The following is a 122337-nucleotide window of genomic DNA, read 5'->3' as shown; positions in this document are numbered from 1 at the left end:
CCTGGTTACAAATGGAATCCACCAACTTAATGTGAGTTTTAACAGTTTGAAATGGTCATGTATACTTGTATATATTCATGGTACATGATATAGCTGCACTCCTGCCCTCCACAGTCAGACATGGTCTTATATTCTTAATGTAAGAAAATATTCAATAGTGAAGAGATAGTACCTCAGAAAGAAGACCAGACAGCAGCAACCAGTGCTAAGATGAAAAAAAAAAAACTTGTTCTGTGGCAAAATGCCTCCAACTTTTGTCATGGTAAAACTTAAGTTGCAAAGCAAAAACTGAAACATTTTTTGTCTTTTTTAAAACAATATCAAAGAATGTTTACCTCTATATCAAATATCCAGATTTATGGCCTATACAAATAAATCAGTTATCATCGTAAGCAGTAATAACAAACACAACTGGGGTTCCTTTTTGCTATATTAGTACAACATTGTGTTCCCACTTTCTTCCAGGCTGCAAGCCACATGAAATTAATGAATGACCTGCTTCTAAGCTGTAAGTGTCTTACTCCCATGCTAAAGCAATGAAAAACTGAATTTATCATATTTCATGCCCTTATTCTCCCAGAGACCACACTGGGTAAAAGGGAACACAGAAATGTGTGTAAAACAATGAAGGTGTAAGACAATGAATTTAAACCAAACTAACCTCTACTGCTTTTGAAAACCTAGCAGTTTTTTTTGAAAGCTAGATGATCAGGAATTATACTACCTTTTCAGACTGAATTACATTAGTTAGTTAGAAACTTCTGAGTTCTCTAAAAAAAACACAGAAGGACAATAACCTGATTTTGAACTAAAAGCAAAATTAAAAACAAAAACCAAAACCAACAAAACCCAAACAACCACCATGTATTGCACATCTTGATATCTTCTTATAGAAATGCTCATAACTAACTAATGATTACCAAATTAAGCTCCTTCACAAAGAGCATGTGACTTGAGTCTTTTGACTGGAGCCTATCCAGCTTTGTCACTGATGTTGCCATAAAAACCCCAGCTCAGTCTTGCTATCAATTATCTATTTGCAGGTATTTCAGTATACTAATAATGGCAGTGAAAATTTAGAATAATTTTAAATATAAAAGATACATTATTTTTACACTAAACCTGTGCATCAAGCTTTGCTTGCTAAAGGAAAATGCCTTCTCATCTCGCTTACAACTTAATACAGATTGACTGAAAATGCAATTACAATATCTTAGCTGTTGTCCAAGTCCTGTGTTTGCTGTTTGGCCACTGACAGTGCAGCAGACACAGCTACTGAAAATAAAGTAATGCCTTGGAAACAGCAAAGGCTAAGTATGCATACTTTATGCCTAGCATTTTAGGAAAGAAATCTGATTCAATCAGTACCAAGAAGTTAATGTAATTGAACAAGAACAGATTGCCATAGCTTTGCAGAAAGCTCAAACAGTTGTTTGCTATGAGTGAACTATTTCAGAATAACTCCAGATTATTTCTGCCTTAGAAGGGGCATTACTCATGCAGAAATATCTATGTTCCCTTCTGCTTTTCTTACTATTTCCCTTCCAAACAGTGACTGACCTTGAACCTTCAGAAGTGTATAAAATCACTCAGATGCAAAGTGAGTTGCCATTAAAAAATCTGCATACCCAAAATGAGTTCATTGTTGCTGAGTTTTTTACCACTTTTGTTTCATCAAGTTCCACTTTTTTAAACTTCTCTCTCATTCTCTTTGATTTTTTACTTTCATTAAATAAATGAGAAAATAGACTTGTACCCCAAGAGAAATCAACAAAATTGGACTGTAACTTCCCAGGATATGGCAAGATTATCATGCTCCTTAACGTAACTGTCATGGTTTAAACCCAGTCAGCCATGAATCAGCCATGCAGTCTCTCTCTCACTCCCCCCTTTTTCTTCCCTCTGCTCCCGGAGGGATGGGAAGGAGAATCAAAAGAATGTAACTCCCACGGGTTGAGATAAGAACAGTCCAGTAACTAAGGTATAACACAAATCATTACTATGCTACCAATAATAGTAATGATAAAGGAAATAACAAGGGAAGAGAATACAATACCACCCGCTGACCGATAATACCCAGCCTGACCGAGCAACAATTGATACTTAGTCCAGCCCTGCAGTGCACTAGCCCTTCTGGGTAACTGCCCCCAGTTTGTATAGTGGGCATGATGTGCTGTGGTATGGAATACCTCTGGCTAGTTTGGGTCAGGTGTCCTGTCTCTGCTTCCTCCTGGCTTCCCCTCCTCCCTGGCAGAGCATGAGACTCACAAAGTCCCAAGTCAGACTAAAAATTTGAGCAGTAACTAAAAACATTGGTGTTATCAGTGCTGTTCCCAGGCTGAAAGTCAAAACCACAGCACTGCACCAGCTACTAAGAAGGAGGAAAAATGACTGCTACTGCTGAATCCAGGACACTAACACATCTTGGAAAGAGGGGAGAAAATAGAAGACTTGCATTTGAGAAATTCAAGTTAATTCATTTTCTCCTCCTAAATGTAGTTTTTAATTTAACTCATAATAAAAGCTATATCATTAGGGAACCTGGTCTTGCTAACTGACATTTTTATATTATTATATGTATTCAACACAAGTTAGAATGTTTCATCATTTTCAAATAAACTGAATTTTACTGCAAGTAAGTATCGAGAAATATTGTCTTTTAATTCTAGAGAGGAAAAATAACACACCTTAAATAGAACTACGCTGGTGCATCTTGCATTTCCATATGCTGTATATTGTTCCTCCCTCAGGAATAGTTAGAATTGTTAGCAGGAATAATGATACTATTAACAATACTACTAATAACAATACTAATCATAAACAATATTAAAAATAATACACTATTTTTGCTGTTTTCTGTTATTCCAAAGAATACATCCTCCATCACCTTTCTCCTTTCAAACCTGCTTTCATTTTTCTCCTCCTACCACCCAGGGAAAGTAAGAAGGTTGATGGGTAGTACTATTTTCTGAAAATAGGAACCATCCCTGAAGCTGCATTCATAAAGCAGACGTTTTTTGCACAAAATATGTCAGTCTTATAATTCATTCAGTGCTTGGTAGAGAGCCAAAGGAGATGCCTATGGTTCATGCACAAAGATGTGCAAGATTGGACACACCCTTTAAAAACACAGCAAATCTATCTGAGCTTATCTCTCACATATACCTTCTACGTACCTTTGCATATAACAATCTATGCACTTGAAAATTATGAACTAAGCCTCTTCTTCAAAGTCTTACATCAGACAGAGAAAGAGCTATGGAAAAACCTGTATTTTCTTAACTAGAAGTTGTGGGCTTTCACTCACAGCAGAAGCGCACTTCCCTGTACTATACTGCAAACAACTGAGACTACAGCAGGAAATACCGACTTAGACTTCACTGAATCACTTGTGACATTGCCAATATTTTAGTGACCACGTCACAAAATGGCCTACCAAAGCAACAGATGACACCCAGGTGAATGCAGAAGACAAAAAGAGAGCAAAAGAGCAGCTCTATTTCAAACATCTTTTGTCATTCCATCAGATTTGTGCTTAAAATATTACAGGTTAAACTGAATGTGCAGACTGTGGAAGAAAAACTGCAATGCACTCTTAAATGCAACAGTACACTGAATTCTACAGTGAACAGGCAAGTGTTGTTCTGTATTAATATTTAATTGGTTAAAACACTCATATAAATCATAAGAAAAAGTTTTAAAAATAACAATTAAAAAATATTATTACTCCCTTTTGCTCCCAAAAGCACAAATAGCAAATTATTAGCAAATAATAAAGCAAAAAATAAACAGCAAATTGAGTATACCTAGGTACAAATTTTATATCTCATTTCAAAATACAAAACATGCACAAATTACTATTGAAACTTTCATAACAATTTGAGGACAATGTCTTGTAGCTGCATTAAAACAGAGAAGAATAATAATAAAGTCAAATGTGGCAGAGTTAAACATTCTCTTGTCTATTCCTATTAACAGTTTGAATACTCATGGAAGGAACCATTAACCAAGATTACTACATTCTAGCAAAGACGTGTATTGCCTTATGACTGAAATGCATTTAACTTACATTAAACATTGGAATCATACATACAGAAACAAAATAGTACTATACTGTAAATAGTTGACTGAAAAGAAAAAAAAACAAAAACAGAAAAACAAAACCAAAGACTTTCAAAAGCTGTTAAAACACAGGTGTGGATTTGTAAGCCTATGCTATTTGCTAATACACATACAGTACCATGGTCTGATTCCTATATTCAGTTCAGGCAAAGAAGAGAGGATTTTCAGAGACAAAAGAAGTACTAGGGCTTGAGAAAAAAAGCCTGCAGGTAAGAATCCAAGAAAGGTCAGAGAGGCAGGCTGGGAGAAAGCTGAGGTTCAAGATCTCTTTTTTCCTTTAGAATAAAAACAAGTCATGGCAAGAGTTCTGCACAGAAACACAATATGCACATGTTCTATATTAAAAGGAAGAGAGAGCTCTCAGCTCTTAAATAATCATGAATATTCTAACAACCATTGTAATGTTAAGAGAAAAAATAGATAAGTCTCAGAAAATAGGAAGCTTTTTCTAATTAACGCTCAGTGAAGGATTAAGAAAAGATGATAGTAACTATCAGCTCAAATTGATGGCTGACTCTGGCTCACTTAGGCCATGCTCTCACAAAGGACGAACACAAATTACATCCACTTGAGCATTTTCAGTTACACTACCTAAATAGGCTGATAAAGCAAAAAGGACATACGGTCTCTTACAACAACCAGAATGTTGACTCTCTGACTGTGGTCTCTAGACCACTACATTTTTCAGCCCTTTTAACTGAAGTAACATTTAACCTCTGGAAGAAAAACAGACTCATAGACCATCTTGTGGTTACTATGCTAAAGTAGTCACAATGGCCTTCTTGTAGAGATAAATAAAAATTAAAAATTTATCCTAATTTTTATTCTCCTCTTCCATTTTTCTTATATGTATGGGAGAATATGGCTGTGTAGGAATTTCAGGTTTTGACCTTCTTTTTGAGCTTCCTTTTGATTTTTATTGACCATCAATTATCTGCAGACTAGGGGCTGCATAGCATTGCTTTAGGTAGTGCTGCAATTACATCAGTAAAGTACTGGAACTAATGAAGCTTGGTCTCTTAAAGATTTGTTTTTCATGGCTGATTGACTTTGGTGCCGAAGAATGAAAACTCTAACTGAAGCCTCCTCTTATGGCAGGCATTTATAAGAGCCGGCTGGCTTATTGTTTATTCTTTCTCTCTCTGCTCTCTATTCTCTAATGATTAATACTGTGCAGTTTAATGATTTAGCTTTTTCTTTAGCTGTAGCCCTTCCAGGGGACATTTACAGAAGTTTTCTACTCTACTCTGACATCTATTTTCTCAAAGTTTTTAATAATTATCAGTCTTTGTAAGATATGTTCAAAGTTGACCACTGTACTCAAGTTATTATGGAGATAAAGGGGCAACTGGTCACCAAGCACACACTCAGGAAAGATGGATATTGCTTCCACAGGAAGTGAGGCTAAAATAATTTGCCATACTCTGTTTTTCTTTTCCAAAAGTCACTGTTCATTTATTGGGGAGAAAAAATAATACAAAAACTTGCTACTGAAAAATGAACAGAACAAACTAAACTATTCACCTCCCATTACTTGCCTACCTCATGCCTTCTGGACAGTATTCTCTTCCTTCCTCCAGTCCCAAACTGAGCTGTTAGGTTCCCTCACTCTTCTGTTGCATACCATTTCTTCCCATATGCTAGGGCCAGAGTCCCTCATTCTCCATTACTTATCTCTATTTTCTCAGACATCTAAACTACACCTAGCCTACTTATGATGTGCTGCCAACCTCAACCTATTTCAGCCCTACTTTCATGCCAGGCATGCTTCGAAGCAGTAACCCTGTATGAAGCAAGAGACTTCAAACAGTGGCTCAACACTTTTCTACTATGATTTCAAGAAAGAAGTAACTTTATATGAATACATTTCACATTACTGTCAGTGTAAAAATGGTACCAATAAAAAGGAAACTCTACACTTTGCCTTTCAAATACATTCCAATATGTTCACATAAAATCTGAGTTTTCTGAGTTTAAAGAAGACCTTGCAGTACCAGACTTGTAGCAAATGTTTGTGTTCATTATGAGATTAGATGTACTGGTTTGCAAATTCTTTTATTTATTTCCTCTCTCTCCCTCAAATAAGTCTTATATCCTGTGCTGCTAAGAGAGAGCCCACCAGAAACTACAACACTTTGACAAGTTGCCTTCATAGACTTTCAGGATTTGGCACACAAACCTCTAGGCTTACATGAAAAAGTAATGATTTCATTGCTGATTCACCAATGCTTTAATGATGAGTAACAGATCTGAAAAGAAGAAAATATCAAGGTATTGCAATAACTTTATTCTCAAAACACAGAGCCACTTTGGAAGACACTTGTACACAGAAAAATCAAGGTTTTTTGAACACACAATCACTGACTCATCCTTTAAAAGTTACAATTTTTGAATCAACGCTTTTTGGTCTAGCAAAAAGGTGTAGGAAAAAGATTCTTTTATAATTCCAAATCTATAGATAAAGAAACTAATATTGTCTAAGACAAAAGGCAAGCATTTTTACTTATTTCTACTAACTGGAGTCAGCTCTTTGGAATTTGTCATTTTTTGATTTCTCCACAATGCTGCCTAAAACCCAATCATTTTAGAGCAATCAGACACCAAATTCTGGTGAGGCATCATGTTAAATTAAGTGTGCACAAGATAATTTCTGTTATGTACTATATACACTGCTACATAGGCAAAAAACTCCTATTACAGACTAGAACCTGATAGTGTCAAATACTGCATACGTAATAGTAGAATCCATATCTCATACCTTAAATGAGAAGCAATATTATGAATGCCTCGAAGAGATGGGAAGAAATACAATACAGTAAACAACTGGAAGGTGCAGTACCCAAGTTCCTTAACCACTGTAAAACTAGAAACTTTAAATTATATACAGTAAAAAAATGACTAAATTAAGATTCTAAGTATAATGGCAAAAAACCATACACCACCCTATGGAAAAAACCCTAGCCCTTACTTACCATATAAATAACTATGTAATGACAATATATATTTTAAGCATAGTTTTACAAACACAATCATTCATATGTTTGTATGTACCCTGGATTTGGAGAAGGCTGAGGCTCTTAATGACTTCTTTGCCTCAGTCTTCACTGGCAAATGCTCTGACCACACCACCCAAGTTTAGGAAGGCAGACGTAGAGACTGTGAGAATGAAGACCTTAGGCCCACTGTAGGAGAGGATCTGCTTCAAGACCACCTTAAGAACCAGAACGCGCACAAGTCCATGGGACCTGATGAAATCCATCCTCGGGTAACAAAGGAGCTGGCAAATGAAGTTGCTCAGACACAGTCCATCATATTTGAAAAATCATGGCAGTCAGGTGAAGTTCCCGACAACTGGAAAAAGGGAAATATAACCCCCATTTTCAAGAAGGGGAAAATAGATGACCCGGGGAATTACAGACCCGTCAGTCTCACCTCTGTGCCTGGTAAAATCTTGGAGCAGATTCTCCTGGAAGGCATGCTAAGGCACATGAAAAACAACAAGGTGCTTGGTGACAGCCAGCATGGCTTCACTAAGGGGAAATCCTGCCTGACCAATTTGGTGGCCTTCTATGATGGGGCTACAGAACTGATAGACAGGGGTAGAGCCGCTGACATCATCTACCTGGACTTGTGCAAAGTGTTCAACACTGTCCCACATGACATCCTTGTCTCTAAGTTGGAGAGACATCAATTTGATAGATGGACCACTCAGTTGATAAAGAACTGGCTGGATGGCTGCATACAAAGGGTTGTGGTCAATGGCTCAATGTCCGGCTGCAGACCAGTAACGAGTGGTGTCCCTCAGGGATTGGTGTTGGGACCCGTCTTGTTCAACATCTTTCTCAGCGACACAGACAGTGGGATTGAGTGCGCCCTCAGCAAGTTTGCTGATGACACCAAGCTGTGGGGCTTGGTTGATAGCTGGAGGGAAGGAATGCCATCCAGAGGGGCCTTGACATGCTTGTAAGGTGGGCTGATGGCAGTGCAATGTACTACACCTGGGTCAGAGCAATCCCAGGCACAGCTACAGGCTGGGCAGAGAAGAGATTCAGAGCAGCCCTGTGGAGAAGGACTTGGGAGTGTTGGTTGATGAGAAAATGAACAGGAGCTGGCAGTGTGTGCTCATAGCCCAGAAAGCCAACCATATCCTGGGCTGCATCAAAAGGAGCATGACCAGGAGGTCAAAGGAGGTGATCCTGCCCCTCTACTCTGCTCTATTCATCAGATACTTTAGTGATAGGACAAGGGGTAACAGTTTAAAACTTAAACAGGGGAGGTTTAGATTGGATATAAGGAGGAAGTTCTTTACTGTTAGGGTGGTGAGGCACTGGAATGGGATGCCCAGGGAAGCTGGGAATGCTCCATTCCTGACAGTGTTCAAGGCCAGGTTGGACAGAGCCTTCAGTGACATGGTTTAGTGTGAGGTGTCCCTGCCCATAGCAGGGGGGTTGGAACTAGATGATCTTAAGATCCTTTCCAACCCTATTCTATGATTCTATGATATGTATATACGTAAAACATATAAATAGCTATACTCAGTCTGCTTTCAGAACATTATAATCATGGAATCAGAGTGAGAAATATGAGGAGACTCTGACCAAATGCCAACAGTGCAGACATCCAGTTGTCATAGGAAGTGTTTATTGTCCATTGTCCTGGAACAGGAGCTGATATTGTGCATTGAAAAGCCATTGGTTAAAACGTCTGAACACTGCTGGGAAGAAGGACCAGAAACTAAAACTTTCCAGCTGTTCTAGCAATGTTCCCTAATTGCTGAGTCGTCTGACAATACTCTCCTGTACTACTTCAGTGTGCCTTTGTGAAAGAGCAGAGCTGGCACAGGGGAATAATCCTGATTCCAAATCAGAGAACACTCATTGGTCATAGTCTGTCCTGAAAGGAGAGATTGGTTTGAGTTTAGGAGGGCACAGGACACAGGTCTTCAGAGTCACAAGTTTCTCTAATAATTGGCTACCACAATTCCCTCTGCTTCTGTCCTTACTACTACTTCTGCACTTTGTGCTGCTTTCAGATCTTCTGAGTACTAGATATACTCTTAATCATGCCTCTCTGATCCACCCCTCCATGGATTTCAGATGATACACTACCCATTGCCTGGACCCCAAACGAAATAAATATTAATTCCAGCTGCAATTCTTATGCTGCAATGAAGACATCAGGTGCCCTCTGCACATTCTTATGGACACCAAATCCATTCACTAGAAGACCTGGGTGACTACACCTTCAGGGTTTTGTGGCTTGTGCTCTTCAAGGTAGAATTCAACTTAAACAACATTTCAGGTGCCTAAATGCTTTTTGGAATATGGTCTAAGGAATCTTATCCAGAAGTTTTCTTACTCTGCATGAGTTTTGTTATAATAAATACTCTTGTAAAAAATAACTATCAGGGAAACCTCTACTTTTATTAGATACTGCTTTTTGGATTTTTCACAGTTGGAAGATTAGGGCTGCATAAGCAATGAGCCTAACCACTTGCATTTAGGTCCTGTATTATAACACTCTCCTCATCTCAAACAACAGAAACCATACTGTACACAGACTAGTTCTGCACGCCTTTGTTCAGGAGAAATCAGCTTGTATTTCATTCTATTAAAAGTAGAAAGATTTGGCTTCAGCCTCATCTTTTACTACAGTGTTACTGTTAAGGAAGTTAATTACACTTCAATTTTACTTTTCTATAGTTTTTAACTACTTTGCAACATGAAGGGTTTATAGTTTCACATAAGCCTTTTGTAAGATGTTTGAGAAAATAAAAACCAGCCGAACTGCAAATAGATGGTATTGAACTTGAAATGCTAGCAGAGACATTAATTTACAATTTTACTGGTTAACTTCCTATTAAGTTCTAGAAGAGTTCTCCAGAAGCGTAGTTTGAGCAAAACTACTGCCACTCACCTAGACCTTCCAATTAAAAGCTAGCAGTGCTCACTGCCAGTCCTCTATGTGCAGTAACAAGAGCAAGCACATTCACTGAAAAGATACACCTCCAGCCAGTGGATGCTCTAGTTTTCTATAACCTAGATTCTGCAAAAGCCCATCCTGGAATCAATTCTTATCAAATATACACGGCTCAACCATGCCAGAAAAGATCTATTACCATCTAAGGATAAACCCAGTTTATTCTGCAAGCTATGTTATAGATATCTATTCTGAACCAGAATTTTCCAAAACTCTCCTTACTTTGCAAAGAAAAAAATATCAGAAATACACCCAAGGAGACACCATTAAAAATTTTCAAAAGGCTCATAAGTGAGTACAGAAGCTATTTTTATATTTATTTAAAATAAATTTTCATGCAGACTCTTTTGTAAAGTGCCAGCTTTGGTTGATTTATGTTTTGATCAGTTTAGTGGCTTATGAGACCTGACCTGAAGTTAACAATGTATTTCAACCCTATAAAGAGCAAAGCTTTGAAGCAATGAGGCAACCAAACCCACATGAATTCCTCCCAGCTTTCAGCACTGTATGACAGAATCTGTAATCTTTACTGGCCACAGCACAGTAGAAAAAAATGAAGGTGGTTACCTGAAAAATGAAGAAAAACGTGTTTCCACATGTAGAATACAAGTATAACTTAAAATGTTTTCAACAAGTTTTCAATGTATGGCTTTTAACTTTTACATTTTCATTTCTTACCTACTGCCCTAAAATTAGTTGGAAAAATCTTGATGTTTTATAAGACAATAAAACCAACCAACCAACCAAACAAAAAACCCTGGTGACATTCACAAACTTGTGACATTCTGCATTCCTAAGTGTATCAAATGTCTGTAAGAGGGAATAATACTTGGAATGTCAGTGTTCCCTGGGGTGAGACAAATGTATGACAAAGCTTGTTTTGAAACAGGGAGGAGGCAAGCCAGAGAAGCCCATAACTTGTATATAGCACATTGTTTCAAGTCATTACACACTTCTCATACTCATAAGGCAACAAAGAAGCACTTAGCAATTTTACACATATAATCTGTTAAGAAATAATGCTCATACTTTTAATGAAGTATCAGATTACTGATATTAGTTACAAGCAAAGCCTGGGAGTTCAGAAATTAATAGTTTATATAAAGAGCAGAGATAGAACTATTGCCATTTACACCTTCACCCACCCTTTGCTGCTAGGAATATAATGCTGCATTCAGTGGAAAGTTCCTAAATATATCTTTTTTTCCCCCATATAAAAGTGTTCCAACCTAAAGGTACAGGTACTTTTTTCTCTAGGTTTCAATTAGATTGCTTTAGGTCAGCAAAACAAGCAGGAAGGAGAGATGCAGCTTACTAAGCAGACTCTGGGAGTGCTACCAAAAGGTTGTAAAAGTAGTCCCTCCAAAAAGCAGTACTGTAGTTTTCTTTAGATGTAAGCTTTAGCTGACATACACAAAACAGTGTTTCTCGAATTTTGCAGATCAGATGGATTACTTAGGTTGCCAACTGTAAGCAGCTAGTCTTAACTGCCCACAGTGGGTTCTGCAAGTGTACAGTTCACGAGTTCCGTCACAACTGCTGCATGCAAATACTCAAACCAGCAGTTTTCAGGCACTTGCACTAGTATGACCAGCTAACAGAAGACTAGTATCGTTTTCTTTTGGAATAGTCCAAGATAATTTTTAAAGTTTAACTGTACATAATGTTTCTTTCTTTTCAAAACTTTGTGGTTTTCTCACAAATTTTCTATGAAGAATGAATTAATTGGAAAGTAGCTGGTTGGAAAGTAGTACTTTTAAGAGCTTCTCCTTTGTTTCCTGAAGGAATTTTTATGCCCAAATCATGTTTTTTAAGAACAAAATACCAGGCTTTACTGGAAGTTGCTTCAGGGTCTCACATTGTAAGCTTTTGTTCTTTTCAATGAACAGTGGCACTGGACTTTGAGACAACCACTTAAAGGCCTTGTTTATGCCCAAAAGCTCATGCTGCCGCTGCCTCCATAGCATTACATATATGGTACGAAGCTAACACATCATTAGTCTTCAATGTAAGGCACAAGCCTCACATTTGTGCATAAAAGCACTTTTAGGTTCATAAATCCGCACGGAACGCCTAAGCCTGTTTTAACGTCGGCTAACGACAGCCGGCCCCTCGCCGGTGCCGGTGTTCAAGGTGTACTGCCGGGCGGATCGCCAAAGGCACCGCCGTCAGCCAGACGTGTTGCACCGCGCGCCCGTGAGCCAGCCAGGCCGCGCTGCGAGAGAGTGCCTCCCCACTCCTCCATCAGCCCTCCCAACTACGGGAAAGTGTAAGTTACTCAGAGAAGGAGCAGAGCTCCGCCGGTAGAGCAAGGGCACCGACGGGACCCCACCGCTCCGGAGCGGGGCGATTGTCGGGACCGCGGGACCCGCCCTGCCCGCACAGCACAGGGAGAGGGTGGAGAAGGGACCCCCGTCTTTATCGGCTGCTCGCCACTGGGGTGTACTGGCTGTCAGCGCCGCAATATAGGAGCTGTCTCGGGGGCGGGCCATGACTCACAGAGAGCTTCCTTATCCTGCCCGAGCATGCTCTCCCCTACGGACGCTGCCTCGGCCGCTCCTCCCCTGCCTCCGGAGAGGTTGACTCCGCCCGCTCGGCGTTTCTCCCTGTCGCAGCGCCCAAGTTGGTTCAGCCCGGGGCAGGCGCTGGGAATCAGTCCTGTCCCCTTTGAAGAGCCTCGGCTCGGGCTCGTCTCTCCCCTCCCACCGCCGCTGCGCACTGCTTCGTTTCGACTGGGCCCTCCCGCCCGGGTGGCGGCGGCTCCAACTGCGGTTTCTCCACAAGTTCCTGCTCTCAGTGCCCGGGGCGCGCGCACGAGGCTGGCTCGGCCGTTCGGGGCGTGCGGCGGCGGAAGGGGGTCTCTTGTGCGGGAGTTGCCGATGCCGCTGTGAGATGGCATCATTCTGCGCGGCGGTGGCGGAACGCGGCGCGGAGGGGTGAGGAGCCGCCGCGGCAGCGAGGAGGAGGAGGAGAAAAAGAAGAAAAAGGTGGGAGGAAGGAGAAGGAGGCGGCGGTACCAGCTGTGAGGCTGCGAGCCACGGTAAGGAAACAAAACAGGCTGTGCCGCAGCCACTTCGCTTTGCGGTCTGGCCCGGCAGAACACGGCTGGCCTGGGGAGAAAACCGGCTGCCGCTTATTCTCGCTCTCCTTCGCCGCCGTTGGTCCGCGGGGGAGCGGGGTCTTCGGGGTGGTATCCGGCCGGTGTGCGGGCTGCCCCTGTCACCGAGGGACAGGAGGGGGGCAATGGGTGTGGGGCTAAAATGGCGAAGGGAGCTGTGGTAAGGTCTCGGTCTGTGCTTTCCGGTACTTCAGCTCGTCGCTCTCCCCTCCCCGGGCCCTGCTGGATCGGGGGGCGGCGGCTGTTGCTTCCCCCCTTTCGATGGGGGCAGTTGGAGGGTTGCTGCACTTCCCTGCCGTATCCCACCCTTGCTCCTGTCCTGACGGGGCGGAGGGCCTGGCCCACACCTGCCTGGGGAGGGAGGGTCGGCGGTGCTGGGGAGCGTGTGGAGCTCTGGGGTTTGGGGGTAAGCAGAGGGGAGTGTAGCTGGTGTCCGGTGTCGGCGAATAACCTTGTTTGTTCCTGTCTGGTGCCTTTCCAGTGAGGGTGGCTGGGGCTGAGTCCTGACCTTTGTCAGTGCGGAGTGGATTGCGAGTGGCATTAGGGGTGGGAGTCAGTTCGGCAGTTCCACGGCTGGCCCTTGCTGTCTCCGGGGTGAAAGCAGAGGAGAAGGATATTGTTACGGTTCAGTTCATCTTCCTTTAGGGAAGCTGGGGAGGGAGGAGGTGAGAGCTGTTCCCCCTTCACAATGAGCTGCTGTCACCCCCCACAGTATATGTAGTGTGCCTCCCCTCAAGAGAAGGGAGGATAGCAGGGTGGAAAGTCGTTATGGCTACTGCTCAAGTTGTATATGTCTGCTGGTCTGTCTGGGTCCTCTTAATGTATGCTTTGCTGAGCAGACTGTGTGAATTCAAGACCTCAAAAGACCTGTTTATGTCACTTATCTTTGTTTATGTTGTGGCAAAATGTTACAACTCTTGTGTGTTTATTTACTTGGTTTTATTTGTAGTTGCCTTGTTTTCGGAACAGTACCAGTTCTCATCCCAGTTTAGGATGATAAAGCTCTGCTTTCAGAGCTATAAATGTTTAAACTGTACGTGAAAGAGAGAAGAGGACTTAACACTATCGAATCATTTTAATGGGAGCTCTTCAATGTTTGGATGAAGCTGGGAAAGGAGGTTTTCATATTTCTTTGCCGTTTTCACATGGCACCCGTGTCATATAGAAAGTCATTGGAATATTTTGCATTAAAAAACTCCAGGTTATGCAAGTTTAATAGCACTGGCTTACTAGGTGATACTGTCACTGACTGCTGATGGCTGGGTTATGTATATGGTCATACACATGAAAAACAATATGGCTTTAGTAGTAATAAGAATCTCCCCTTAAAATTTGTATTCTCATTTAATCTTTGTGATACAGAAACAAATGGATTATTGTTGGGCTGTGGTAATGCTTCACTAGCTTGCATGACTTTTTTAGTTTTGTATGCTGCCTTATCTGAGTCTGTGTTGGTCAAGGTATAAACTATTATTTTTTATTGATTTTAATACTAATAAATTTTAAACTTTACATAGAAAAAATAGAAGGATTTTTCATCTATTTGAGGAAAAAAAACATTGTAAAAGCAGTAGACTTTTGACACATGCTTTCAAATGGGCCAACTAGAAATACTTTCAGCTAACGTTGCTTCTGAAACTGGGTTTAGAATCCTTTTGTCAACTTTTTGGTGTTTTTGAGCTGTACCTTAAAGGTCTGATCCTATAAATGCTTGTACCTTGAGTAACTTAATACCGCCAGTAATCTTTTCCTAATTGTATTTTAGAATAGTTCCTTTAAATACGTAATTATTATTGAAAACATGAAGGCAGTTTTATGTATTTGGCACCGATTTAATCTCTTAGTGTGGGACACCTTGTTACCAAAAGGATATGGATTTTTTTTTTTATTGGAAAACTAATTTACATTTGTTGCTAAACATCAATTAACAAAGCATTGTAACAGCCTGTGTGTTTTGTTAAAGGTTGGCAATAAAGTTTAAATAATCAGCTGTCTACAAATGCTACTTAAATCATGGGAATACTGACGAAGCTCAGAGCCAACCCTTTTGCCTGAGCCTGTGGAACCTTTGGAAGGAGGAGTGTGCTAGTCCTATTGCTTTTCCTTCTTATCTTTCCATATGAATTTTGAAATTTTGGTAAGTTGGAATTTCTACCCACTTTCCTTTTTTTTTTTTGTTGTCCCTCTTAAATATATGAATGTGTATGGAGAAAGAGATTTCTCCTGGTTTTTGGACACAAAGAAGAGTGTGGGGTAAGGATCTATAACAGGAAGTTGGTATTGCACGCAGTTTCTTCATGCTTCAGTATCCCTATGCCATTAAAACACTAAATTTGAAAACTATGATGCTATAATTAAAAAAAAAAAAATCATGACGTAAGCCATGTTTATTGGAAATGGCTGCTATTAATGCACTCCAGCACTCACCTTTAGCTTAAATAAACCATGCCCCACAAACCCAGGTTGATCCTAGAATTTAGTTGGGTGAAAGGCAGATAATGAAGTGAGAAGGCTTGGAGAGGGAATGGATGGAGTGATAGACACAACAAGTGCTTGCTTCAAGCTATGCTTAAGTGATTCCTGGAAGTTACTTTTAACTTTAAGAAGACTTTTTTCATGAAGGCTGAAGAGAAGGAGTGAAGCTTCTGATAAAAATATCAGGTCTTGTAAACTAGGTTAGTACTGCTCTTACCTGTGTCTGCACAGTGTAACATTCATCTTAATTAAAACAAAACAAAAGGCTTTCTAGCTCCGCATCAGTTGCATGCGACTCAGTCAGTAGAAAAGCTGCTTTAGTGTGCCTTCTGCTGTGAAAGTATGTAAATTGGGGAAGGGTTCCCCAGTTTCCCTGGTGGCATCAGATTAACCAAAATCCTGTCATTCTTGCTGTTTTTATGAAACTTGTAAACCAGAACTGTTCCTTTGAATTCTGAGTTAAGCAGTATACAGGGATATCCAAACTGTTCTGTGATCCTGTGATTCTGTATTGTATTGGTCTGTGTGTAAGTGCAGACAATAGGAGTTGGTTCCATTCAGGTCCTTATTTAGAGTTTGATTTTCATTGAATCAGTAGGGCACTTTCTCTGTAGCTGTTAGCTCAGATATATCATGGTCTGCTGAAATCCTCTTATAGTGACATAAAATAGGCTTAGGTATGGGCCATTAGAAGTATCGGAGGTCTTGAAGGAAAATGATATGGCTGTAGAGAGCAGTCTCTTCTTCCTCATCAGCAGGAGTTGGAGTGTCCAGAAGAGGCGATCCAGAGGCTTGTGGAACAGTGACATGGCATGGGTTTTGCTAAAAATTGCTACATTACCTACAAAAAGGAAGTTTTTGGTTTTAATTGCTTTCTTTAAGTGTAAGGTTGTAATTATAGCTTCTTGGCATATGTTTTTGGTGTGTTTGAGGACCTAGTAGTTTAACCAGAAGCATACTTAAGTTTAGCTCAGTTTTGCAAATGCAGTGTTGATAGTGTTGCTTGACAGAGGAACATCAGAGATTCTAGGGAAGCCATCAGCAGTCAGAGTGGTTATAGTATGTCAGAATTGTTTACCTGGAAGAGCACTATGTGTTTCGGTTATATATTTATATTTTTATTTCTTAGCATTTCAAGGAAAGTATGTCAGGGAAATGTTTATACTTGTGTTATGTGTAGGTCTTAGTAACTACTGCATGTAGTATGTAGTATGAAGCAATTAATCATTGCAGGTTTGCATGAGTGTATACTGATGTGGTTCTGTAACAGCAGATAGATGGCAAACATCATATTTTTTTTTTTTTTAATTCCCTCTCAGTTGGTGTTGAGATTGCATACATTTATGATCTTATGTGCAGTTTGATAATTCAGTATTGTAAAAAAACCACTTTCAAAATCCTATTTAAAGAGAATATAGATTTGGATTTAATTTACAATTTCTACTGACTTTGAAGAATAAACTGAAATTTACTTAGCTGGTTGTGCTACTTTATAATAACTTCCAACTAAAATAAAGCATTTAATAAAAATTGGAGGAAGCATGTGTTTAGCAAAGCAGATTACATTCTTGGGCTTTTGAAACTTCTTTAATTAATCACTTTTTTTTTTTTGTTGCTGCAACATGTTAGAGGTGCTTATGTTCTCCTTTAAGTGACTCTAGGGTCTCAAGGTACTTAAATGTAACCAGTTTAGAAGCTTCTTAACATTCTCACTGTTAAAGATGTTAACTTGGAGGGATGTAACTAGTAAGGCAAATACTTTTTTCGGTTGTGAAATTCAGCCTCAGTAGTCTAACGCAAGGAATATTTCAGTGGCACAAATCACTTCAGAATAATTCTTTCAAGCATAAATACCTGTTACTGAAAACACAGTCGGACATTCTCTTGATTTGTCTGATGTGTAAATGGCACTGAGAATGCAAATACATGTTAGTAACTGACCTTCTCAAGTAGTTCTAATGGCACAGAATTACTCCCATCTGCTTTTTAATACTAGGATTTTAGAGTTATCTTGCTGAAAATCAAGTGGGGGTGGAAGAAAACAATCTAAAAAAGAACTAGAAGAGGATGTCACATTTTAAAAATAAACAGTAAAATAATTGTTTCACACTTTCAAGTATCTTCACCTTGCAGCCTGAAGTGGGCAGAAGAGAGCTCTTTGTCTGCTGTGAGTACAGACAAAAATACACAGAGGTACTATATTTCTTATTTCGGGGGTTTCTAACCAAGTTTTTTTTCTATAAGCATTTGAGTGGAGCAGGAGGTCAGTGAGAGTCCTGAAAAAGAAAGAAATGAAACCTTTTATCTGTCACTCACATGGGTGAATGAAAAATAGGGGAGAACTTTGAATTGTGTGAACATTTCAAGGTAGCGAGTGTTTTCTCAGTATAAATCAAATCCAAGGAGTTATAGTTTTGCAATAGGGAAAAGTAAACAGGAAAGATAAAGTTCATAATCTGTAAAATTGCACAATCTCTTTAGTCATCAGAAATGAAAAAAGAGAATACATGTCCAGTTTTGAAACACAGTGCTAGTTCCTCAGAAATTCAGTAAGATTTTTTTGTTACTGTTTGGAAGCATAAGCTAGGACGGCTGAACAATCATTTTAAAGACTGACTCTGTTTTTACTAACTGGTATGTTGGAATCAGCTCTCTTGCATTTTCTAGTATGCACAGTGAGATTAAAAGTATCTTTGTGTGAACATAACAAAGGGCAATATAAAAGAAAAGCTAAATAGAAGATGAAGAGCAAGAGGATTGCCCAGCTTCTCTTTTCTCTCTCCCTCAGGCTAGAAGTGTGGAAGCTGCTCTTTCTTAAATTTCAATTCCTTCTATTCCTTCATTCTTGCTACACTTTTTTTTTTTTTTCCTCTTCCACCTGCCTTCTTCCAGTGTTACCTTTCTAAAAAATTACTACTGTCTTACTGAGGTAGCTGAAAAGATTTGGGGTTTAAAAGGAAAAAAGTGATGTTGGCCTATGGAAGCAAATTCATATTCCTCAGTTCATGTTCCTCAGTAATGCCTGGTTGCATAACATAGAATCATAGAATAGTTAGGGTTGGAAAGGATCTTAAGGTCGTTTAGTTCCAACCCCCCTGCCATGGGCAGGGACACCTCACACTGAACTATGCTACCCAAGGCTCTGTCCAGCCTGGCCTTGAACAGTGTCAGGAATGGAGCATTCCCAGCTTCCCAGAGCATCCCATTCCAGTGCTTCACCACCCTAACAGTAAAGAATTTCCTCCTTATATCCAATCTAAACTTCCCCTGATTAAGCTTTAACCAGTTACCCCTTGTCCTGTCGCTACAGTCCTTAATGAATAGTCCCTCCCCAGCATCCTTACAGGCTCCCTTCAGATACCGGAAGGCAGCTATGAGGTCTCCCCACAGCCTTCTCTTCTCCAGGCTGAACAGATGCAATGTTCTCAACCTCATACAGGAGGTGCTCCAGCCCCCTGATCGTCCTCATGGCCCTCCTCTGGACTTGTTCCAACCGTTCCATGTCCTTTTTATGTTGAGGACACCAGAACTGCACTCAATACTCAAGTGAGATCTCACAAGAGCAGAGTAGAGGGGCAGGATCACCTCCTTTGACCTCCTGGTCATGCTCCTTTTGATGAAGCTCAGGATATGGTTGGTTTTCTGGGCTATGAGCACACACTGCCAGCTCCTGTTCATTTTCTCATCAACCAACACTCCCAAGTCCTTCTCCACAGGGCTGCTCTGAATCTCTTCTCTGCCCAGCCTGTAGCTGTGCCTGGGATTGCTCTGACCCAGGTGTAGTACATTGCACTGCCATCAGCCCACCTTACAAGCATGTCAAGGCCCCTCTGGATGGCATTCCTTCCCTCCAGCTATCAACCAAGCCCCACAGCTTGGTGTCATCAGCAAACTTGCTGAGGGCGCACTCAATCCCACTGTCTGTGTCGCTGAGAAAGATGTTGAACAAGACGGGTCCCAACACCAATCCCTGAGGGACACCACTCGTTACTGGTCTGCAGCCGGACATTGAGCCATTGACCACAACCCTTTGTATGCAGCCATCCAGCCAGTTCTTTATCAACTGAGCGGTCCATCTATCAAATTGATGTCTCTCCAATTTAGAGACAAGGATGTCATGCGGGACAGTGTTGAACGCTTTGCACAAGTCCAGGTAGATGACATCATAGAATCATAGAATAGGTAGGGTTGGAAAGGACCTTAAGATCAACGGCTCTACCCCTGTCCATCAGTTCTGTAGCCCCATCATAGAAGGCCACGAAATTGGTCAGGCAGGATTTCCCTTTTGTGAAGCCCTGCTGGCTGTCACCAAGCACCTTGTTGTTTTTCATGTGCCTTAGCATGCCTTCCAGGAGAATCTGCTCCAAGATTTTACCAGGCACAGAGGTGAGACTGACTGGTCTGTAATTCCCCGGGTCATCCATTTTCCCCTTCTTGAAAATGGGGGTTATATTTCCCTTTTTCCAGTTGTCGGGAACTTCACCTGACTGCCATGATTTTTCAAATATGATGGACTGTGTCTGAGCAACTTCATTTGCCAGCTCCTTTGTTACCCGAGGATGGATTTCATCAGGTCCCATGGACTTGTGCGCGTTCTGGTTCTTAAGATGGTCTTGAAGCAGATCCTCTCCTACAGTGGGCCTAAGGTCTTCATTCTCACAGTCTCTACGTCTGCCCTCTTAAACTTGGGTGGTGTGGTCAGAGCATTTGCCAGTGAAGACTGAGGCAAAGAAGTCATTAAGAGCCTCAGCCTTCTCCAAATCCAGGGTAGGCAGTTCTCCCGATAGGTTCCGGAGTGGGCCTACATTGTCCCTAGTCTGTCTTTTATTCGCTACGTACCTACAGAATCTATTCCTGTTGTCTTTAACCTCCCTAGCCAAGTTTAATTCTAACTGGGCCTTAGCTTTCTTAGCCTGGTCCCTAGCTTCCCAGATGACATCCCTGTATTCTTCCCAGGCCACCTGCCCTTTCTTCCACCTTTTATAAGCCACTTTTTTCCTTTGAATTTTCCTCAGCAGCTCCTTATCCATCCAAGGAGGTCTCCTGGCCCTCCTGCTGCACTTCCTTCTGGTTGGGATGCAACTCTCCTGAGCTTGTAGCAGGTGATCCTTGAATATCAACTAACAGTCTTGGGGCCCCCTGCCCTCTAGGGATATATCCCATGGAACCTTCCTAAGAAGGTTCCTGAAGAGGCCATAGTCTGCTCTCCTGAAGTCCAGGGCATTGAGCTTGCTGCATGTTCTTCTCGCTGTCCTGAGGATCTCGAGTTCGACCATCTCGTGATCACTGCAACCAAGGGTGCCCTGGAGCATCACATTTCCAACTAGCCGTTTCCTGTTGGTGAGCATGAGGTCAAGCACGGCACCTCTCCTCGTTGGCTCCTCTATTACTTGCAGAAGGAAGTTGTCTTCCACACAATCGAGGAACCTCCTGGATTGGTTGTGCCAGGCCGTACCATCCTTCCAACAGATATCAGGGTGGTTGAAGTCCCCCATGAGAACAAGGGCCTGTGAGCGTGAGGCTTTTCCTATCTGTCTATAGAGTGCTTCATCCACAGGTTCTCCTTGATCAGGTGGTCTGTAACAGATCCCCACAGTAATGTCTCCCATAGCTATATTCCCTTTAACCCTGACCCACAAACTCTCTGTGGACTGCTCACCTGTCCCCAGACAGAGTTCCATACTCTCCAGCCTATCCCTAACATAAAGGGCAACTCCCCCTCCCTGCCTGTCAGGCCTGTCTTTTCTAAAGAGCCTGTAACCTTCCATTCCAACACTCCAGTCATAGGAGCCATGTTTCTGTGGTGCCTGAATCATAAATTACAAGGACAGGAAAAAACTCAATTAGTATTGAAAATCTGGTAGAAGACTGATACTTGTATGTTATTTTAAAATGAAATCCTTGGCTGAATGTCTTGTGAGAGGTTGCTGACAAAGCGATGTTGTCAGAGGATGGTGAGTAAAACTGCGTTGTTAAGGGAATAGCTATGAGGAAGAAAACTAGTTGGAGTCTTACTTTGTAAGATGACAAAAATACTGCTGCTAATGAGTTGGCAAAATCTGTAAGTGATGAAATATTTGAGTAAAGGAAGTGTAAACTTCAGAGACATAACGGGCTATTTTAATATTTGGTCATAAGTACATTTTTGTGTTAATATAGGAGCCCTAATGTGTATTGGAGGGAGTAGCTAGGACTCTTTGTTAAGATGGGGCATAAATTATTTGTTAATCAGAATCCGATAAAATTATTAGTTACTTTATGAAAATGTCCTATTAGGAATGGAATAAAAAGTAAATGTTGGAATGCATTGAGAATATAACATATACTGCCTTGCATACTATTTTTATATTAATTATGTAAGCCTATTTGAAAAATGCTAAATTTTACTATTTTATGGTAAGTGATTCTGGTACTATGTGGAGACTTCCTAGTTTTGTATCTTTTACAAAACAGATTGTTGTGTTTCTTTGTATTCCATTTTTTGATCAGGAAAAAAATTCCAATAAACTGATTGAGGGGAAAGCTGGTGGAATAGTACTTTTCTTGTGCAAGTAAAATGAAAACTACTGTTTATTATTTAGCATAAAAAGAAGTGAAGGAAGAGAGGCTTCCAGCAGAGGCCAACAGAACCTTGAGCAGAATATGAATAAATTTCAGCCTGTGCTTTTAACCCTCTATCTACAGCTAAGTAAGGAGTTGTGAGAGCACACTTTGAGAAGTTGAGTAGGCTAGTCTGTTAAGAAATAATTCTTACAAGATTCAATTGGGATAGGCTAATACATGATTCAAAATAAGGAATGGATTGTTATAGAAACAAGGAGAAAATCAGTTAATGTCAGAGCATATCCTAAGGATGCCACTGGTTTGTCTGTACTTGACAGTATGTGCAATAGGCTCAGAGAAATTAAATACTACTGTGTCCCTTACTGTTTTGGCTGGTCTGAAGATCCACTCCAGAAAGTGTGTGGATGATAACAGAAAGTATGAAGACTTTTTCATAGCTTTATTCTCCTTTATTTTATTGAAGTTGGATTTTCTGATTCACATTTTTGTGTCCTTTTTCAGTCCTCTCAGCTGCAAGTAATTTTTTTTTTTGTTGGTTGGTTTTTTTTTCTTTTTTTTTTTTGGGAATGCTTGTAAGCTACTCCTAGGTGAAGGACGGAGTGATGTTGTCAGTTGAAGATGGTTTTGTTAGTGCTTTTCAGTTTTGACAGAGAGATGCAAGACATTCTGTTATTGGAAAACAATTAGTAGAGCAGAGGACTCTTAAGAAGTGAGAATTATTTATCACCTGAGAGCCTTACTAGGGATCAGGTTGAATTCTCTAGCACTGTAGAGACTAAAGGGCTATTTTGAAAAATAAGTGACAATGCTTGGGTGAGTTCTGTCAGGTAGAAATAGGTAAGATTAGTGCAGTCTGTGATTGGAATTAGGACAAGCATATTTTAGTGTTTTAACACTGCTGAGATTGACAGCTGGAAAGAGGCTTGTATAGCACATTTAAAAAAAGCAAATATTCAGAGAAGAGAGAGTGAGAACATGCAGTGAATTCTACTTACACCTCTTTATTTTTTGAGATAGAGTTACTGAGGAGAGGTAGATCACATCAAATGTCTTGGTGCCGAAAAATGTGCCATGACCTTTCCTGCCATGTTAGCCTGTAATGCTGAGTAGGTTTCTCCTCTTCTTTGAATTGTCATTTTCTGCTGACTTCCCAGAACAATTGGGAGATTATTTTGTGGGGCAGTATTAATTTGTTTTCCATTATTAGTATTGCTTAGTCATGGTCTGTTCATATCCCCACAGAAACAAGGAGTAGGGCCTAATAGGAACAGCATCACTCTTCATTAACATCTGTAATGTTGGTTTATGTTCCTTCATAATTTGTTGGTTTCTTAATTTTACTGTGACTGCAGTAGGGATGTGCTCATGCTAGTCAAGGCTATTATGACCAGTAAGGTGGTGGTGACAGGCAGGAATTCTTGTGAGTGGATTTTTATAAGCTATCTGGGCGCTCTTGGTATGTGCTCAGGCTGCATGTCTGTTCTGAAGCCCATACTTTTCCATATTGTTGTGTTACCTATAGAGTCAAAATTTAAAATGTAAGTGTCTACATGTAGCTATGGTAAGATTTTTTTTGTTTGCAGTGTAGTTATACTAAACTCTGCCCATATTTTAGAGATTTGCCCTGGTATATTACATTATATTGCTCTTGATGCCAGTCTGATAAACAATAATGTATACCAGTTGCTAGGATTATCCAAAGCAACTCAGAGTCTGAGAGTGTGTGTCTAGTGTATTACTTTATTCTGGTGGATACAAAGGCTATTCAGCTGAATATTAAAATGAAGGTGAAAATACTGTTCCCTGACGATCTTGGGGTCCTTTCCAACCCTAACCATTCTATGATTCCCACATATGCTATGACTGGATGCCAGGGAGAAGAGATCTCCCTTCCCTCTCCACTTTCCAGCCAGCAAACTTGCTAATGGTACATTTAACTCTGACATCCAGATCGTTGATAAATACATTGAACAGAACTGGCCCTAGAATTGAGACCTGATGAACGCTGCTGGTGACTGGTTGTCAACCAGATATAGGCTCATTTGCTACGAACCTTTTTGCCCCACCCTTAAGCCAGTTCTTCACCCAGTGCGCTCTGAACCTGCTTGTCGCACAGCTGGACAGCTTGTCTGGAAGGATGCTGTGAGGGACAGTAATAAAAGCCTTACTGAAATCCAGAACTACATTCACCACTTCCCCTGCATCCACTATGTGGATGACCTTGTCATAGAAGGTTATCAAAGTATTTAAATAGGACTCTCCCTTTGTGAACCCGCATTATTCTTTAAATGCCTTTCAGTAGCACCCAGTATGATCTTAGCCGTAATTTTTCAAGGAGCTAAAAGGCCTGCAGTTTCCTCGGTATTCCCTCATGCCCTTTTTGTAGATTGGAATAGCATTGCCTAGCTTCCAGTCAGCAGAGACCTCCCCAGACTCCCAAGACCTTTGGCAGCTGATTGAGAAGGGTCCTACCATAATATCCACTAGGTCCTTCAGAACTTGGGGGTGAATCCTGTCAGGTCCCATGGACTTGTGAACATTCAGCTGCTGCAGCTGGTCTCTTACAATTCGAGTATCCACAAATGAAAAGTCACTGTTTTTACACTCTTAGTCCTCTGACCTGAGGAACCATGCAGCTCAAGGTCTATCAGTCTTATTAAAGACTGAGACAAAAAGAAAAATGAAAGCACTGAATGTGTCTGCTTTTTCTTCATCCCCGTTAATCAGGTGACCATCTTCAACAAGTATGTCCAATGTTGGATTGGTTTTTTTTTGTTATCTCACACAACACTGGCCAGTTTCAACTCTAATTGAACTTTGGCTTTTTGTGTCAACTGGTAAACAATCTGTGGCTTTGTAATCTTTCTTCAAAGCCTAACTTTGCTCCCAGAGATATTTTTTTTTTTTTTCCCTCTTGAACTTCATGAGGAGTTTCCTGTTCAGCCAGGCTGGTCTTCTGCCCTGCTTGCTTGATGTAAGACACACTGGAATTGAATTGCCTGCTCCTGTGTTTCTGGAAGGTGGTTCTTAAACACTGATCAGCACTTAAGCCCTCAAAAGCAGATTTCCAGGGTACTCTGTTAGATAGTTCCCTGAATAAAGTTTGCTCTTGTGAAGTCCAGGCTAGAAACTCTGCTGTTGTTTTTTCTCATTACACTGAAAATTTTAAACTCAAATGTTTTGTGATCACTGTGGCCAACAGAGCTGCCTACAGTCACATCACCCATGAGTCCTATATTTGTAGATAACAAGTCTAGCAACATCTTTCCTAGCTGGCTCGCTGGCTACTTGTGACAAGAAGCTATCTTTCACAAACTTCAAGCATTTCCCAGACTTGCTCATCACAGCACTATGGTATTCCTATTTGATATTTGGGATGTTGAAATCTCTCATAAGTACAAGGACTGCTCATTCGTGGATTTCTCTTAATTGCCTACAGAATAACTCCTCAGTGCTTACATGCTGGGTGGGGTATCGGCGGTAGACACTCACTATGCAATCTCCTTTGCTTTTCATTCCCCTAATCTTCACTCAGTTGCTCTTAACCACACCATCATTAATTGTATGGGCTGTAGTCAAACCTCTCCCTTACGCAGAGCATGATACCTCCACTACACCTGCCCTGTCTGTCCCTCCTAAATAGCCTGTAGCTCCATCCCAGTGCTTGAGTCATGGGACTCATTCCACCATATCTTGGTAATACCAATGATATCATAGCTCTGGGAACTGACTGAACACCTCCATTTCGGGAAGCGTTGACAGTGCTTCTGTGTACATTGTTTAACTTTTAGGTTGCCCTGTGGAGTCAGGAGCTAGGCTCAGTGATCCTTGTGGGTCTCTTCCATCTCAGGATGTTCTGTGGTTTAAGAAGAATGACAGTTTGCTTTCCAGTTCAGTTCTATGTAGGCATGCTGTAGGGTTGGCAACTTGGAACTCCGTAACAAAGTAGATGTTAAAGTGTCTCTAGGGAAGCTGTTAATTTGTAGGAAGAAGTAATGCTTTTCCTTGCTGACAAGGCCTTGTAGACCCTGAGGAGGAGACTGCTGAAGCTGAAATTCTGTTAATGTCAAAGCATTAGGAAGCCATTGGTTTGTCTGTACTTGACAGTATGTGCAATAGGCTCAGAGAAATGAAATACTACTGTGTCCCTTACTGTTTTGGCTGGTCTGAAGATCCACTCCAGAAAGTGTGTGGGTGATAACAGAAAGTATGAAGACTTTCTCATAGCTTTATTCTCCTTTATTTTATTGAAGTTGGATTTTCTGATTCACATTTTTGTGTCCTTTTTCAATCCTCTCAGCTGCAAGTAATTTTTTTTTTTTGTTGGCTGTTTTTTTTTTCTTTTTTTTTTTTTTGGGAATGCTTGTAAGCTACTCCTAGGTGAAGGACGGAGTGATGTTGTCAGTTGAAGATGGTTTTGTTAGTGCTTTTCAGTTTTGACAGAGAGATGCAAGAAATTCTGTTGTTGGAAAAAGATCTGAGGGTCCTGGTAGACACCCAAACACCCTGAGGCAGCAATGTGCCCAGAGGGTAAAAATGGTAAATGGTATCCTGGGCTGCATTAGATGAAGAGTTGCCAGCAGGTTGAGAGAGGTGATCTTGCCCCTTTATTCAGTGCTGTTGAGGCCACATCTGAAGTCATGTGCCCAGTGCTGAGCTCCTCAGTATTAAAAGAGACATGGACATACTGGAGAAAGTTCAACAAAGAACGCTGAAGATGATTAAAGCACTGGAGCACACCCTCTGTTGAAGGGCTGTGATTTGGGATGCTTCATCTTGGAGAAGACCTGGGGGCACCTGATCAGTGTATATAAATACACAAAGGGTATTTAGGTAGATTGTGGAGTCTCTGTCCTAGGAGATACTGAAAAGCTGTCTGGACATTATCCTGGGCAACTGGCTGTAGGTGGCCTTGCTTGATAAAGGGGGTTGGACCAGGTCCCTTCCAGCTTCAACCATTCTGTGATTTTGTGATTTGGGACTATATATAGTGAACATCTAATATATGGGAAGACCAGTTTCATTGGACCCTTGACTTAAAAGAATGTTTTCAGTATTCATTATTAGCATAAAATGTGTCATACAGGTGCAGGTGTTTTGCACTACACTTACTACTGTCCTTTTAAGTTTTCCAGATCTGTTTGTGTAGGTAATACTTGCAAGTCTGATGGAGTATGGTTGGATTTTTTTTTTAAACATATATATATATGTTTTAAACTTACCAATATCCAAGGAATTGGAGAAACCATTAGTAAGTAGAGGTAATGATAAAGGGGTCTTCAGGAGCCTTACCATCTTGGTAAGTAGCTAAGTATTCTGTTAAATAGTTTAAAGGTGCTAGTTTTCCATTTTAATAAATGGGATCTTAGTTTTTTCTCCTTTCAGCTGGAGACCTGCATTTCAGTCCGTCAGTGTTTTTTGACTGAAGTTTGAAACCAGGAGTAGGTGCCACAGGAAATAATCTGTTGCTTGGCAAATGATGGTCTTACTACAATCCAGTCCTAAGGGTACTGCCATTGTGTGTTTCCCTTATGTGACGAGAAGTAAAATTGGTGCTTTAAACAATATTATTTTAAATGATCAACGAAAAACTGATTTCTATTTCTAACATTTTCTAAGCTATTAAACAATGACATAAGCTATTGTTTGTAATACTTATATAAATGATACTTCATAGGTAAGGACACTGTTCAGTGCTGCTTACTGCATCTTACAAATTTCCAAGTTTATTATTAAAGCTATTCTGTGGTTTATGGATCTTAATATCTTGTGCCATCTTTTGCCTTCAGTTTGAGCATAGGACTGTAGCTTAAATTGTTGTCACAGGGATTCTTAAAGTTAACCTTTCCTTCCTTGAGCATGCTGTCACAGAAGTTAGGACTGGTAATGTTGCAGGTACTTTGATATTCTTGATGCCTATTTTTAAGACATAGTTTAAAAAACTGATAGCAAATGTGCCTGTTGCATGGTTCCAGTATTTTTTATATCGTAATATATGGCTTTGATGTGTACTTCTGTGATGGATAATTAAAATATTCCCCAGAAAAATTTGGGATGATTTTGATGTAACACACAAAGACAAAAGTATACATAAGACTGAAAATTAAAGATACAGTAAAGGTGAAACCAATGAAAAATAAGAGGTTAAAAAATCAGGAAGTGATTGAACTCATGCAGGTAATAAAATAAGCGTGATTGGGAACTGGCAGCTTTTGTTGGGGTAAAAGCGTAATACCAAAAGACAAACTTGACTTAGCCTGAGAAAAAAAAAACAACATTTCAGTGGCATATAAACAGATCTATTGAGTTAAATTGAAAAAAATGTAAGACCTTCAGTGTAAAGCATTCAGATTAGAAAATGAATGTTACAGCTGTTTGTCTTTACTTGGATTTTGCCTTCATTGTGTGTGTCTAGTGAGAACCACAGATTAGAGCACTGGTTACTAGTTTTGCTGCTGGAATGATTCTTTCAGCGTATGTATGAGAGACAAAGAAAGGCCTGCTGCTTAATGATGCTTCATTAATCTGTAGTTCTTGTTCTATTCTTTCACTTAATTTCAAGAAATTAAAAACGTCAAGGCTTTCTATTTAACATTTAAAAACCAACATTTTTTTCAACTTCTAGTAATTTTAAGGGGAGTTTATTCGCTGCATAACTTACAATATGTTAATTTACAACTTAATTTAACCCTTTTTAAACTGCTTGCTATCTAGAAGGATGTGCAATGTGAGACAATAAAACAATAGTATGACTAAACAATATTTTTCTTTTCTTGAAGTTTGTTCTTGTGTGCAAATGATTTTGGTTCATGTAGTGCATACATGAAATAAACCTAAATGTCTGTGGCAAATCAAGGTTCTATTTCCCCACATTTAAGTTTAATTAGTTACACCTGAAAAGGATTGTAACACTATTTTAAATTCTGGCATCCTGTTGAAAGGAATCAAATCAGCCAGGTATTTTGATTCAGTACATAACATGTCCATGAATATAGCTTTTTGCTGGAAACTTCTGTCCACCGGAGGGTGGTGGTGGTGTGTGTGTGTTTTTTTTTTTTTTATTGTTTGTTTTTTTTGTCCCTTTCCCCTTCACATACATCAATGAAGTATTGATTATAAAAGTTAATACCTTGGTTTACATAATGTCTCTTGTCTGTATCCCTAGTCCATCACACCTAAACCACAGTACCCACTGGGCTTTGCAACATATTCCTGCTTACCTTGCATTTAGTCAGAAAGGAGAATGGAATTGCAGATATTTTGGGTTGGCCTGTAATAGTAGATTTGAAAAATGTGGAGGACATTTGAAATGGAAGAGGACAAATCAAATTTTCCTGAAAAACAATGAATTAATTTTGCTACCAAGATGAACAGAAAGTTCAGTGCTTCTCAGATGGCTGTATTGGTGTTTGTGGAGGAGATCCCTTGCTGATAAGCGTAGTCTTTCCATTGCTTCTTAAAGTAGCAAGCAGGCTTGTGGTGTCTGGGGAAGTAAGACTTTGACTTCAGAGTTCTCTAATTGCTTAGGTGTAAATATTGTTGATGAACAAAGCTGTCTGTTCAGGGAGTGTCAAGTCATAGAATGTTTTTGTTAGTGTTGCTGCAGGCAAGAGGACTATTGTATAAATCCTTTAGTGTGCTGTTTTAGGAACTGTATAATCCTGAAAGGTACTATACTACCTCTAGTTCTACCACCACATACTAACACCTATATGTGGTTTTATCTTGTGCTTTTATGCACTAGCTTTTTCATCCTGTAAAAAGGCCTGCCAAATGTTGCAAACCTGCTAAATGTATTGGACAAATGACCAGAGATTCCAGGAAGCTGTAAAGGGGGTTGCATTATTTGAAATAAAAGTTCTGAAAATTCTTTATTTTCAAAGACTCATCTTTCAGTTCTTCTTTACCACCTGTTTTTCATATAGGTTTTCTTGCAAGTTAGATCAAGAAAGGTCTGGAATTTAGCTTTTGATGTTATTTTGTGAAAACTTCTTAATCCTCCAAATGAGTGTCATCACTTCATGTAGCTGCCATCCCATCCCTTCCTTCACTGAAATCAGACAACTTACTAGTTGAAATCTTGGTTGGTTTTGGCTGTGGAGATAAAGCTTCTTCTGGCTCATAAAGATGGGAGGCTAGTAGTCCTTGATATTTCCAGGTTTTCAGTATTTGAAGAATTTCTAGTTGTAGAACTTCTTTTAAATCATTCTCAGCTTATGAAAATTTTTACCTCTATTGAGGCAAGAGAGTGATGGTGTAACCCACCCTAGCACAAGTCTCTCAGTCCCTCTGCTATATGACTTTTTCACTGTCTCTGCTTAGTTTCAAACAGTATGCACTTGCTTGCCCTCTCTGCTGCAACCTTGTCCCCCAGAAAGCTGGCGTTTTTGGAAACATTTATGTCAACACTTTAAATTCAGTAGCCTTTATTTTTATTTTCTGTGTGTTCCTGTTATATTTATAGACAATGAGCAGATTTAATTCCAGACTTATTTTTAGACTGTACTTTCATTGTCTTTATTCTCCAAGTAGTGCTGTTCATAGCCTTTTCTTGAATGTCACAATCAGTACTAGTACCTTATACAATGTCACTAAGTGTTTTTACCAGTACTGCAAGCAGTTCATGTGATAAATAGGGTTATTGTTCTGTGTCCTGCCCCTCTCTTCCCTCCCATCTTGGTGGAAATTCTCCTATCAAAGCCTGAGGAGCTAGATACTGGATTAAACTTATCTTTGATTGTGCAGCAGGATTTGTCCTATGTCCAGACCAGCCTTCCAGGACTAATAGGTGTCCAGACCTTCAGAGAAGATCCTTTATCTTGTACTTGGCCAGGTTTTCCTCCTAAGGGCTTTGTTTACCTGAAAAAAAGACAACTTTGACTGGGAGTGAATGGGACCTAGTATGTATCAGGCAGTGAAAACTTTTTTTTTTTCCAATAGTGTGATTAGAGTAGCACTTGGATATTGAATAAAAATTTCAAACATCATCATGTGAGTAGGCTCTCTTCTTCTAGGAGAACCAAACTGCATCAGAGCTGATCAGACAATAACCTGTTAACTTCATTTAAAAATGTCAGCAGCTGAGTTTGGATAGTTATGAAAGTCATTGATGACTGAAGCCTTAAATAATGTTTTTATGTATTCCTGAAAAAGAAGTTACTAGAAAACCCAATTGATAGTTTTCTTCTTTTAACTTGGAGAAAATGTGAAGTTTCCTTCCCCTTTAATTCCTAACCAGTTCTTTATTCCTAATCAGTTCAAAAAGGATTGAGGGGCTGTAGGTTTGGAATCTTCGGAACGTGATGAGACCAGAATTGGTCAGTTCAACTAATTTGCTTTGTCCAGTAAAGCCCTTTTGAATACAAAATATGTAATAATGGTTTCTTCATGCATTGTTGATAAAAAGCTATGTTTATTTAAAACACTTTAAATGCCTTTTTTTTTTACGTCCATTTATTTTAGTTTGTTTCTTTCTAGGTAGCATTTGACATACATGTTAATGCAGTATTTTGTTTATAACATCCTAAAACTTTGGAACTGTAATCATTGCTGTGTAAATGTACCTACATGTACCATATTTGCAAGAATATAAGATAGACTTATATTACAGAAGGATGTTCATTTTACAGAGGCAAACCCAGAATGTTGGAGCACTGTTGACATGGGATACAGTCATGTAATTATTGTAGAAACAGCCAACCCGAAGCGTAACTTTGTTTCATAGAATCATAGAATAGTTGGGGTTGGAAAGGACCTTAACATCGTCTAGTTCTTACCCTCCCTGCCGTGGGCAGGATCACTAAAGCATGTCACCCAAGACTTTGTTCAACCTGGCCTTGAACACTGCCAGGGATGGAGCATTCACAACTTCCTTGGACAACTCATTCAAGTGCCTCACCACCCTGACAGTAAAGAACTTTCTTATATCTAACCTAAACTTTTAAGTTTAAGTTTGAACCCTGTTTAAGTTTGAACCCATTACCCCTTGTTCTGTTGCTACAGTCCCTGATGAAGAGTCTCTTCTCAGCATCCTTGTAGGTCCCGTTCAGATACTGGAAGGCTGTTATGAGGTCTCCACACAGCCTTCTGTTCTCCATGCTGAACAGCCCAACTTTCTCAGCCTTTCTCATCCCCATCCTCTATTGAGATATCCTTGGCCTTGTCAGAATTTCTCCCAGGCATCATGGTAATTCTTTTTCAGTCAAGTGGAAATATGCCAAGGTGTATGTAGTGAATTCTCACTTCCCTGTTATCAGGAGATTAGCAAGCCTGTGTTTGCCAAATGCAGTTAGCACTTTAGTAGCAATCAGAGCCAGAAACTCAGGTTAAGGCAGGTAGTGTGCCTTGCAGATACATCAGCACCTGAAACCTAAGTCTCAGGAGATTAGGCAATCAACTGTCTACCTGAGGACTTTGACACAGTTTATTTCTTTATTGCTGTATTTATTTTGCTTTGTGCATGCTACAGGTAGACTTAAAAAAACCATAAACCCCAGCCGAACAATCAACCAACCAAGTAAAACTCAGGGATAGTGCTAGCAATTTGGATCTATGCAGGTTGAACAATAGGAGGAAAAAACTCAGTGAAAATAATTGTCAGTTACAAAACCATGCCTAAACTTGTTTTTAAATGCACGATTAGAACTAGATTGCAGATCTTGGTTACTTGTGAAGAATTTGAGTTTACTTGTCACAGAATTGATTACATGTGTTATTCCTTTGATGTCCTCCGTATCAGTGATACCCAAAGAGGGGTGTGTGAGGAAAATGTTAGGACTTATGTTTTATCCTAAAAATAAGAAAGAAATGAAGGGTTTTGTGGTGGTTGTGTTTTTTTTTTTCTTTTTCCTTGTTAATATACATATTGACACTGTCACCATCACTCGGTGTGTATGTCATATGGTCCTGTGTCATGTAGGTGACACAGATGTCCTAAGGGCAGATTTAGTATTGCACAGAGTGGAAGGCTCACAGTATCACCTTCACTTGTTTATTTGCTTTCAATGTATTGCAGTATAGCAGTTTACATGTACCCACTTATGTGGATTTATGGATTATATTATCTAATTTCAACTAAGCTAACACTCACAAAATGTGCAAGTGGGCTAAAAAAATTCTGCAAAGGGAGCGTGGATTGAAGATAATACTAATACTGTGAGCACAAGTGAACAATAAGAATATTGCAGAGCTGATGCTTCTTCCACTCCTAGTATGAGCTCTTGGTCAGTTGCATTAATGAGGTAAAAGCAATGGCAGTTAGATCTGACAAAGATGTTGGCCAAACAACATTTGGATTTGTTAAGAAGGCTGTTTAAAATGTGGGTGTACATCCGCTGTTGTTAATGATGAACCTAGTCCTGAGAGAATATTGTACCTTGAAATATCAGCTAATGATGGTGTGGAGCCATCACAATTAGCAAGCCATTTAAGAACTAAGCATCCAGAATATGAGGACAAACCTCTACTTTTTTTTCAGCAATGTTTAAGGTTATGCGATACTCAGGCCAGTACTTTATAGGATTTCACTAAACTCAGTGATAGATCTTTAAAAGCCTCTTTTGAGGTTTCTCAATAGCAAAAGACTTAGAAGCCACGTATGGTTGGGGAAACACTTGATCTTCCTGCGGCAGTAAAAATGTCTGAAGTAATACACGGAAAAGAATATGATGAGAAACTAAAATGCATTCCTTTATTAGCAGATACTTTTGGAAGATAACTGTAAAACACTGCCAGAGATTTGAAGAAGCAAATATTAGAAGAAATTACACAGTGTGGGTGATGTGCTGTACAGTTGAATGAAAGGCTCAGCTTATGGTAGTTGCTAGATTCTAGGTCAGTAATGAAATACACAGATAACTAAGTCACTAAAGAAAGATGTGCCAAAGTAAACATTCTTAACAGTAAATGACTTACTTTAACTTTTTTTAAATGGAAAAACTTTGCAAATGTAACCACTGATGGAGTGGCTCCTTTGACTAAAGCAAAAAAGATTCTGGGGTGAGGTTGCAAGTAGAGTACTGTGCATGGAGTTCATTCACTGCATCATGCATAGGCAAGCAAGAAGAAAATTGGAGCCGGAAGTTCATGAAGTATGCTGCAGGATGTCATCATTGTGGTTAACTGTATGAAGGCAAGACCTTTAAATAGTAGAATTTTTACGTAATTTGTAATGATGTGAGGAGTGACCAGGAAAATCTTGTACTATGTGGAGGTTTGCTGGTTATCATGGCAAAGTCCTTAGATGAGTTGTAAAAATTAAATATTAATTGCACATTTTTCTTTCACAAAAAAGTGTTCTGACCTGCTGTGTAGTGACAAGTGGCTGTCAGCAGTATGCTAACAAATTTTTTTTTTTTTTTTTTTAAAAAGACACTTAACACATCCCTTCAAGGTAAAGATGATTTTTTTAGCAAGTAAGATGATGACTGCTGTTTGCAGGAAACTCTTGCTATGTAGAGAACATTTTGAAAATGAATGTTTGGTAATGGTTTGATCATTGTGCGATTTTGTTGCACAGTTGTTTAAAAACTCATATCTGTACACTTAAACTTGGAAGCAGAATTTTCTTACCTGTTTAAAAGTCTTCCAAATAGAGAGTTTCAGGGCCGTTTATACCCGTTGTTAAGAATATAAAAATGCAACGTTTGATTAGTTTCCATTAGTTTGCATTAACAACTGACTAACAGTAGTGAAGATGGAGATATACTGGCCAAATTTAAGGAAAAACTTTTGTACTGTTAGTGGATGGTATTGAAAAATGAGCGTCATGATTGATACACTTTGGTTTGGATGTATGTGTCCTTGTAAATTGACTTTTCTAGTTATGATGGCATTAAACCTAAGTATTAAAATAAACTGAATTTAGAACTAGACATTCACATCACTGTAGTACAAAGTGTTAAGCCAGTATTTTAAAACATGAAGCATATTCAATCACAAAAAATATGGCTATCACAAAAAGTATTTTTATGAGAGCAGAATTTTTTTTGTGCCATCGGGAATGAATACTATTTAAAAATACTGTTTATTTAATCTTTTTCTCATCTCATTTTCTATTTTTATGTTTTATAATATATAGAATATATTGGTACAGTAGTACCTATACATAATTTATAAATAAATATACACATTTTAGGGGTATGGGTTCAAAAACGTTTTGCTGATAGAGGTACACAATGAAAAGGGTTTGGTGACAACTGTTCCCATATTATTGTTACCAGAAAATAAATACATGGAAGTTCATCCATATTATAGAAATTGTATTTTAAATGTTTATATTCTTTTCCCATGAAAAATAGTGGCTTGATAGAAACAAAGAATATGTGACTTCCAGCTTTGTTTCAGGCGTAGTAATTCAGGAGGATGGAGTGATGCTGTCTACATGCACTTCAGGTGCTGGGATGCCCTAAGATCAGACCATATTATTTTAGTTGCTCAACGGGAAGATGGGGTGGTCCTTGTAAAGTGCTTACCGTCTCAATAGATGAGGGAAGTGATATGTGGGTAGACAGCAGTGGTATAGAAAGCTGATCGCAAATCTAACGATAGAATTCAACTGTTTGTCTGAATCACATTATTGCTCGAGAGTGTCATTTTGAGGACAACTTCCTTTTCAAGCATATAAACCTTTCAGATAGTTTGTTCATTTGAAGTTGTTGGTGCTTAGCTCATCTGAAATCAGACCATATGCTTAATTTCTGGAGATAGGGATGTTGATACATCACAGCTGAATTTTTTCTCTTGCCTTCCACAGTTGTTCTCAGCTATGTAAATTTATGCATTACTGAAGCGTCTTGGCATCTTCAAAGGTAGCATGGGAAAAATCTCCAAAGTAATTGTTTTTTTGAACTGGTGTTATGAAATAATGCATCCTGCCATACTTAAGTAACATTTGGGAACTTGGTGATTATTTCAGCATTTTATTTAACAGTTGTAACTAACATGCAGAGATAAGTGCTTTTTAATAAGCTGCTTGTGTGCTATTTTTTTAATTTTCTTTAGGCTAAAGCCTAAACCTCTGACATGGCCACATCCTCACCAAGATCTGGTACAAGTAACAACCATAATGGAAGATTACAGATGCAAGTAACAGGCAAGTAGTGGTTTGTACCATGGTGATTTTTACAGGAAAGTATATGTATTCTAAAAAAGCAATCTTTGAAATCAGTGTAAAAATGGATTAATATAGTTAATATCTTAATAATTTGAATGTTACAGTTAAGAATATAACTATATGTAGGTGAATTGAAACTAAGTAGTGGTTATACAGTGATTTGGATGACTGGTTTTAATGATCTCTTCAAATTATATAAAAAAAAAAAGAAAAAAAGAAAATGATTCCATACAGCAGTAGGGGCAAATGTAAGGAATTCTGCTTGGGAACAAATAATTAATGGCACAAATTCTATAGAGAGAACACACATAATTGAAATTCTATAAAAAAGATGGGCAGTTGAAAATGGGTGCAGTGTTACAGTGAAGCTGTAGAAGACCTGGAGGAGATCACAAAATCTGCTAGCTTTTCAAAAGATTAAGGTCTTTGATTATATATCAAGTAAACAACTTGATATGGAGTAAAAGTTACGTATATTGAGTATCATATAGATATGTTGTATTACCCTTAGAGCAGCAGGTTGGATTACAGAGATTCATGGAATTATTTAGGTTGTAAGGGACCTTTGGGGATTTCCTAGTCCATTCTTCTGCTGAAGGCAGGATGACCTTTGAAGTTGGATCAGGTTGCTCAAGGTATTGTCCAGCTGAATTTTAAGTATCTCAAAGGCTGTAGATTACCAGTTTGGGCAGCTTGTTCTGGTGATACACTACATCACTGTGAAAATGTTTTTCCTTCCATCAAATTGGAATTTACTATGTTGCATCTTGTGACTATTTTTTTCCTTTTGCTGTGCTGGCTCTCAAGAGTTTGAGGCAGAATGCAGTCATCCTAGAATCTGCTGGAAGAAGCCGCAGTGGGCTACAAGCAGTTCTGCAAATTTCTGATTGTGCTGGGGACAGTTTTTTTCAACAGATGAACAGGCCTAGTAGGTTCTGCATTTTGCTACTTATGGATAAGGACTGGTCTGGGATGTGACCATCAGTGTCAGTCTTAGCTGCTCTTTCTGTGTGCTGGCAGGGCAGAACAAAGACTTGTAATCCAAAGATAAGTAAAATGCATCTAGGTAAATACGTTTGATATCTAATTATGTAGTTAAAAGTGATAATGTTACCAGCAAGTAGTTAGATACTGTTCATAAATACATATATGCACATACAGATATATTTGCATGTGTATCTGTATATACGTATCATTTTGCCATTGATGAATAGCTTGAACTTTTCAGGAATCCTGAGAAATCTGGGAACTCTGAAATAAAAACGAATGCATGATTGAGAATATATTTAAAGCTGTCTTGAACAAAAATTGGAAAAAACATGATTAAGACACCATGTCTTAAAATAAGCTGCATCTCAGCATACATCATGCTGGATGGTCCAGAGATGATCAGGTTATCTGAGGAAAAAATACATTGTTGGAGAGTCCCCAGAATGGTTATTTTTTTGAATTAGATAAGAGAAAAACCTTAAAACTGATTAACCATGTGTAAGGATCACATAACTTGATAACATGATCGATCACCAAAACTGGCAATAACTAATACATAGAGCCACCTGTAGATTGAATATATGCAACTGTAGAAAACTGAGTTACACAAATGACCTGTACGTTCACATCTATGTATGCAGGCAGAAATAATCATTTTGTTATCCTCTTACTATACTGCTCCTTATGTAAGTAGTGTATTTTTCTGGCACTGGAGCTTCTCTTCGGAAGATCTAGTTCAAGGACTGAAGTGGGAAGAAATCTGTACAGTCTTTAGGATTAGTTTTCTGAAGGTTTAGTTCTTTAACCAGGCTTTATTGCAAGATCAGAGGAATGCCGAAAGTTAGTGTCCCACTAACTTTTATATGTGTCCCTAGTATATATGTCTCAGAATACTGTAATCTAGAAATATAGGATGGAACTTTTTAGTCTCCATTTCAGACAATTTAGTTAACTTCCACTTACTTTTGAATTAGCAAGTACCATACAGAAAAGTAACACTTAGGAGTTAATTCCAAGTGGCTGCAAATACTCAGCTTTGCATCAGTTTGAAATTAAAATGATAATTGAATTATGGGGGGAATGAGAAGGAAGGCATAGCCAGCAGGTAGGTACAGCTGTGTATCCATCAGTGTGGTCTTCTGAAGACGACATCTGCCTGAAACAGAGTCTAAAATGTGGGCAGTTAGATTCCTGTTGGTTTTTATACTGACTTCCTCAGCTGGGTGAGGAAGCGGGAGAGCAGATTTATGTTCAGGAGCCCTGAAGACCTCACCAGTGATTTGGAGTTAAAAAAAAAATAGATTCTTTGGTCATTTGCTGTTTCTTAATTCTTAAATATTTAGCTGGAACTTTTAAGTTCATCTGAAAAGGTGTTTTAATAGGACAAACTTGAGAATTTATTTCTTACTTTTAACAACAGAGGTGTTAAGCCACAAGTTAACCACACAGGTAATACAGGCAAGGAAATGAAGCTCTGTGTACAGGCTTTGCTGTACAGGGACACACATATTGCATATGCTTTCATGACTACATATAATTAAAAACAAAAAAGGCTGGTAATCTTTCAGATGTTGTATGTCATCATACTTTGGTATTTTTAGTTAAGTAAGAGTAAGAAGAACAATGAGAAAATAAACCAAAAAACCCATGTGATTTTCAGTATTTATCCCTAAAATAGTTGTGCTGTCTCTTCAACCCATCCTGGCAGTATGTGGTGAAGAGAATATGTCACACTTTGTTTCAACTGTCTGACAAAGTAGCTTTTGGAAATAAAAGCTAACATTTTAGCATTGATCTCTTTATATTCAGTAGAAACAGAAAGGTGAGGAATAACATGGTCATGCTGTGTTTCATTCATTGTGTAGGCAGCACATTTTCTGTTTTTTTTCAGTAACAATATGCTGTTACAGATAAAGCAATGTATTTTAATAGTTACCAGTGCCAAACTGAAACGAAGAAAGAATTGGTTTGGAACAACTTTCTACACAGAATTAAGTGCAGATGGAGAAATTAAGAAAACAGCGAAATCAAGTAGTTCTTCAAATCCAAAATGGGATGAGCAGCTGACAGTGTAAGTAGATTTTTTTTTTTGGTTGTTTAATACTGTTTATTAGGCAGGCATTACAGGAAAATATTTACTTAGCTTGGCTGCCTGCATAGTTTTTTCTCTGGCCATTGATGACTAAATGCAGACATAAGATGATATCTCAAATGATTTTTTTCTCAATTCTTACAGTGTTTTGAGAATATTTTTTGTACAGTGTTCCTTTCATGCAGTTGCTGTGGACCATTCAAGTTTAAAATTCGTCTCTAGGTGATGATACTAATTGTAGAAATGTCATTCTCAACTTTAAAAGGAAAAAGAAAAATTCTCAGCTGGATAAACAGTAGTTTAGAGGAAGGTCAGTTTGTCCTTTAAATGTCCTAATGAAAGGACAGACACAGAAACAGTTTAATGCAAAGTGACCTTGCAACTTAACCCAGTGTTTGACTTTTTTAATCATCTCATGGTTTAATTTTGTTTACCTGTGCTACAAGTGTTAATATACCTGAATATGACTGAAGAGCTTGCAGTCTTGCACTGTACAATTTGCAAGAATGTAGTATTATACCAGCAAGATTGTACTGCTTCAGATTTGGGTCTGGAAGCAGCATAGCTACTATCAAGCGGCACTGTACACGGACCAGTATATTTTGCAGTGTTGACTTGTCTTTTTGCAAAATTCAGCTTTGTTAGCAGTAGGAACCATGCCAGGTTCCTATAACTTAACAGTGCTGGCGAGTGGGGAGTGGTACAACATACCTAGCTTTGGGAACTGTTTGCTTGGGAACACTTTACTAACTGCAGACTTGGGCTGAATTAGCGTATTCCTGTGTCACATTTCTCATTTTTTAAGGTTTAATAGAGCTTATTAGGCCTTTGCAGCATTGTAAAAGAGAACATTGTAGTCCTGGACCTAACAGTGATTTCCAGGAGTTATTACTAGCACTAGTACGGAGTTATCAGTGTATTCAAAGAATCCAAAGTTTCTGTTGAGGAGGCAGGATTGATTTGGGATAATTTAGTGAGCTGATGAGGTAATTTGACATACCCAGTATAGCCAAAGACTTACTCCACCATCAGTATTAGGATCTTACTCTTACATATACCAGCAATATGTTCTCCATGTATATGGGTTTTGTTTTTTTTTCTTTTGTCACGTAAGTAATTTAGTAAGACTATCATTAGAAAGCAGCTTATTTGAAATGCAAAAATACATTTGCTCATAGGTTTCAGCAAAAACAACTCACATTGTCCAGCATGTTCAAGTGACTATAAAGCTAGCCTTGTTGAAAGGGTGGGGGACTTTTTTAGCGTTATTTTCATCAATGTCGATATAACTTTCTTTATCCAGAACCGATGGGTATGTGGCTTTTTTTGTAGAACAGCCATTCCACTCCATTATTCACAGTCAGGAGCACTCTTGCAGTACTAGATCCTGTGCTATGAAACTTATTCACCAGGACCTAGCATAGCTTCCAGTTTTGCTTCTTGAGCAGGGGAGAGATCACTGCCAAAGGCTGTCATAATATTACTCTAATTGGGTCTGTTATGTTTCTGCTTCCCTCCAGTTTTTACTTAGCTTCATCATTTGATTTTTCCCTTCTGATTTCTGTGAGTATGCTTTATGGTTTAAATATATATATGTGGATTCACAAATAATGTTTTATCAACACTTTAATGGCAAGCCGATACCTATTAAGTAGGTTCTTCCTGCTTGCAAGAAGCTGATTGTTTGCTTTTTCCTTAAAAAAAAAAAATTTAGTATTTTTCTAATGATAAATATATTTGCCACCTTTTTCCTCCACATTTAATAATGTGAGTTTTTAGTTAGAATTCTGGAATAGTGAGAAATAAAGAAAATATGTCTTTTGTAAATAGAGAGATGTGTTTTATATAACAGACTTGAGCTTTAGTGTAGGTTAGTCTGGTACTCCTCAAATTCCTTATGTTATAGTAATGGAATTTAAGTTTGATCTTAAATGTAGGTATCGTAGTGTTTGCAGTTCTTAGTTAAAAGTTTCCCCTTGCAGTACAAAACCTCATTTCAGTTAATTAGTATCAAGAACTACAGTAATTACAAGAAAGCCGATTAAGGTCAAATACTCCTAATAACAAGAATAAATACTTTAAAACCTGTGTATATGTATATATATTTTTTAAATGTATTTTATGTGCAGGAATGTGACTCCACAGACTACGCTGGAGTTTAGAGTGTGGAGCCATCACACTTTAAAAGCAGATGCTTTATTAGGAAGAGCCACTGTAGACTTGAGACAAGCTTTGGAAATACACAATAGAAAATGTAAGTTACCATGAAGGGTATTTTGAGTAGAGTTGTTATTACTAATTTATATATCGAAATGGCAACCAGACTACTAACTACACATGTAATTACAACTGGCTTTCAGTTGATGTCTCTTCTCTTTTAGAGATATCTGTGCTATCGAGAGAAGTTTAAAAGTAACAATAGGATATAATAATTTTGAAACAAACAGAGTTTGAGTTACTACAAATTAAGTAAAAATGGAAGTGATGTAATACAGTGTTTTGTGGTAAACTAATAACTAATTTGCTAGAAGATCTGTTTTAAACTTGGTAAAAGAAGTCTAAGCTTTTGGAAAAGCCATCTATGTATTTCTTCATGTTTTCCTTCTTTGGAATCACTTACAGAAAGGCTGAATATTTTTCCACATAATACAGCTTTTCAGAAAGCAGTAGGAACCACTGATTAATGAAAGAAGCAAGAACTTCCTTTTAGTACATTAGAGATTGTTATATTCTGTGTAACTTCTGATTTTAGTTGTTCTTAATACAATTAAAAACAGGTCTTCTTTATCTAATTTGTATTGATTTTTTGTTTGTTTGTTTTTTTTTCATTGATACAAGATGGTGAATCCACACTTTAAATTCCACTCCAGAGTGGCAGTAGAATTCCAGCTAAGCCAGTCTTACATTTTAGATATGCATACCTGAGAGCTCTGTTTAGGGAGGTAGAGGGGAAGGAAAGCTGAAAAAAAGCTTTAATTTTTCTGATGCTCAGAGAAAATTGCAACAGAATCCAAAAAACAAGTGGGGTTTCTTCAACAATATTGTAAAGATTCTGCCCAGGATTCCATAGCTAGGCAGAAAAAATGTTGCCTTGTCAAGTTTCCTTGTCCCCCCCCAAACTATCAGAATAAACCAGGGTTCTAATAATGATAGCAAAAAAAAAAAAAAAGATATATTTTAAGTATGTCTAAAAAAATAGTTAATGCCTTATTACTGTATATCTAGGGTTTGTAGGATCCAACAATTCAGCAAATTCTTTCAGGGAATGGTTGAGTGAGTTGTACATTGCACCAAAAGTAATATTTGTGCAGTGTTTTTCATTTGGGCAAATCAGCAGTTTGACGCACACTGTACTATCCAGTAGTTCACCAGTAGAATAACTTTGTTGGTATCTCTTAGTCATTCAGTTATTGATAATAGCTAATCTAAAATGCAACGCTTGAAAGGCTCTTTACTGAAGAAAATGTGAAGGGGAAGTCCTCTAAATACAGAGACTTTAGAATTAGTGCTGTTATTTTACCCTGCTGAACACTACCAGTATTGAGTTGCTTCCCACACTCCTCTCAGCTTTCTTGCCAGCTCAGCTCAACTGAAGCCAACTGTTGATCTGGTCTGCGGAGATAACCTGTTAAAATAGCATAAGCTAAACCAATCCCCTTTTGCAGAAAGGATGATTTAGAAATATGTTAATTTAACAACTCTGGTAGGTTTCTTCTTCTTTCAGATAGCAGCATTTTCCAAAATGCAGACTGCTTAATAATTCTGTAGATTTGGGAGCTTTGTGCTTGCTCCAGTGAAATACTTTGAAATCCAGTGTAATATTGCAGTGGGTGTCTGCAAGTCACTATACCACTGCCCAACTACCTTGTCGAACCTGCTCTTCAAAGTAAAAGCTTGGGGATATCTAGCAGTAGTTTGTGGTAGCCTTCCCTGTTTTCATGTTTATTATTCATTTAGGATATATGAAAAAGAATGAAAAAAAAAAAAGAAATGCTAGTTTAATGCATTAAGTGTATGGTAAGCTTTAACTTTAGCTTGGAGTGGTATCATATGGAGGGAAACGTGGTGGTATAACTTGAAAAAATTATCTTTTAATCTGAGACCACAAATACTAAAAGGCCGTAACTATTTTAACCTGATTAATGCGAATTCATAGCTGACTGTGTCTGGATTTGACATGTAGTTTTAAATGCTGTACTAGTAGTAATGATTGGTTTAGAGAGAATTATGCAGCATCCACAGTGTGTCTTACTTCTGGATTAAGTATGTCTCTCTAACAAATATGTGTATTGCTTATCAGTCGTATGGAATTCTTTACATGCACCATGTGCATATTTTTTGTATATCTCAATTATCTCAAAATTTCTTTTGGTGAAAATGGTTTCTAATTTAATTCTTGGTTATGTAAGTATCCTCTCTGTTACTGTTTAATCCTTGGAGTTGGGTTCTATGAAAATGCTAGTGAGGATTTACCAAAAATAATTTTAAAAAATGAGGAAGGACTCTGCAGTCTTTGCATTTGCATCCTTAAAGTGATGTTCTTTTCAGTGGTCTCTTAAAATTAGTTTTGGAAGGTGATATGAGAAATGAACATAAGCTCTGGTTGTAGAATGAGGTTCCCAGTGACTTGTAATATTTGGATGTGGAGTTCAGAAGTTGATTGACTTTAAGCTGTCTCATATTTTGTTAGTGCATAATTTCAAAAGGGGCTTAGTGGAAACAGCAAACCTGGAAGATCATTAACAACAAATAATGAAGCCATGTGGATCTTATAGCATACCTGTAGAATATCCTATATAAATGGCCAATTAATTTTTACAATAAACTGCACCTTCACCCACAGTAGATGTAAATTTACACAGCTCCTTAGTGATTTTTGTTGATTTGAATCATCTGAATATTCCTCATGTTCAGTTTTGTACAACTAAATACGCGTCATGTTTTTGCCTTGAAAGTCTTTTAATGTTGTATTTTTTTCCTTATCCCTTATTTCCTTATCTCCCCCTACCCATCCTAACTACATTTTTAGTGGAGAAGGTGAAAGAACAGTTGAAACTCTCTTTGGAAAACAAGAGTGGCATGGTGCAAACAGGTGAACTGACAGTTGTGTTAGATGGTTTGGTTGTTGAACAAGAATCTCTTACAAATCTCAGTTCATCAGCAACAAGTAAGTTAAAATAGTTAAATCAGATGGTAATATTTTGATTATTGTCAATAATATTATATATTATAATGGTAATATTTTGATTATATGTCAAACAGACATAATAGTATATTTCTGTTGAATTTGTTTCTTACTGTTCAGTAGAAGTTCAGCAAAATGGAGAGGCTGTGCGTGAAAGCAGAGATGCTTCAGCAAGAAGTGCATCCAGGTTGGAATATTTTTTTTGTGTGTTTTACATTATATGAAATGTGTGAGCAAATTTATCAGTTGAAATCTTTGGGTTGCTTGTGTGTTGTTTTTTTGTAGTTTTGGGTTTTGTTGTTTTTTTTGTTGTTTTGTTTTTTTTTCCAAAGGCAATAGACTTTAACTGTCAAGACATAAATAATGTTACTAGATGTTTTAGGAACATTACTTATATGATAACTACATAGTTTAGCTTGAGGAGAGTTAAATTTACAACTCTGTTCTTCCTCTGCTGTTAGAGTCTGCTCACCGCTGCTTTAGCGTTACCTCTTGCATGTGTAGCCCTCTGAACATAGTTCAGCTGGCTGGAAGTCTACTAAATGCTGCGGCAGAGATTAGGGGAGCAGTGGTTCAGTGTGGTTTTGTGTACTTACTTCATTTTCTTTTATTGTGTAAGAACCATTTCTATTCATGTGTACTACCTTGTTGCAACATACCAACTGAACAGAAGAAATAAATAAAAACTAAATTACTGTCCCTCAACCAGTTCCTTTTTAAGGTTATGATCAAGAATTTATGAGACTTGTATTGAGTTTAGGGAGGAGTATGCAGAGCACTGAAGTAAAAGGTTTGCCTGCTTCAACCAGCAGTGGAAAGAAATAGACTGGTCTGTAATTCCCTGGGTCATCCATTTTCCCCTTCTTGAAAATGGGAGTTATATTTCCCTTTTTCCAGTCATTGGGAACTTCACCTGACTGCCATGATTTCTCAAATATGATGGACAGCGGCTTTGCAACTTCATTCACCAGCTCCTTCAGGACCCGCGGATGGATTTCATCGGGACCAATGGACTTGTGCACGTTCAGATTTTTAAGATGGTCTCGAACCAGTTCCTCTCCTACAGTGGGCATAAGGTCTTCATTCTCACAGTCCCTGCATCTGCCTTCCAAGACTTGGGTGGTGCAGTCAGAGCCTTTGGCAGTGAAGACCGAGGCAAAGAAGTCATTCAGAACCTCAGCCTTCTCCAAATCCTGTGTAGCTAGTTCTCCTGAGAGCTTCCTGAGGGTGCCTATGTTCTCCCTAGTCTGTTTTTTATTTGCTATGTACCTGTAGAATCCCTTCCTGTTATCTTTAATACCTCTAGCTAGGTTTAATTCTAACTGAGCCTTAGCTTTTCTAACCTGATCCCTAGCTTCCCGGCCAACATCCCTCTTCCCATGCCACCTGTCCTTGCTTCCACTTATTATAAGCCTCTTTTTTCCTTCAAATTTTCCTCAGGAGCTCCTTATCCATCCAAGGAGGTCTCCTGGCTCTCCTGCTGCTCTTCCTTCTAGTTGGGATGCAACACTCCTGAGCTTTCAGCAGGTGATCCTTGAATATCAACTAACAGTTGCCCCATCATAGAAAGCCACCAAATTGGTCAGGCAGGATTTCCCTTTTGTGAAGCCCTGCTGGCTGTCACCAAGCACCTTGTTGTTTTTCATGTGCCTTAGCATGCCTTCCAGGAGAATCTGCTCCAAGATTTTGCCAGGCACGGAGGTGAGACTGACTGGTCTGTAATTCCCCGGGTCATCCATTTTCCCCTTCTTGAAAATGGGGGTTATATTTCCCTTTTTCCAGTTGTCGGGAACTTCACCTGACTGCCATGATTTTTCAAATATGATAGACAGTGTCTGAGCAACTTCATTTGCCAGCTCCTTCGTTACTTGAGGATGGATTTCATCAGGTCCCATGGACTTGTGCACGTTAAGGTTCTTAAGATGGTCTTGAAGCAGATCCTGTCCTACATTGGGCCTAAGGTCTTCATTCTCACAGTCTCTACATCTGCCTTCCTAAACTTGGGTGGTGTGGTCAGAGCATTTGCCAGTGTAGACTGAGGCAAAGAAGTCATTAAGAGCCTCAGCCTTCTCCAAATCCAGGGTAGGCAGTTCTCCCGATAGGTTCCGGAGTGGGCCTACATTGTCCCTAGTCTGTCTTTTATTCGCTACGTACCTACAGAATCTATTCCTGTTGTCTTTAACCTCCCTAGCCAAGTATAATTCTAACTGGGCCTCAGCTTTCTTAGCCTGGTCCCTAGCTTCCCAGACGACATCCCTGTATTCTTCCCAGGACACCTGCCCATTCTTCCCAGGCCACCTGCCCTTTCTTCCACCTTTTATAAGCCACTTTTTTCCTTTGAATTTTCCTCAGCAGCTCCTTATCCATCCAAGGAGGTCTCCTGGCCCTCCTGCTGCACTTCCTTCTGGTTGGGATGCAACTCTCCTGAGCTTGTAGCAGGTGATCCTTGAATATCAACTAACAGTCTTGGGGCCCCCTGCCCTCTAGGGATATATCCCATGGAACCTTCCTAAGAAGGTTCCTGAAGAGGCCATAGTCTGCTCTCCTGAAGTCCAGGGCATTGAGCTTGCTGCATATTCTTCTCGCTGTCCTGAGGATCTCGAGTTCGACCATCTCGTGATCACTGCAACCAAGGGTGCCCTGGAGCATCACATTTCCAACTAGCCGTTTCCTGTTGGTGAGCATGAGGTCAAGCACGGCACCTCTCCTCGTTGGCTCCTCTATTACTTGCAGAAGGAAGTTGTCTTCCACACAATCGAGGAACCTCCTGGATTGCTTGTGCCAGGCCGTACCGTCCTTCCAACAGATGTCAGGGTGGTTGAAGTCACCCATGGAAACAAGGGCCTGTGAGAGTGAGGCTTTTCCTTTCTGTCTATAGAGTGCTTCATCCACAGGTTCTCCTTAATCAGGTGGTCTGTAACAGATCCCCACAGTAATGTCTCCCATAGCTATATTCCCTTTAACCCTGACCCACAAACTCTCTGTGGACTGCTCACCTGTCCCCAGACAGAGTTCCATACTCTCCAGCCTATTGCTAACATAAAGGGCAACTCTCCCTCCCTGCCTGCCAGGCCTGTCCTTCCTAAAGAGCCTGTAACCTTCCATTCCAACACTCCAGTCATAGGAGCCATCCCACGATGTTTCTGTGATGCCTATTATATCATACCCCCGCAGACGTGCACACATCTCTAATTCCTCTTGTTTGTTCCCCATGCTATGGGCATTTGTACAGAGGCATCTGAGCCGAGCTCCAACTGAAGCCGGCTCATTGGCTGGAGTGGCTGGGATATCTCTACATTGCTCAGAGCATTTATTATAGGTTCTGGCAACTGACTGGGTGTGTTGGGATGGAATGATGCTCCCCTCCCCCAACACATCTAATTTAAAGCCTCCTTGACCAGTCTGGCAAGCCTCCTACCAAAACTGCTCTCAGAGCAGCTCCACCAGCACCCACTAGACCTGGCCTACAACCTTGGGTCCCATGTTCAAGACACCCAAACCCCTATGACACCACCCTTTTAACCAATTATTAACCTGGCTAATCCTAGCTTTTTTTAGGTCCTCCCCTGTACCCTGGAGAATTGATGAAAAGACCACCTGAGCTCCAGAGCCCCTAACCACCTCCCCCATGGCTCTGTAGTCCTTCTTTATGTTCCCCAGGCTACTACTGTCTATATCCCTTGCACCCACATGTATCACCAGGAGTGGGTAATAATCCGTGGGATTTACTAGAGCAGGCAGCCTCTCTGACACATCCCTGATCCATGCCCCCGGTAGGCAACACACCTCCCTTGAGATGAGGTCTGGCTGGCAGACAAGTGCTTCTGTCCCTTTCAGTGTACAGTCCCCTACTACTACGACCCGCCGCTTTTTCCTAGCAGCACCGGTAGAGATCTTCTTTACCAGTGCATCAGCCGGCTGTTTCTGGCTCGAGTGCGCTTCCTCATTAGCCCCCTACAGGACAGCAAAGCGGTTCTGCGTGGGGACAGGGGATTTAGGGGGAAGCCCCTTGCTTTTGGTTGTCCTTTTCCTTCTTTTTTTTTGTTGGTTTTTTTTTTTGTCACTAATTTCCAGCTTCCCAGGTTAACGGCCTCCTTCTTTCCTTCATGAGGTAGAGGGGAAGCTCGAGGCCCCTGTACAGTTTGGGCCGGGAGCAAGCATTCCTGCTTCCTCTCAGCTTCCCTGACATCCCGCAGGCTATTAACAGCATCCCGCAGCTCAGCCCCTGCTGCAGGAGGACCTCCACCAGGGAGCACCGAGTGCAGCCCTGCCCATTGTGCACCCTCCCCTCACCAGACCGGTGCAGGCACTCTCTACACCCTGAGCTCTGCACTGCAGCCTCCCCTCTCATCGGCTCTGTCTGGGTGGCTACGCTGGCCACCGCCGGGGCAGCCAGAGCAGGGCTCCCAGACCGGGCCCTGATCATACGACGAGTGCTCACAATCCCGCTCGCCTGGTTTCTCGCGCTCCCTGGGGCAGGTTTTTAACCACTCAGGGCTGGTGCCGCTGCTTCAGGCTCCGCCCCCTGTGAGTCAGCTGCTCGCTCTCGTCAGCTGAGCTGCCGGCTCCTGGGCAGGTCCTGTCGAGGACTTGAGGCTCCTCGGTGGCTCTTCCTGCTCTGAGTTGAGGCTCCTGAGCGCTGGTCTCCCCCCCCGCTCAGGTGTTGAAGGCGTCCTCTCTCGAGCTACTCACCTCAGCAATAAGATAAGAATAAAATAAGAAGTCGCTTCTTAGTTTTCGTTAGAAAGTTTGGAACTGTAAAGCATACAGATTCGAAACAGTAGTTAACAATCATTTGTTTTCATTCAGCTGTTGTTGCTGGAGGTGAGGCTTTTACTGGGTACCTGCTCTTGATCCTGGTATTTTGATGACGGCAGTTTTCCATAGAACTATCCAGCAGTTTTGATTTAAAGTTTTAAAATTAAGAGGCAAAAGTTTTAAGGTAGCTTCTCTGCATGTCTTTAGGAAGCAAATCGGCTTTGTAGTCTAGAGCTGAAAGAAATAATACTTTAATTCTCTATTTATAGTACTCCTTTGAAGTTGGGCAACTAGTTTGGTAGCATGGAAATGCTGCTTCTTCCTTTCTTACTCTGCAAAGTGGGACTTCTGTCAGATTTTCAGATTTGTTTTGTCATCTATTTAACTTCTTTTTGATTTTTAGCCTCCTTGAGAAGATGGGGAGTTGGCATTGAATGCAGTTTTCACAATATGTGTCTGTGGTGGGTGGCTTTAAGTATTTTGTGACAGATTTAGGTAAAAACAGTGTAATTGAACAAGAGACTTCCTATTCACAAGCTCTGATGCTATATTTAATTTCATGTGGCCTTATAAACGCAGACCCGTCTGTGTATATCTGTCCTCACAATGTCCAATCCTGCCTATGTATAGAGAAGCTCATCTTATTTTCCTTTACTGAGGGGAAATTCTGTTACTTTCTTATGTTACCAGTAGAATAATTTTTGGAGATACGACAAAAAAACCCAACTGTTCCACTTGCTTAATGAGAAATAGAGTTTTCCTGCTCATAGCTGTTCTTTGAAAGGCCCCTAAGGCAGTTTTGGAAGATGTGGCAGGTGCATCAGTCTGTTCAACTCAATTCTAGTATGTCATTACAAGTGGAAGATTAAGTGTAAACGGATAATCTTATTTTTTATCTGAAATCCTCAAAACTAAAATTTGCCTTTTGTTCCTTAATTGTTTTGGTGTTGCGCTTGACTTATCTAGCCTGTAAAAATTGTGTTATAAACTTGTTGTGAATTTACTTCCATTTCTTTATTTGTTTCTTTAGTGTGATTTAGTGTACGATTTGGTTTAGTTGCATACCTGATTAACGTGTTGTTTGTGGTAACCTAAATGATCTCTTATTTTTTACCAAGATCTGCTTGTGACATTTCTAACGGGGTAGACAATCAAGTACCTTCCGACTCTATAGTACAGAATACATTCTCTGTAGAAGCTGTTAATGGAGACAGCACACCATCTCCTACTAATGCTGCAGCCAGGCCCAAAAATACACCAGAACCAAAACCACTTGCAGCTCAGCCTGTCAACAGCACTGGTAAGAATGGGAGAATAATGAGAAAATGTTCCATTAAGCTCTTTTATCTGGTTGAAATGTATCTGAAGTTGACACACTTTGTCTATATTTTTTTGTTAGATTTCAAAAATACTGAAAGGATGTTTCTGGGCTTGAATTTATAATCCTATGTGTCCACTTCTTTGAATTTTTCTTGAGTTAGACACATTCTTAAATGTATTAAGTTTCATGCTTCAGAACCTTCAGTAGAAATAGGTAAGCTGTTAATAAACAGTAAAACAGAGACTGTCGAACTTTCTGTAATAGAGTGGGAAATGTGGGTATGGTGGAAAGATAGCAGAAACAATTATGAACTTTACAAGCTAATAATTGAATTAGGCCCTATCTGAAGCTTTTCTACTTGGAGAATATTAATTCGATTCTCCTTTCTTTCCAGTTGACGGCCAGAGGGCATATTATTATTTAGACATTGCTCCCTTTTTCTTCAGTAGCAGAGAGATCCATTTGAAATCTGTATTAGGATAGGGTAACTGCAAAAATAATTGATTTGTTCAAATAGTAATATTGATGAAATCATCACTGGGCTTTCACTGAGGCACTGATAGAGCAGTCTTCAAGTACTGTACCAGTTAGTGGGGACTTTTTTAAGGGAAGGCATAAAACAGGTCTCCATCATTTGCTGATGACAGACTTCTCCCTATCCCCCACACTACTGGGCTTAGCAGGATTGCATTTTCATGTGATGTTGCCGAATTGCTGTTTTAGATCTCATTGGTGAGGTAATCAGCTGATGTAATGTTTTATAGATCTGTTTTGGAGATCAGCTTACTAAAGAGCTGATGATTTGTCAGTTACTTTGCTTCTAACTTTGTTACGTAATCCCATTAACTCTTTCATGTGAATGAATTGTGGTTATTTTTTTTTTTTCTTAATGAAAGCTAAAATTTCAGTTGGCTTTTTTCCCATGAAAATAAAGTTGCTGCTAAGTTAGAACAGAAGTTTAAAGAAATGTGATCAACTTGTAGTTATTTGTTTGTTTTTTTTTTTTCAATAATACGGTTTACATTTGATTGAAATAATGCAAAGTCTTGACATGTCTTGATGTAGTTAACCTGTTCTGTGTGAGCTGGAAGTAGTAACGGGTTAGTCTGAAATAGTTGTGTTCAAAAAGTAAAGCATTTACAGATTTTACAAGTCTGCTGCTGTCTGTACAATCATGCTTATTCTGCATTATCAAGAAAATACTTACAGCCCAGTGATAAGTGTTTTAAGAAACTGACTCCATGATTTAAGTGCATTGCGTGTAATTCTTTCACCTGCTTTTCTGACCATTTAGGGAAGCAAGAAATTGCTGACATTATATACATATTGCAAGTCATAAGTAGAATGTAGCTATTTATTTACTTTATAACACTCTTACAAATGAACTCTAAAATGCTGGAACAATGGTTTGTAGCCACTAGTCTAGGGTTCAGTTTTGCAAATCTGTATTGACAAAGTTATGAGTATAGAGCAGCTGTATTGGCCTCAGTCCTTAGAATTGTAGGTGGATAGTATGCTGTTAAGATTACTTGAAGTCTGTGTTGCATATTACATTTAGTCTTGTAGAAAAGTAGTTCCAGCTCTGGAAGAGGTCCAAATGAGTTGAAACAGAATTGTCAGTGTCTGGTGTTGATTAGTCTTGCAGAAAATGAAAACTGTGAATGATCTTGCTCTGCTTTTAATTAATAGGGCCTTGACATTTAATAGGATCCTAGTGACTGCTGTACCTGATTTCACTTGTCTAAGGCAAGATCTTTTGCTGACATACTGTTCTGTCAAGCTCTGCAAATGATTGGTATTGATGTATGGTTGGCCAAGTGAGCTTGGAAGTATTAAAGCCTACTTAGCCCCTTTTCCTGCTAAATCCATGCCTGCTTTAAACCTTTTATGGGATTACGATTGCTTGAGTTGAATGACATTTGTATTGTTCTTTAAAAGACAGAAATTGATTTACTTTGTGATTCTGAAATGACTTTCTTCAGTCATTAGACTATGTAAATTGCATTAGCCAAATACTGTTTTTTACATTTTAATCCCACTTTTGGAGGGGGATTTGTTTTTTTACCCAAGTCACACACAGGTGTGTTTTGCTGAATTGTAGGGTTCTGTAGCTCAACTCTTTAAAAGGAAAAGATAAAAATAATCTCTAAGAACTGCATCTTGGTTTTCTAAATTTCATGATATTTTTTGTCTCTTCACATTTTTCTTTCATGTCATACTGATCAAGATTCTTTTTTAAAGTTGGTAGAAGTTCATAGCAAATAAGTTTCAAAGCAAATAAAGCAGTACTGTTTTCTGGTCCTAAGCAGATGGATACATTTGCTAATCTAAAGAGTAAAATGTAATGTTGACCAAGATATGCAGAAACTAAGGAATTACCTTAGCAGGGAAGTCTATAGAGCGTGGCTTGCAGACTGACTTTTAATTACAGCTTTAACTGAGGCAGGTGCATTGTGACTTTTTGTCATCATAGACAAAAATAATGCTTATGGCATATAGGTGTGACTTAAACATATTCCTTCGTGCTATTTACAACAAAAGTTAGTCATTTGAAAAATGAATCTCAGAAGATTATAATATACAGATGTTCTTATTTCCCATTTCTCAGTTAATGGCGAATCATCCTCCTCTGCACCAGAAACTGGTAATTATTCTGTCTCTGAGGCTCCGGTAGATTCAGTTGAAGCTCCCATGTCTTCAGATTGCACTAACACTACAGCAGAACCTCAGTCAACAACAGACACAGCAAGCTGTTCTGAAAGCCATGCTTCTGCATCACCTGTTGCGTCTGCTGGACTAGAACCTGCGGGTGCCACAGACTGTGCTCAACCTAATGCTCGAAACAGTGTAGCAGCAGATGCAGCAAAACCAAGGGAATCCTCCTCCACCTCAAGTGCATCTGCAGAACCTGCAAGACAGCAGTCTGGTAATGCGAGTACAGAACCTTTGCCACCAGGGTATGTGGGCTTGAATTTAATGCTAGAATTGTGTTTTGCCTAAATGTACATATGAAGAAACAGAAATTTGATTCTGCAATGGGATTGCCAAATGCAGATCTGTTTGCTGAGATGGGGTTACTTGATCTAAAATGGGGTTTGTACTGCTGCTGTAATGGGCTAGTAGCTCTTGTCCCAGTAATGACTGATAACAAATTTGCTGAGATTGTATTGTGGTCCAGATAGACAAACTCTTGGGCATTATGGACATGAAGACTTATCATTTGAGGTATTTAGGCTTACTTGGGTCATAATTTGTTACTCCTTTGGCTCTTGAACTATGAGACTGCAGTAGGGACAAAAATACAGAGAACTGAAATTTGATAAAATACTTGTAGGTGCTTGCTGTGTAATAGTAATGTTAGAGGTAAAATTACAGATTTGAAATGTATGTATGTGCTCGGAATCGCAAGAAACTTTTAATTCTGCTAGACTGTTAGGAACTACTACTGTGGTCCTAAACCTTAAATGAAAAAGATGTGCTCAGATATTAGGTGAAAATGTAGTACTTGCTCTTTAATAGATGTTTTCATGTTTGGGTGAAAAGATGTCTTCAGTAACTAATTGGAAATACTGACATTTCTGTAATATTCTAGATATTAACTCTTACAGCATTTTCTGAACACATGAATTGTTTCTAAACCGAAAGTGTATATACCTTGTGTCATTGTAGCTAATCTTTCAGAGCCTGTCTTGTACCTGTTCCCTCTGAAGGAGGTTCAGTAAGTTATTAGTGACACTTCAGTTTCTGCAGTTGGGTAAACATGAAAACAAGCACCTAAAAGGATAGAAATATTGTGTAGATATTGTTGGGGAAGAGTTACAAAGTTTTCAATTTTCAGGTGCTTTGACAGTGGAGGCTCTTTATAGGTGGGAATTCCTGTGGTCATCCACACAGTCTTTTTCAATTAATTATATGGTTTCCCACTGAGGACAGGGTCATGAGTGCCAGTGTGCATTATGGCCACATGCACTGCTTCATCATTCCACTCTGATCAGGCTTCTCTGGGTTATGTTTTGTGTGTGTTCTTCCCCCCTGCCCCTTTATCCCATCTAGTTCAGTCTATTATGTTTATCCCTAGTAACTCTGTAACATATTGCTGCTCCTCTCCTATTTTCTTGTAATCTTAGCATTTAGCCTCTTGAACAGCTGAAGACATTTTGTAGGATTTTTATAGGATACTCTGTAATGGTGAGAAAATGCATGTTGAGTCCTATGAGTGGCAGCCAAGGTGTTCTGCCTACCTCTTTAGGTGTATAAGAAAAACATGTATCTGATGCAAGCAAGGGCATCAGCTTTTCATCTAACATTTATCCTGGCTTCCTCTCCCATTTATAAATACTTCTGTGGCATTATTACAGTTCTCAGCAGCATGGAACTTCAGTTGTTTTATAATGTTTGGCCCTCTCTCCATCTTCAGTAAAAGTTTGCTTTGCAACTAAAACTGAAGAAATAATACCCAGGGATATCAGATAGATGAATTACCAGGACAGGAAATAAAAACACAGGGAAACCATATGATAGTATACCTTTCAGGTTCACTGTGAAAGATCTTGTTGTTTGTTGGATATAGGCACAGTGCTTTGAAATGTGCCAAAGAGGCATGGAGTTCAAGATGCAAAGAATGCATCTCTAAGTGCTTTTTGAAAGAGCTTATCTTAGTATTCAAGCCTTGAGCAGATATCTAATTGCCTTTGTTTTCAGATACCTTAAATAGAATTTGAAAATGCTTGTGAATATTGATGTATGCTCATTTTGTGTATCAGGTCACTTTATGGTGATACCAGTTCAATAAGAAGTAACAGAACGTATTCTAGTGTGAGTTTTCTCTGGTGGTTTAGAATGAGTTTTGGATCATAGTGTTTTCATTCAGTTCCAAGGTTCCTTTTTGGCTTAGTGGGAAGTAATTTTCACCTTGACTTACGTGAAAGTCTTTTTGTCTTGAAGGTGGGAGCAAAGAAAGGATCCTCATGGTAGAACCTATTATGTTGATCACAACACACGAACTACAACATGGGAAAGACCACAGCCCTTACCTCCTGGGTAATGTAGACTTTTTTAATTTAAATATGATAAAGGGACTTTTTGTTGTTGTTTTTTTGTTTTGTTTGTTTTGGTTTTTTTTTTTGGTGTAGGAAAAATACCAGCTTTTGTAAGCAGCTCATTAAAACTGTGTTGTGGATCATGTAGTAAGAAATTCTAGCTTTCAGATAATTTAGAATTGTATTAATTACAGCTATTATTATAGGAAAATTGGTACTGTGTATGTTGTTTGTTGTGATCATTTTTTCAAATACAGCTACTAAATTATTTTGTTCTTCCTTTAAAACTTAAGCACATATGACCACCTTTAGTTGGGTGACACCAGTGCACTGGTTTCAAACCTCAGATTTCTTGCAGAGTGTTTTCTGTGAAGCCTGCCAACATTGCTTGTGGTCACAGGAATTTATGACATTAAAAATGAGGTGACAAATTGCTGAGCATGCTATTGCTTGAATTTTGTGTTTGCTCAATGTATTTGTTGTCCTACCACTAAGGTTGGAGACTTTAGAAATTAAATTCATGCTTGTGACTCCAGTACTTCATTCAAGTAATGTCTGGGAGTTCAGCATAAAGAGAAAATCAGTTACGGAATTGGGTGTTAACATTTGGGTTTCTTAAAAGCTGGGAAAGAAGAGTCGATGATCGTGGGAGAGTTTACTATGTGGACCACAACACCAGAACAACAACATGGCAGCGCCCAACAATGGAATCAGTCAGAAACTTTGAGCAATGGCAGTCTCAACGGAATCAACTGCAGGGAGCTATGCAGCAATTTAACCAACGATACCTCTATTCGGTAAAATTTCTCACATCAATTTTTCATATTAAATTAGAAATAAGTAGAGGTATAGGTATACTTTTTCTTCTTTAACTTTTTCTAAAGTGTTTTTGTAACTGTTCAGCCATGTGTGTTATGAGATGTTTGGCATCAGTAATTCAGATTCTGGTTCTGTGAAAATGTTTGTAAAAATCGTCCTTAAAGGCAAAAGTTGGTTTCCTAATTTTTGAGCCTTGTGTACTGCATGATACTTAAAACCTTTAATGATAGTAGTAAGAAGTAAAACTAAAGAAGTCCCTTAGCTGAAAGGGAATGTAAAAGCTGAGTTATGGGCATTTTGAACATTAAATGGCCTTCAAAACTGTTTTTGGTGCCTGCATGTCACTGTCACTCTAAACCAGTCCATGTTAGGAATTGCGCTTGGTCTCTGAAAAGAAAAAAGATCCAGTCCCAGAGACTGTGATATGTAGCAAAGCTGTAGTGCTTTAAAGAAGAAACCATTGAAGTACAGGTTTGAAACAGCCTCATTGAACTATGACTCTGCATTCCAGACCTAACTTTGCTTTGAATTTGATGGACTTTTATTCAAGTACCCCTCTGAAGTAAAGGATGCTGCAGTATTATTACATTTAATGGTTCTCAGCCTCTCATCTATTTAGACTTTATAGGTCATCACTAGCAATAGGAGAAAAATGCATCACCACTGAAGTCCTGGAGCTGTTCATCAAAGTCAATTTCTCTCATGAAATTTGAGAAAGATAGAATGCTTGAGATTGGAAGGGACCTCTGGAAGTCATCTGGTCCAACTGCCCTGCTCAAGCAAGATCACCTACAGCTAGTTGCCTAGTGTCCAAGCAGCTTCTGAATATCTCCAAGGATGGAGACTGCATAATCTCCCTGGGCAGCCCATGCCAGTGCACATTCACCCTCATAGTGAAAAAGTGCTTCCTGATATTCAGAGGGAATGCCTATTGCGTCAGGTCCTGACACTGGGTGCCACAGGGAAGAGCCTGGCTCCATCTTTTTTGCACCTTCCCCTAAGGTACTTGTACACATTGGTAACTTTTAATGCAAATTCAGGAATCACAGCCACTAAGCAACTTTTTGTACTCGTGTACTACTTTGATCAGTTGCTTAAACATCTAAGAAAACTCACACTTTTCCTGACCCAAAGACTATTTTTTTTTTTTTTTCTTTTGAGCTAGACTTATTCTCTCAGGGAATAATATAATTTTTTTAATTAAACTATGTTCATTTAATAATAACAACTCTTACAGAAACCCACAGACTAATTTCTTAAAATGTCCCCTTGGACTATAGAATCATTGAATTAAGATTTGTTTGTGAGGCAGAAGATACTTTAAGGAAGAGAGAAGATGACTGGACTGTTTGCATCACTTTAGAACTCAAAGTAGTGTGTCAGTTGCATACCTAGAACTAACATACTGTGGGTAAAAAAATTGAAATTATATTGAAGAAATTATGGGGGGTTTGTGTGTGGTTTTGTGTCTTGTTTTTTTTGGTTGGAGTTTTGTTTGTTTTTTTGTGGTGTGTGTTTTGGTTTTGGTTGTTTTGTTTTTTTTTTCTTTAGTACTGCTGTATACATTTCTTCTAGAATTCTTAAGGTCAAACTAGAATTAGCTTTTCTTCCTTTGGTGACATACCAGGACTCCAGGACTCTGCCTATATAGCAGCTTATAAGTGAGATTGTAATTTATTGCTTGGGGAAAAAAAAGTATTAATACATTTACTCACAAAAAGTGTTACTCACAAAAAGTATTAATACTTTTCGTGTTTCAGTTACCTTGACTGGTCAAAGCTAAATTATGTGAAGGGAGAAAAATGGATAGGATATAGCTACTTTAGTTAATTTATTTTATTTTTACCCCAGTTAATGTACTACTTTTGCTATAGAATCTGGTTCATTCCATGGCACTGCATAGTATTTAGGAGTGTTCTGTAAATTTACATTAGTCAGCAGCGCACATAAATCCTTGGACTCATTAAGAAGATCAGAAATTTCTGAATCGTGCCGCCATTCAGTTCTTTGGCAGACAGCATTTTCTTTTGTGTGCTATTCTTTTTATATTCACCACAGAGAAATCTTTGGTTACAGGGTCATTGTGACTGAATAGTTCCCAAAAGCACAAAAAGCTTACTGCATTTGCTGCTGAGATAATGGTAATAGTCTGTTCACATCTATTAGCTGGTGGCTGGAACAAAGAGGCAGCTTGATTTTGAGTGTAAATATTGCATTTTTTTTCTGATCCTTGCTCTGTTTCTGTTTCACAGGAAAAATACTGAAGCTTTTTTTTTTTCTTGAATTTGCTGTTATAAACTCTTAAGTGGATTTGAGATTTTTTGGATTGCAAATGCTATATAAAGCAGTATTAGTAGCAAGGTGGTCCTTAAGATACTGTTTAGATAATGCAGCTTGATTCCCATGTATCAAAATTCCATTCTGCACAACAACAGCAGCAAAAGAAGGGAATTTTAGTGTGCAAAAAATTTTAGGGGGTGGATGCTTTTAATTATAAATCAGAGCATGGATCATGCAGTTTTGGGGATTTCTGCCTTCTGTTTTTATTTTTCCCATGCATTTCATTCTTGGAGCTACCTGGGGGCTAATGCAATGTTACAGTGTATTACAAGCTTAACATGGTCTTATATAATAATTTCATCTGTTTTTTTTTAATTTTTTTTTTCCTTTTACCCTTATTGTCTATTGGTATAATTTTAACCATCCATGTATTTTGATGCTTGCAGCTGCAGTTGCTAAAAATGGCCAGGTCTGAAAATAGCCAAACATCCAGGGAAGATGTCATGTATTGAGGAAGCAAAAAACCCTGTGTTGGCAGTAATTACTCTGCTTGGAAACGTGTCTTATGATAAACCATGTTTTTCAGCAAGAACATTGTGTTTATCTCTTTATAGTTTCTTCTGCAAAATTTCTGTGAACTCTACATCTTTTAAGACCACTGAGTCTCAAGTTTGCTGTAGGAAGGGAAATAGAGGTTACATAGGCTTGGAAGCAGTAGAGACAAATGTACAAATCGTATCTTATTATAATATAATCTGTGTTTCTTCTCAAAACCAGACTAAAAATGGCATGATGTTTTTCAGTATGAAAACTTCAGAACTAGTGGTAATCTTAAAACACATTAAGGAAAAAATACAAATAATAATTGACCTGAGTGTCCTCTTGTTTTTAAATAGGCTTCGATGTTGTCAGCAGAAAATGACCCACTTGGGCCTTTACCACCAGGTTGGGGTAAGTTAATTAGCTGTTGATTTCAGGAAGTGACAGTTACAGAAATTTATAATGCAGTTGTTCTGTAGTGTTTGTTTGTTTGTTTGTTTTTGTCTTCTTTTCCCTAGAAAGGAGAGTGGATTCAAATGATAGGGTGTATTTTGTAAATCATAACACAAAGACAACACAGTGGGAAGACCCTCGAACTCAAGGGTAGGTGTGTATATTGACTGTTAAATAAAAAGGTCTTGCTTAATTCTCAGATATGATGATATGGCGGAAAAAATACTGTCTGCAATTTCTTCTGCAGTTTACAAAATGAAGACCCCCTTCCAGAGGGCTGGGAAATCAGATATACAAGAGAAGGCGTCAGATACTTTGTTGACCATAATACAAGAACCACCACCTTCAATGATCCTCGTACTGGGAAATCATCTGTGTAAGTGAGAAATCAAATATATTTTTTAATGTTTTAACTTCCTGTAGTTTAATAATGAAATCTTCTCATACTAAAAAACAATGTATACCTTTAGCTGGGATTGAGCACTAAATTATGAACAAATTATTGTCCTATAAATTTAATCTATTTTTAAGATTTAATTTTAATCTATCACACACTTTGCTGTGCTTTTCTAAGGCTCACTAGTTTTCATATACTTTTCAAATACCAAGATTGTGATAGTTTTGTAAATCAGAGGGAAAGTGTGGTAAACTGGAATATTGAACTAATGTGACTAATATTTCATTTTTTAAAGAAACAGTAAATGATTATAATGAGTATTGGTTATAGTTATGCACCCTCTAGCAACGTTCATGTCTAAACAGAGTAGTTCTAAATACTTTTAAAAAACTTTACATGCAAATCTTCTTAAAAATAGTTTAGTGAGAAGAATTGACCCAGTCTGTTGTGGCTGTCTGTCATGGTTTAAGCCTAACCTAGGACACTGTCTTAATGTCTTTTATGTAGGGTAGTGTTTATTTCTGATGACATGTTGATGACCGTTCATTCAAAGAGCCTATGGAGTGTTGGATTAGAAACTCGTTCATACTTCCACAAGCAGCTGAATTTATGAAGCCTAATCTAACAATCTTTGAGTGAGGACAATAAATTAAATACCTCTCCTTTAGCTGGCCTGTAATTTTTACAAAACAGGCAGGGGTTTGAAATCCTCTAGATCTCTACTTTTCTCTCTAATTTGGTAAATTGACTAGGAGAGTGTCAGAAGGATAGACTGTCTGGCCAAACCACGGACTCTGTTTTTGTTTCTGATCTTACCTTGTTCTTAACAGTTTTTGTGTATTTTTGAGATCTACATGCTGCTGCTTAGCATCGAAAGTATTGCTTGGTGTCTGTGTGGTTAATGTATCTCAAATCTATTTCCTTACAGAAATAAAGGGCCACAGATCGCTTATGAGCGTAGCTTTAGGTGGAAACTTGCTCATTTCCGTTACTTGTGTCAGGTACTTTCCTTTTTGAAACTATCTGATTTTATATTTATATGTGCTGCCTTTTAACGTTATTGCCTTATGATTACAGTCTAATGCACTGCCAAGTCATGTGAAAATCAATGTATCCAGACAGACTTTGTTTGAGGATTCCTTCCAGCAAGTAAGCCTGCAAAGATTGTTATGTTTGTTTATCAAGACAAAGCATAAGAACAAAGATGGCCATAGCCAGTTCAGACTAATGGTCCTTCAGGCACAGTAAATCTTCCTCTGGTGTTAGCCAAAGGAGGATTCTTACGGAAAACTGGGAACAGAAGTATTGTATATAACACTTTTACCAAATGATCCTTCAGCTCCCAGCTGTTTACATTTGAAGTGCTTCTTTAGCTTGATGTGGTTTCTGGGTATTTTAATAATCCTCCAGGGGCTTCTTTGAGCTGGTCTGTGCTCTTTTTGTGAACGTTTTGCATCTGCAGCATCCTGTGGTAAAAGAGTTTCGTAGCTTAACCACATTGCATACCCTTTTAACTTAACCACATCAGATTTGCTTTTCCGATTCTTGTGATTATATACGTTACAAAATACTGTTTTCTCCAATTAAAACTGGTGTCCTGCTTTGTCCTTCAGAGGTTAAATCTGTGTAATTGAAGCTTATGGTTCTTGAGCTGTTACAGTGTGTAGCCAATGTATGTTCTTTCCTTCTTTCTCTGTAACAAGGAGAATTCTTGCTGCTGTCACCACATCAAAAACTCTTGGGAGGGATTCTCTATAAGTAACAATTATATTATTAATTAAAGTATGTTACACTTATTTTGGATTAAATTACTTTTTAAATGATTTACCTAAAACCAAAATCTGTAATAGATATGTTTAACATTGCTAGATTCCCTAAATTGCCTTAGGCAGATATAAGAACAGGGCAGTCATACAATGGTACTTTCCAGATATGCTCTCCCACTTGCTAGCAGACTGCTGCTCAAGGATTTTAAGTCCAAGTTAGTATATCTGTTCATTAATTGCATGTTCCATGAGATGGTCTAGTTGCTTGTCAAATCTGTGTAAACATTTGACATATATTGCGTTTCTGTATCAATTAAAATCTAAATAAGAAGAGTGATTGTATTGACAATACATGATTTATAAATTGTTACAATTTTGGTTTCTTTTTATAGATTATGGCATTAAAACCCTATGATTTGAGGAGAAGATTGTATGTTATATTCAGAGGAGAAGAAGGATTGGATTATGGTGGCTTGGCAAGGTAAAAGAAAATTTATTTAAAATATAGGTATACGCTTTAATAGCACTCTAACCTTGATTTCTAATATAATTCTGTTGGCAAAGAAACTGCTTGCTTTTGCAGTCTGACTATGGTTACCTTTTTAGCTTCCCTTAAGGTGTTAAGGAGGTGAAACTGACAGCACTGGATGTTGTTATGGGTTATAACATTACATTAGTAAAACTGTGGTCTCGGTTGTTCAGTTCTTTGGCAAAGATTGATGTTTAAATTGGAGGTTTTTATGCCAGTTAATTGCTGTAGACTGAGTTATATCAGAAACTTTCTATCAGAAAGTTCCACTTTCCTGGATGTGGGGACTGTGGAAAAATAAAAAGTGTTTTGCTTATTTGGAAAAAAGGAGTCAGCACCAGCTTGGGACTGATAAGAACAGAAAGGACATGAACAAGAGGAGAGTAGTGCAGCCATGAAGTAACAGCAGATGAATAGACTATGTAGGCTGTGCAGGAGTGCAAAACAGCTAGACTACAGGATTTTCTAGAATCTGAAGTGAAATTTGAAGGGAAAATCTGGTAACAGGAAAATGATAGCTAAAGTGTGTTTCACCTTTTGACCATATAGAAGATAACCACTGACTACTATTGCCAGCTACTTGACTGAAATGTTACTATTAGGATGAAAATGTCAATACTACTGCAGATCCAGGGAATTAGAAGTAGTCATAGGTGATAAAGTTTTTTGAGGGTTTATTTTTTTTTTTGTTGTTGTTGTTTTTTTTTTTATGTAAAGGTGTTCAATTTTGACCTGGTTTATGTAGCTTACTAAATGAAGTTCAGCGAAAATGTGTAGTATTTGCAAATAAGGAAGCTTGCCTCTGAAGGTTCAGCTTCTTTGCATTTATGGATGGTTATACTTCTGAATTACAGTATCTGATAGGCTTTTGGGCAGTGACAGCAGGGAGGAATCAAATTTTTGTTTTGCATCGGTTTTGTTTGATTGGTGTCCCTAACATGGCCCTAGGCACAGGATGGGGACCAGGAGAGTTCAAGATGTCTGTTCCAGAGAAACAAAATATTCCAAAGAAGTGATGTTAGAATAATATAACATCTGTTAGTCATAGAAGGTAGCAGAATAAATAACAAATGTACAGGTAGTATAATTTCATAGTTTTAGGAGTAAGTCTTGCCCAAGATTTTGTATGTGAAACTGAGAACCAGCAATTGTAATCTGAGCTGAGAATTCTTAAGTGACACTGTGTAAATGTTCATGTGCTGATTTGCTAATGTAATACTGTATTAATTCAAATATAGAAAGCTGCTGCACCTGGTTTATCGCCTGTTTCTCAGCAGGCTAAACTTGGTGTTCCCTCCAGATTTTTACCTTGTGTTTAGCAGACCCAGTCTGACACTAGGTTCTGTGGCTAGTTCTGTTGATGTGAAATTTGCTTCTGCAGACTTCTTGTTGATGAGTGATTTCTTTGATTCATCCTTTATCTGGCTTTGATCTTATTTAAATGCCTGTTAAATATGATGTATCTATGCAGGCTTAGTATTGTTGTGTCAGTATAAAACTTGCATAGAATATTGTACAGCATTCTTGTGCTTATTAAAAGATACACAGAACCCTGTTAGAGTTATCATATCCTGGCTGCTTTTCTCTGTTTACTCTTTCAATTTGACCTTTGGATTGGAAGCATGTTGTTGCAGTCATCATCCTCGACTTGTTCTCAGGTAAATACAGAGATAGAAAGGATGCCTCTTAAATGTGACAGCTGAAAGGCAGTCAGGATGTAATTCAGTCCCCACAGGATGGACTTTTAGGGTTTTTTTTTGTGTCTTTCCCCTAACCCTGATTGTTCATTTCCAAGCCTTTACAAAGGGCCTGATACAATAAACCCTGAGAATATATGATTGCTTCTGAGGTCTGTGATTATATGTAAATGCTGTAAAGCAAGAAATACTCTAAAAATCAGCTATGCTAATGATGAAATACCAGATTCTATTATTATTTCAGGTCAGCTGAGTTGGAAACTATGAAAGTGGTGAACAACATGTCCTAGTTAAACCTCAACAAAAATACGTTTTCCTATTGTCATGTTGTGTTTGCTTAACTGATACATAGTAGTTTGTTAAACCACAGTAACTCTGTGTGTGTTCCACTGTCATACTGGGAAAGCAAGTAAGGTGTGCTGTGGTTTTGGGTTTTTTTGGTTTTGTTTTCTTTTAAGCACTGCTCATGGAATAATTGTAGGTTTTTTTGAATAGATATTGGAGACCTATGCAGTAAAGCAGACATGATGAGGGTAAATACCATGTATTTGAGGCAAGGACTTTGTAGGCAAAAATGTTACTAATATACAGCTAAAACTTGTGCTATGAGGGTGTGTTCAAGGTGACAAGCTTAATAGTTTCTAAACTATGACAACCATGACTTTCTAACATTATTGATTTGAATAATGATTTTTTTATATTTAAGTATATAATGCCATATATTATTCTATGATTCTAATACAGCATTGGTTACGTTATTTTTCTAAGTTTGCATATATTTTGACCATTTTTCTAGTTACCTAAGGGGAATGGTGATAAGCATCTGTATTTGATGGTTTTTATGTGTATACATGTTTTTTTTCCTTAGAGAATGGTTTTTCTTGCTTTCCCATGAAGTACTGAACCCTATGTACTGCCTATTTGAATATGCTGGCAAGAGCAACTATTGCCTGCAGATAAATCCAGCATCAACAATCAATCCTGACCATCTTTCATATTTCTGTTTCATTGGGCGCTTTATTGCCATGGTAGGTTAGATTTTTAAGGTTTTATTATTTGCTGTAGCTATACGTTAATTCCTGAACAATATTTGTTTTTACGGTTATTAAAGGTTATATTAATCTATTAGAAATGAAAGGCACATAAGACTATTGAGCCAAAATACTCCTGGAGAGTTAAGTCTCTTACACAGTCAAGTTTCCTGGGATAGTGATGACAGTTAGTATGGCATTCAGTATATTTTATTTTTATCAATTGGATGTGTGTACTACATGCAAACTGCTGTTTGGTTGAGTGTCTGAATTCTGATGCTCTGAAAAATGTGACTGGTATTTTCCAAAAAAGGCTCCTTTGTTAGACTTGGTATACCTTATTATATTTGAAAAAAATGAGTTAGAAATTTTTTGTACTTGGATACAAAGGTCAGATACTAAGGAGAGCAGAAGCTGGCAGGGAGCCGATTCTCTGCCATCAGGTGTCTCTCAAATTAAAAGCATACTCGTACCACCCAGTATGTTTCCTATAGTGGACTCCTACTATGTCATATTTCTTTCCTTCCATGTAGTGATACAGTCATCTTTCCACATAATCATCATGATGTCTACACGTAGCCCTCCAAACATCCCGGAAAATGGTGAATAGGGAAAACAAAAAGTAAACAAAAGTACATTTTCAAATGGAAGTGACTGTTGTTTTCTGTTCTTCAGGCTTTGCATATGAAATCAGAATAAATACCAGTAAACTATAACAGAAGAGGGGAAAATACTTTCAGACGTACAGTAAATTAGTTTTGGGGATTTTCTTGGTTTTACTTTTCTTACAGATTCTTCTTGATAAACAAATTTATTTAGTTTTGATGTGAACATCTCTGATTTCGAGGATTTTATGGGCAAGCTCCCTGACATTCCTGTATTTCTGTGCTGTCATGAAGGTTTGTTTCATTGAGTTAACAGACGCAATGAGCTGCCAACGTTTTTTCTTCCTTTTGGAACCCTCAGCAAGCTATAATGCCATTAAGCAGGAAGATGTGATAAGCCAAATTCTCTTTCTTTTAGCCAGTGGATTTTTTTTTTTTTTTTTTTATCTTGTACATAAGGTAAAATTTGTAGTTGAAATGGTTTAGTGTGAGGTGTTCCTGCCCATGGCAGAGGGGTTGGAACTTGATGATCTTAAGGTCCTTTCCAACTCTAACTATTCTATGATTCTATGAAATGTTAATTTCAGGAAACGTAATTCATAAAAATAGGGATCATAGAAGGCCTGTAAGTTAATTAATATACTTTAATTAAAGTGTTTAATGTAATTAAAAGACAAAGTTTCTATCCTGAAGTACGTTTATATTTTAAATTCTCGAAGGGGAGGAGAGTGAGGGAGAGGCCTGTGTAAAGGTGCCAGATGTGGTCAGTTGAAAGGTTTGAGTATATTGATGGTTTGTAATGGATGGTATTCCCTACAGTACTTCCTGGGGATACCCTTTAGTGGCTTAAAATAGCTCAGGTAATAATGTAAATGGACATCATTTCAGGGAGTTTAGGTAGGCTTTTTAAGTACATTTGTAATTTCTGTTGCTGTCACAGTTCTAAAATAGTTGTGACTTATTTTGGCTTTAAGTGCTGAAATAATCACAGATGCTTTTGACCAAAATGGGGTTAAATGTAAAAATGCACATTACTGTAGTAAAAACCTGTCACATGAGGTTGGCTGAGATAGCTTTTATGTTTTGCTGTAAGATGACATAGACATTAAATTAGATAATTTAAGAGCTGACTTTTGCAAAAAAGCAGGAAATCCCATGTGTAGATGCTGCACTTGGTATTTAATTTTTCCATTTCGATTAGCTTGCTCTCCCATGAGAAGTATAGACCAGTTTAAAAATAAATAATTGCCTCTGTTTAAGCTTTCCTATAGCAGAAGATAGTGCATGCTAGAGTGAGCCCTAAGGGGGAAATTAGAAGGTGGGGAGAAAAGATGTAGCCTTGCCTTTTTCTAGAGGAAATGGGCCATTACATTGGCTCTTCTGCTGATAAAACTTGCACTGTAAGGAAAGGCAATCAATGAATGGCATACCAGACCAATGTTTAGGGTGATTTTTTTTTTAAAGAAGTATTTTCATAAAGAAAGTGTACTTGATATTGATGAGGAAAAAATATTTTCATATTCATAAAAAATATTTCATATTTTCAAAAGCCATGCTCTGTTATCACTCAAATGCACTGAGTCAGGATAGAGGTTCACAGTGTGTATGTGTGTGTGTGTGCTATGCTTCAGTACTAGAAATTAGCTGACACCTTTTGTGCATGTATGGCAAGTCAAGTGTGAGCACATGTTTTTGTTTATTTGTTTTTTTTTTCAGTTTAATTTTTGCAGTAGAAGGTAGAATTTCATTTTCAGTTCTGTTACCTATAAAAAATGTGATTCCCAAAGCTCTTTCTGAAGCAGTCTGTGATTATATTTTTAAAGTATTTTATACAAGCTGCAGTAACACTGTGTAAAGGATGCTTTTGCAGGATGTATGTGCTACTCAAGTAGGATCAAATATGATCAAGTAGGATCAAACAACGCTTGGCATATATACCTATCCACATAATAAAGAGGAAACTTGGTAATTTCCTCTTTTCGTAGACTTCATTCTTTTATGACAAGTTTATTTTTAATCAGATAATTTCTAAATTCTGATGATGACATATGCTTGGATAATGTTGTAAATTAATCATTCTTTTTTCCTTCCCTCTTAATGCAATGTTTTGTTCTTTTTAAAACCAAGCTGCTACTGCTGCTTGGTGCTTCTTATTATTTGAAGGAGAAAGGAAAAAAAGAATTCAAGTCCAGAAAAGCTTCAATAATTCAGCAGTTCAGTAGGAGCTAAACAGACTTCTTTCTGTTCAACAGGCATTGTTTCATGGGAAATTTATTGACACTGGTTTTTCTCTGCCTTTCTACAAAAGAATGCTGAGCAAAAAACTTACTATTAAGGACCTAGAATCTATTGATACCGAATTTTACAACTCCCTAATTTGGATAAGGTTTGTAGATTATCTTGTGTGTGTGTGATGTTTTATTCATTTTTTTGTTTGTTTGTTTATATAGAACCCATTTTGTTTATATAGAACTATTTATATAGACCACCTTTTTTTTTCTCTTTTCATTCAGGGATAACAACATTGAAGAGTGTAACTTGGAAATGTACTTTTGTGTGGATATGGAGCTCTTAGGAAAAGTAACCTCACATGAGCTGAAATCAGGAGGTTCAAATATCTTGGTAACAGAGGAAAACAAAGAAGAATATATTGGGTAGGAAGGTGTAGATGCTGAAAAAAATTATTCCATATTTCTTCTGTTGCTCTAGTCCTTCTTGACACAGTATATGATTTTTTTTCTTTTCCTAGTAGTGTGTAATTCTTGGGACTGCTATTGAAATGGTATCTTGGTGCACATAATCTCCTGGAACATTTTAATCTCCCCCATTCCCCTCTTCCCTCTCCCCCATTGTCCCACCCCTACCCCGTTTGTCCTCCTGCCCCCATCCCTCTCAAAAAAGGAGACCATAGGAAGAGAAGATGACCTGTCTTGTTATTACATGGACAGTGAGAGAACAGGTGAAACTGAAAAGTGAGCGAAGCTATTTTCAGTGATTTAGGTAACGAATCCAGCTGGAGGGAAGCCATGTATTTGACCGAGGATTTCTAAATTTTTCAGAACTTTGCTGTCACTGGAAACTGAAATCCAGAAGGTTTACAGTGTGGTGTGATTTAAACTACTTTTTTTTTGTTCTGTTATGCTGCTCTCTCCTAATGTTATCACTGCCTTTCGTTTCCTGAACCTCTGTTTCTGATCCATCTATTCAGAGTGGTCTCAAAAGGAGATTTACACAGATTCTTTTCTGTGATACAGTGTATGTCCAGTGCTACATGTAATTTCCTCATAAATTAACATCTTTGGTGTCTCAGTGAAATAGTTTCTCTAGTATGTATATATATTTCTTGTCTTTTTTTTTATTCAGAAGTGGCTTGACTATTTAAGTTAAAACTTAAAAAATGTTACCTCTTCCTCAAAATTTTAGCATAAATCAGAAGCTCATAACAGAAAATGACTATTCTTTGTTGAAGCTGAAAGTAGTCTCATGCTGGCAGTATGGGGTAGCTGTAGTTACGGGTGTTATCAGCAACAGTATTTCTTACTATTCTTGGTGTATGTGGTGCCTTTTGCTCAAGGACAGAATGTTTCAGTGGAAATGTTTCTTTTCTAGCGCTGAAACACTATGTTTATGCACTTTTTAAGGTAAAGCAAATTTTGCCATAACAAAACTGTAAAGCCCAAGAAGCATTATTTACATGAAAAGGCTGCTGAATTTTTGTCAATGGAAGGTTAATAATACTCCTATTATATATATATATGTTTATTGGAGTGGTAGTCTAAGTATCTCTTTTACTGTTTTCTGAGTTTGGAGATTTGTGATGGTGTTGTTGGTCCCTTACCTTCTATGGAATCGTACAGTATAAGAAACTAGAATTGGAGGGAGCTTTACCTTAGGGGAACAGACATGCAATCATACATGTTTGAGCTTCTTCATGATGAGTGCTAATTTAATATTTAATTTATGTTTGTTCTTTTCCATCCCAGGCTAATGGCTGAGTGGCGATTTTCTCGGGGAGTTAGAGAACAAACCAAAGCTTTTCTTGATGGTTTCAATGAAGTTGTGCCTCTACAGTGGCTGCACTATTTTGATGAAAAGGAGCTGGAGGTGAGGTTTTCTGTTCAACATTTTTAATTTCTTCAAAGATAATACATATGGAGTGTTTAAGTGAATAGATCAGATTGAATCTCTCATCTGTGGCATGCTGCATTTGATAGCTTCTGAAACATGGAGAATTTAGTAGGAGCAGTGGGGGTAAATCATGGTGAAAAGCCAGTAATGCATTGAATTGGTGTTTGGTGTTCAGCATTTGGCAATTTTAGATTCCGTCTTCAGTATTAAAATGTGTTTTGTAAATTTCTCTGGAAAGATCACAGAATCACAGAATTGGAAAGGACCTTAAGATCACCTAGTTCCAAACCCCTTGCTGTGGGCAAGGATGCCTCACACCAGATCATGTCACCCAGGGCTCTCTCCAGCCTGGCCTGGAACACTGACAGGGATGGAGCATTTACCACTTCTCTGGGCAGCCTGTTCCGGTGCCTCACCACCCTCAAAATGTCAAAAGATCAGCCTGTGAGGGCACAGGTGGATCTGTTAGTCATAGAAGACTACTCCCTGTGTGGTAGATGGGGAGAATTATCTTGTAACAGATGTCACGGAAGTTGATTTTGGTGTACAGTGATCACTTAGTTTTACATACATAGTCTAGGGTAGGTTCTAGAGTTACTACACTCCAGGACAGAAAGTTGGAGGAAACTACAAGGTTTGAAACTGAATTTTGCAGATCCTTGATATGTGACTCAAGGGCTGATAACAGGAATTGCTTGCAGGCACCGTGTTTACTTAACAATCTGCCTGGCCTATGTTCACTGTTGGCGTTGTGATTTGTAGCAGGGATAAAAGGGTCTGTAGGGCTTCTGTGAGACCTGCCAAGGTTCTCTGTATAGAATGAGCAGTGTTGTGAAACCTTCTTAAGTTGAATGGGATTTTTTCCTGAGAAAGGACGTTGATCTGTCTTTGTTGCTCAGTTTCCTAGGAGGCTTTGCCTTTAGCACTTTCAGCTTTCATTGCCTCTCATAATGAATTTTTTGCAAATGTATACTTTGCAGTTTGTACTAGTAGTAGCAGTAGCAGCAATCATTAGCTTGAAATATGAGGCAAGGTTTTAATGGGAAAGGTAATATCCTCTTTAATATAAAATTTCTTTTTATGGGAAAGGTACTACCTTTTATTGTTGAATTATTAGCCAGAAAAAGGTCCTGGTATGCAGGTTTTCAGACCACTTAAATACATGAACAGTTTTGGGGAAGTTCTGTAAACTTAGGATAAAGAAAAATCTTAACAGTGGAGTATAGTTAAAAATTTTCAGCCCTTTTTCTGGGAGCAAGGACTTCCATTTTTGTTAGTCTCTTATACAAGATACAAAATTAACTACTGCATGTAGATGTGTGTTGTCAAGTAACCATTCTCTTTTCTAGGTTATGCTCTGTGGTATGCAAGAAGTAGATTTAGCAGACTGGCAGAGGAACACTGTTTATCGTCATTATACGAGGAATAGCAAGCAGATCATATGGTTCTGGCAGGTATGTTGATCTTTAGGGTGGGAAATGGCAGATGGATACCTGCATTACACTTGGATGGCTGGTCCTGAATAATTTTTCTAAATCTTGTCCTTTATATTGATTATACAGTGATGGAAGTTTTTTGTATTCTTAGCAGTGATCTACCTTTTAAGCATTCTTCTGTGTAGTACACCTGTACATTTGAAATGCCATATACTATTTATGATTATTATCATATTAGCTGTCCCAGTCTAGCACTGACTGATTATAACTCACAATTCAGTGAAGTTGGATAAGAATTATTTTCAGGAAAAAAATCAAAAAATTCTATACAGGCTTCCAGTTTCTATGAATTTCCCTAAAGAGAAATCACAGCTACGCACTTCCTGTCTTGTCATAAGTCATCGTTTTAGGGAGGCAAGTCATCGTTTTAGACAAAGTTCCAATGAGAAAATGGTGTAAATCAGTTATTTTCTAGCTTATTTATATTGTTAGAATAATGTAAGATCTGATGATCTGGTTTTTAAGAAGCTTTGCACTGAAAGAATCTTAATTAGTAACTTGGATATGGTTTTAACATTCATAGAACAAAACCTGTTACCCAGGTTTTTCTGAGCTAAAATCCTGGATGTATCAATGCCTCCTCTCTTACTGAAATGTGCACCACCTCCCTTCGCTTTCCTTTTCACTTCCCAGTGAATTTCTTTCCATAGTGGTGCAGCTGTTTCGGATGGTGTTGTCTCTCATTGAGACTGCCGTACGTAGGGAATACTTCACTTCTGAAATACCCAGAGCCTGTGGTTAATCTGTTGCTGTGTTTAATCAAAATGGCAGTAGCCTTCATATAATCATTGGCATGATTTATATTATAGTGTGGAATACAGTAGATAAAGATTGTTCTTGTTTGCTGTTCCCAGTCTTCACACTTTAACAGTAGATAGTGCATATAATCTGAAATCAATGTCCCTCCACACAATTTTGCTGAAAGAAGGAAAGATAAATGCTCTCAAGGTGGTGCCTTTTAAAATGGAACTACACTTTTTAAGCAGTTTCGTGGTATTTTTGGTTTTCTCCAGCTATGTTAAAGATTTTTAGTAAGTAATTTGAATTTCTGTACCTAGTTTGTAAAAGAAACAGACAACGAGGTTCGCATGAGACTTCTGCAGTTTGTCACTGGCACTTGCCGATTACCTTTGGGTGGATTTGCTGAACTTATGGGTAAGTAAAAGGTGACCTCAACTTTTATACTGTACCTGTTCCATTTGCAAATGAACCATGCTGCAAGTTTGCAGACAGCAGGAACTTCATGTACATCAGCTTGGATCTAGAAAGGCTTTTTATATTGGAAATCCCATGAATACTTTTATAAATTATTAAGAAGTTAGATCATTTCTGTGAGAAGAATGTTCATTATCATGTAACATAGAGTAGGACATAATAAGCTCTCTGTGTCTGAGTTGTGTCTTAATGTCACAAATGTATGACTGTGAGGCATCCCTGGCCATGGCAGGGGGGTGGAACTAGATGATCTTAAGGTCCTTTCCAAGCCAAACCATTCTGTGATCACACTTTTGAAAATCTTTTCTAGGAAGTAATGGTCCTCAGAAATTCTGCATTGAAAAAGTTGGTAAGGAAACCTGGTTACCAAGGAGTCACACTTGGTGAGTTGATACCTACAAACTTTCTGTACCTTAAGTGGCTTCTCACCTCTGGTCTTGCATTGACCAAATCAAATGAAATGTATTTGAATCAGTTCTCTTATGTCCATCTTCAGCTTCTTTTCTTTGATTGCTCTGACATTCCGGTATTGAAAACGCTTCTAGTTCCCCTATTCTTAAGTCTTGCTGCTGCACTGTACATAGTTTGTTAGTATTAGATTTATCAAAAATATAATACAATTTTTCTTGCATAGAACTGAGAGGTATTTCTGTAATTATTTTAGAGAGTATTAAATAACTGGCAAAAGTCAAGTTGGTGTTAGATATATTACATATTATTAGCTGTAGATATTACAGCTACAGCTATTAGATACACTTATTGTACAGTAAAATTGTAAAAGATAAATGTGATAGAAAAATGCATGAGAGAAATGACAGCAGATGTTCAGAACAGGGATGCTTAGTCAAGACAGCAGGTTGTTTTTCCTGCCAGGCTGCAGGCTATTATTGGCTTGTCATTCCTGTGCCAAACTGGTGCAACAGGCACCCAGATCAGTTTCCCCTATATACTGTGTGCAGTAGACACACCTTCCTATGGCAACATTGTAACAATATTAATCACACTAATGATAATAGAATTATTAATATTAATAACATTGGTGATTAATTAATAGAATTAATAATTTTAATTAGGAATTATCTAATTTCCTAGTAGTTAAAAAAGCTACTTTAGGGAATCCTCCATTTTCACCATTTCCTCCACCAGTGCTGTTTTTTCAAGTGGTGTTTGTGGGAGTTAAACATCTTTGCCTGAGGTAACTTTGAGAAAGACATGGAATGAAACAGAATTTTGGCAGAGGCCTTTTAGGGCAAAGTTTAGAGGGGAAAAAGGTGCCAAGCTGTATCTAGGCATGTACAGAAAGAAGAATTCAGCTTTTTCATGTTGTTGCTGGAATTTGGAGATGGATCCCTCTATAATGGTGAACATTTCCTTTTGGGAGTGTTATAATTCTCTGTATCTGGGGCTCTCTGTAATCTTCAAAGGCTCCGGGTTTTATATGATGTGATAAGAGTAGTTTGTTTCTTAAAGTTCTCTGGTTTTACTGCTCACAGAGAGGGGAGTGAGATTGCACTGATTGCTGTCTCTTCATTTCTAATGTTAGATGAGAATATTTTTAACTTCTACTGTAGCAGTCAAGCTCTGTAGTGTTCTACCTGGCATTCAGCTAAACTTAACATTTTGGGTTTTTTTCTGCTCAGTTTTAATCGTTTGGATTTGCCACCATATAAAAGCTATGAACAACTAAAGGAGAAGCTGCTCTTTGCCATTGAAGAAACAGAGGGATTTGGTCAAGAGTAGAAGTGGCTTCTAGTCAAAAAGGAAATCTTGCATAACAAAAGGCCCAGCCAACTAAGATTGCACACTTAATTGTATATAAGCTTTTTGTTCTGTACAGTGATCTTTCTGGAACTCTGAAAGTGTAAGTGTTCTCTGTTCTTCCACAAAGATATGCAAAACAGTTCAGCCTTTTCTACTTTTATTTATTGCCCTTCCAAAAGACCAGAAAAACCCCTCATAAATTTTGAAAGCAGACAAGAGACTTATTTAAAATATATATAAAAAGTATAAATATATATACGAATAGGCTCTAGTTTTATAGAGCTTTAAGTGTATGAGAAGTTGCAGCCATTTAAAAGGGCCTGGATTTGCTTTATCTTGGCTTTATTATTCAGAAAAATGTTTAAACTGCTCTGTGTTCTTTCTTAAGAAACATCTCCAAGTTTGTTTTATTGCATGGCTGTTCTAAAAGGTGTTAAAGGCTTAGGCCAAACGTATCCTAAATATGTAGAAAGATGCTGCTGGTATTTGAAATGACAGAGTATGTTCTGTCAGTTTAATTTTTTTAAATACATAAATAGCTGATATATCCCTCTCTACTGATGTAGCCAAGGTCATGAGTAAAGCCTTTACTGCACAAAAGTCATGTACAGTAAGATGAATGTGATTTAATGTTGAAAGGAATTGGTGCCACTGTTCTGACTTACTGTAGGAGCTGAACAGAATATTTTAATTCATTTGAGCAGCATTGAAATTTGTTTACATATTACCTTGGGTTATTACCACAAGGATGTTAGGTAATCTTCAAAGAAAAACTAATAATAAAAGAGAAAATACTACACATTCTCTCCTTGGTCTGGTGTCTTACAGGTTGCTTTGGTTTGTTTTTTTGTCTTGTTTTTTTCAATTCCTGATGTCCTTTGTACAACTCTCTATAGAGTATGTTAATGTACACTGAGCTAGAAGAGTATATAAAAGGTAATGTGAACTTTGCTGCTTTCTGTGTTCATCCTCAGTTATTGGATCTAGTAAACCCAACTAAAATGAAAGTTACATAAGCTCTGCACAGGTAAAAATATACTTAAATACTGTTATTCCTCTTAACTTCTTACAGAAATTCAGATGAACCTGAATTAAGTATGTCTAAAACCTGTCATCCTGTTGTGTAGGTCAAGTTTGCCCTAAGTGCACAACAGTATAAAGGCATTTTAAAATTAGGTTTATTGGCATTGAGGGCATTTGCTGAACTACAAATATGTGTTTAAACCCCCCCTGAATTTAACACCTTATTCATGTGAATGATATTAAATGCTACTTTTAGCAAATTATGCTACCTTATTATAGAGTAAAACAATGTTTAAAATTACCATTTGTATTATGCTTTAAATATTAACTGTAAATTCCATTACATTTAACTTATACAGAATTTTGTACACACATGAAAATGATTTTTAAAATATGCTTAAAAACACTTCTGTAACATATCATATTGCACTGTTAAAAGTGTACATGCAGAAAAGCTCATGTATCTTTCCAATGCAGCAACTGAATTCTGCCAAAACTTTATTTTTCTACACATTGGATTCTCTTGAGGCTTTGTATTCTATACACCCAGCTCGCTGTGGAGCTGCTAACCTGCACATAGCTGTGATAACACTGGTAGTACAATGGGCCCAATAGACTGCTCTCTTACATGAACTTTCTGGAAGAGTTCCAGATATTTCCACCACTTTTGAGAGTTTTTCATACTACACCAAATGTCTTCTGCAAAACCATGTTCATAAATATAGCATCAAATTAATTTGAAGTGCAGATCCATTTAAATTATGACTTAAGCTGGTTAGAATGGAGGAAGCTTTAGAGAAAAAAACAACCACCAAAAGTCAAAGGTCAGGTAACAGAAGAGCATGTGGCTTGCGTGAAAGACCATTCAGAGGGGTGAATGTCACAGAGCTGAACTTTATGAATTTGCACTAATGACTGACTTGGTGACCCACTACCAACTGCTGAATTTTGTGAATCTGTGAGTAAGTTGAGCAAAATAATAATAAAAAAAGACAGCACATCACGAGCATGTAGTTGCTTTATTGTTTTGGTATTTTAGCTGTCTCGTAACTGCAGTATTTTTTTTCTGTGGGTAAGGGTTAGAAAGGAAGGAAAAAACCCCAAACCCAGTGGCCCTCTGTACATGGCCGTATGATCTATGACTTGGTCTCAAAGAGCTGACTGAAAGCATGGCTCTCCAGGTAAAAAAAAACAAACAAACCCACAACTATTTATATACTTGTGTATATGCGTACAGATAACGTAGACTTTCTGGGAATTTCAGTAACACTGCACTGTAACTTTCTCTGCATTCCCCTCAATTCTGATGTGCTCAGGGGGAGGGAGGAAGACAGCAGAGAGGGAAGGCATCAAAGACTGGGGGTCAGATGAAGGAATAAGAGAGGCAATACTACCTGAAGGAACTACTGTGTAGTTCATGGGTTCTGTTTGTTCTTTTCTTCCTGCAAGCAGCTCAGCTGTTTTTCTCTAAACGCTCAATTCAGTACCTGGATTAGCCTTCCTCTGTCTGCAGGTACTGCTTTCTGTATCAGAAAAGGCACATTTTTACTACTGACTTGGCACGAGCTTGGTTTATTAATCTAAGCAATTTATGCCCTTCATCTTCCTCCTACAGACTGCAGTATTCTTCTCTATTAAAGCAAACACCAAGTATTTCTATTCAGTTTGTTCTAGATCTTTAGGCATTCTACTGGCAGTACCATGAATATTTGATTGCCTGCCATTTTGTCATTATTTGGTCCTCTTCTCTTGGGTAGTGGCAACATACTGTTTGGAAAGTCTGTAAATGCTTTCTGTGCTGAATATCTAAATTTAATTTAGTTTTCTGGTGAAACCTGCTAAAAAAGCAGCAAGAACAAGAAGAAAGTTTTACTTAATCTCTACAAGTCATCATCTCTGTGCCTCCAAATTGTAGTTCTCTTCTAATGTCCCAGCCCCTCCTCTCCAATATACACGCTGTGTGTCAATGATACCCTTTATTCCTATGAGAATCAACAGACAGGATCACATGAAACAGATCTAATTGCCAGTTTAACTGAAACAAGCTAGAGACAGCAGGTTTAGGCTACACTTTTATTAACAGCTTCAGTAAATCACAGTAGTAGTTGGGGTCTTTTTCCTGTTCTGCCCAAATCTGAGGCACTGAATTCCCATCATCTTGTGTCTTGTTACATAGAATTAAGCAACTCCAAAGCTTCTTTCTGTACCTGAAAGAAATATACTTGTAACAAACCAGTGCCAGGTAGTTATGTACTCTTCTAGCAGAACTTGCTGTGCAAGCACACAGATGGTTCACCACAGCTCAGTAAATCCACAACCCTCCTGCAAGTAGTCATCTCTCTTCTGTAGCTCAAGATTGTCAACGCTTGAAACATAAACCCACTTAAGTCAGTGCCTTCAGCGTAATTCACTTAGTATATGTAAAGGGCTTATTTGTGTTGAATACAGATGATTAGCTTTGATTTGCTGTAGTCCAATAGTAGCATATAGTAAATTGTCCTGTATCTGACCATAACCAACCAACCCAGCATTTTCAAAATCGGCACCAGCTGAAGAAGTGTGAGAAGACTGTTTCTGAGGCCCCCTTTGCCTAGGGATTCTGGGTAAAGCATGAATATGACCTCTAGCATCTATGTTAAGAAACAAAAAAAATCCCAACAAACTTCTGGTCCTGAGAGAGCAAGCAGTGCAGGCAGCCAGACGCTGCAGATACTCAGATGTAACAAATGTTCAGAAAACCTACTTATGCCAAATGCAGAGACAAGAATTCCAGTTTCTTGGCACAGGACAGTTTCCTTCTTACTGGACTACCAGGTTTAGTTCCCAGTAAATTCTGCACCACCTCTCTCTGTACCCTTTTGGGAGAAAAGGTCATAGATGTCCATACTGGGGGCCAAGCAGAGTGGCAGCAGGTAACAGCAGCTTCCCAACTTGGCTACTGCACAAAAATCCTTACTGACTACTCCTGCATGGTATCTAAAGGCAAGCTTTTGTGACAGCTGGTTTCACATCTGCCTTCAGCTACTAGTAACCTGCAGAAGAACTGATCAATTTCATACCTTCCTGAGATAATCACTCCTTTAGGCTATTAGAGTCCTATACATCTTGCAAAGCAGTGGAGGAATGGAACCTTTACTAATATTTCTACTGAAAGATGTTACTGAAGAAGCTCGCTTTCGGGAGAAATATTTTGAGTCCTACTACAGAATCTACACAGGGAAACCTCAGTCATGTTTTTTCTGAAGTACAAAATCCTACCAAAGTATTCCTTACCGTTAAGACATTCAGAATGTCACTACACATTTTAGATGTTTTCTGTAACAGTTAAAACATCTCACACTTAAGCTTATTGCAAATTAAATTAGAGGTCAATCAACTGTAAAAAAAAAAACCAAAATAAACCAACTGTAAATCAGTCTTTGTTAGTCCTGATGGTAACAGGATTGTGTATGAAAGGTAATGCAATTGCTGTGCTTTATACTGAACGCAGTATTAAGTCTATATAATTGGTTACACCTCCTAGAACCACTCTCTATGTGTTCAGGGAGGAAGCAGATGTCTTCCCCTCTGAACCAGGACCGGTTCAAAGGGTAACTGAGCCTCATATCCCCTAGCATGGAGATTTCCTGTCAAAAGAGAAAATACATCCATTTGTCTCAATTGGGCCTGCAGTGTTAAAGGATGTAACAGGGTTTTGCTGCATCCATGCTTTTTCTTCCTTCTGTTCATGTGCTTTTCAGCGCTTCAAAAACAGTGATTTCTACATTTCCAGTTCTAGACATATGAAAGGTGAGTATGTGCTCACCTAGACACAGGTTAGCTCAAGTGCCTGCCTTAACTTCAGCACCACAGTTAAGGATGGGTTAATGTTAGCCACAAAAACATCATGAAGAAAAAAGAATAACTGTTCTTTGTTATAAACAAAGTATTTCCAACCATTGTGGTCAGAGGTTGTTACCAACGTACTAGAATTTTTTGGTGTCTAGATGTGATCCTGGATTATAGGTGCTTAACTACAATTTACTCTGAGTGACCTTTATAAACCATTCCACTGCCATGATGTCACAGATTGCCAGTTACAATATAAGACTGTACTACTGCAGTTCTTCATTTCCTACCTGTTTGTCCTCTTCTGTGTGTGCAGGATACTCCTTTGCTTTGCTTAGCCACAGAAGAGCCATCTTTTTATTGTTTAACTTCAGGTAAGTCTTCCCCAAAAAGAGCAAATTTTTGCTGTAAAAATTTGGGTCAGCTGTGCAGAGACAGGAGAAAAGCTTTACATGAGAGTGAGAAGCACGTTGTCACATCATTGATACTTACTTTCAAAAAGATGAACAGTATTTTGGCTTTGAATCAGAAGGAAGCCAATGTAAAACTTCTACTTCCCAGGTTTTGGTCTCATTCATACATGAGTTACATGAACTAGTAGCTTGTTAATAACGCTAAATGAAACCCGGTTCCTCACAAGGAGGGATCTTAATGCATAACAGCTCTACTTTGCAGATTCTGTACTTTTCTGGGTCTGGTAGGTACAGCAGGCATTGCAACCACCTTAGCAAGTAGAGGCCAGGAAATCAGGGCACATTTCCCAGCTTTAGACCATATATATGCAAGTGTTAGCTTGGCTTTTGCTGCTTAAAAATAATGTACCCACATTTAACTTTTTTAAGGAGCATTTTATAAAGCATGATTTGGCTATCAATCATTATTAAAGACTAATCTTGACTACTGTGCATACTTATAGCACAGCGCTTCTCTGCTGCTGGATCTGAGGTCAGGATTCAAAACATACAGAGTTGTTCTGGAAGTAAATTTTGAGAGCAAGTCTATTAAGGTAATACCAAAAGCTAGAGGTTTATTGCAAGTCATCATTTATAAAAGATACTATCCTGTCCAGAAAAGCTGGAAGTATTACCTTCCTCTGCCATGTGGAAGTAACGAAGAGCCTGCAAAAGATACAGTGGCCATTTTTAAAATGGAGAACAAAACACAGTATCAAACTAAAGCCTTATGCACATGCTGAACATAGCTGAAGGACTTCCTGTCAGTGATCTCACTTTTATTAATTCAGTAAACCACTGAGGGTTCTCATTCAATGTACAATCAATCAGATTTGAAGTTTCAACAGAACTAGTACTTGCCCAACTATTCCCCTGCTACTTCCTCCAGAAACACAGTAACTCTTATTCGGTACTCTGTGTGTAAACACAGTACCTAGCAAATTGGATTGTGTTTTTCTGTCTTCAACTTGTCAAAATAATTTTATTTTTCCCATGTAGCATAACTGCAGTTTCCCGCAGCCAGTTCTCATGTGTAAATTTAATAGATGAAAAATCTCATGATTCAGGTCATAAATGTTGACAACTCCTACAAAGCATCAGTTAGTACCCTCTTGTATGAGGATATATCTTTACTAAATCCACACTCATTTTTCAATTAGTTTCCCATCCTGCACATCAGAAATCTCAGTCCATTCCTACCTCTTCCTGATGTTACCAGCCAGAGGGAAAACACTGACAGAGAGCTTGAGTGTAGAAGTGTATCTATAAAACAGACTTTACTGAAACTGTAGAAGTCTTACCAGCATGGCTCAACTACAGTTCTCAACTACAACTTTGCTGCTTCAGCCAATTTAAGCACTACAGAATTCGATGTTGGGACTGGCATAATTTTGTACTATTGGAAATCTTGGCTGACAGTTTCCATTCTTCTGAGAATGACTGTCAGAAAAAATTTAAAAGCTTGACATTCCATTAAAAAGTTTTACTTCTTTTTCAATTAGAGCTTAAATTGCTTTTTGTGTAACAGCAAGAGCCTTCTGCAGTTACTTTCTAGTGACTCCTGCCTCCCCACCTTAAAAGAGCAAAACACAGCGGGATAGATATTGGCTGATCAAAACAAAGACTAACAAACAGCTGCAGCAAACTTTCCTATTACCAGTTCAATTTTCTGGTTTCTAGTACAAGCACACTGACGCCCTAGAAGATATATGTCTGGACAGTATGTTCTAGGGTATGTGATGGCAGCAATTTGCATAGCAAAGACACAAAAATACTTTTGACTGAAAAATCCCCATACCATGTGTAGCCAGGGGATGAGAAATTGTGTCTGTGGTAAGTAACAAAGCAAGCTGTTGTTTTTTTGTATGTAAAGAGAAAAGTCCTCATAGTCCTATCAATTAAGTACATGGTATAACCACCAAAGAAATCATCAGCACCAGAACTAGTACGGACAGTTACTTGCAGTACATCACAATAGTAAATATAAGTTACACATAGCTTATTTCCTGCTGCACAAACTACATAAATAATGTTCACTATTCTGTGTGTGCTACAGCTGGAAAAAAAACAAAATAATTGTTATGTTTTTAGATATCCCTCACTCTCCTGTTATATTCCCATTTTATTAATTGCAGTTCTAAAATCATTAGTCCATGCTTATTCCATAAACAGAGGTCAGCTTTGTCAGGAAAATTAGTAGAAGTGTATCAGCAGCTTTGAGGGGGGAATATGTGAAACATTTTTTTATTGTACCTCTTGAAATGTGGAGGTTGGTGGTGAGGCAAATAGCGTTGCAGCTATTTTTCTTTGGTACCATGGCATTTCAGCAAAGGTGTAACACCTGGAGCAAAAGGAAACATTTGTGTATACCCTTCACATTTTTTTCTCATTTTCAAGTAAAATTCTCATACCTTGGATGTCATAATTGTTATTTCCATGAATCACAACTCCATACCACAAGTTCTGTAAGCAAGTTCTTACAACTGTATAACAAACCAGCAAGATGTCTGATATTGCTGCATAGCTCTGCTGAAGAAGCGTTGGTGTGTCTTTTACTGTGTACTGCTATTACATTGGACAAACTGGAGGCAGTTATTAACCATGAGACAGCTTTTTGAACTTGAATGATTTTAACCATTTATGTGTATTTGATAGTGTTCTAATGTATTTTCAAAAACAGGGTGCAACTGAGTAATGCTATTGCCTTACCTCAGCACTACCTTGTTTTTCTCAATTATTACTATAAAGCAGATCTGCAGTGTGTCCCTGAAAGACTCTGATCTACAAGAATGAGAATAAATCCAAGAATCAAACTACTGTGTTCTAGGCTAGGCCATTCTATGCTGTTGTACTATCTACAAAATAACAAAGGTAACCAGTTGCCTATTTCAGAGATGTTGAAAGGATTAAACATTTGTTAGGTACTTCAAACACATACAACATTCCAGGTGTAAGCATTAGACAACTCTATTCACTTTATTACACACACCCCCCCCCCCCGAGTATAAAAATATTCTCTGTGCAAAATAGAGCGCTCTAGAGGAGGTGAAAGGTGAAACATCAATAAATGAAATTATAGACGTGTTTGGAGGAGAGGGGGTGAGGCACAGAATAAATAAACTTTCCAAGTTGAAAAAAAATGGTTCAATGCAGGATAGACTACGAAGAAAAGGCACAAAGTACTCAAGAACTGGCTTATATGAAATTCCAGTTTCAAATGAAGATGCTCTGGGATGCCATGAGTATACAGTATAGGAATAGGGGCAGAATTATCCCTTAAATGATTTCTGATCACCTTTTCTAGTTTTCCCTAGGAACAGTACCTTAAGTACTTCCCATAACAAGCTTCCTATCTCAGAACTGAGCTTGAGGGTCATTCAATTGGTAGCATATGCTTCTGTTTAAAAATTTAGACTACTGCAGTAGTTAAGTCATGGGAATGAGTGGTGGATGCTGCAAAAACAAAGTCTGTTTGTAAACTAATAACTGCTGGAGTAATAAACTGTAGTTCACTCTGATATTCAAAAATACTCAGTATTATTTTTTAAGCTACATTTGATTTATTTATTTTCAATCTCTCAATCTTAGACTAGAGATTGCCTTTAAAACAGCGTAGCAGCTTTGGCGTCTTTCACACAAATAACCAGAAATGCTGCCTGGAATCTCTGACTATCACACAAAGGTGTGTGATAGTGCTTCCACAGCATGCCCTGGTTTGTCTGGAAAGGTGTATTTCTAGGCCCCTCACCTGCTGTGTAATGGTAATTCTCAGTAACAGTTTCACTGAGCAGCAAGCTCAATTTCAGAGATTTTTGTTAATGTATATGCATTTATAAGATGCCTTTACTTAAAGATAACTTTAAAAATACAGTATCAAATACAGCATGACAAAAAAAAAAAACAACCCGTAAGTCTTTTAGGAACACATCTTGCTTTTGATAGTTTTTTGCTATACACAGATTGTGTTAAGTTGCTGCCAGCACCGAAATTCGGCATAATCTCAGTGTTTTGTTTACATTCACACCAACAGAACAAAATTAGTAGTACTTGCAACCGCTGATGTAAGTATGTTTCCATAGCAGACATCTGCAAAATGTGTTTTTAATAGTTCCATACAGTAAAACAAAATAATGGGATAAGCAATTATTTTCATCTGTTTGGGCAGCATATGCCTTAACAGCCAGACTTTTTCAAGGCTTGATGTCCTGTATCCGTTCAATAGGTTTTCATGTCTGCATCAACTAATTACAAGCCACTGAATTATTCCAACCATTTCTGCAATTCATATAAGACATTTTATAGTGTAGCATGTGGCAAAGCAAATGCCAACTTTTGTTTGAAAATATGCCTTACCAAATGCCTATAAGGTGAATTGTTGTAGCATCCTTTGGATTCAGTTCGATGGCTTTCTAGTGGTGGGGGGGGAAATATACAAGATGTAAAAAGTTGTTTTGCCATATTTGGATTAAAACACATTTAAGAAGTAGACTTAATTAAACCAGATTAACAGTGTGTAGAATTTCAAGGCAATATGATATTTATTCAGTGCACAACTAAATGGGCTCCAAGAAACTGAAGACACTGACAGATTTCTAAGCACTTCTGTTTAGTAGCAGGTCATTAAGAATTTCACTTCACATGAGACTTGGCATATTCAGATTTTTATATCATTTCTGGTGGTATTTGTAGTCCTTTATCTTCTCCAGGACTTTCCTTTACTGCTACACAATCCACAGTTAAAAACAGAGCCACACATCCATTTCTCAATATCACAGATACGTTTTATCTAGCCCTACGAGGTGCCAAAAGCACGTCAGCTATTTCAAGACTCCCTTCTATGGGCTTAGTTTACTGCAGGAGATAAATCTGTCCTCCTCGGAGGCTGGTGGGGCATTCAGGACTGTTACAAAACCAAAGTGTCACCAGCAGATTTGAACAGTACGTTTGCCAAAAAATAGCTCACAACTGTCATGCAGTCTACATACTGGACATGTGAATACTGTCGTATGCAAAACACTGTTTACATTACCTGGAAGTGCTCTTTGATAACAAAGGCATTTCCAATTTTAGTCTTAATGCCTTCAAAATCTCCAACATCACTGAGGCAGATTCCATACCACTGTAATTCAAAGAACAAAAATAAAACATTTAATACAGCACTATGGCTATTAGTAGTAAATTAAAAAAAAACAACAAAATGGAACAGCTGCCACCACCACTGATGACAACAAGCAATTTCCAGTGAAACTATAGAGCTATTGGTGTGCTTAGAAACAGCATACGAAACATGGGGCATGTGAAACATTATTGAGTCTACGTAAGAGAAGGATGAGCTAATTGCATCAGCTGTAATCAGCCTCATTGGTCACCTCTTTCGTGGTCCTGCACATACTTAACCAGTTCCCATTTCCTGTATGGAGGCAATTTAGCTGCAAAAGTCTGAACTATGGTCTTCCAAAACAGGGGGAATTAGAAGTCTCACTCATTCATTCTCAACTGAGAAGTTAAAGAGTCTGCTGTAACAGCACAATTATTCCAGCTTCCACTGGCTGGAAATCAAAGAACAAGACATGAGTTATTTTGCTTGGTTCACCTTGTGCGCTGCAGAATTTGATTCATTTTTTTCAAGTGCCCTTTTTGCATACTCAAGGGCTCCATACGCCAGTTGTTTCTTCTCCTCTGCAGAAGTACTGCTGAGCTGAGCTAGGTCTCGTGATGCCCGTGCCAGCCGCCATAACAACTCTGTGTCATCACTAGTTATGAACAGAAACACTTAACATATTACAGCAATCATGGAAATTAAACAATCAAAGGTCTTAAACCAGCTTTTCAATAGGTACCCTAAGTGGGTGATAAGACAACAGTGTATATGCCATGTACAACCACAAGGTAACAAACAACAACGGAAACCCTCCATTATGGACTCTGATGATACCTTTGTTCTACCATTCTGGTCTGTGAAGCATACATCTCTGTAGGAAAGGGCTTTGTTTTCTCAAAAAAGATGCAGTTAAGAAAACCCCCAACAGTATCACTGAAAACACCAGAAGGAAAACAAGCACTTCTTGGTTCTTAGCTAGACAGTATTTTTTCCAGCATCCCACTGATTTGATATTAATGTTTACTAGGAACGTTAAAAACATTATGTATCTTTTCTCTTATAATTGTATGTAAATAATAAATTCTTCCTAAAAAAAACAGATTAGCCATGCCACTACCACATAAAGCTGTACCTTTATGTATGTAACTCTATAAAATGGTGTGTGGTATGTTATAGCCAAAGGGATTTTAGGTTTTATTATCTTGTTAACACACCGTTTTGAAACACTGCTTGCACTCTATGTTCAGCTAACTACCATTTGAATTTTGGCTTACTATTTTAATAGAGACATTAATATTTAGAAAGTTTTTCAGAGCTTCTTATCCAGTGCTAAAACTCAAACCAAAAATATTAAAAAGCATACATGAGTTATTGTTAAACTCAGAGCAACAACAAACACCAGTTTTCTTCTATGGAGTAAGACTGGGTCACTGCTCAGGGTGCAGCAGTCCTGCCTGCACTATTTAACACACAGTAACAGAAACAGCTGATTCATTTTTCACCCAAGTCACAAAAATGCTAAGTACTGCTAATGGAATCATTACTCCTCACAGAACAATTAGTATTGTTATACACCTAGCAACAAGCTTACACCTTGCTTATGACACGGTGACCCTTACAGGTTAGGATCTTCATTTAACTTCCCAGGCTTTATACTTGTGCCTCGGCAAGAAGGGGCAGTGGGAAAGAACTGAAAACCGAACAGTTGATTCCCTCTAGAAATGTTCTAGAGATGCCTTGTGTCCTCCAAAGGAATGGACTTTGCATTTTTTGCCTTCTCCTTGAACAGCTTGTCCCAATTCACTTATCAGTAATGCTCTATGCAGCTAAGGCATAACTACATGAAGAAGGAGCTTTTTTTGTGCAGTCTCAAATAATGACATGAGACAAATGAAAGCAGAAAAACAGCTGGTCAGCAATGAAAAAGGTAACAGTGACTTGAAATCTTTAATAGCTGAATTCTAGGTACTTTGATCATTTAGTAATGTGTCGGCACATTGTGAGGTTTTGTTGTTGGTTTTTTTTTTCCCCCACTAGAATTTAAAGAATTCTTAGCATAACAAATCAAGCAAGAAAGAAATCCTCCTTCAAAGGACTGAAAACTTGAGTGTTGACTCCCACCACCTATAGCTACCAGTCCTCATTTCATTCATTTTTCCATTAGGAGGAAAAAGATCAAGAGTCCTTTTTTCCTACTTACGTAAGGGTGAAAGCAAGGTTCTCCAGCATACCACAATGAGAACATGAGATGAAAAAAACTGATATAGAAGAGTGCAGAAAAGAAGTCACAGTAATGTCTCAATGCAATAAAGTACCTATTTTTATACTGAACCAGCAACCGATACAGCTTTTCCGTTTCTCCGCTCCCATACAGGTAGTCTGCTTGCTCTATAACTTCTTCCACTTAAGAAAGAATTGCAATTGTGGAAACAGAAGAACAAATTACATGTAATTAGAACATTATAACAAACAAAACATTTTAGAGCAAGACAACCTAGCTAAAACATAAGGATGTAGTTCCTTTTCAGGCCACCATTCCAAACAGCTTACATGCCCAGGTGGATTGAATAAACTACATTTTCAGTGAGCAACTAGGAAGAGAAACAGTGCTGAATACCTGCCTCTCATGAGGCTACAGAGCAGCTTTCAGCAACAGAGCTTTGGATTGTTTTTTTCATTCTCAATATCATTCCATAGTTTTGCTAGAATCTGACTGCAGATTGAGTGGGTCCCATTAACTTGTTCAACAAGCCAAACTGAAACATCGCTCAAAGGTTTTGTGAGTGAAGTCCACCACATATTCAATACACTAAAAGCAAAAATAATTCTGAAAATCAGAATCAGCTTTCTAGAGTGTCAATTTATGAAGCAAGTACCCATTTTTCTTAGGATACTTTACATCTTCTTCTAAAAATGCTTCAAAACAGAGATGGGAAAGTACAATTTCCACAACAGTGGAAACAGACAGTAATATATAAGTAAATATCCTATGTATATAGTACATAAAACAGCATTCCAGAAATGGAAATATCAAACACCAGAAAATACAGGATTCTACAATGAAAACAGACAGAATTAGGAGAAAAAATACCCCAAAGGAAGCAGGTAGATAATTCTATTAAAGTATTTAACTGTACAGGAGATGATCAAACTCTGAGTTTACTCTTCTGCCACCAACATTAAAACATGGAAAAATTACCATTTAAGTCAAAAGCCTTCTCTAATTTCTTACAGAACTTTCAACTATGCTTATCATCTCTTTAATACTACTCTTGGGTCCGTGATCAAAGTTCTTAGTGAAAACATAAGTTCTTCCCCCCACCCCCCCAGAAAAAAAAGTGTTTATAAGCTTTCTTTTTTCAAGTTATCTACTGAATATGGTAGTCATGTTTCACAGCAGCAGGTTTTCTTACAGAAGAGAAAAAAAAACAACCCAGCATTGAAGGCTACTAAACACAAAAGTCTTCTCTTCAGCTTAGAAAGATCCTAGAATATAAATCACTGAAGATCAGGCAAGCGTTCTGGATAATTTTTAACCCTGACACTTCTAAATGCTTTCCATTAACCATTTCAAAGATAAGATAAGGCAACAGTCTACATGGACTTTGGATTTTAGCATCCAAGATGAGCTTCATGGTACATCTCCAGTTCAGTTCAGCAAACCGTTACGTTTGCTTGCTTAGTCTCCCTGTATACTACTAACATATCTAATTACTAAATGCTCAGAACTCAAACTTCTGAACACCTTTCCCACCAGAAGTTTTATATAAATTGTTAGACTTATATTTCTTTAAGAGTATTTTTCAGGTATTTCTTTTTCAGTCTTATTTTCACAATATCTACTACTTGTCTTGTAGAAAGCCCACTAACACTGCCTTTTTTTTTTTTTTGGCGATGTTGCTTGTTTCAAGTGAGACCACTAAACAGACCAGAAGCAACTAAGTAGTGTTCTTTATCTTCCTCATGGGAAATTTTCTTATTTGTATACCAAATAGTTACCTTAAATCTATTCACTGAACCTCCACCTGTTGCAGCAAATTAAACAGTTCCTTATCTATTCAAAAGTACATTGTATGAATTTTTGTGTAAGCTTCTAAGACCTTCCTCTCTTTGAGACACAAAGAAACAAGTTAGCTGAACTGACTACTTTCCGATCTACACAGTAAATGTATGTTTCATTTAGGCTCATTCCCCATTCAGTTAGGTTTACTCTCAAACCCCCTTAATTTACCATGTGATAAGCAACTTCTAAGTCTGCAACAATATTCCCTTTTAAGATGTTACTTTTCTTTCAGTAGTGGGACTGCTTTTATTCAGATCTTGAAAAGGATATTTTATCACTTGTTCTATACTTTATTGTGGTAGATAAAGAAAGGCTTTTCTTCCTTTTTTTTCAGCGTGACAAAAAAACAAGACATTTCCCAATTTTGACTGAAATGGAATTTCAGTGAGGCTTGACTAGATTAAATAGAACTTCTACAGATTAAGGTTTGGTCTGCAATCCTAACCGAGTCATGTCTTTCCCAATACGTTACTTAAAGCTTGGGCTACAAGTTAGGTGTATACACCTTGTGCATGTATTATATGATGGACAGTATGAGCTACTAGATCTGCTTTCAGTGAAATATGAAAAGAATCACTTGTTAAATTGCTACAAGGCTACCTTGAAGCAATTCAATGGTGCAAATGATGCAAATACACTGTGTGCAGTCTTAATGGAGAAAATCAAGAGCATTAAACCATTTTCCTATATAATTCTGGCACTAAAACCAAAAAAAGTTTACATTAGAATAACTTATGTACTTCAAAAGTTAAAAAATATTACCTCTGAAGCTTGCATGAACCTCAGCAAAGCCAGAAATCAGCTTGTGAGCTTCATAAACCAGGAAGGCCCCTGTTGAAAGCACAAGCCCCCTCCGAAGGCTTTTTCTAAGCACCTGCATGGGATCACAAGATAATGCATTAATAAACACTGTCAACCTAACTTAAAAAAGTTTGTATGCTCCCTAGTGTATATAAATTATAATAGCAATTATATTTCAGATCTTGATCAGAGAAAAGCCTTTTGAAAGTGAAAAGAAAAAAATAACTTTGTAAGATAAACTGCATTATCATGAGGGTATTTTCTAGTTTTTTTCAACACAGACTAGTAATTACACTTTAAAATAGGAACAGAGCATTAGACTGAAAATAAACCATAAACATGTTCAAAAAACATGTAGACAAGGCCCTTTGTGACATGGTTTAGTAGTGGACTTGGCGGTCAGGGGTTAAAGGTTGGACTGGGAGATCTTAAAGGTCTTTTCTAACCTCGCTGATTCTATGATTCTAAGAATACGGCGCACACACAAGGTAAGAAGGAAAGTATCAAACTCGCGTTTCTGAAGAGCGAACGAGCCCAGGGATCCTAGTTGTGCAAAACCGCACCAGCTCCTCACCGCACAGCGCCCCTCCCAGCCCCGCCGGTCTCCGTAGCTGCCACCCACCCCAGGCCGGCAAGCGGCAGGAACAAGCTTATGAAAACCGTGGAAGCGGCCGCCCACCCCGAGCAACAACGCGGCTACCTCGCTGTCCCCGGCCCCGCGGCTAGCCCCCCAGCGCAGCGGCCCGTACGTCGCGCCGGCCGCCCCGCGCCGGAGCGGCCTCCCCAGGCAGCGAGGAGCACGGTGGAAGGGCCGCGCCAACACCAGCGCCTCCATAACAGCGGCCATCGCACGCCGCAGAGGAGCTGGTCCGTCACCGGCAACAACCCGGCTTAAGGGGAAACAAGAGCAGCAGGCACACGTTCCGCCCGCCAGCCATTGCGTGACCCCAGCGCCGCGCCGCGCCACGCCCCGCCCCGCCCCGCCTGCCCGGCCTGGGGCGGCTGCGAGGGGCTCCCGCGCATGCGCCTCTCGGCCGTGGCGAGCCCGGTTGGCGTGGGCGTGGCCGCCGCGCCGCCAGGGGTGTGAGCGCTCTACGGTTCTGTCGGTGGTTTCGGCAGGTGAGGACTGGCCTAGCTGCTTTGCAGTGGATGCGCGACGGGACGGGCTGGGCTGGGCTGGGCTGGGCTAGGCTAGGCTAGGTGTTGTCTGAGGGCCGGGCAGAGGGCTGGGCGCCCGGGGACGCCGGCCCGCCGCCTGGGAGGGCCCCGTTTCCTTCCCGTGCTGGTTAGGCTGTACTTCTGCCCGTTTGCCGCGGGTTTAAGTTCTGCTCTGGCCTGAGGAGAACGAGCTGCGCCCCCTCAGGGCGGTGCACCCCTGCGGCGGAGACGCGTATGGGGCGGGGCCGCGGCTGGTGCCGCGGGCGGCAGCTGCCCTCACCGTGCCTCCTGGCAACGCACCCGCAAGTGTCCCTACCGCTTCCTGCTCTGAGGCGCTGGCCGCTCACCGCGGGGCTGGGCACTGGCTTCGGCGGACCTGCGGCGTAAGTCGCGTTCCTCCGCGTCCCTCGGACTGCGTGAAGGTAGAGCTGCGCGTCGGAACACTGGTGTGCGGGAGGCCGGTGTCTGTGGCGGTGTAACGCTGCTCCCTTTGGGGAAGAAACTGTCAAGAGTCATCGTCGTTCCTAGATGAACACTCGCTGTTCTTCCTGGGCGGCTGCTAGAGCAGGTGGTTGGGTTTTTAGTCTTTAACTGCGTTTGCACAACAAGCTGACATGCATGTTGTCATAATTTACTTTTCTACTAGGGAAATGTTGAAATATGAAAGCTTTTCACTTTGCTTCCTTACTCGTATCTTCAGGGTGTATTAATATGCATTGCCTTGTCTCCAGACATGGAGCAATGTTCTCTTAGGAGTTTTATGTCCCTGAAAGTTCAGCTTAGAGATGTTTCTATAGTGGTACAGACGGGCTGTTTGTGAAAGTAACTTGATCCCAGACTATTACTTTTTTTTTTTTTTCATTGGAGTTTTAAACTTTAACTTTACATATTAGGAAAAAAAATTCTTCACTGTGAGGGTGCTGAATCACTGGCACAGGTTGCCCAGAGAAGTTGTGTCTGCCCCATCCCTGGCAGTGTTCAGGGCCAGGCTGGACAGGGCCTTGAACGACCTGGTGTAGTGGAGTGTCCCTGCCCATGGAAGGAGGGTTGGAACTGGATGATCTTCAAGGTCCCTTCCAACCCAAAGCATTCTGTGATATGTATAATCAGAGAGGTAAGATGGTTTCGGAGAGCATGCAAGCATCAGTAAACATTGGAAAAAAAAACCAAACAAGAAATAGGTATAGGAGCAGGAAGAGCCAAGTCTTTTTGTTCTTCTGTTATGGTGTTAGGAAGAATGTGGTGTTTTTCCAGTAAGTATATTTGTGCTAATACTTTTGAATTAAACCATACAGACCCATTATGTGTGACTGATAGACCAATTTTAGTGTGAAAGCAAAAATGCATTTCTGTTAGACTGAATAACTAAGCTGTTATTAAATGTCATCTGCCAGAATTCCAAGATAGCAGTGCTATACCACAGTGATTTTACAGCCTTGTGTTATGCCCAAGGTGTTTAATGTTTCTCCAGAATTTAAGGCTAGAGGGAAGCCATAGCGGCTGTTTTGTACAAGCAACACCAAAGATTCTTCTAAAAGAATAAAACTGAACTTGACAGATTAATATTATTACCTGGGGTGGAGTTTCATTTTTCTTTTTTTCCCTTATTCTGATTTAGTATCAGATCCTGTCATTACCGTGTTTTCCTTTAGGCAATACCTTTAGGGACAAAATTAAGTAGTAAGACACTAAATTATTAATTCCTTATTATTTTGGTTTATTTTTCAGTGAATGTCATAGTTCTCTTCCAACATAAATGATACATGATCGAGTTAGTATTTGTAGGTACTAGTTCCTGTTACACCCATCAAAGTTTACAGACAGAAAATAGAATTACGGTACTCTTTACTGGTTTACGATCTTAAACTTCTTTTCCAGCCTAAACAATTCAATGTTTAATGTCCTTAGCTTATCTTTAATATTGCTTTAGATGAGATACTCCTGCTCAGGGATTTAAAAATGACATTATTAAGCATTTGAAGGATTTCTGGATATAGGAGTTTGGGGACTGGGTTTCTGAGTCTGAGCATTTGTTTAGGAAATATTCTTAATTATTTAGATTACTTTCTTCTGTGGTTGAAGGAAGCCTGTATTCGGTAGACCCTTCTGTCTTGTAGGTGGATCAGGTGCACGTGTTCACTCACTGGTTTATCCAAGGCACAGTTAGGAGCCAGTTGAATTAGTTCCGCTGGTGGCAACTTGCTCCAGTGCTTCTCACATCCTGGAGGATTATTATTAAATCCTCATGGTGGGTAGTTAGCACATGTACAATAATCTGATGGTTCTGGGAAGCAGCATGATTGCTGTGTGCCTTTGTTCAGTGCCACTGCCTGTGTGTATGCAGAGCATGTATAATGCCTCCCAGCCACAGTGACTGCAGAGTGCAAGAAGCTGCTGTGATAGTGAATTGAAGAACAGATGACTGCGGAGCTCTTGGTTTGCCTACAGGAGGTTTTGAAATACATCTGGGCAGTAGTAAAGTGTAATTTTGTGATTCTCAATTTCAGGTTAATGTTACTGTTTATACTGAAATACAAAATAATATTTTATATCGTGGACCATTGTGTAATAGTACTTTTATGGATTTCTTCTTTGGCTGTCTTTAGCTGTAGCAGTGTAGGAAAGCATTGGTTTCTCAGAGCATAAGCCATATTGAGAGCTTGCAAGCCAGTGATTTTGGTCTACTTACTTTAAAACACCATAATTTTATTAAAAAATAATTACATGAATAAGACAAAAAAAAAGTAATCTCATGTTTGTTCTTGAAATCTTAAATGGCTTTTTTTGCTGGAGTTTTTAAGCATCTCGTTTACATTGTACTTTGTTCTCTGACAACGGCTCTGAGCTTCCATAGTGCTTCTGTCATGGACGTATTAAACTGTTGGGCAGGTTATTTTGAGGAGCTCTAGATCCTCAAAGTCTATGCAGTTAAACCTGTTACTTTGATTGATACATGGGAATAACAGTTCTTGGTTTTAATTTGCTTTCATTTAACATTTTAATGCTACTATTGAAGCTTAGCCTTCTGCCTAGAAGCCCAGAGGCAGACCTCTGAGGCAAGTTGCCATTTTTAAGAACTGGTATTTGTACCAGTGAAGTGTCACAACATGCCAGATTTGAAATGGACTGTAAGGTTTAGTCTAAAATGTGATCACTTGCATCTTATTTCTGCAATGAAACACAGCAAGATTTTGTGAGATACAGGTTTTTCTCTCTTCTGGATAATGTTGATTAAAGTCAGTCAATGAGAGGAATTGCTATAAAGAATACACTATTTAAGGTAGTATTAAAATTGCATAGTTGATAGATTGTTTTCCATAAAGTAATAGATTTAAAAATAGTTTGATAAAACATGTATGCAAGAAAGACATTTTCCTCTGGCTGAATGCTCTCTGCCTAAACCAACTAAGTTTTGATGTTATGAGATCTGTGTTTCTTAATTTTCTTGTTCAGGACACAATATTACCTTTTATAGTTTAGCTCCCTTAGATCAAAACATCACTCAAAATTCTTAAAATACTGTTATGTGATGAGGAAGCTGGGAAGAACCCTCCCCATAAAAAGTGTGTGTAAAGGGTAAATGCACATATTCAGGCATTAAAAAAAAGTCCGCAGAAGGATATTTAGAAATGGTTGTTTCCAAGTCATTTGGCGAGCAGGCATCCTAGAAGTCAAATTAATAGTTTCTGGTTTGTGCAGTAGAAATTTTTAAAAATAGAATTCTGAATGTGTTCTTTGGCAAGGTAACTTAATTATAGATTTTTATATATATATCTATAAGTAGTTGCATGACTTGTTACACCAGTGTGCTACCAGTCCCGTCGATAAGTACTTGAACTACCTGGGTATGATGAAGCTTGTGTAAATAGATGATTCATTTCCCACAGAGAAAACAATGTGTCCCTTCTCATGATCTCATATGCCTCAGATATCTTAAATATTAACTCTAATGTTTGTTTGGAATAATCACCAGTAAAATAAATTCTGAGATTATTAGGGTTTTATTACTGTAATCTCACTTGTTCAATGAAGAGTTACATAATTACATCATACTAAGTAATGAATCTGAGAAGGGGTAGCTTACACTCAAGGTTTGTGTGATTCTCCAAATACAGAGCGGTTCAAGCTGAGATGCATTACTTTGAGCTCCTTCTGTTATTCAACTTGTCAGCACATCAGTTAGTGCAACAGGACAATTTTATCAGCTGTGTTGCTTGTAAAGAGAGAGAGGGGAAAAGCGGAGCAGAATTCAGGTTTACAGTTTTTAAAGAAGCCTCTAATTTTCAGATGTGATTATAAAACAGCCTTTGTAACTTTATGTGAAATTTCAGCTCCTGTGAGGTTGTCCATTTCATTGAGAATTGAAGGGTTACCTTGAGATTTTTTTAAATATATGTTTATACACAAGTAGCCCAAGATCACTGGAAATTGTGTTGCTCCTAGCCCGTCAGTGGAAAGAAGCATCCATTTCTCATAAGTTCATCAGCTTCTTGCAGCAGATGTGGTGTTTTCTGTGAGTACAGTGTCATTCTCTGCTCTTTGGATATGCAGCTGTTCTGAAGAGATGCGAGAGGACTATGCTGAGTTTGTGAATTGAGAAAATTATATTGTCAGATGGATGTTCTCTCCCAGGTTACTTTCATTCAAATCTTACTTTGTCCGTCTTTGTGCCAGCTCTTCACTGGAACCCTTCTTGTGAAAGACTTTTGTAAGAGGTGCTGTTATTTCTTGGTCTTGCAATAGAAGAATACACGCCTAGAGATCTTTACCACAAAAATTTCTGTCTGCAGGAAATGGTATCTTAGGCCTATCTGAAAGAGTAGAGCCTGAATTGCATGTACTGAATGTTCAGGACAGTAAAGCTTCATATGTGTTATTACAGGTTTAGACTTGGTTCACAATTTTCACTTTTATAGCCTGTCTGAATAATTGTTTCCTTGTTGTCATTTGCCAAGGTTTGTGGGAAATAGTTAGTAATCCAAGAAGGATTGGAGCACTGCTTTTATACAATACTGCTTGTGTCAGTCCGGCGCGCAGTTTACACAAAATGCTTAAGTGTAGTATTATAGCTAGAAGATTAGCTGATCAGCAATCAACTAATCAGACTTTATTAGAAAGTTCAGAATTGTTTTCACTGCTCTTGCTGTGTCCATCTGGGCCACGAGGTAAATGCAAAATGTGGATTTTGGGTCTATTGTCAGTAGTTATAGGAATGAGGAAATGTTTTGTGACAGCAATAGCTTACATCAGAACAGGTTTGAGACTTCTGACTGAAGGCAGTGATGCCAAACCCAGCTAGAGCAGTGCTCACTTCCTTAGTCCTTTGGTCTTGTAGTTATGTATTTCTGCTTGTCAGATTGGGAAGCACCTATAGTTATAAACATGTCATACTACTCTGAAAGGTTACCTGGGTAAGCCTGTACTCTCCTCTGGTATTGCAGCATCAACAGGATTGCTGCAGTCTGACAGTTCCTAAGTGCTCTGTTAGATTGTTCTGATAATAGGTCTGTTCCTTCCTATTTAGAATACTGTGTTTACAGCACACATAGGCTGGGTTATTTGGTGGACACCACTTATCTTCAATGGAGTCATTATGATGGAATTCAAAGAATATTATCATTGGTGGAACTGCAAAAAAAGACTAGTCCTTGACTTAGAATTTTGCTTTGATAGTGACAGCTGAAGCAGAAGAATTTGTAATACACTTAGTTGACCTAATCATGCTCTTGAGTGACGTAGACATGACATATGGTCAGGAATGAGTATCTCCCTTCTGACTGTATGTTACTGCAGTTCAGAGATTGGATGCTGCAAGTTCTGCCTTACAGTTTATAAATTAATTTTCAGTCTTGAAAATAAGTTGATACTGTGTCTAGAGCATCATTTGTCAGCAGAAAGTGGTTTTCTGGAAACAGGCATTAAGGAGTCATACACTGGTCTCCACTGGATTCTATGGGCAAAGCCACTGACTGTTGATGAGCTCTGTCTGGCAAAGCAAGAGGGAATGGACAATATCAGTGTAAAAGAAACCAGGGGAAAAGGGGCAGACTGCTTTTAGAGATATGCTAAGCATAAAACCCATTGGTTTTAAAACAATTTAGATACTTAGAACTTAGAATTTCACTTTTTTCACCTCAAGGACAATGACTGAAACTTGGTAAAGTCATGGGAGCAAAAGATACTCAAAGGTGGAATCACTTTTAGCTGTTTGGGGGTGCAGTAGGATTTCCATGAATCTGACATGCTTCCTCTTAAAGTTAAGGTATGTGCATGAATGCTTCAGTGGTTCCTTTACATACAATCTATATTTTCTTCATTCTGCAGAAGTCCATTGCTAAGACGGCAGAACGGCAAAACAGAGATCCATCTCTTAAATAGCAAAATGGAGAGGCAGTGTGTGAAGTGTGCCCAGGTGGAATAAAACAACCCTCGTGAAAATTCTCCCAGACCACTGTGTTTTCTTTCTCCTGTTCTCAGTTCATTGTTCCTCTTTTCCATGTTCCTTTTCCTTTTTGCCTCTAAAAAGAGTTCCTTTTCACCAAATGTCATAGGAATGCAGTGAAAGAAACCCATAGGCTTGGGTTAAATGTAGCTTCATGTTCAAGTACACTATATGTGTACACTGCAAGTAAGCTGGCTAAGTAGAAGCAGATGCCTTTCTTTCCTTATTCTGTTTAGTGTCTCATGCACTTTCAAGATAAATTAATATTGTGTCTAGACTGTGGACTTCATATGGAAAAGGACAACCTGAAGATGCTTGGGAACTTCCAAGATAGGCTGCTTGTGAAAAGATTTTGAATTTTTAGTCTTTGAGTCAAGGGCATTTGTACTGTGGAGGCTCACCTCCCAAAGAGATGTTGGCAGTGATCAACTGTATTTCTGAAGAGTATAATTATAGAGGGGTTTTTATATAGAAAATATCTGCTGCTCAGACCTAATTTGGCTTGCAAATGAAGGTTATCCCGATGTGGGATTCATAATTGATAATGAAGTTATCTCTGTAGGTTTGTAATATCTGCTGGTTTTCTCAGTTCCAGTAAAGAATTATTGAAATACTTAAGAAGAAATATGAGAAAGCTTTCAGTTGCTCTTTATTTTCAAATGAACCTCCAGAAAGAACATTTTCTCTTAATTCTTGGTTGTTACTTGACTTCAAAGTTGTTTATCCTTATTATTAAAAATTAGCTGGTTTTGAAGATTTACTAAAGCAAGATCGCCTATTTCTGTTACCCACTTAAACTCCTTTTCCGGTTGTCTCATGCTCATGGCTTCAGCTTTTCATTACAAAGGTTTGGTTGGGGAGTATGTCATATGACTTATTTTGTTATTCATTGAACTGTTAATATTTACATTACAAGTTACTGGTATTCATGTGGCATACATCATTACAGGATGTACTTTAAGGCTTCTGAAGCTTTATTGTCATCAGCTCACTGTGAACAGTTTAATGTTTATGGTGTCTCCCATTTTTCCGTTTGGTCTTCAAGCATTCTAAGAAACCTGATCTTGTTTCTTAGGTGCAGATTTTAAAATTAAGTTTTATACAAAGCCAAGAGTATGAGAGTAACGTACTCTTGGTACGTCATAAATCTTAAAATTTACATTTGAAGCCTCAGATTTCACTCTTGACAATCTAACAATTCTAGTGATCTGTCAGAGAGTTAATGCATTGTGACAAGCCTATTGTTTGCTTTTTAGTCCATTTTTAAAATAACAATTACTGTTGCTGCTTTCTAGCTTAACTAATGGCGGCACAGTGTGTGACAAAGGTGGAGTTGACAATTTCCTGCACCAATCTCTTGGATAAAGATGTTGCTTCCAAGTCGGACCCGCTTTGTGTGCTTCTCCAGAACACCAGTGGTCAGCAGTGGTATGAGGTACAGAATGATGTTTCTCATGTATCTGCTAAAAATGCCGTTTATGTTGCTGGGACTTTTAAAACACTGGAGTGTATGAGTGCATTAAAATATTTTAATTATATAAATTATTTAATGATATAGAAATATATAACTCATATAGCTACATAAAATATATTAATTGTATAGCAGCACCTCTGAATCATAGAATCATAGAATAGTTAGGGTTGGAAAGAACATTAAGTTCATCTAGTTCCACCCCCCCTGGCATGGGTAGGGACACCTCCCACTAAACCATGATTATACCTACAATAGTTACACAGGCAGCAAGCTAATAATTGTTTTTTTTAATAAATACTTGTCTGATTTTTAGCAATGTTCCACAGCCACGTGTGGACAAACAGAATGTGCCTTCTAAGCACTTACATGTACTTTCAGAAATAAAGTACTCCAAAACTGGGGTCTCATCCTGGATCTGACAATATAGAATCATAGAATAGATAGTGTTGGAAAGGACCTTAAGATCATCTGGTTCCAACTCCCCATCCCATTTTAGGGCCGGGACACCTCACATTCAGCCGTGTCACCCGAGACTCCATCCAGCCTGGCCTTGAACGCTGCCGGGGATGGTGCATTCACAACTCTTTTGGGCAACCCCTTCCAGTGCCTCACCACCCTCACAGATAAAACTTCTTATATCTAACGTAAACTTTTGCTGTTTAAGTTTGAGCCCATTAGCCCTTGTCCTGCCACTACAGTTCCTGATCAAGAGTCCCTCCCCAGCATCCTTGTAGGCCCCCTTCAGATACTGGAAGGCTGCTAGGAGGTCTCCACGCAGCCTTCTCTTCTCCAGGCTGAACAGCCCCAACTTTCTCAGCCTATCTTCATACGGGAGGTGCTCCAGCCCCCTGATTATCCTTGTGGCCCTCCTCTGCTCTTGTTCCAACAGTTCCATGTCCTTTTTATGTTGAGGACACCAGAACTGCACACAACAGTCCAAGTGAGGTCTCGCGAGAGCAGAGTAGAGGAGCAGGATCAACTTCTTGGACCTGCTGGTCATGCTCTATTTGATGCAGCCCAGGATACGGTTGGCTTTCTGGGCTGCGAGCGCACACTGCCTGCTCCTGTTCAGTTTCTCATCAACCAGCACCCGCAAGTCCTTCTCCACAGGGCTGCTCTGAATCTCTTCTCCACCCAACCTGTAGCTGTGCCTGGGATTGCCCCGACCCTGGTGTAGGACGTTGCACCTGGCTTGGCTGAACTTCATAACGTTGGCATCAGCCCACCTCACAAGTGTGTCAAGGTCCCTCTGGATGGCATTCCTTCCCTCCAGCATATCAACAGAAGTGCGCAGCTTGGTGTCATCAGCAGACTTGCTGAGGGCGCACTCAATCCCACTGTCCATGTCAGCGACAAGAGATGTTGAACAAGACCAGTCCCAACACTGATCCCAGAGGGACACCACTTGTTAATGGTCTCTAACTGGACACTGAGCCGCTGACCACCTTGCGTGCAGCCATCCAGCCGGTTCATTATTCGCTGAATCTAGCCAGTTCTTTATCCACCGAATCCAGCCAATTCCTCATCCACTCTTGTGCTTAAATAGACAATGAACATTTGGAACGCTGCGCTGGCCAGCTCTATGGGGCCAGGACCATCTCCGTTGCTCTTTCACTGTCCCACGATCAACCTGAGAGCGAGCTGAGCAGTGCTGATGTGCTGCAGCTGGGATGGATCTGTGAGGGTGGAATTCCACCCTGCCTGGCCTCAGGGTGCAGGCAGCAGTAGGACACGGCTGCGTGGCCACATCCTCTAGCTGGGCCCATGCCAGAACCTGTACCCCACATGCAGCGAAGGCTGCGAGGGCAGGACAAGATGTGCTGCCAGCAGAATGGGGCAAGGGCTGCCTGCTTCAGGAGGGCTCTACAACAGGTCCGGACCTTGAACTCACATGTGCCCATCTTCATTTGCATGCGCAGCTCATGCACGCATCAGCTCCCCCTGCACTCCACTGCCAGTTCCCTCCTGGAAGTGTCTCCTCTTTCTCCGCTTGCCAGGTCCCAGCACAACAGCACCAGTGTGTGACCATAGACCCAGCTGCAGCCCCCCCAACCTCCAGTGTCCCCAGCCACCTCTGGCCTAAAAGCCTCTTCCACCCTGCGGGCTCAGGAGGAAGGGTCTCAGCAAAGAGAGATGGAGGGAGGTCAAACTTGTTTTGGGCAGCAGGATCCAACAGCAGGCCGGGTGCAGGTGCTGCCTGCAGCAACCTGGGTCTGGGCACACTGTGATGCCATGATGCCATGACATTCTTGTGTTTCCCCAAGCTTGAGGAGCAGCCCGAGAAGCCTTGGTCAGCGCTGGCACAGGTTGTGCCTGATGGCAGCACCGGGCCAGGTGCTCTGCAGCCACCGAGGGGTTGGTGTGAGCATCCAGACCTTTGGTCCCTTCCCTGTGCCCAGCCTTGCCCGCAGCTGCAGAGAGCCTTAAAGAGCCACTCTGCCAAGGCAGGGAGCCCATGCGGGGCACCTATGGTGTCCCAGGCCCAAACTCCAGCAGACCCAGCCCCCTCCAGCCCCAGCAACCGGGAGCGAGTGGAAACCGCTTGTCTGCCAACGCCGCGTGTGCTCACAGCAAACACAGGAAGATCAAGAAATGTATTTAAAAAACCAACAAAAAATAACAAACTACAGTTCTTATACAACAAGCTACACCTCTCCTATCTGAAACTACAATCTGCAAAAACCAACTCTAATAGAAAGAAAGTCCAAATCTACAAAACTCCACTCTTCTTCAAACTACGAATCTTCTAAAATAATCAACTTCCCAAAATACCTTCCTCCTCCTTCTTGATGGGCCCTGGAAGCAAGCAGCACAAGGTCATTTCAGTGAGGCTGCTGATGGTCACTGTGTTTGCCACAGCCTGAGACACGCTGGGGAGAGCGTGACTGTGCCGCAGGACTCGGCTCTGGCTAGGCTGGGAGCCGGTCTCTACGCGATGAGACTTGGCTCACGTGGCCCAGAGGCAGCACAGGGCAGCGCTGTGGTGGCCCCCAGGACGAGGACACTGGGCACCGTGGCCCTGCAGCATGTTCAGCCCCAGCGCAGCGGCAGCAGCCAAGCCACCCTTACTGCCAGCAGTGGCTGGGAGCACGTGCTCTTACTGCTAGTTAGTCCACTTCCATCTCCTTTTCATCTTCCAACCTGATGTCTACCTCCATCTCCTCGTCATCCCCTGGCTTGATGTCAACTTGCATCTCTTCCTCGTCTCGCAGTCCCACTTGGGTCCTGCTGGCAGCGTGGTCCTCCGGCTCCAGCATGTATTGGAATAGCCTAAGGCAAAAGCTAAGCAGAAGAGTGCATGGTGCTGCCCTGAGCAGTGGAGCGAAGTGGCGGGAAGGGGGACTGGGCACCCGGACCCCTCTCGCTGCCCAGGCAGAGCTGTGGGTCGCTAGGGCCCCAGGCACGTCTGCCAGCAGGAGCTGGCCTGAGGGCGGGGGCTCCTTGGCCAGCAGCACCCACCAGTTCTGGCAGGCTGGTGCATGCAGCTGGAGGATCGTTAGCTTCCTGCGCTTCAGCGCCTTGCGAGGCGGTGAGACCTTGAAGACCTGCCAGAGCAGAGAGGTCAGGGGTGAGCGGCTGTGCTCCCTGCCTGCAAGGCCCAGGCATGAACCCGGCCCCTGTGCCTTCTTCGGCACCCACCAACTCCTTACTCTGTGTATGCAGGTCTTTGCCTGCTCGCTCCCGCAAGGGCTAGGCTGGGCTGCCAGCAGGACAAGGGACAACTCCCCATCCCAATTTAGGGCCGGGACACCTCGCACTCAGCTGTGTCACCTGAGACTCCATCCAGCCTGGCCTTGAACACTGCCGGGGATGGCGCATTCACAACTCCTTTGGGCAACCCCTTCCAGTGCCTCACCACCCTCACAGATAAAACTTCTTATATCTAACGTAAACTTTTGCTGTTTAAGTTTGAGCCCATTAGCCCTTGTCCTGCCACTACAGTTCCTGATCAAGAGTCCCTCCCCAGCATCCTTGTAGGCCCCCTTCAGATACTGGAAGGCTGCTAGGTCTCCACACAGCCTTCTCTTCTCCAGGCTGAACAGCCCCAACTTTCTCAGCCTGTCTTCATACGGGAGGTGCTCCAGCCCCCTGATTATCCTTGTGGCCCTCCTCTGCTCTTGTTCCAACAGTTCCATGTCCTTTTTATGTTGAGGACACCAGAACTGCACACAACTCATTGCTGTGACCCAGGTGTAGTACATTGCACTGGCATCAGCCCACCTTACAAGCATGTCAAGGTCCCTCTGGATGGCATTCCTTCCCTCCAGCTATCAACCAAACCAGACAGCTTGGTGTCATCGGCAATCTTGCTAAGGGCACACTCAATCCCACTGTCCATTTTGCTGAGAAAGATGTTGAACAAGACGGGTCCCAACACCAATCCCTGAGGGACACCATTCATTACTGGTCTGCAGCTGGACATTGAGCCATTGACCACAACCCTTTGTATGCGGCCATCCAGCCAGTTCTTTATCAACCAAGTGGTCCACCTATCAAATTGATGTCTCTCCAATTTAGAGATAAGGATGTCATTTGAGGCAGTGTCGAATGCTTTGCAGAAGTCCAGGTAGATGACATCAACTGCTCTACCCCTGTCCATCAGTTCCATAGCCCCATCATAGAAGGCCACCAAATTGGTCAGGCAGGATTTCCCTTTTGTCAAGCCCTGCTGGCTGTCACCAAGCACCGTGTTTTTATGTGCCTTAGCATGCCTTCCAATTGAATCTGTTCCAAGATTTTGCCAGACACAGAGGTGTGACTGACTGGTCTGTAATTTCCTGTGTTATCCATTTTCTCCTTCTTAAAATGGGGATTGTATTTCCCTTTTTCCAGTCGTCAGGAACTTCAGGTTACTGCCATGATCTTCCAAATATGATGGGCAGTGTCTTAGCAACTTCATTTGCCAGCTCCTTCCGGACCCGTGGATGGATTTCATCAGGTCCCTTGGACTTGTGTACATTCATGTTCTTAAGGTGGTCTCAAGCCATCTGAAGACTGAGGCAATGAAGTCATTCAGAACCTCAGCCTTCTCTAAATCCAGGGTAGCCAGTTCTCTTGATAGCTTCTGGAGAGGGCCCATATTGTCCCTAGTCTGTCTTTTATTTGCTACTTACCTATGGAAGCCCTTCCTGTTATTTTTATGTTGATCTTTATGCAGGAATAAATACCCAGTACTGGGAGAGAAGAAAAACAGGTCCTCCAATATTTCTCTGACTTACAGCAGTGGATTTTGTTCCATATTTTTATTTAGAAAATATAAATATATTGCAAATATAACTTTGATTCAGAAATATATACATATATTCATAGTTGATGAAAGGTTTGTAGGAATATATGGCTTTATACTTCATAGTAAGAACTTTTGAGAGTCTTTAATAATATATTATTTCATTTGAATGCTTGTTTGATTGATGAAATCCTGGATAAAGTGGTATCTTTCTAACTGCAGGTTGATCGCACAGAGAGAGTTAAGAATTCCCTGAACCCAAAGTTTGCCAAGAAATTCCTAATTGATTACTATTTTGAGCTTGTTCAGAAACTTAAATTTGGAATATATGACATCGATAACAAAACCTTTGATCTGAATGATGATGATTTCTTAGGAGAATTTGAATGTACACTGGGACAAGTAAGTATGCAGATGTTTTCCCTTAGAATTAAGAAAATGTCAGTTGCTTATATAATTTACCTTAAATTTACCACTGTCATCTTGTGTGATTGGGGTACTCCTAAACTGAATAGAATTCCTTTCATTTGTTTCTTCAAGCCTTGGTTCCATGTATATACATTTTATGCGCAAAAGGTCTTGCGATGGTGCCCTGAAATGTACTTTATGATGGTGACTGTCCAGATTCCTGTCTGAAACTAAGTGGACTGTCAATGAGCACAAAGTAGTAATTGCTATTTACTTACTGCAGTACTCAAATTCTTACTTTTAGGCTCTATAAGAAGAGAGTTTGATTTAGTAACATAAAGAATGTTCACAAGTGCCATGTTAACCTTGTAATTTTCTTTCCACTCAAGGCAAGCAGCAGTGATTCTGGTTCTGCTTACTGTCGATTTCATTCTCATTTCCCAATCAAATTCTTCTTCCCTGTGTCTAAAGTGTTTTTATTTTCAGCTTATTATGGAGACAGAGGCATGGTGAAATGAAATTCAGTAGCAATTTAAAATTAATTATTCATTCTTAAAGTAAAGAAGGACCTGTAGAATGAGTAGACAAACTTCTGAAAAGGCATTGCCAGCAGAGGATAAAATAAGATGAACTGCAGAAACACTGCAGGGGGAGGCTGTTTTTTGTTTCCATGACAAGCATTGTGTTTACAAATGTTTGCTGAACCCCTTAATGAAATGTGGCTTTCATGTGTTTGAATCGTACATATGAAAAACTTAAAAATGGTTTGAGATTGAAACTTAAGGTATTTGTCCATTATGTGTATCATGTTACTAGAAGACATTTGAACACATACTGCTCCTGAAACTCTGCGTGTGTTCATCTGCATATGTACTTTAAAATTTTGAAATATGTTGAGTATTAACTATTTATTTATAGAAGATCATGGAAAGTAAATGCCATGCTGTCATCTTCATGATAAAGGAAAAATTAATAAAAGGAAAATACTTCACTATCTGATTTCATTCCTTTGAAAATCTATTAAATTGTGCTACTGATACATTTAATTGTGCTACTAATGCTTGATACACAAATTTTGTCTTGGCAGATAGTTTCTAGCAGGACTCTAACAAAACCATTAGTACTCAAAAATGGCAGACCTGCTGGAACAGGAAGTATTACGGTAAGACAATCTGTTCAGTATTTATCCTTAAATGTTTTGGTGTTTGTTTTTTTTGTTTGGTTGGTTTTTTTTAAGTTAGTGTTTTGAACACAGTATGTGTAACCTACAGTGCTGTAAAAAGTATCTTTCTTAAAGCTTTCTATTTATTTATTTTTCCCTTCCACTATTATTTTTTTGTCATCCAGAAGAGCAGTGACCTGTGTTCTGCATCTCTGGGTCTCATTGCATCCATAAAATAATTAGCGCATCCAGTGTGCGACTGTTTGAGCAATATCTGTAATTGTCAGTATCAGCATCTCATGAATCTCAATATCAGATCAAATTGTTCTTCCCGGGCTCCATTTTTTAATATTTCATTTGTGAGTAAACATGATTTATTTTAGTGGACCTGTTGTGAATATGAGAAAACGATGTAGTTCCTGAATACAAAATGAGGATTTAATTTTTTTTGCCTTTCTAGATTACAGCAGAAGAAGTGAAGGACAACAGGGTGGTTGTATTGGAAGTAGAAGCAAGGAAACTGGACAACAAGGTATTTAAGCCATTGCTGTTTCTTAGTAAAATCAGAATCTTGTCAAAACAGGAAACATTAAAATGTTTGGGTTTTTTTGTTTTGTTTTGGGTGTTTTTTTTCTGAAACAAATCCATTAAGACTCTTCTTATGCTAACAAATTGAAGAAAGATGGTTTCACAGTAAATTTATTAACTGTTTTGAAATGAACTCTAATATATTTCTAAAAAAGCCAAGTGCATTTCAGGAATGGTCTGTGAACAGCATGCTTTCATTTAAATGTAAATATTTATAATTAATCATAATGATAATGATAAGGGAGTTTGGGTTGAATAGGTGTATAAATGATTACCTGCTATCACTCTGAAATAACTGCGTAAGAGTACACTTGGAGTGTATCAATCTGTTATGTGAATGTTTTGAGGCTGGCCAAAATGACTCTATTTAGAAAGACTTTTTAAAACAAAATAATGAAAGATATGTTATTTTTCTCAGCTGATTTAATGATGCTTTTTTGAACAGGATTATATCCTTAGTTTTCTAACAAATAAGTATTATGATGGATAGGATAAATATTCTTTTGTTTGAGTTGTCAGGTATCTAGTATATGGACACTACAGAACTTTTAACCTAAATTGACAAACGCCTAGTTTTTTTTTCCTCTTTCATCAGACTTGCATCTAAAGTTTTTGTTCCATGAACGTTTAGTTTACTTTTTGTTAATCTAAGTGTGCTTTAACTGCATTTACTAGCATTCATGCCACAGGCTGTTCTGGGATAATTACATGTTCTTTAAATACAGGATTTTTTTGGAAAGTCAGATCCTTATCTGGAATTCCACAAGCAGACGGGAGATGGAAACTGGGTGATGGTTCACAGAACAGAGGTAGGATATTTTCAGTCAACAATTTAGAGTTTAAAAGTTTATTTGATTTTTAATGTGTCACAGCACTAGAGGTACAGTGGCTTACAAAAAGAAGACAGTGGTCTGGTAGTTGACACAGACTGGTTAGAAATGACCTCAGATCTTCCACTGATTTTGTGATAGAACAGGAAGTCTACCTTACTCTGTTTCTGATTTATGCCATCCTGTTTTAAAGGAAAATACTAAAAAGACCCAATCAAACAAACAAACAAACCCACAAAAAAACAACCACAAAAAAGCAAACCCTACCACAAAATTTTCTGCAGTTCAAAAGAAATTGAATGTTTTGAAAAGGTTCTGTGTGCTCATACATGGACATTTGTCTGAGTGCTGCTCACCCTTAGAGGTTGTTGAGCATTCCTGTGACTGTGCTGTTCTTAGGTCAGTGGCACCTAGCTGTGTCATTTAGTAATGAAAGTAATTATACTGCATGGTTGCATAGCAAGGGCAAGACAAGGATAATGCTGACTGAGGGAAAGCGTGATTGAGCAGCAGCAGCCTTCTACCTTGGAGGAGGTGCAGAGGTGCCATGGAGGCAGCTGACAGGTCAGGTTCAAAATGTTTCACTGGTACTGTGTGCATTTGAAGTGGTGACCGTGTTAATTTTGAAGCATGGATGTCGAAGAAGTAGGAATCCTTTTTGTGTCAGATCTATAAAACTTGTTTCTCTTGTCAGGTGGTTCTTCTGTGTAAATTATATCTTTCCCATGAGGATTTCAGTCATCTTCAGTTTTAGATAAAACCCAAATTTGCTGTAGGATTAGTTCTTTATGTTACAGATTTTAAAAACTTTTTATGTTACTAACCATTATTTACTCTTTTTATTTTCAAAAGAGCTGTTTCTTTCCTTGCACTCATACAGTGCTGGAAGTGTAAGTATTATTAGGTATCATTAATTAACTGTTTCTTGTTGCATGTAGTTTCTTGTGCTTTATAAGATCATGATTTGGTGTGTATTGGGCATATTACAGATATTTTCCATTTGAGAAATTCTGAAGATCATTCGGTATTATTCTTAAATGTCATGTTTTTGGTGTTCAGTTTGAGACCTTTTATCCTCATGTACTGTTTCTGCTTAACTATACCATGAATTTCTTGAGGCAGTATTTCCATAAGCAGCATTTCAGAATAAATAGAAGCTGCAGTGAATTGTAATCTCTAGAGCATTGATGTATTCAGAATTTCCAATGTAATCTTTTTCCACTTTCTTTGGTAAGCCACACTTTCATATATGTTTGTGTGTATTATGAAAAAAAGGCAATATTTATATAAATATTCATTTTTGCAGTGTAGTAGCTGAATCATATAATAGATCACAATGCAGTCTAGAAAAATACGGAGCTGAAAGATACTATCTCTTTTGGACAATGGTATTGCTTGTTTAGAATGTTGTGTTTGTTTATATATTCTGCATGCTAGGATTTGGATTGCAGGAAGTGATGGACAGCATCATTAGTCAACTGGTTTTGCTCACAAAAATCATGGCGTGAAGGTATGGCCCATTACAATGACTACATTCCACTTCTGGGAGCAATACTATTCTGGCTTTTTTTATAAACAGGTTATTAAGAACAACCTGAATCCAGTTTGGAGACCCTTTAAAATCTCTCTCAATTCTCTGTGTTACAGTGACATGGATAAGTTGATCAAGGTAATGTATATGAAATGTGTGTATGAATTAATGCATTAAAAAATGAGAGTATGTAATAATAAATGAAAGATGTTTTATTCTAGTTATTGTCTCTGTTTCAAATTGAATTGAAAGTATTAGTCCTCTTATTTAAAATTCACAAAGATACATGCATGTTTTAGGGGCAAAAAACGTATCTCACATTTGTCTGGTAGAATTTGGTCTTTGAAAGTCTGAGAAAACAGTTAAACACAAGTAGCTTTGGAAGACCTGGTTCAGTTTCTTATTTGGATCATAGTTTTAGGTTGCATCAGACAGTATTAGTGGTGTTCAGGCACTGTATAGAGAAAGATGTGTGGTAAAGGCTAGAATATGCTTTGGTCTATGTTATAGGTCTTACAATACTTTACTGGTGCAACAGGTAACACTAAGGAAATTTTTAATATACTACCTGGTACAATTAATTACACTAATATACCAGCTGAGATAACAGGTGTGGACCAAATATGTATTGTGGATACCCGATGTAGCAATTTTTTCTCCTCAGATAGAACTGAACCTTCTGTCAGAAAGTCACCAAACCTGTGAAGTGACAGTTCTACCAGGACTGGTCTTTAACTATTTGTATGTTCAGATTTTATCTTGAATAAATTACGTTTAACTTCTGAGTGTTTTTCTTCAGGAATTCCCTTTAAGGGTGGAATTGAAACTAAGCAACCCATCAAAAGGCCATTTATAATCTATTATGAACATGTTAGAAACCTGATATTTTAGCATTTAAGAAAAAAAAAGCCAACAAAGAAATGAATAAACCACTGTACTTGCCATTTTTCCTCTGGGTAGGAAAAATGAGAGCATGATCTGCATGTGACAGATAGGTATTAGTCACATGACTTGAGGCAGCCTTGGAATATGCTTAGCAGCCAGAGGGATCTGAGTGTTATAAGCACCTGTATAGATTTAAACAAATAATTATAGAGAAGGCTAATGAACAACTTTAGAAGCCTGCTTCCCAAGAAGTTTCTATACTTTATCATTCCTTTCTGCTTCCCTTTTCCCCAAAACAGCTGTAATAGCTCTTTCATCTCCATATACTGTAAATATATTTATCTTTTTCAGTAAACAGCTGTACTAAAACTATAGACCATTGATTAAATTATATCTATTAAGATGGAGTAATTATCAGTTTCTGTCATCATTTTAATAAAACCTGTTCATTGGAATCCTACCTCAGAAGTGTAGGTTTATTTCCAGAGGAAATAGATTTTACTTGGACTTGTTACAGAGTTGCAGGCAGACAGTAGGATTATGTCTTAATTTATAAGTCTAGGAGCTATTACTTCAAACATAAAAATGCAGGAAGAATTGTATTATAATGTTGAAGGATTAAACCATACTTTTTAACACTTTTATACGTGCACAGTTGCATACGTAATGGGCCATTTGTCATAGTAAGTAAACCTACCAACTTTTTCATAATGAGTGGCTTGGTTTGTGTATCCCCAGCAATGCACAAACCAAGTCATTTCTTTATCTTAAGGATCTATTGCTATATTCCATCAGAGTGTGTTTGCAGTCAGTGAAGTTTTTCCATGTTGAAAATGTGAGCCTTTCATCTGGAGCAAGCATGCCTAGTTCTGCTGGGTCAAATATATACGCAGTCTCATCACCTGGTTCCCTAGTGCTTTTGTATGTCCAGGAGGAGCATACATGGAACAAAAGAAACACTTCTGTCTTGCTTGGATAAGCATTGAAAATTGGTTTAGATTAGTTGCATATATCAAGCAAGACAAGCTTTGATCCCTTTAAAAGGAAAGATAACTGTGCCAACTGTGAGCAGGTATCATAACTGTTGCCTCAGGAAATGTCTTCAGTTTTAAATTTCAGGTACTGAAGAACTTGGCTGAGTAGTTGATTGGCTTAATTTATGGCATTCAAAAGAATTTACATAGCATCTGCCATGAATATTAGTTTTTTGGTTCTGTAGCTGCTTGTATGAGATTTAAGTTGCTATTCACTGCATGTGCATGCATTTATTTATTAGTGCATTCAAAATGTAGGAGTAGTGCAAACTGCAATGTAGAGGCATGAGGCATGTTCTGCACAGCATAGAACTTGCAATCTACACATCATATTTTGTACTTCACCATTCCTGTGTATTCAGAGAGTTAATTCCTCTCAGAAGTTCAAGTGTATGTTGAAGTGGTTTGTTTTACTTTATTATTCCTAAATGCAGTGGCCAAGTAATCAACTGAATTGTTTCTTTAATAAAATGTATGGTTTTTTTCAGTCTGGAAAGATGAACATGAAAATATCTATTCATTTCAAGCCCTATGTATTCAGAAAAGGTTTTCTTGAAGCTTGTTTTGATTCCATTCTAATGGAGGATTCCTACTTTAACTCTTGGTTTATTATTTTTATTATTTATAATTATTTTTATTAAGTTACTTTATTTTTTTTTCCTGTTACCCAATTAGCTAGCATGCCTGCATTGCTAAACTGAAATAAAATATCAGAAGTGGATGGAACTAGCATATGCTATTATAAATAAATAAACAGCTTTTTATCTGAAAATGCAGATCGGCTGCATTTGTAAGTTAAACTTTTAAAAAACAGAAATTGAGGATGCTGTAAGTGGTATAATGATACTCACTCAAATTGATAGGTTCTTAGGAAATAAGGAAATTTCACTTGTTCTGCCTTCTTTGGTACATTGGGGTGTTAAAAGATGTTAAAAAAACTCAAGTCTTGTTTCTAGATTTATGGCTGAACCTTCATATACTTCTGAATTCTGAGCTTTCTTTAATATAAAAGTGTTAATAAAACTCTTGTGATTGCTGAATAACTGGTTCACTATTTTTTTGGCTGGATGCTCAGAGATAGCTAAATTTCCTTAATACCTCTGAAAAATTTAAGTCTCTTAATCCATGATTACAGTAGGAAGAAAATACATTATTCTCTTGCTGTTCCCAACACCCTCACACTCCCAAAACATAGTTCAGTATAATTGATGTTACTTGGTCATTCAAGACCTGAAGCTGCTTAGTGTTTTCGTCCCTCCTTCGTTCCAGTGAAAGATCTGGTCTGAAATGGGTTATATTGTTTTTTATCATGCTTCATTCATAATTTTAGGTGTTACTCTATTCAATTCTAAGAGTGCAATCTCGGAAAATCTCCATCAAATAAGAGATTCAGTTTTGCCTGGGGAAATGCTATGGAAGTGTTCATTGCTTTTCTAGGGCTATTTCTGTTACTAACACTGGATAGTGCTTCATTTTAGGTAGAGTGCTATGACTATGATAGTGATGGGTCTCATGATCTCATAGGAAGCTTTCAAACTACGATGTCAAAACTGAAAGAAGCATCCCGGTCCTCACCTGTAAGTCTCATGTAGTCTACCTGTGTGCTTTTGATGAGCTGTTATACTCATTTGGGAGCAAAACTTAATGTCACTTGACTTGTGATATTGAAGTTGTGAGGCTGCAGCTTAACAATGCTGCTGTAGTTGAGGCTAGCTCAGCATTTACATTACTCATCCATTTACCTGTATGGTGGCAGGAGCTGCATAACCTGGCTCAGTGTTGACTGCACTAGTAGGTTAAGGTAATGGTTTAACTGATGAAGCCTCAACAACTGATTTTGGAAAGCTTATACATATAGGTATTACTTCATATGTCAGTGCTACAGCTGCTTCGTTAAAGACATGGTGATTCAGGCAAAAATCAGGTTTTTAGGTAGTAGAATCCTCAGAGGGAAAATAGTACAATTTCTTTGGTTAAAATACAGTTGTCTAAACAAACATATTTCTAAACTTTTTGGTAAGAGAGGATTTCTATATTGATAATGGCATTCTTCTTGCTAATTTGGGGCAAACTGGGTTAAATTTTTGATAGTGAGACTGCATTTTTAATACAAGCCCAAAGTACCAGTCATAGAATGAAGAATTTTTGTTGCATAAATGATACCTTTAGTGCTTATGTTGGATTTGTTTGTGTTCATGCAGGTTGAATTTGAGTGCATCAATGAAAAGAAACGACAGAAGAAAAAAAGCTATAAAAACTCTGGTATTGTGAGCGTTAAGCACTGTGAGGTCAGTGATGTATTCTGGTATTACTCTGTTTATAAGTGTTCAGGCATAACAGCTGTCACCTGCTATGCTTTCACCCTCAAACTGTAAGAAACTTTAAAATGTCTGAAAGTTCCAGACACAGTAGGTATTTAAGGAATCCGATTAAGGAGACAGATTGGCAGCTGAATCTTGTGTCTGTCCTCTGTCCCCTCACTTTCTCATGAAGGTGCCATCTATATGGCAAAGATCACTTACTAATTTGTAAGGCCATTCCTGAACCCCTGCATTTCCCAACTCACCATTATATGGTGAATTAAAATCTGGTAAGTCTGTTATTATATGTTGGTTTATAAATAATAGAGCTTTTGGAGCTGCTTTGTTGTCTACCTGTAATTTTGTAAAAGGCCTAATTCTGATGCACCGACGGCCCACTCTGTAGGTATCCTCACTGCAGTGGGTGGGTAAAATCTGTAGAGAAAAAATAGTATATAGTAAAAGCATGTATCTTTAGATATCTCTAGAGTAAAATTGGTATATAGTAAAAGTATGTATCTTTAGATGTCTGTAGAGTAAAAGTAGTGCTTTGCATGGGTAAAGATAACAAATCTACAATCTCAAAAGTTACTGCAATAATATTTATTGGTTTTCTCAAATATAAAAAAAAAGTTAATTTCTATATTTAACTTCTGTTTTTAGATCATAGTAGAGTGCACATTCCTCGATTACATCATGGGTGGGTGTCAACTGAATTTCACAGTAAGTAAAATCATTTATACAGAGTAGCTTTTACATTTTAGAATGAATGGAAATGTATAATTGATTGCCTGTGCACCTGTGCTCTGCATTTTATTATCAGGGATTTTTTTGGAGGGGGGTTTGGGTTGATTTTTTTGGGGGGGGGTGGTTTTGTTTTGTTCTGTAGCATGGAGGGGGAAGTCATTTTGCCAGAGTCCATCTAGTGTGTTTAGGAAAAATTATTTTCATGGCACAAAGTTCTGAACCTGTAGTTATGTTTGTTAGAAACTAGCTGAGCTGTGTGGATGGAGCCCAAGAAGAACCAAAAGCAGTGCAAATAGCAGTAAGATGTCTTCACCCTGGTGGTATACTTCATCACCAAAGCAGAGAAGACCCACTGAGGTTGGAGAAGTGTCTCTACGCTTCTGTGGTGACTGCTGTACTTCTGAGAAGAAAGATGTGTATGGCAAGATAGAGGGTGAAGTTAGTTTAATAGCTATTGAAGAGCCACTGTGAATGGTAACTGAAAGTGAAAACCTGACAGATGAAAGTCATTTCAGCCCTTCTGACAAATGTAAAGCTGCTGCTGGTTTTGTGAAGGCATTAAGTGTTAATATTCCAAGAAACCTGCGTCTGAATATTATGACTATTAGATTTGTAGATGTCCTGGTAGCTACTGTTTACAACCCTTTTATGATTTTCAGTTTGGCCTTGTGATTGATAAGAAAGATAATTTTACCGCTAACAGCAATTTAATATAAACATTGCATTTGACAGGTAGGGATAGATTTTACAGGCTCCAATGGAGACCCTCGCTCTCCAGACTCTCTGCATTACCTCAGCCCTAATGGAGTTAATGAATACCTAACAGCCATCTGGTCTGTAGGACTGGTCATTCAGGATTATGATACGTAAGTTTTAGATTTTCATTTGAATAATTTTTTGATATGTATAGATTTTTATGGTAGCTTCTTAAACCAGTGTTGAAGGTGCTAGCAGATATATTGGAATAAAACTTCTGAGATGAAATGTAGAGCTAAAAAAGACTTCATAATCACTGCAGAATCGCATAATCGCATAATCACATAGTCACAAGGAGAAGCTTGTGTTGCAGCAGACAAACAGCAAGGCTTTTCATCTGTGATGCAAAAAGCAGTGTTGATTTAAATAAATGCTTGCATTTTTGCCCATTGGGTGTGGAACACTGGTTTTGGTCCTAAAAACAGTTACATGGCACAACTTCCATTTAATTTTGCCTCTTAATGCTTAATAAACAGCATTTTTAATAGTCAGAAGTGGCAGCGATTAGCTAAATTTACTGAACTATGACAGCTTTTAAAGGAAGGCATTCACTTCATTTTCTTTAAAATTGCCTTTTTTAGAGATAAGATGTTTCCAGCCTTTGGATTTGGTGCACAAATTCCTCCTTCGTTTCAGGTAATGGAATATGTAAACGCACTACATATTAACTAAAAGCACTTACTTCAGGAGGAGATTGTATATACAGTCCTTGACCATGTCTTGTATATTTACAGGTGTCACATGAGTTCCCATTAAATTTTAACCCATCAAACCCATTCTGTAATGGTAAGTCTGAGCAAGTCTAAGGTGAAGGGATAAAAATCACATAGAAAGTGAACTGTGAGGCCTATTGTTCTAGTTAAATAATGAATTTAGTTCTGTAACAGGAAACAATTTTATAATTGTTTTCTTAGTTGCTATGATTAGCATTCGGTCTCTCTTCTGTAATGATTTGTGAAAGAAGTGTTTTAAACAGGGTACAGTACAGGTAAATGGGAATGATTCTTTTATGTTGTCAAGCCAATTCATTCTGCTTCACTGTGGAGTTGTCTGATTTGAATATGATGCTGAACAGTGCGTGTTCAACATGGCCTCACTGATCACACTATTAACTACCATGAGCTACTAGATGAAGAGAACTGTTGCAAGCCAGAGTGTTGGCCTTTCTGTTCACACATAGAGGCAAACATGTTAAGCAGTTGCATTAAGCATTGGTCAAGCTAAAGGCCTCCACTGCTTATAGAATCATTTACTCTTTTTCATCATGGTTAGTTTTAAATTTTCATGTCCTTACTTTAAATAACTGATATAGAGAGTGTTTCAGGAAGATTGAGTGCTTCAAAATATCTGATATGAAAAAAAAATAAATGTGATCTATTGGTGTTCTCTAGGAGTCCAAGGCATCGTTGATGCGTATCGGGCTTGTCTTCCTCAAGTGAGGTTATATGGACCAACAAATTTTTCTCCAATTATAAATCATGTGGCAAGATTTGCTGCTGCAGCTACACAACAGCAAACAGCATCTGTAAGTTCCTTATGGTACTGTGTATATTTTTTTTACTTTTTTCTTTCCCTTCCAGTTAACACATGCTATTTTTCTCTTTTAAGCTGTATTTGTTTTGACTGATGGATATTTACCTTGTGAATTGGTGTTAGGTACCCTTAAAAGGAAATAAAAGCTAACTGATTTCTGCAGATTGTGCACAGTAATTCTCTCCAAAATTAACTAAACAAACTCTTGAGAGTTGAAACACCAGCTTAAAAATATATGGAATCTTCATGGTATTTTGTATTCCAAGCTCTTGCCATGCTAATCAGGTGTTAAAAGTCTAATTTAAGCCTTTGCATATAGGAAAGTGACTTAACCTCAGCTGAGAAAATTACCTATACCTTGTTTCACATCAGATAGCTGAGAGAGAGAATAAAATAAGATAACAAAGAAATGGAGGATATAGCTCCTGCCATCTAGGTGCCAACATAGATAATAAATTGTCTGTACTAGAAAGCTTTAGGTGCTGTATGTTCTCTGCCCTGCTCTTTATTAAAATTGTATGTGTGAGTTGTTGACCATATTAAGAAATAGGAAATCTGAAGAGCAAGTCTTGAATATGAAATAATTTAAATAATAATCCATGCAAGTTCAGCAAATCTGAAGCTGTATATATCCTAAATAATTAACAATAGCAGATACTGGTGTCTCAGACATTGTGTAAAATCAGAAAATAAAATCAGCTGGTTTTGCATAGAAAAGTACCTGTGGAAACCAATTTGGAAAAGAGGTATTGATTTTCAAATGGCAGGAAATTTATAAGGTTTTGATAGCCTTTCAGTAGTAACTGTCATCAATATATACATATATATATATATACACACACACACACACATGGAAAGTAGCAAAACCTCTTGTACATTTTTTTTCTCCCAGAGAGTCCAATATGCCTTGCAAGAGATTTTTTTTTCTGCCTGAAAGGATATAGAATCATAGAATCGTTAGGGTTGGAAAGGACCTTAAGATCATATAGTTCCAACCCCCCTGCCGTGGGCAGGGATACCTAACGCTAAATCATATCACCCAAGGCCTCTTCCAACCTGGTCTTGAACACTGCCAGGGATGGAGCATTCGCAAACTCCCTGGGCAACCTATTCCAGTGCCTCACCACCCTAACAGGAAAGAATTTCCTTCTTATATCCAACCTAAACTTCCCCTGTTTAAGTTTTAACCCGTTACCCCTTGTCCTGTCACTACAGTCTCTAATGAAGAGTCCCTCTCCAGCATCCCTATAGGCCCCCTTCAGATACTGGAAGGCTGCTATGAGGTCTCCACGCAGCCTTCTCTTCTCCAGGCTGAACAGCTCCAACTTCCTCAGCCTGTCTTCATACGGGAGGTGCTCCAGTCCCCTGAACATCCTCGTGACCCTTCTCTGGACTTGTTCCAACAATTCCATGTCCTTTTCATGTTGAGGACACCAGAACTGCACACAGTACACCAAGTGAGGTCTCACAAGAGCAGGGTAGAGGGGCAGGATCACCTCCTTCAACCTGCTGGTCACGCTCCTTTTGATGCAGCCCAGGATACGGCTGGCTTTATGGGCTGTGAGCACACACTGAAGCCGGCTCATGTTCATTTTCTCATCGAGCAGCATCCCCAAGTCCTCTGCGGGGCTGCTCTGAATCTCTTCTCTGCCCAACCTATAGCTGTGCCTGGGATTGCTTCGACCCAGGTGTAGGACCTTGCACGTGTCATGGTTAAACCTCATGAGGTTGGCATCAGCCCACCTCACAAGTGTGTCTAGGTCCCTCTGGATGGCATTCCTTCCCTCCAGCGTACCAACTGAACCACACAGCTTGGTGTCATCAGCAAACTTGCTGAGGGCACACTCAATCCCATTGTCCATGTCAGCGACGAAGATGCCTAACAAGACCGGTCCCAACACCGATCCCTGAGGGACCCCACTTGTTACTGGTCTCCAGCTGGACATTGAGCCATTGACCACAGCTCTTTGTGTGCGGCCATCCAGCCAGTTATTTATCCACCGAGTGGTCCATCCATCAAATTGATGTCTCTCCAATTTGGAGACAAGGATGTCATGTGGGACAGTGTTGAACGCTTTGCACAAGTCCAGGTAGATGACATCAACTGCTCTACCTCTGTCCATCAGTTCTGTAACCCCATCATAGAAGGCCACCAAATTGGTCATGCAGGATTTCCCCTTAGTGAAGCCATGCTGGCTGTCACCAAGCACCTTGTTGATTTTCATGTGCCTTAGCATGCCTTCCAGGAGAATCTGCTCCAAGATTTTACCAGGCACAGAGGTGAGACTCACTGGTCTGTAATTCCCTGGGTCATCCATTTTCCCCTTCTTGAAAATGGGGGTTATATTTCCCTTTTTCCAGTCATTGGGAACTTCACCTGACTGCCACAATTTCTCAAATATGATGGCCAGCGGCTTCGCAACTTCATTTGCCAGCTCCTTCAGGACCTGCAGATGGATTTCATCAGGACCCATGGACTTGTGCACGTTCAGATTTTTAAGATGGTCTCGAACCAGTTCCTCTCCTACAGTGGGCATAAGGTCTTCATTCTCACAGTCCCTGCATCTGCCTTCCAAGACTTGGGTGGTGCAGTCAGAGCCTTTGGCAGTGAAGACCGAGGCAAAGAAGTCATTCAGAACCTCAGCCTTCTCCAAATCCTGTGTAGCCAGTTCTCCTGAGAGCTTCCTGAGGGTGCCTACGTTCTCCCTAGTCTGTTTTTTATTTGCTATGTACCTGTAGAATCCCTTCCTGTTATCTTTAATACCTCTAGCTAAGTTTAATTCTGACTGAGCCTTAGCTTTCCTAACCTGGTCCCTAGCTTCCCAGACAACATCCCTGTACTCTTCCCAGGCTGCCTGTCCTTGCTTCCACTTATTATAAGCCTTTTTTTTCAATTAAATTTTCCTCAGGAGCTCCTTATCCATCCAAGGAGGTCTCCTGGCCCTCCTGCTGCACTTCCTTCTGGTTGGGATGCAACACTCCTGAGCTTGCAGCAGGTGATCCTTGAATATCAACCAAGAGTCTTGGGCCCCTCTGCCCTCTAGGGCTGTATCCCATGGAACCTTCTGAAGCAGGTTCCTGAAGAGGCCAAAGTCTGCTCTTGTGAAGTCCAGGGCAGTGAGCTTGCTGCACGCTCTTCTCACTGTCCTGAGGATCTCGAGTTCGACCATCTCATGATCGCTGCATCCAAGGCTGCCCTGGAGCGTCATATTTCCAACGAGCCCTTCCCTGTTGGTGAGCACGAGGTCAAGCATGGCACCTCTCCTCGTTGGCTCCTTTATTACTTGCAGAAGGAAATTGTCTTCTACACAATCGAGGAACCTCCTGGATTGCTTGTGCTGGGCCATACCGTCCTTCCAACAGATGTCAGGGTGGTTGAAGTCACCCATGAGAACAAGGGCCTGTGAGCGTGAGGCTTTTCCTATCTGATGTGAGGCTTTTCCTATCTACATATTGGATAAATTTTACTGCTTTGCTATTTAATGTGTATTGTAGATATTTTGGGTTTGCTTTTTGGATTTTTTTTGTTGTTGTTTTTTTTTTCCTTATGAGGAAAGTATAAGAAGAGAGATATAAATCCAGTGTGATATTCTGTCATGCTGCTGGTCTTGGCCTTCTCTGGTCATAGTTGTTTTGTAGATGTTGTTGGAGGGGGGAAATTGGGAGTGTTGGGGAGCAAGGAGAAAAGGTGATACCTGAACACAGCAGATAAGGGAAAACCAGTTATTTTAGAAGCAGATAAGTGAAGACAGGGAGCAAAGTTCTGAAGAGGAAGACTCCTGAGTATACCTTTGGAACTTGAATTTGTGCTGCCCAGCAATCTCCTGAAATGAACCAAGTGAGAGAAGACCAGAAGTTCAGCAAGTGTTTTTATAGTTTCTGAACTTCGTACTTCTAGCTTATTCTTCATGCTTCAATCCAGAACAGAGGCTGAGATGCCAGCTTTTAGAAGCCCTGGCAGTATGGTGGAAGCAGGTCAAGTGGTGCTTGAATAAATTGCCAAAGTACTGCAAGGTGGTCTCAGATACATTGATAATTAACTTCACAAAGCAGCTAGAAAACATCATTAAAGAAATTTGAAAATGCACATGCTGTTTTTCAGCATGAAAAAGATGTTTTAATTTAAAAGAGTTCCAGGACTCATTTATTCGTTGTTAGCTGATAAAGAACAAGAGTGATACCACTTTTGGTTTTTTTGGGAGGTGATGTTTAAAGATGACTTCTTCTAAAAGACTGATTCTGTTGTCCTTATAAATTTCTTCAGACTGTACAGTTGAAGCTTGACCGCAACTTAGATGTCTGCTTGTAAAATTCAGTGAGTGTATTGAACATGCTTAAAGTGACCAAAGCATATAGTCTGTGTGTTCATTTTTCTAAGTGTACATGCCTACCTATTTTCTGTTTTTTGTCATAACGTGGTGTTTATTGATTTGACAGCAATACTTTATACTCCTGATCATAACGGATGGTGTGATAACAGACCTTGATCAGACTCGAACTGCCATAGTTAATGCTTCAAAATTGCCCATGTCCATTATCATTGTTGGTGTTGGAGGAGCAGATTTTGATGCTATGGAATTTCTTGATGGTGACGATGGAGTTCTTAGGTTGTCATCTGGAGAACCAGCTGTCAGAGACATTGTCCAGTTTGTGCCATTCAGGAAATTCCAAAATGTAAGTAATCTTGGTGGAATGTTTAATAAATATAGTCTTAAGCATTTTCAGAGTCTCTAAAATTAATTTGGAAGTCTAAAAAGAAAAAAGGACAAAAAAGCTTCATCATCTGTAGAATTTTCAGTAGGTGAGCTGATGCATGTTCAGAAAGATTCCATTCTGGTTTCAGCACTGCATTTCTGACAAGTTGCTGCAGAAGAATGACCTTTGTAAATCTCCCTCAAACTTGATTAAATATATGGATGTGTTTTTCATTTGGGAGGAAGAACTTACTGTGATTTTGTTCTTATGGTTGAGTGTTTTTATTGTGGATGCCCATTTGTAAATGTGGATTAGTCTCACATTTTAGTGCAGTGTTAAAATTCAAGCGTAAATCAGGAAGGCTGTAATCAGTAGAAATTGTGTGTGGGCACAATAGTGGTAATAGTTTTGGTTTTCTTTAAAACAAGTATACCAAAAAAAGAGGCAGTGAAAGAATAGAGTCCTGATTTTTTTTGCTGTAGAACCCAATAAAATATGTTCTGGCTAGTATATAGTCTGACTTTTAAATGTGATATTGCTGGAAAAAAGTTGATTTAAGAAAAAAAAAAAAAATAAAGAAAACCCAACAGAAAAAAGAACAAACTCCAAACCCAGAAGCCTAATAAATAGAAAAAAAACACAAAACCAAACAAAAAGCCACAAACAAAAAGCAAAGAAAATTTCTTCAGGATGGGGAGATAAGTTTAATTTCCACCTTTATGTTCTAATTTTGTTTCTTAATATTAACCCTATTAATAATACTCCTTATACCTTCTTATTTTGTCTTTGTATTTTGTACTTTTACTTCTTATAGAAGTTTTGTTAGTGTTGGAGCAAATCATGCAAACTGAAAGGAGAAAGAGAGCAAAATCAGTATAGAATATGCTCACTGAATAATGCACCTGGATGTAGATTAACTACGGTCAATATTCAGTATAAAATTACACATTAAAATGCTTTCAGTTTCTTGAAAAAGGGGTGCTTTTTTCCCCATGGGTACTTAGTCTTACAGTGAAAACAGCATCTCTAGCAGAGCTCCTCTGGAGCAGTGCAATTACTGATTACTGTGGATGAGACATGGTGCAAAAGGCTGTGGATGATGAGACAAGCCCCTGAAGTGTCATCTAAGCAGATAGTTAAAGAGTGTTTAGATGCTTCTTAGTAATGGGAGTGAGGTGGTGAGGATTTCAGAGAAGCTTCCATCTGTCCCAAAAGGGCACTGTGTAAAGTCCTCTGTAAAATGCCAGACTTTAAACTGACCTAGTAGAGGAGGTGCTTATTACCTGTCTTAGGGTCTCTGTCAACAGTTGATGGAAACTGAAACTCTGTGTTCTTTTTTTTTTTTTTTTTTGGTAAGTCTCCAAAAGAAGCGCTGGCGCAGTGTGTCCTGGCAGAAGTCCCTCAGCAGGTGGTGAGCTACTTCAGCACCTACAAATTGCAACCTCCCAAGAATCCTGCTGCAAAATAAATGGGCTGACCAGGGTTGCTGGGATTTCGTGCTGGCTTTACTAGCTGAATCTGCAGCCTTTGGTTCTCCAGATACCCAGATACTTCTGTATACATGTATACACACACACCTCTGTGTGGTAACGTCTGTTAGCTTTTGCCTGCAAATCACGCTCCCAGGTGTGCCTTTTAAGGGCCAAACTTATAATTGTGTTAATATTTGATGTTGATTTGAGAGATGGGGCTTACATGGGTGCATTTTATTTTGAAAAATAAGAGTGGAAAAGAAGAGGTTAAATATGCTGAGGGAAAGGGGAAGTGGAACAGGGAGAGCTGCAGTTTCTCTGTGATCATCAGTCAGAAACGAAGAAGAAGGTATA

At 39.0% G+C, this 122337-nt stretch overlaps 3 protein-coding genes and 1 long non-coding RNA gene across 13 annotated transcripts; 2 read left to right on the top strand and 2 right to left on the bottom strand.

Annotated features, from left to right (window-relative positions):
* The first annotated feature begins 12548 nt into the window (after nucleotides 1–12548).
* On the top strand, nucleotides 12549–75277 carry WWP1 (WW domain containing E3 ubiquitin protein ligase 1). Of its 5 annotated transcripts, XM_061448184.1 has the most exons (24): nucleotides 12549–13141; nucleotides 36260–36350; nucleotides 39294–39432; nucleotides 41583–41707; nucleotides 44483–44620; nucleotides 44759–44825; nucleotides 50515–50696; nucleotides 53326–53674; nucleotides 55662–55757; nucleotides 56379–56553; nucleotides 59752–59806; nucleotides 59914–59998; nucleotides 60096–60224; nucleotides 61174–61246; nucleotides 61323–61394; nucleotides 62404–62492; nucleotides 65106–65265; nucleotides 68126–68259; nucleotides 68387–68527; nucleotides 69857–69977; nucleotides 71351–71455; nucleotides 72556–72652; nucleotides 73023–73095; nucleotides 74353–75277. In XM_061448184.1, the coding sequence occupies exons 2-24, from the start codon at nucleotides 36281–36283 to the stop codon at nucleotides 74450–74452; spliced, it is 2775 nt and encodes a 924-aa protein (XP_061304168.1). In that variant the 5' UTR covers nucleotides 12549–13141; nucleotides 36260–36280; the 3' UTR covers nucleotides 74453–75277. The 5 variants fall into 5 exon arrangements, with proteins under 5 accessions (XP_061304168.1, XP_061304164.1, XP_061304163.1 ...); XM_061448180.1 differs by lacking the exons at nucleotides 12549–13141; nucleotides 36260–36350 and having other exon boundaries at nucleotides 38900–39432; nucleotides 44762–44825; XM_061448179.1 differs by lacking the exons at nucleotides 12549–13141; nucleotides 36260–36350 and having other exon boundaries at nucleotides 38900–39432.
* Nucleotides 75278–77514: 2237 nt separating this feature from the next.
* Nucleotides 77515–90610, bottom strand: RMDN1 (regulator of microtubule dynamics 1). Of its 2 annotated transcripts, XM_061448178.1 has the most exons (10): nucleotides 90442–90609; nucleotides 89703–89814; nucleotides 87193–87280; nucleotides 85370–85529; nucleotides 84806–84895; nucleotides 84130–84185; nucleotides 82030–82117; nucleotides 80412–80442; nucleotides 79615–79748; nucleotides 77515–77703 (listed from the first exon to the last, which is right to left on the bottom strand). In XM_061448178.1, exons 1-10 carry the CDS (start codon nucleotides 90586–90588, stop codon nucleotides 77665–77667), a joined length of 945 nt encoding a protein of 314 aa, XP_061304162.1. In that variant the 5' UTR covers nucleotides 90589–90609; the 3' UTR covers nucleotides 77515–77664. The 2 variants fall into 2 exon arrangements, 1 of the variants encoding a protein (XP_061304162.1); XR_009742489.1 differs by lacking the exon at nucleotides 80412–80442 and having other exon boundaries at nucleotides 90442–90610.
* A 146-nt stretch (nucleotides 90611–90756) lies between these two features.
* CPNE3 (copine 3) lies at nucleotides 90757–121993 on the top strand. Of its 5 annotated transcripts, none has more exons than XM_061448172.1 (16): nucleotides 90757–90860; nucleotides 98637–98776; nucleotides 104265–104444; nucleotides 105538–105612; nucleotides 106073–106144; nucleotides 106926–107009; nucleotides 108610–108699; nucleotides 111959–112057; nucleotides 112682–112768; nucleotides 113444–113503; nucleotides 114260–114393; nucleotides 114865–114919; nucleotides 115018–115069; nucleotides 115675–115808; nucleotides 120254–120490; nucleotides 121869–121993. In XM_061448172.1, the coding sequence occupies exons 2-16, from the start codon at nucleotides 98645–98647 to the stop codon at nucleotides 121977–121979; spliced, it is 1602 nt and encodes a 533-aa protein (XP_061304156.1). In that variant the 5' UTR covers nucleotides 90757–90860; nucleotides 98637–98644; the 3' UTR covers nucleotides 121980–121993. The 5 variants fall into 5 exon arrangements, with proteins under 5 accessions (XP_061304156.1, XP_061304155.1, XP_061304157.1 ...); XM_061448171.1 differs by lacking the exon at nucleotides 90757–90860 and adding an exon at nucleotides 91195–91321; XM_061448173.1 differs by lacking the exon at nucleotides 90757–90860 and adding an exon at nucleotides 97048–97161.
* LOC133266696 (uncharacterized) lies at nucleotides 101588–102533 on the bottom strand. The gene is made up of 4 exons (XR_009742487.1): nucleotides 102466–102533; nucleotides 102275–102360; nucleotides 101917–102085; nucleotides 101588–101611 (listed from the first exon to the last, which is right to left on the bottom strand). It is a non-coding gene; the product is annotated as an uncharacterized LOC133266696 (long non-coding RNA).
* Nucleotides 121994–122337: the final 344 nt, after the last annotated feature.

Source organism: Pezoporus flaviventris, unplaced genomic scaffold (assembly GCF_033815535.1).
Source record: "Pezoporus flaviventris isolate CSIRO_AGI_PZ_B2104156 unplaced genomic scaffold, CSIRO_AGI_Pfla_v1 ptg000007l, whole genome shotgun sequence".
Classification (NCBI taxonomy): domain Eukaryota; kingdom Metazoa; phylum Chordata; class Aves; order Psittaciformes; family Psittacidae; genus Pezoporus; species Pezoporus flaviventris.
This window is presented reverse-complemented; position numbering and strand designations above follow the sequence as displayed.

Coding starts and splice junctions, on each gene's coding strand:
- WWP1 (XM_061448184.1), top strand. CDS start 36,281: ATGGCCACATCCTCACCAAGATCTGGTACAAGTAACAACCATAATGGA. Junction 44,826..50,514: donor TCAGCAAGAAGTGCATCCAG/GTTGGAATATTT, acceptor TTTTTTACCAAG/ATCTGCTTGTGACATTTCTA. Junction 69,978..71,350: donor TTGATGAAAAGGAGCTGGAG/GTGAGGTTTTCT, acceptor TCTCTTTTCTAG/GTTATGCTCTGTGGTATGCA.
- RMDN1 (XM_061448178.1), bottom strand. CDS start 90,588: ATGGCCGCTGTTATGGAGGCGCTGGTGTTGGCGCGGCCCTTCCACCGT. Junction 85,530..87,192: donor CTGGTTCAGTATAAAAATAG/GTACTTTATTGC, acceptor GTTCATAACTAG/TGATGACACAGAGTTGTTAT. Junction 80,443..82,029: donor CAACCTCCACATTTCAAGAG/GTACAATAAAAA, acceptor TATCTTTTGCAG/GCTCTTCGTTACTTCCACAT.
- CPNE3 (XM_061448172.1), top strand. CDS start 98,645: ATGGCGGCACAGTGTGTGACAAAGGTGGAGTTGACAATTTCCTGCACC. Junction 113,504..114,259: donor GGTGTCAACTGAATTTCACA/GTAAGTAAAATC, acceptor TGCATTTGACAG/GTAGGGATAGATTTTACAGG. Junction 115,070..115,674: donor ATCAAACCCATTCTGTAATG/GTAAGTCTGAGC, acceptor GGTGTTCTCTAG/GAGTCCAAGGCATCGTTGAT.